At 43.3% G+C, this 118,275-nt stretch overlaps 1 protein-coding gene and 1 pseudogene across 2 annotated transcripts; both read left to right on the forward strand.

Moving 5' to 3' along the window:
- The first annotated feature begins 213 nt into the window (after window positions 1-213).
- LOC311134179 (rac GTPase-activating protein 1-like) lies at window positions 214-20,302 on the forward strand. Its single transcript, XM_084167792.1, has 17 exons — window positions 214-316; window positions 641-728; window positions 1,229-1,431; window positions 1,689-1,843; window positions 2,054-2,123; window positions 2,316-2,369; window positions 2,557-2,634; window positions 3,635-3,755; window positions 3,902-4,047; window positions 9,942-10,109; window positions 10,327-10,425; window positions 10,624-10,822; window positions 11,247-11,352; window positions 11,636-11,771; window positions 12,035-12,143; window positions 12,272-12,377; window positions 18,735-20,302. The coding sequence occupies exons 2-17, from the start codon at window positions 644-646 to the stop codon at window positions 18,808-18,810; spliced, it is 1,911 nt and encodes a 636-aa protein (XP_084023918.1). The 5' UTR covers window positions 214-316; window positions 641-643; the 3' UTR covers window positions 18,811-20,302.
- A 6,780-nt stretch (window positions 20,303-27,082) lies between these two features.
- Window positions 27,083-52,290, forward strand: LOC311134074 (NACHT, LRR and PYD domains-containing protein 3-like; annotated as a pseudogene). Its single transcript has 10 exons — window positions 27,083-28,843; window positions 29,023-29,146; window positions 29,231-29,322; window positions 31,881-32,004; window positions 33,158-33,324; window positions 33,854-33,933; window positions 42,645-42,728; window positions 44,288-44,769; window positions 47,085-47,275; window positions 51,802-52,290. The product of its transcript is annotated as an NACHT, LRR and PYD domains-containing protein 3-like (transcript).
- The last annotated feature ends 65,985 nt before the right edge of the window (window positions 52,291-118,275 follow it).

The raw sequence follows: 118,275 nt of genomic DNA on the forward strand, positions 1-118,275 counted from the left end.
GTTTGGGAAACCCTGGGCCTATTCGACTGTATTTTAGCCTTTCGTTGTAAGCGTAGTTACACTCCAAGTCTCATGGTGGCGATAATGCACAAATAACTGCCATCTGCAGTGTCAGAAAACCCAGCCCGAAGAAACGCCTTCTTCCTCGGCGCCTGGTTTTTGAAACCCTTGGAAAAGTTGAACCAGACAGGTGTGGTAGCTTGTGTGGCTAGAGACAACGTAGTCCACTTATTATCACGAATTACAATAGAAGTTGCCTTTGATAGCAGCTGGAAACATCAGCCGCGGGACACTGTTCTAGGAAGGACCAAAGGCCGTAAGTATCTGTTCATGTTTGTTTTAAGTGTTGTTAAAAAAAAACTAAAGTTAGCTAACGTTAGCTAGCTAGCTAGCCTGCTTGCTAAAAAGTGTTTCAATCAGTTTTACTAACTTTGGCAGCAAGGCTAGCTATCTATTATTTATAATCTTGCTAACATTATAACTACCTACCAAATAAATAAAGTCGGAGAGGAAAAGCTATACTAGAAATAGTTTCTAAACCATACTGTACTGTCTTTGCTAGAAAATCTTTGAAGTCCCCTGCTGGGTTTCTGTCACGTGACCGGTCCCCCCATGTCATTTTGGCACCTTGCTTTATCAGGACATGGAATCGACAGTGCTGAACCTGTACAACCAGTTCCAGAATCTGCGTGCACACTCCGATATTCTCAATGAGGGCATCGAACCACGTAAGTGACCAGTGGCGCATGCTTTTGGTGAAAGGTTGAATCCGTGCCCATGCCATTGCATATCAGGGATGGCAAGTTTTCAGCAGACCAGAAACTCACTGGCTGGCAGGTTGTTGCTGGTTGAAATCCCAGGTGTAATGACATTGAAAGATTAACTAACAACTGGAGGTTTGCAGGAGTGAGAATTCCAGGTGCCCTTGCACAAGACACTTGATGACCCCAAAATTGAAAGGGGGTGGTGGTAGGTTTGAAAAAAGTTAAGTAATCTAAAATGGATAACAAAAGTACTTATTGCTCATTCACTTAGGCAAGGCGGGACCCTTGCCCATCTCTGTTGCCACCTGCCTGAAAGAATGTTGGCATCAATGCCCCCCCCCCCCTTCACCCCTCACCTGAAAAACCATAGGGGAGATTGACTTCAAAAGAGTAAACTAGTCTGAATGAGATGAAAGCAGATCTTCAACCAATAACCATCCCCTTGGCCTTACTTCTTTGTTCAGAGTTCATACAGATGGCTCTGAACTTTGAGGACTGCAGGCGGAAGTGGCTGCAGCGGGAGGAGGAACTGGGAGCCTGCAAGGAGGTGCTGACCAAAACAGAGATGGAGAGGGGGGCTCTGGAGGTCAAGCTGAAGCACGCCCGCAACCAGGTGGATGTGGAGATCAGACGGCGCCAGCGGGCAGAGGCAGACTACGAGAAACTGGTAGGTAAACAGTTATAGGACAGCTACAGTACAGGTCCCAGGTGATTCTACATCATAATTCTACATGTTGTGGTGGCTTCTATTGCGTAATGCATCTCATTTGTGATGTTTATTGTCAAAAAGAGGACAAAGTTTGAAGACGCTTATGGTTAGATTAATTAGTTACTAGTTATGAGTTGATAAGAAATTCACAAAATCACACTGTTTGGTAGGCTATAACATTGTGGGGTAATTTCCTGATCTGTGTGTGTGTGTAGGAGCGTCAAATCCAGCTAATCCGGGATATGCTGGTGGCGGAGAGCTCCAGCAGCAGCCTCCACCTGAGTGAGGAGCAGCGCTCTGCCCTGGCCTTCCTCAACGCCCACTCCCAGGCCGCGCTGGCTGCCAAGAACAACCTCAACACCAGCCACAGGTGCTGTACAGTCCTTTATTAGGCCCTCATCATCCATGTCTGGCCTGCGTTCATTACAATGAACAAAAATAAATGTATATTTTAGGACAGAATTAGATATGCCTACCCTGTTTCGTCCCGTTTGATTCAGTTTCGTGTTTCGTGAATATGACCCAGATTGTTCAGATTCAGAACAGTGATTGCAACCAAGCCTCCTGTCATGTCTTTCAGGTTAACCACCATAGATGAATCTGCTTCCCTGTTGTCAGACATTAGCTATGACAAAACTGATGATTCTCTGGTAAGTATTGCATTTTACATTTTCACCTTGTCCACAAGGGGACATTTGTCTTGGACATTGTAGTGGCACCATCACAAAAATACATGAATACAATATGCCAAAATAGAAAAAGTGTCAAATAGATATAGCCACACTAATACTACCTATATAAACATGAACTATGGGGTTGTCATCACTCTATATTTCCTGTAGGATTGTGACTCTTCTGTGATGAGGACAGTGCGACTGAGAAAACTCCAGAAAAGGGTGAGTGGAGAGTTACTGTTTAGTTTATAGCCTGACAGATCCTCAATGGAAATGTACGTAAATTTTTTTGTTGTTGTCATTTTATATCTAAAGGATCTGTAGTGAAGGATAGGGTGGGAATGTAGTTCTACAATGCTCAGTCATTTGGAAGTATTGTTAACTCAGTCATTCCTATTTGTTTCCACAGCGTTCCTCCAGAATCCTTGCTGAGCCTCCCCAGCAGGTGCTGAAGAAACCCCGCTCCACTGGCCGCACTTCAGAGAGGGTACTACTCAATGCATTGCCTGACCACTCACCCTGAATTTAATTCCTCTGCTCTATTGATCGCTACATACATGAAACTGCCATCCTAGAAGTTGTTTGTGTGACTTCAAAATGAGGGGCATTGTACAAAACAAATTAATCAGCAATTGGATCTTCTCTAACCAATCAGAGTATCGAAGTTGATAACGTCATCATGTAGGCTGGCTCCGACCCAACGAATTGGTTTCTAGGACCAATCAGAACAGTCAGAATGTGTTTGCATTCTAGAAATCGTACGGGAGAGAGGGAAATCCCAACTAATTGTTGAGAAGAAAGGTCTGTTTGGCTGGAGCGGTGTGGATGGGTAGCCAGGCTTCTGAAACTAACTCCAATGTAGCTAATACTACAGAAAAACTTGGAGTGTAAAAATTTCTAACCGTAGTTTCACTTGATTTGAATAGCACTCGGCACACTGGTATTCAATGTGTTGAATTTCGGTCAAAATACCAATTTCCGGTCTGCGTCATGAAAAGTTGCGTGCTCAGTTTGGCACAAGAAAGAGGCTTGTTTACATTTAAGTGAATTTTACAACATCCAACTTCAGATGTAGCACATGCAAGTTAACAAAAGTAATCAGATGGTTATGGTCTACAACATTGCAGATGTCAGAGGATTGATTACCTAGTAAGCCAAGCTAGGCAAGGTAGAGCTAGATAAAGCCAGAAGAATAATATACTTGTTGAACATACAGTAGCTACAGCCATCGTGTGTTTTCATGGTCATCACTCACTCACTGCTAAGTTTGTCAAGGTACCAACATCAGTGTAAAGCTATTCTGCTACAGGGCTTTTTGATGTTAGCATGCGCACGCATCACTCAAATGTTTGCGTGTAAATAAAACATTGCTCTGTAGACCATCAGTTGCTACAAATTGTAAAAAAAAAAAAATGCTTCTGTGTTTTCCTTTCTCCTTTTAAATTATTATTTCATGTGACTCTTAAGTTATATATGCATTATTACAGGTGAACGAGTCCATAGTGACCAAGACCACCATCACAGTGCCCGTCAACGGAGGTCCGGTAGAGGCTGTGTCCACCATCGAGACAGTGCCTGGCTTCTGGACCGGCAGCAGTAGGAGGACCGGTGAGACGGCACTAGCAAGCCTACAGTACCTTATTCTTGACAGCCATGTTCAGATGCGCACAATGTATCAACATTTTCAATTTGAAGAAAATGAAATAAAAAAACAGTTTGAGGGGTAAAAACTCGACGTTCTCTTGTTTTCCCAGCTGCTCAGGGCTGGGACTCTACTTCTATTGACCAATCAGAGACAGCTAGCGAGGCTCTCAACACCCCATGCAGTGAGGCTCCGCCCCCAACCAAAACATCCAGAGTCAAAATGGGGGCCCGAAAGCACGAGTTCCTTGCCAAAACAGTACACGTTCTGTTATTACTTTTATCTGTAATACACTTTTGTCTGTAATACACTTTTTTTGTTCGGTGGGAATCTAATTAGCATTTTTTAAAATCCCCATCAAAATCCATCAGTTTAAGCTAGAGATATCTATTTTTATGCATTGGATGCGTCTCAATCCACCACATCCGCCTATGTCGCACTTCCGCATCAGGTGACAGAGCTAGAGCAGTGTTTGTCAGACCATGAGACATCCTGAAAATCGGTCTTCTCATGAAAATGTCTGTGGCGTCTGAAAGGTTCGGCCTACAAACTACTATGACCCCTCTATGGAAAGATGAGACTCTCACGGACACATACATGTTGGTTTGCTCTAGGACGCAATACCCCATAATGACGAAGCGAAAACAGGTTTTTAGAAATGTTTGCAAATGTATTAAAAATAAAAAACAGAAATACCTTATTTTCGTAAGTATTCAGACCCTTTACTATGAGACTCGAAATTGAGCTCAGGTACATCCTGTTTACATTGATCATCCTTGATGTTTCTACAACTTCATTGGAGTCCCCTGTGATAAATTCAATTGATTGGACATGATTTGGAAAGGCACACACCTGTCTATATAAGGTCCCACAGTTGACAGTGCATGTCAGAGCAAAAACCAAGCCATGAGGTCGAAATAATTGTCTGTAGAGCTCTGACAGGATTGTGTCGAGGCACAGATCTGGGGAAAGACACCAAAACATTTCTGCAGCATTGAAGTTCCCCAAGAACACAGTGGCCTCCATCATTCTTAAATGGAAGAAGTCTGGAACCACCAAGACTCTTCCTAGAGCTGGCCGCCCGGCAAAACTGAGCATTTGGGGGAGAAGGGCCTGGGAGGTGACCAAGAACCTCATGGTCACTCTGAAGTAGCTCCAGAGTTCCTCTGTGGAGATGGGAGAATCTTCCAGAAGGACAACTATCTCTGCAGCACTCCACCAATCAGGCCTTTATGGTAGAGTGGCCAGACGGAAGCCACTCCTCTGTAAAAGGCACATGACAGCCCGCTTGGAGTTTGCCAAAGGCACCTAAAGACACAGACCATGAGAAACAAGATTCTCTTTTCTGATGAAACCAAGATTGAACTCTTTGGCCTGAATGCCAAGTGTCACGTCTGGAAGAAACCTGGCACCATCCCTACAGTGAAGTATGGTGGTGGCAGCATCATGCTGTCGGGATGTTTTTCAGCGGCAGGGACTGGGAGACTAGTTAGGATCTAGGGAAAGATGAACGGAGCAAAGTACAGAGAGATCCTTGATGAAAACTTGCTCCGGAGCGCTCAGGACCTCAGACTGTGGCAAAGGTTCACCTTCCAACAGGACAACGACCCAAAGCACACAGCCAAGACAATGCAGGAGTGGCTCTGAATGTCCTTGAGTGGCCTAGCCAGAGCCCGGACTTGAACCTGATCGAACATCTCTGGAGAGACCTGAAAATAGCTGTACGGCGACGCTCTCCATCCAATCTGACAGAGCTTGAGAGGATCTGCAGAGAAGAATGGGAGAAACTCCCCAAATATAGGTGTGCCAAGCTTGTAGCGTCATACCCAAGAAGATTTAAGGCTGTAATCGCTGCCAAAGGTGCTCCAACAAAGTACTGAGTAAAGGGTCTAAATACTAATGTAAATGTGATATTTCATCTTTTTATTTTTAATAACTTTGCTAAAATGTATAAACCTGTTTTTTCTTTGTCATTATGGGGTTTTGTGTGTAGATTGATGAGGGGAAAAAACTATAATCTACAGTTGAAGTCGGAAGTTTACATACACCTTAGCCAAATACATTTAAACTCAGTTTTTCACAATTCCTGACATTTAATGCTAGTAAAACGTCCCAGTCTTAGGTCAGTTAGGATCACCACTTTATTTTAAGAATGTGAAATGTCAGAATAATAGTAGAGTGATTTATTTCAGCTTTTATTTCTTTCATCACATTCCCAGTGGGTCAGAAGTTTACATACACTCAATTCGTATTTGGTAGCATTGCCTTTAAATTGTGTAACTTGGGTCAAACGTTTCGGGTAGCCTTCCAAAAGCTTCCCACAATAAGTTGGGTGAATTTTGGCCCATTCCTCCTGATAGAGCTGGTGTAACTGAGTCAGGTTTGTAGGCCTCCTTGCTCGCACACGCTTTTTCAGTTCTGCCCACAAATGTTCTATAGGCTTGAGGTCAGGGCTTTGTGATGGCCACTCCAATACCTTGACTTTGTTGTCCTTAAGCCATTTTGACACAACTTTGGAAGTATGCTTGAGGTCATTGTCCATTTGGAAGACTCATTTGCGACCAAGCTTTAACTTCCTGACTGATGTCTTGAGATGTTGCTTCAACATATCCACATAATTTTCCTTCCTCATGATGCCATCTACTAGTGCACTAGTCCCTCCTGCAGCAAAACACCCCCACAACATGATGCTGCCACCCCCGTGCTTCACGGTTGGGATGGTGTTCTTCGGCTTGCAAGCCAAGCCCTTTTTCCTCCAAACATAACGATGGTCATTATGGCCAAACAGTTCTATTTTTGTTTCATCAGACCAGAGGACATTTCTCCAATAGGTACGATCTTTGTCCCCATGTGCGGTTACAAACTGTAGTCAGGCTTTTTTATGGTAGTTTTGGAGCAGTGGCTTCTTCCTTGCTGAGCGGCCTTTCAGGTTATGTCAATTTGTAAGTCGCTCTGTATAAGAGCGTCTGCTAAATGACGTAAATGTAATGTCGATATACAGTGAGTGGAAAAAAGTATTTGATCCCCTGCTGATTTTGTACGTTTGCCCACTGACAAAGACATGATCAGTCTATAATTTTAATGGTAGAATTATTTGAACAGTGAGAGACATAATAACAACAAAAAAATCCAGAAAAACGGATGTCAAAAATGTTATCAATTGATTTGCATTTTAATGAGGGAAATAAGTATTTGACCTCTGCAAAACATGACTTAGTACTTGGTGGCAAAACCCTTGTTGGCAATCACAGAGGTCAGACGTTTCTTGTAGTTGGCCACCAGGTTTGCACACATCTCAGGAAGGATTTTGTCCCACTCCTCTTTGCAGATCTTCTCCAAGTCATTAAGGTTTTGAGGCTGACGTTTGGCAACTCGAACCTTCAGATCCCTCCACAGATTTTCTATGGGATTAAGGTCTGGAGACTGGCTAGGCCTTGAGCCACTCCTTTGTTGCCTTGGCCGTGTGTTTTGGGTCATTGTCATGCTGGAATACCCATCCACAAACAATTTTCAATGCCCTGGCTGAGGGAAGGAGGTTCTCACCCAAGATTTGACGGTACATGGCCCCGTCCATCGTCCCTTTGATGCGGTGAAGTTGTCCTGTCCCCTTAGCAGAAAAACACCCCAAAGCATAATGTTTCCACCGCCATGTTTGACGGTGGGGATGGTGTTCTTGGGGTCATAGGCAGCATTCCTCCTCCTCCAAACACGGCAAGTTGAGTTGATGGCAAAGAAATCGATTTTGGTCTCATCTGACCACAACACTTTCACCCAGTTCTCCTCTGAATCATTCAGATGTTCATTGGCAAACTTCAGACGGGCCTGTATATGTGCTTTCTTGAGCAGGGGGACCTTGAGGGCGCTGCAGGATTTCAGTCCTTCACGGTGTAGTGTGTTACCAATTGTTTTCTTGGTGACTATGGTCCCAGCTGCCTTGAGATCATTGACAAGATCCTCCCGTGTAGTTCTGGGCTGATTCCTCACCGTTCTCATGATCATTGCAACTCCACGAGGTGAGATCTTGCATGGAGCCCCAGGCCGAGGGAGATTGACAGTTATTTTGTGTTTCTTCCATTTGTGAATAATCGCACCAAATGTTGTCACCTTCTCACCAAGCTGCTTGGCGATGGTCTTGTAGCCCATTCCAGCCTTGTGTAGGTCTACAATCTTGTCCCTGACATCCTTGGAGAGCTCTTTGGTCTTGGCCATGGTGGAGAGTTTGGAATCTGATTGATTGATTGCTTCTGTGGACAGGTGTCTTTTATACAGGTAACAAACTGAGATTAGGAGCATTCCCTTTAAGAGTGTGCTCCTAATCTCAGCTCGTTACCTGTATAAAAGACACCTGGGAGCCAGAAATCTTTCTGATTGAGAGGGGGTCAAATACTTATTTCCCTCATTAAAATGCAAATCAATGTATAACATTTTTGACATGCGTTTTTCTGGATTTTTTTGTTGTTATTCTGTCTCTGACTGTTCAAATAAACCTACCATTAAAATTATAGACTGATCATTTCTTTGTCAGTGGGCAAACGTACAAAATCAGCAGGGGATCAAATACTTTTTTCCCTCACTGTAGGACTTGTTTTACTGTGGCTATATATACTTTTGTACCTGTTTCCTCCAGCATCTTCACAAGGTCCTTTGCTGTTGTTCTGGGATTGATTTGCACTTTTCGCACCAAAGTACGTTCATCTCTAGGAGACAGAACGCGTCTCCTTCCTGAGCGGTATGACGGCTGCGTGGTCCCATGGTGTTTATACTTGCATACTATTGTTTGTACAGATGAACGTGGTACCTTCAGGCGTTTGAAAATTGCTCCCAAGGATGAACCAGACTTGTGGAGGTCTACAATTTCTTTTCTGAGGTCTTGGCTGATTTATTTTGATTTTCCCATGATGTCTAGCAAAGAGGCACTGAGTTTGAAGTTAGGCCTTGAAATACATCCACAGGTCTACCTCCAATTGACTCAAATTATGTCAATTAGCCTATCAGAAGCTTCTAAAGCAATGACATTATTTTCTGGAATTTTCCAAGCTGTTTAAAGGCACAGTCAACTTAGTGTATGTAAACCTCTGACCCACTGGAATTGTAATACAGGGAAATAATTGTTGGAAAAGTTACTTGTGTCATGCACAAAGTAGATGTCCTAACCGACTTGCCAAAACTAGTTTGTTAACAAGAAATGTGTGGAGTGGTTGATAAACAAGTTTTAATGACTCCAACCTACAGTTGACGTCGGAAGTTTGTTTGGAGGAAAAATGGGGGTTGCTTGCAAGTGGAAGAACACCATCCCAGCCGTGAAGCACGGGGGCGGCAGCATCATGCTGTGGGGGTGCTTTGCTGCAGGAGGGACTGGTGCACTTCACAAAATAGATGGCATCATGAGGAAGGAAAATTATGTGGATAAATTGAAGCAACATCTCAAGACATCAGTCAGGAAGCTAAAGCTTGGTCGCAAATGGGTCTTCCAAATGGACAATGACCCCAAGCATACTTCCAAAGTTGTGTCAAAATGGCTTAAGGACAACAAAGTCAAGGTATTGGAGTGGCCATCACAAAGCCCTGACCTCAATCCTATAGAACATTTGTGGGCAGAACTGGAAAAGTGTGTGTGTGCGAGCAAGGAGGCCTACAAACCTGACTCAGTTACACCAGCTCTGTCAGGAGGAACGGGCCAAAAGTCACCCAACTTATTGTGGGAAGCTTGTGGAAGGCTACCCGAAACGTTTGACCCAAGTTAAACAATTTAAAGGCAATGCTACCAAATACTAATTGAGTGTATGTAAACTTCTGACCCACTGGGAATGTGATGAAAGAAATAAAAGCTGAAAGAAATCATTCTCTCTACTATTATTCTGACATTTCACATTCTTAAAATAAAGTGGTGATCCTAATTGACCTAAGACAGGGACGTTTTACTAGGATTTAATGTCAGGAATTGTGAAAAACTGAGTTTAAATGTATTTGGCTAAGGTGTATGTAAACTTCCGACTTCAACTGTATTTTAGAATTAGGCTGTAACGTTACAAAATGTGGAAAAAGTCAATTGGTCTGAATACTTTCCGAATGCACTGTCCAGTTCCCTCTTCTACCCTCTGTCTGTCCCGTCTCACTAACCTCTGTCTGTCCCGTCCCTTCTCCTTACACAGGTGATCAGGTCAGAGTTCTGCGTGCCGTGTGGAAGGAAGACCAAGTTCGGGAAGCTCTACCTGAGGTGCCAGGACTGCAGGCTGGTGGCTCACCCAGAGTGCCGCGACCGCTGCCCCCTGCCATGTAACCCTATCTCTACAGACACCACCCCCATCAGGACCAGAGAGGTATTACACCTGCAGAGTTAGTTATACATTCTTAGATTGACAACACTTCATATTTGCAATGCTTATACTGCAGTAATTAAGACTAATGATTTTGTATTTATGATTCAGGGTCCTGGGTATTGTTAGACGTATTCTGACTGATTTGTATCGGTACCATCTGTGTTTTGAATGCCTTTTCCAAACGTCCCATGTCATGAGTGTGTATCTTGTGTTGCAGCCAAGCACCCTTGCAGACTACGCTCCCTCCTCCTCTCCCATGATCCCTGCCCTGGTGGTCCACTGTGTCAAGGAGATCGAGCACAGGGGTTTACATGAGGTGAGCAGCCTCAAAAGTTGCCATTTTAGCACTTACAAAATTCAATTTTAAGCAAATAATCTTTACGCATATCAGCACTCTTTACAAATGTTTTGTTTTTACCTTGATCATTCCTGTTGAACTGATGTCATCACTCTTCATCCAGACTGCCAGTTAATATTCCATCCCATTCTTTATTTTTCTCTCACTCCCTGTCAGACGGGTCTGTACCGCGTGTCAGGCGAGGGGCGCACAGTGAAGGAGCTGAAGGAGAGATTCCTGCGGGGGAGGACGGTGCCTTCCTTGGCCAAGGTGGAGGACATCCACTGTGTCACAGGCCTCCTCAAGGACTTCCTGAGAAACCTCCCGGAGCCCCTCCTCACCTTCCGCCTCAACCGCGACTTCATGGAGGCTGCAGGTCTGTCTTCAGCTGTTGGCTGTCTTTTAAGGGGTTTAATAAATGTAAAACTTAGAAGTTATTTTGGTTATGTTAGTCAAGTGCAGTCATTTAACTCTGATATGCAAATCGAGAGCTTGGGACTATAAGGGTCTATCTACATTCTTGGCAGAATTGAGTTATTGAGACTTGTTCTGTTCAATGTTCTCTACCTATATAGTACTCTAAATACAGCCAATTCAATAAAACATGCTGACACCATTCAAACCAATGAGGGTTTGAAATATTAAAGCCAATTATCTCTGATTCATCTTTTTGCAGATGGAAAGAACCTTCTCTTACCAAGCACTCGAAATGAAAATGTAATATTGGACAGATTGGTTTCTTCACCTTGTAAGTTGTCTATGGAGCTCTTCTTATATCACTTCTCTTGCCTTGCACACAGAAATCCAGGAAGATGGCAGTAGCCTGGCGATGATCTACCAGACCATCAGTGAGCTGCCCCAACCCAACAGAGACACTCTGGCCTATCTGGCCATCCACCTGCAGAGGTATAGCAGAGCTTCAAACTACCTCATGGTTACTCCATCAAGCCACCATTTAAGGCACAATCTGTAACTTGCAAAACCAGTCAAAAGTGGTGCCCCTGCCTGCACGTGTTTGTAAACTGTAGTGGTGGATGTTGATAAATGTAACTGTCAATGTTATTTAAATTCTGTGGTAACCGCCCCCCATAATCAAAGACTAGTTTAAAATCAAGTCCTGATTTCACAAGGCACTGCAGGAGCTTGAATCTGACTTGAATTTCTGAAATGGTTGACGATGTTCTTTCAGGGTGGCCCAGTGTGTACTAGACACCAAGATGGATATCACCAATCTGGCCAGAGTTTTTGGACCCACCCTGGTGGGCCATGCCGTCCCAGACCCAGACCCCATGACCATCCTGCACGACACCAACAGACAACCACGGGTATGTAGGGATCTATACAAATGTATTTAGACATGCATATGTAAAAGATGTACACAGACCCTAAGCTGAATTTAAGTTATTTCTATATTATGTGGACATTTTATTTATCAGCTGTCTAGTTTAACAGAATATTCTTATTACATTATATTACTGTACCCAATAACAATGGTTCTCTCCACACAGCTGAAAGTACTGTTATCTCTACACAAGGCTATTCTTAAGTGGTGATAACAGTTCTGAGAGATTCGTATTGATGTAAACAGGTGATGGAGCGCTTGTTGGACCTTCCTTACGAGTACTGGAGACCGTTCACAGTGGAGCAGCACACCCATCCAGACAATGCTAACTGCTACAACACTCCAGACCACAAAGGTAAGCAGCATTGAGAACCAGTCTCTCCTGTCCTATAGACATACAGTAGTGTCAAAATTATTTTCGCAATATTCGCCAGTTTGAAATAATAATTTTCTCCTAAATGTGTTAATTCTCTCACCACACAGTGAGCATGCTGGGGCCAGTGACCACTCCAGAACACCAGATGACTAAAACGCCCTCCTCCAGCTCCCTGTCCCAGCGCATGAAACAGACATTCTCTAGCACCACCATGTAAGCAGCACACTCTAACCATAGGGCTCTTCCCCCTCAGATCTTAATGCATATCTCAAATGGGTCTAATGTGTTTAGCGCTGTCCCCGACAAAAAAAAAAATAATTGTCGACTGAGAGTTGTCTGTTCTTTCGACCAATCGATTGGTCGACATATTTAAACTTGTATTTTTCCATATATGAACAAATCCAATGTGTTTTAATCAAAACAACTATATGCGCTGAGCTTGTCTGATGCTTTAAGCGCACTGTTTGATTAAATAGTTTTTTATTTATTTTATTTTTATTTCACCTTTATTTAACCAGGTAAACCAGTTGAGAACAAGTTCTCATTTACAACTGCGACCTGGCCAAGATAAAGCAAAGCAGTGCGATTAAAAACAACAACACAGAGTTACATATGGGGTAAAACAAAACAAAGTCAAAAATACAACAGAAATGCATATATATACAGTGTGTGCAAATGTAGCAAGTTATGGAGGTAAGGCAATAAATAGGCTATAGTGCAAAATAATTACAATTAGTATTAACACTGGAATGATAGATGTGCAAGAGATGATGTGCAAATAGAGATACTGGGGTACAAATGAGCAAAATAAATAACAATATAGGGATGAGGTAGTTGGGCGGGCTAATTTCAGATGGGCTGTGTACAGGTGCAGTGATCGGTAAGGTGCTCTGACAACTGATGCTTAAAGTTAGTGAGGGAGATAAGTGTCTCCAGCTTCAGAGATTTTTGCAATTTGTTCCAGTCATTGGCAGCAGAGAACTGGAAGGAATTGCGGCCAAAGGATGTGTTGGCTTTGGGGATGACCAGTGAGATATACCTGCTGGAGCGCAGACTACGGGTGGGTGTTGCTATGGTGACCAATGAGCTAAGATAAGGCGGGGATTTGCCTAGCAGTGATTTATAGATGGCCTGGAGCCAGTGGGTTTGGCGACGAATATGTAGTGAGGACCAGCCAACAAGAGCGTACAGGTCACAGTGGTGGGTATTATATGGGGCTTTGGAGACAAAACGGATGGCACTGTGATAGACTACATCCAATTTGCTGAGTAGAGTGTTGGAGGCTATTTTGTAAATGACATCGCCGAAGTCAAGGATCGGTAGGATAGTCAGTTTTACGAGGGCATGTTTGGTAGCATGAGTGAAGGAGGCTTTGTTGCGAAATAGGAAACCGATTCTAGATTTAACTTTGGATTGGAGATTCTTAATGTGAGTCTGGAAGGAGAGTTTACAGTCTAACCAGACACCTAGATATTTGTAGTTGTCCACATACTCTAGGTCAGACCCGTCGAGAGTAGTGATTCTAGTCGGCTGGGCGGGTGCAAGCAGCGTTCGGTTGAAGAGCATGCATTTAGTTTTACTAGTGTTTAAGAGCAGTTGGAGGCTACTGAAGGAGTGTTGTATGGCATTGAAGCTCGTTTGGAGGTTTGTTAACACAGTGTCCAATGAAGGGCCAGATGTATACAAAATGGTGTCGTCTGCGTAGAGGTGGATCTGAGAGTCACCAGCAGCAAGAGCGACGTCATTGATATACACAGAGAAAAGAGTCGGCCCAAGAATTGAACCCTGTGGCACCCCCATAGAGACTGCCATAGGTCCAGACAACAGGCCCTCCGATTTGACACATTGAACTCTATCTGAGAAGTAGTTGGTGAACCAGGCGAGGCAGTCATTTGAGAAACCAAGGCTATTTAGTCTGCCAATAAGAATGCGGTGGTTGACAGAGTCGAAAGCCTTGGCCAGGTCAATGAAAACGGCTGCACAGTACTGTCTATTATCGATCGCGGTTATAATATAGTTTAGGACCTTGAGCGTGGCTGAAGTGCACCCATGACCAGCTCGGAAACCGGATTGCATAGCGGAGAAGGTACGGTGGGATTTGAAATGGTCGGTGATCTTTTTGTTGACTTGGCTTTCAAAAACTTTTGAAAGGCAGGGCAGGATGGATATAGGTCTGTAGCAGTTTGGATCTAGAGTGTCACCCCCTTTGAAGAGGGGGATGACCGCGGCAGCTTTCCAATCTCTGGGGATCTCAGACGTTACGAAAGAGAGGTTGAACAGGCTAGTAATAGGGGTTGCGACAATTTCGGCGGCTAGTTTTAGAAAGAAAGGGTCCTGATTGTCTAGCCCAGATGATTTGTAGGGGTCCAGATTTTGCAGCTCTTTCAGAACATCAGCTGTCTGGATTTGTGTGAAGGAGAAGCGGGGGGGGCATGGGCAAGTTGCAGCGGAGGGTGCAGAGCTGGTGGCCAGGGTAGTGGTAGCCAGGTGGAAAGCATGGCCAGCCGTAGCAAAATGCTTGTTGAAATTCTCGATTATTGTAGATTTATCGGTGGTGATAGTGTTTCCTAGCCTCAGTGCAGTGGGCAGCTGGGAGGAAGTGCTCTTATTTTCCATGGACTTTACAGTGTCCCAAAACTTTTTGGAGTTAGTGCTACAGGATGCAAATTTCTGTTTGAAAAAGTTAGCCTTTGCTTTCCTAACTGCTTGTGTATATTGGTTCCTAACTTCCCTGAAAAGTTGCATATCGCGGGGGCTATTTGATGCTAATGCAGTACGCCACAGGATGTTTTTGTGCTGGTCAAGGGCAGTCAAGTCTGAGGAGAACCAGGGGCTATATCTGTTCTTAGTTCTGTATTTTTTGAATGGGGCATGTTTATTTAAGATTGAGAGGAAATTACTTTTAAAGAACAACCAGGCATCCTCTACTGACGGAATGAGATCTATATCCATCCAGGATACCTGGGCCAGGTCAATTAGGAAGGCCTGCTCGCTGAAGTGTTTTTGGGAGCGTTTGACAGTGATGAGGGGTGGTCGTTTGACCGCGGACCCGTTACGGACGCAGGCAATAAGGCAGTGATTGTTGAGATCCTGGTTGAAGACAGCGGAGGTGTATTTAGAGGGTAAGTTAGTCAGGATGATATCTATGAGGGTACCCATGTTTACGGATTTAGGGTTGTACCTGGTAGGTTCGTTGATAATTTGTGTGAGATTGAGGGCATCTAGTTTAGATTGTAGGATGGCCGGGGTGTTAAGCATATCCCAGTTAAGACACACAAATGACTAGAGGGAGTCCGACCGCAATTTGGTTTGATTGTGCTGGACCGGGCTCAGACTTGCAGCGCTGTGTTTTTTAAAAATGACAGCGAGTGACTGTGTGACTAGCACCCGTTGTCTCTCTCTCCTCCCTGCTGCAGCGACCACCACAGGACATCAACAGTGTTGATTGGTGATATCCATCTTGGTGTCTAGTACACACTGGGCCACCCTGAAAGAACATCGTCAACCATTTCAGAGATTCAAGTCAGATTCAAATTTGATTTTATTTATTGCGCTGTCCGTGTTGCTGATGCTTCAACATAATTACAGCCATATCTGACTGAAAAGTTATGTTACCGAAATCCCTCATTTGTTTAGGAAAAACATTCCCTATTCCCTCAACCCTTGCTCTCCTTTACGTGACACATGTATGGATCGCATGCACGTGACCAATAGGGCCTGACCTATAGCATATCATAATCACATCAATAAATTGCTTATAACAAACTCCGAACACCGTAACACGTGACAGCAAAATGGATGCAGAGGACGTGACAAATAAACTCGAAACGGGGCAATGTTTACTGGTTGATCAAGAGGTAAAGGGGAAGTCAGATGTGTGGAATAAATGTGACTAGTTGTGGAAAATACTGGAGATCAAGAAAAATAAGGTAAGGAGCAAGCGCTGCGTGCATATTATGTTTGCCAAACAGGTGCTGTATAGATTACAATATCATTTTTCTGACCGTTTGGAACAATGTAAACTACATTAAATATATTATAAGCATACCAGAGAGTCTGACGTTTTTTTGTAAAGCCTTTATTACAGCAAAGACAAACAGTCGCATTAATTCCGAAATGGAACGGTTTATTTATTGTTTACGCTAATTATTCAAGTGTCGCTTTGTCATAAAAAAATTTTTAAAGTGTAAAGCTTTTATTACAGCATAATAAAGATTAAAAACAGCTGGATTTGGGAAATAGTTTATCCGATGTGGTTGCTGAGGCTTGGTGCTCAGGGAATCAGTAGGCTATTAAACAAACACTCAAACAGAAGCAGAATCTGTCTTATTTCTGTAGATGTATTGATGATCTATAAAGCCAGGCCCATTTAACAGTTAGACTATTGATTATAGACCAAATTAAGTTGGTTTCCTCTCTCCTCACTTTTCTTAGACAATTAAGACGAGGGCTGTTTTCTCCTCTCCTAACTCCGCTGCTGCCGCCGTCACATTGTTCTCAACACAGATATGCTGGTTAACTTTGCTGTTATAGACGTAGCAACATGGTCTAGGAAAAGGCACTGATGGCAAAATAGAAAGTGCATTTATTGTTATTAGTGTTGCACCATTTGTTCTTATGTAATATAACCATATACAGTGGGGGGAAAAAAGTATTTAGTCAGCCACCAATTGTGTAAGTTCTCCCACTTAAAAAGATGAGAGAGGCCTGTAATTTTCATCATAGGTACACGTCAACTATGACAGACAAAATGAGAAGAAAAAAAATCCAGAAAATCACATTGTAGGATTTTTAATGAATTTATTTGCAAATTATGGTGGAAAATAAGTATTTGGTCAATAACAAAAGTTTCTCAATACTTTGTTATATACCCTTTGTTGCCAATGACACAGGTCAAACGTTTTCTGTAAGTCTTCACAAGGTTTTCACACACTGTTGCTGGTATTTTGGCCCATTCCTCCATGCAGATCTCCTCTAGAGCAGTGATGTTTTGGGGCTGTCGCTGACTTTCAACTCCCTCCAAAGATTTTCTATGGGGTTGAGATCTGGAGACTGGCTAGGCCACTCCAGGACCTTGAAATGCTTCTTACGAAGCCACTCCTTCGTTGCCCGGGCGGTGTGTTTGGGATCATTGTCATGCTGAAAGACCCAGCCACGTTTCATCTTCAATGCCCTTGCTGATGGAAGGAGGTTTTCACTCAAAATCTCACGATACATGGCCCCATTCATTCTTTCCTTTACACGGATCAGTCGTGCTGGTCCCTTTGCAGAAAAACAGCCCCAAAGCATGATGTGTCCACCCCCATGCTTCACAGTAGGTATGGTGTTCTTTGGATGCAACTCAGCATTCTTTGTCCTCCAAACACGACGAGTTGAGTTTTTACCAAAAAGTTCTATTTTGGTTTCATCTGACCATCTGACATTCTCCCAATCCTCTTCTGGATCATCCAAATGCACTCTAGCAAACTTCAGACGGGCCTGGACATGTACTGGCTTAAGCAGGGGGACACGTCTGGCACTGCAGGATTTGAGTCCCTGGCGGCGTAGTGTGTTACTGATGGTAGGCTTTGTTACTTTGGTCCCAGCTCTCTGCAGGTCATTCACTAGGTCCCCCCGTGTGGTTCTGGGATTTTTGCTCACCGTTCTTGTGATCATTTTGACCCCATGGGGTGAGATCTTGCGTGGAGCCCCAGATCGAGGGAGAATTATCAGTGGTCTTGTATGTCTTCCATTTCCTAATAATTGCTCCCACAGTTGATTTCTTCAAACCAAGCTGCTTACCTATTGCAGATTCAGTCTTCCCAGCCTGGTGCAGGTCTACAATTTTGTTTCTGGTGTCCTTTGACAGCTCTTTGGTCTTGGCCATAGTGGAGTTTGGAGTGTGACTGTTTGAGGTTGTGGACAGGTGTCTTTTATACTGATAACAAGTTCAAACAGGTGCCATTAATACAGGTAACGAGTGGAGGACAGAGGAGCCTCTTAAAGAAGAAGTTACAGGTCTGTGAGAGCCAGAAATCTTGCTTGTTTGTAGGTGACCAAATACTTATTTTCCACCATAATTTGCAAATAAATTCATAAAAAATCCTACAATGTGATTTTCTGGAATTTGTTTTCTTAATTTGTCTGTCATAGTTGACGTGTACCTATGATGAAAATTACAGGCCTCTCTCATCTTTTTAAGTGGGAGAACTTGCACAATTGGTGGCTGACTAAATACTTTTTTTCCCCACTGTACAATTTCAGTAGCACATGTCTTAGTGATGGACTGTGCCATCCCCACGGCCTCCACAATGGATTAGTCCACTCAGACAGGCGCGAATCAGGCAGGTGCCTTGTACACCATTACTTTTTTTTCCTACTGCTCGACTAAGGAAATCTCGGTCGACCAACAGCCTATCGACCAAACAATCGACCAGTCAAATAAATGGAGTCAGCCCTAAATGTGTTTCTTGGGTGATCAATCTGTCTGAATGGCTTTTTAATATTCTCGTTAGCTTGGATTATATCTGTGCTTAATTAGCTTAATCTGTGGTTAAGTTTAATGTTTTTTATTCTTGTATATATTTACAGATTTGGAAGCAAGAGCAAGGCATCCACTAGCTCAAGTCGCCAAGGAGGCTTCTTTGCCTCCCCTCAGCTGAAGTAGTGGTCAAACCACGGTATTATGGGAAAAAATAACATTATTTGAAACTCTTTAAAAAAAGTACCAATAATGCAGTTATGTGGTCAAGAAACAACTGTTAATTTTTACGTAGCCACTGTACATGGGAAACCTCTGCAATGTCACAATGTTTTATACCATTTTATATCAATCTTATTTTAATATATTTTCTGTGCAATATTTTGCTTTAAACACCGTCATTCTTGTAAACATATCTACTACTGTAATATGGCAAACTACTGCAGTATATTTTATAAAATTTTATATCACAAACTTATTTTAAACTATTTTCTAACAAACGATGCAATATTTGATTTAGCTTTAAACACTAATGCCTTGAAATAGCTTTATTTAACGTTAAACTAAAACCACTATTACACAAAAAAACACTTAATCCTTTTTATGTTGATATTTTAGGCTATGAGATTTGAATCTCTATATTTAATGGGATACCTTGGTATTTACGATGATTAATCAGTATGGTCTGATCTGTAAAATCATGGAAGAAAGAGTAACTGTTAGCCAGTGTGAAGTTGCTGCTAAATGAAACCAAGGACCTTTGATGACCGTTCTGTGTAATGATCTGACATAGGCTCAAATACTTTTTTCAAATCTTTAAGTACTGTTATCATTTACTTTAGCCTGCCTGGAGTGCCAAATGGACAGGATTTGCAGTTTTGCCACTTCTATTAGTTCCATTGTGCCAGGCAAACTCAATCAAGCCTAGCTAAAGTATTTGAACCCAGGTCTGGTATTGACCACTATACATTACAGTACATAAAGTGTTGTGTAACGCCTAAGTTGATTAGGTGTATAAATGATGCATTGGTAGTGATACTGTTTTATACTGTGATTGTAATCACAGAGTTGGTGGTACACTAGCGTTGGATTGGAACAGAAGGAAAAAAATAATGTACAGGCTTGTCCTGTAACCGTTAATGTGATCTGTATTTTGGAATGCAATGATTGTATGTTTTTCTTTATTGATGGTTTAAGTAGTTTTTTGCGGTAACATGATCATGCTAACCTTACTAGATAACACATAAGAGGGGATTTTGTAAAGATGACAACGAACATGAGAATGGCCCTCAGGATGTTTCTGTAAGAATCTGAAAAACGGTTATAATTGTCCTGTTATTGATACAAAATTCTCACAAACAATTGTAAAACTTGATGTGAAGGACATGTGAAAAGAGTTGGTCTCTATACAATAACATTGAAGTGATTTCCCTTTCAGGTGTGTCAGTCACAGAATACACCTTTTATTTGTCATTACCTGAGTATTTTCAAGTTTTGTTATTTTTTCCGCAAGGGGGTGTAATTGCACCATTTGACACACCATCAAAATGCACTGTTTATACTATCTTGGGTGCAAGAAATGCAATTGTTGATCATGTGAATATAACGTTTTTTTTTTTTTTTGGGTATTCTCACAGATTCTTGGTCACGAGGACAGAATTAAAGGGATATTTCAATCAAATCAGTTTCTCCAATGTTTTCGGATCAAAAAAATTGTCTGAAGTTTACTTCGTCTCATTCTACCGGTTGTATAGATTCAGGCTATATCTCAATCCCAAAAAGAAGGAAGAGATTGGCACACAATTATGTTCCTTTCAACTGTTGTACTGGCTTCTCTTTTATCCTTACTAGCACAGATTTTGAAGACTGCAACTATTTTTGAGGAAAGTTATTGGCTACTTGCAATTATCATGATATGCAAAGTCTCATTAGTGTGCACCACATCCCATTTGAAACCAATGTACTTCCGTCAGACTGTGCATGGCGTAATTCGCATCTAGGATGTTTGGAGGGGAGGAGAGAGCAAGAATAGGAGTGATAGAGACGGAAGGGGGTGGAGAGAGTGATAGAGATTCTGAGCGAGAGAGTTTGGACCAGCAAATCACTTTATTCCCTCCAATTTATCCCTGGCTGGCTGTTTCCAGTTTGTATTTCTTTCTCACTGGCTGCTGTCATACAAGCTCGTCAGAGTGGCTCATTACAAGCCCAAATGGGCAGAGATACCACCATGCCCGCCTTGCCTACCTACCCGTTAGCGCCTGCCACCCTGGCATAAACGTCTCCTGTCACCTGAGAGAATGCCTCCGACAGTTAATTGAAAAATGTCTGCAAGGCTTGCCAGCCCAGAGTCTTTATGCCTTTTCATAGTTAGAAATGTAACATTCAGGCTGAGTGAGCCTTTGCTTGTTCCTGACTCAAGTCTCTTATCTTCTGGTACATTAAAACGACATGTCTATCATTACTGACAATCCCTCTCCTTAATGGCTGCATTGACTACAAAGGTTGGACCATTTGCACTCTAACAAGAGCTGTTCTGATAAAGGGACAGAATGTGTGTCCACGCTCTCACTTTACGAGTAATTGCTTCTGTATTTTAATAATGCCCTCAACCAGGTTCATTCATTTGAAATACTAATAAACAAGATTTATCCTGAGTGTTCAAGGTCAACAAATGCACCACATCCATAATTGATACTACTACCACGGTTCTGGCTCACAAACACACACACACCTGTACACTGTACTGTGTGCGTGTGTTGCATGTGATTTTATCTGAGGGCTTGTATGTGTAAATCAAAAGAGTGAATGTGAATATGGGATACTATGTATCATAACTAGATGTTAAGAAGATATTGTTCTGTTAATGATTAAACTGGGCTTTTATTACACACCTAAAACCTCACCAGTCATCATCTGTTAATGAGATGACAGACTTTGACCACATATTATTGTATCACAAGATCAACTGTAGAATGCAACAGAGCTACAGTTGAAGGTTCACAAACAACACCTATTCCAAGGATCTCTCCCAGAACAGAAATGAAGATATTTCAGTGATTTGACGTTGTGATTTCAGACCAGGTAAGGACCCAACTAATAGTGAAATGTATTGTCTGATGCTTAAAGTATAGTGAAATGTATGTTTACATTTTTACATTTTAGTCATTTAGCAGACTATAGTAAAGTCTATAATAAAAAAATGTATGGTCTGGGCCCAGTTTAACAACAAAAAAAGATTTAAAAAGTCTGGATTGTGTGATCCCCTTGTTTGCAATCCACATACATCTGGTGAAATAGAAGTACGTATTGGTAGCATGATTGTGTTCAGAATGTGTTCTTTTTATATATACATGAATATTGACCACAAAGATCACCATACTCCCATTGACTATAATCGGGGATCCTGCTTTCTGACAACATTGCCTGCAGTACACCGGTTGGCTGTGAACTTGAAATCCTCAATGACAGGGGGCAGTCGTTCTCCCCTGATCCAAGTCTATGGAATAAGCCTACAATTTGCCATCTACTGGACAGGTCATGTTACTGCTTCTACACTGTCAGTGAAACAGATTAGTAAAATACATGAATAAAGGAAAAAAAAAAAAAAAAATGATAGAGCCTTCATATCACTTGTAAGTACATGCATTTATTTGACACCACCCAATATAAAAACTGACCACATAAATAAACTGCAGTCAATTTAGCATAATGAAAACACAGTTATAAACCTTTGTTTTCAGATGTAAGATTGTTTTTTTAAACCTCCCCACCTTAGTTACATGGACATTTCTCAGTATAGTTAGGGTTGCAAAACTACTGGTAATTTACAAAAGCTAAATTTACGAAAGCTAACCCTAATTTTCAATAATGTTAGTAATTAACAGGTAATCTATGGAAAGTTTGGTGATTTATAGTTGAATAACTTTTTGATCTTTATATCTGGGTCCATATTGTCCATGAGTTTCTAGTAGAAACCATAACGCTCAAGAGAAAGTACCTTTAAAAAAGCATCTATCAACAATGGCATAATTTGAAGTTAAGTCCGCAACTCTTCCAACAATGTACTTTTTTTTTTTACAACTGCCACCAGTTTGGCGCCAAAATATTTACAACAAAGACATATTGACATAGTAAAATAAATAATATAAAGAAAGGATATTCCATGCTGAAACCCTCATATTAAACACCAATGGTATTCACTAAGTTGATGGGTTATACAGTACACTGAGTATACAAAACATTAAGAACACCTGCTCTTTCCATGAGATAGACTGACCAGGTGAAAGCTATTACCCCTTATTGATGTCACTTGTTAAATCCACTTCAATCAGTGTAGATGAAGGGGAGGAGACAGGTTAAATAAGGATGTTTAAGCCTTGAGACAATTGAGACATGGATTGTGTATGTGTGCCATTCAGAGGGTGAATGGGCAAGACAAAAAATGTAAGTGCCTTTGAACGGGGTATGGTAGTAGGTGCCAGGCGCACTGGTTTGAGTCAAGAACTGCAACGCTGCTGGGTTTTTCACGTTTAAAAGTTTACTGTGTGTATCAAGAATGGTCCACCACCCAAAGGACATCAAGACAACTTGACACAACTATTCTACTTTAATGTATTCTACTTTAATGTTAGCATATACTGGATGTCTTTGGTTAGGTTCAATTAGTCTCTCTGGGGAGAGAGAGGGGACCAAAGCCTCTAAAATGAGTCTCTCTGGGGAGAGAGAGGAGGGGACCACTACTTCTAAAATGAGTCTCTCTGGGGAGAGAGAGGAGGGGTCCACTGCCTCTAAAATGAGTCTCTCTGGGGAGAGAGAGGAGGGGACCACAGCCTCTAAAATGAGTCTCTCTGGGGAGAGAAAGGAGGGGACCACTACCTCTAACATGAGTCTCTCTGGGGAGAGAGAGGAGGGGACCACTACCTCTAAAATGAGTCTCTCTGGGGAGAGAAAGGAGGGGAACACTGGCACCGACACCAAAGCTAAAAGGTGGGAGAGAAATGGAGGAAGAGAGCGAGTGTGTGTGTGTGTGTGTGTGTGTGTGCATGTACACTGTAGACTACACTAACTTCCTAAGTGTAAGCTGAACACTTCCTAAGTGTAAGCTGAACACTTCCTAAGTGTAAGCTGAACACTTCCTAAGTGTAAGCTGAACACTTCCTAAGTGTAAGCTGAACACTTCCTAAGTGTAAGCTGAACACTTCCTAAGTGTAAGCTGAACACTTCCTAAGTGTAAGCTGAACACTTCCTAAGTGTAAGCTGAACACTTCCTAAGTGTAAGCTGAAATCCTTCATTCCCATGACTATCAAACACCTAAACAGAAATAAGTAAAGCTGAGCTGTGTTAGTGTGCCACTGACAGAATGTCTAAGAGAAGTGTCCATTATGTATTATGTATATGTCTGTATGAGACGTGTATGACATGGGGAAAGTGTTGTATTATGTTGAGTGTGTAATGTACAGTGTCAGTACTGTGTGTCTAAGTTCATCCTTTCCTAATGTACAGTTGAAGTCAGAAGTTTACATACACTTAGGTTGGAGTCATTAAAACTTGTTTATCAACCACTCCACAAATTTCTTGTTAACAAAATATAGTTTTGGCAAGTTGGTTAGGACATCTACTTTGTGGATGACACAAGTAATTTTTCCAACAATTGTTTACAGACAGATTATTTCACTTATAATTCACTATATCATAATTCCAGTTGGTCAGAAGTTTACATACACTAAGTTGACTGTGCCTTTAAACAGCTTGGAAAATTCCAGAAAATGATGTCATGGCTTTAGAAGCTTTTGATAGGCTAATTGACATAATTTGAGTCAATTGGCGGTGTACCTGTGGATGTATTTCAAAGCCTACCTTCAAACTCAGTGCCTCTTTGCTTGACATCATGGGAAAATCAAAAGAAATCAGCCAAGACCTCAGAAAAGAAATTGTAGACCTCCACAAGTCTTGTTCATCATTGGGAGCAATTTTCAAACGCCTGAAGGTACCACGTTCATCTGTACAAACAATAGTACGCAATATAAACACCATGGGACCACGGAGCCATCATACCACTCAGGAAGGAGATGCGTTCTGTCTCCTAGAGATTAACGTACTTTTGTGCAAAAAGTGCAAATCAATCCCAGTACAACTGCAAAGGACCTTGTGAAGATGCTGGAGGAAACAGGTACAAAAGTATCTATATCCACAGTAAAACGAGTCCTATATCGACATAACCTGAAAGGCCGTTCAGCAAGGAAGAAGCCACTGCTCCAAAACTGCCATAAAAAAGCCAGACTACGGTTTGCAACTGCACATGGGGACAAATATCGTACTTTTTGGAGAAATGTCCTCTGGTCTGATGAAACAAAAATAGAACTATTTGTCCATAATGACCATCGTTATGTTTGGAGGAAAAAGGGGGTTGCTTGCAAGCCGAAGAACACCATACCAACCGTGAAGCATGGGGGTGGCAGCATCATGCTGTGGGGGTGCTTTGCTGCAGGAGGGACTGGTGCACTTCACAAAATAGATGGCATCATGAGGAAGGAAAATTATGTGGATATATTGAAGCAACATCTCAAGACATGAGTCAGGAAGTTACAGGTTAGTCGCAAATGGGTCTTCCAAATGGACAATGACCCCAAGCATACTTCCGAAGTTGTGGCAAAATGGCTTAAGGACAACAAAGTCAAGGTATTGGAGTGGCCATCACAAAGCCCTGACCTCAATCCTATAGAAAATGTGTGGGCAGATCTGAAAAAGCGTGTGCGAGCAAGAAGGCCTACAAACCTGACTCAGTTACACCAGCTCTGTCAGGAGGAATGGGCCAAAATTCACCCAACTTATTGTGGGAAGCTTGTGGAAGGCTACCCAAAACGTTTGACCCAAGTTAAACAATTTAAAGGCAATGCTACCAAATACTAATTGAGTGTATGTAAACTTCTGACCACTGGGAATGTGATGAAAGTAATAAAAGCTGAAATAAACCATTCTCTCTACTATTATTCTGACATTTCACATTCTTAAAATAAAGTGGTGATCCTAACTGACCTAATACAGGGAATGTAGGATTAAATGTCAGGAATTGTGAAAAACTTGAGTTTAAATGTATTTGGCTAAGGTGTATGTAAACTTCCGACTTCAAGTGTATGTTCTGTCTGAGCTTGTATTACATCATCATTATTAGACAGAATAGGTTAGAGACTGAAGGTCTGTCTCTGTTGTGTTGAAGCCCAATCCATCAGGAGAGACCAGACTTACCTGTACCCAGCTGTGTGTCCATGAAGAGTGACCGGTCGATGAATCCTCCATATAACTTCAATACCAGGGATAGGTTTGGATGGTCAATTGATGTAACTTTGGTTTTTGAGTTTAAAATAATGTCTGTGTTTACAGAGAGACTAAGTAACTATTTTTTCTCTATATACTTCTGCTAGGGTCCAGCAGGAGAGAACAGAATCACCTGTACCCAGCTGTGTGTCCATGAATAGTGACCGGTCTATGGACCCTCCATATAATTTCAGCAATGGAGACCTTTCTACTAAACTAAGGTAAGAAACCTATTTTATAACATGCCTGTATGAGATGTATGACTATGTAGGAGAGCAATCATGTGCCCTACAATACCTGGACTTATTAGTAAAACATTATTGTATAAAGGAAGCAGTGTTTGTGTGTGTGTGTGTGTGTGTGTGTGTGTGTGTGGTATAGTTTAATCAGGTATGTAGGGTATAGTTTAATTATGTTTCGTCCAAAGAGACCAACAGGAGAGATCAGAGTCAGAGATTCCCAGTGGTCTGTCTGACCAGAGTCATCACACAGGCCTGGCCTCCTTATTTATGGTGAGTTGTTTTCAGTGATCATGATTACCTCAGTAAAGAAGATTTAAAAGTGGAATTAAGTTATTCATATAAAGGCATATTTTTATGTTGAATTTTATCTTTTTCATTTTGTTTGTTTTAGTCACTTGAAGAGAATATCATCATGTTTATGAAGAAAGAGCTGCAGAGAATCACGAGGATTCTGAGTCCAGATCTCCCAGAATGCTTTGGAGGTCAAAGGGAGGATGAGGAAGTGGAGGACACTGAAGATGAGAAGCAGGAAAGCAGTGCCAGAGAGGGGGCTCTGAAGATCACACTGCACGTCCTGAGGAACATGAACCAGAATGAGCTCGCTGACACACTGGAGAAAAGTAAGAGATCTCTAAGTTTTTATAAGGCTAGCCAAACAAGGTCTATTAGCTTATAAAGCCCAATAGTTAGATGCATGTTATCAGACTATAGCCTACAGTAAAGTATCATAAGGTCTCTAAATTCACTATAACATTTGTGATATGTGAGCTAAACTATGTAGATGTCTTAGTGTGGTGGAGGATAGTCCCTGTTAAGAATTGAACATGATTGGTGCAGCTTGAAATCCTGAAAACAGTAAATCAACGCTCTGGTATTGTTGGGTTTTGTAGATATGCTTACCATGAGGAGCCAACGTAAACTCAAATCTCATCTGAAGAAGAAGTTTGAAAGTGTTTTTGAGGGAATAGCTAAACAAGGAAACCCAACACTTTTCAATAAGATCTACACAGAGCTCTACATCACAGAGGGTGGAAGTGGAGAGGTCAATAATGAACATGAGGTGAGACAGATTGAGTCAGCATCCAGAAGACAAGCAACACGAGACACCAATCAAATGCAACAAAATCTTTAAACCCTTCCCTGGATAAGATACAATATCAGAACCGTACTGACAAAGGGAGTCGCTGGCATTGGAAAAACAGTGTTTGTGCAGAAGTTCATTCTGGACTGGGCTGAAGGAAAAGCAAATCAGGATCTTCAATTCATATTTCCACTTCCTTTTCAGGAGCTGAATTTGATGAATGGGAAAAAACACAGTTTGTTGGAACTTCTTCATCGCTTTTTTATGGAATCCAAAGAATCAAGAATCTCCAACTATAACAAGTACAAAGTTGTGTTTGTCTTTGATGGTCTGGATGAGTACCGACTTCCTCTAGAGTTCCAGAACAATGAGAGCTTGTGTGATGTCACAGAGTCAACCTCAGTGGACGTGCTGCTGACAAACCTAATCAAGGGGAATCTTCTCCCCTCTGCTCTCATCTGGATAACATCCAGACCTACTGCAGCCAATCAGATCCCTTCTGAGTGTGTTGACCAGGTGACAGAGGTACGAGGATTCAATGACCCACAGAAGGAGGAGTACTTCAGGAAGAGATTCAGTGATGAAAACTTGGCTAGTTGAATCGTCTCACACGTAAAGACAACAAGGAGCCTCCATATCATGATTCACATTCCAGTCTTCTGTTCTGGATTTCGGCTACAGTTCATGAGCACATTTGGAATACAGATAGGAGAGTAAAGATGCCCAAGACTCTGACTGAGATGTACATAGACTTCCTGGTATTTCAGCTCAAACAGATGAATGTGAAGTATCTTGGGGAAGAAGAGACAGGTCTGTGCTGGAATGAAGATGGCATTCTGTCACTGGGGAAACTGGCTTTCCAACAGTTGGAGAAAGGCAATCTCATTTTTTACGAGGAAGACCTGAAAGAGTGTGTCATTGATGTCAGAGAAGCATCAGTGTACTCAGGAGTGTGTACACAGATCTTCAAAGAGGAGTGTGGTCTGTACCAGGAGAAGGTGTACTGCTTTGTTCATCTGAGCATCCAGGAGTTTCTTGCTGCTGTCTATGTGTTTCTATCATTCATCAACAACAATGTGAATCTAATGGCTGGAACACAATCAACCTCTACAAAGAAGCTGACACTGTTCTTTCAGAACGCATTGGACAAGGCTTTACAGAGTAAGAATGGACACCTGGACCTGTTCCTCCGCTTCCTTCTTGGCCTCTCACTGAAGTCCAATCAGACTCTCTTCCAAGGCCTTCTGACACAGACAAGAAGCAGCTCAAAGACCAATAAAAGGATAGTCAAGTACATCAAGGAGAAGATCAGGGAAATACCCTCCTCAGATAGATGCATCAATCTGTTCCACTGTCTGAATGAGCTGAATGACCATTCTCTAGTGAAGGAGATCCAAAGCTACCTGAGCTCAGGACGCATTTCAGCAGCCAACCTCTCACCTGCTCAGTGGTCAGCTCTGGTCTTTGTGTTGCTGACTTCAGAAGAGGAGCTGGATGTGTTTGACCTGAAGAAATACTCCAGATCAGAGGAGGGTCTTCTGGGGCTGCTGCCAGTGGTCAAAGCCTCCAGAACAGCTCTAAGTACATGGATATTCAAAATGTAATCTTCAGACAGAATACATACCAAAGTAAAACATCCTATTACTACTTTTCTCAATTAACAAGTCACACACAAAGTCCTGAACATTGAATATTATACTTTTCATTTAGGCTGAATGGATGTAACCTCACAGAAAGATTCTGTGCTCCTCTGGGCTCAGCTCTGAGGTCAAACTCCTCACACCTGACAGAGCTGAACCTGAATGGCAATGATCTGCAACATTCAGGAGTGAAGCTGCTTTCTGCTGGACTGGAGGATCCACTCTGTAGACCGGAAACACTGAGGTGAGTAGCATTGTTTGTTCGCACATTTTCATGTTCATTTCATGTTCATTTCATAATATCTCATAATTTCTATTGTGTATTTAGGTTGAATAGGTATAATCTTACCTCTAACTGCAGTGAAGTGTTGGCCAAAGCTCTCAGCTCAGACTCATCACATCTGAGAGAGTTGGACCTGAGTAACAATGATCTGCATGATTCAGGAGTGAAGCGGCTCACTGCTGGACTGCAGGAGACTGGAAACACTGAGGTGAGTAGCGTTGTGTGTTTGTTCTCACATTTTCTATTGTCATGTTAATTTATTGCTGGACCACAATCAACCTCTACAGTGAAGCTGACACAGAATGCAGTGGACAAGGAACTTAAAAAAACGTTTTGACATAATTGTTATTTTAGTGACCTTGATTGTATCTCAGCTATCCCTGAACCTGATTTAGCTTGAAGCTTTTTTGCTAATGTCTTCAATACTATTGTAGATAATCATGCCCCCTTCAAAACTCTCAGCGTTAAAGGTAGATCAAATACCTGGTTAATTCCTGAATTATCCTAAGTGATTCATAAGAGAAATGTTGGCTAGATCATGGCCAGGAACACAGGCTTTGGACCGGATTGGCAATCTTTTAGGCAACTGAGGAATCAATGTGTAAGACTGATCAAAAAGGCATTTTTTTTTATCTGAGCATGGTGTTTTGAATATAAATCAATCTGAGTTTAGGCCAGGGCACAGCACTATCACAGCAACCACATTAGTTGTTAATAATATTGTAATTGCTTTAGACACTAAAATGAATTGTGCTGCCTTGTTTGTGAACCTGTCAAAAGCGTTTGATACTGTTGAACATGCTATTTTACTGAACAAGTTGTCCTCGATTGGCCTGGGCTCTGACGTCTGCTCTTGGTTTCATGATTATCTTAGTGACAGAACTTAGGCCATCGTAATTGATTGGCGTTAATTCCGAATTTCTTGAGTTACATAAAGGTGTTCCGCAGGGGTCGATACTAGGACCTGTTCTTTTCACTATTTATATAAATGCTATTGGTCATTCTTTTAAAATGTTTTAATTGAATCTATATGTGGATGATACTATTATGTACGCACTTGCCTCGACTACTGACCTGTCTGTAACAAGGCTAAAGTCTTATTTTGTAGTTGTGCAGGAAGCCCTTACTGATTTTAAACATATGCTTAATACGGGCAAAACTAAATACAGTGGGGGAAAAAAGTATTTAGTCAGCCACCAATTGTGCAAGTTCTCCCACTTAAAAAGATGAGAGGCCTGTAATTTTCATCATAGGTACACGTCAACTATGACAGACAAAATGAGAAAAAAAATTCCAGAAAATCACATTGTAGGATTTAATGAATTTATTTGCAAATGATGGTGGAAAATAAGTATTTGGTCAATAATAGAAGTTTCTCAATACTTTGTTATATACCCTTTGTTGGCAATGACACAGGTCAAACGTTTTCTGTAAGTCTTCACAAGGTTTTCACACACTGTTGCTGGTATTTTGGCCCAGTCCTCCATGCAGATCTCCTCTAGAGCAGTGATGTTTTGGGGCTGTCGCTGGGCAACACGGACTTTCAACTCCCTCCAAAGATTTTCTATGGGGTTGAGATCTGGAGACTGGCTAGGCCACTCCAGGACCTTGAAATGCTTCTTACGAAGCCACTCCTTCGTTGCCCGGGCAGTGTGTTTGGGATCATTGTCATGCTGAAAGACCCAGCCACGTTTCATCTTCAATGTCCTTGCTGATGGAAGGAGATTTTCACTCAAAATCTCACGATACATGGCCCCATTCATTCTTTCCTTTACACGGATCAGTCGTCCTGGTCCCTTTGCAGAAAAAACAGCCCCAAAGCATGATGTTTCCACCCCCATGCTGTTCTTTGGATGCAACTCAGCATTCTTTGTCCTCCAAACACGACGAGTTGAGTTTTTACCAAAAAGTTCTATTTTGGTTTCATCTGACCATATGACATTCTCCCAATCCTCTTCTGGATCATCCAAATGCACTCTAGCAAACTTCAGACGGGCCTGGACATGTACTGGCTTAAGCAGGGGGACACGTCTCGCACTGCAATATTTGAGTCCCTGGCGGCGTAGTGTGTTACTGATGGTAGGCTTTGTTACTTTGGTCCCAGCTCTCTGCAGGTCATTCACTAGGTCCCCCCGTGTGGTTCTGGGATTTTTGCTCACCGTTCTTGTGATCATTTTGACCCCACGGGGTGAGATCTTGCGTGGAGCCCCAGATCGAGGGAGATTATCAGTGGTCTTGTATGTCTTCCATTTCCTAATAATTGCTCCCACAGTTGATTTCTTCAAACCAAGCTGCTTACCTATTGCATATTCAGTCTTCCCAGCCTGGTGCAGGTCTACAATGTTGTTTCTGGTGTCCTTTGACAGCTCTTTGGTCTTGGCCATAGTGGAGTTTGGAGTGTGACTGTTTGAGGTTGTGGACAGGTGTCTTTTATACTGATAACAAGTTCAAACAGGTGCCATTAATACAGGTAACGAGTGGAGGACAGAGGAGCCTCTTAAAGAAGAAGTTACAGGTCTGTGAGAGCCAGAAATCTTGCTTGTTTGTAGGTGACCAAATACTTATTTTCCACCATAATTTGCAAATAAATTCATTAAAAATCCTACAATGTGATTTTCTGGATTTTTATTTCTCAATTTGTCTGTCATAGTTGACGTGTACCTATGATGAAAATTATGTGATGTGTTGGTCACAGCTCTCAGCTCAGACTCCTCACATCTGAGAGAGTTGGACCTGAGTGACAATGATCTGCATGATTCAGGAGTGAAGCTGCTGTCTGCTGGACTGGAGAAACTACACTGTAGACTAGAGACACTGAGGTCAGTATTATTGTACTTGTCAAACAAATGATAAGGTTCACTCAAACATCGTGTTAAGCTCTGTTTTACTATAAACAGTTACAGCTGATTTTGGGATTGTATATCGATTGGCTCTCCTTAAATATTTGTCATCCGATGTATTTGTTTCAATCTCTGAGTTGTTTAATCTAACTTTTCGCCACCAGCTCCTGACATCAGGGCATAAAAATTACAATCTGTCTCCTGAATTAGCCTAGTGCGCATGTGCGCCAGCTATATCCTGTCCCGAGCTCATTTTCCCTGGCTAAAATAGCTGAACTATGCTATTTTTCGTCCTCATTGCCAAACTTCATAAATACTGCGATCTCAACTTTAAAACTCCTTTGCTAGTTATACAATTATGTAACTAAGAAACTTGAAAATTATTTATTGTTTTGTTGAATAGTCATATCTGTCGTAAGACAATGGTGGCTAAGGATATCATTGCTACTTAAGGTAGATCCAAGCTCAGTTTTGAGATCCCGGTGTCATTAGTCGATGGATGACACCGGTGTCGACTAATGACACCGGTGTCATCCACCGGTGTCGTAGCCGGCCGCGACCGGGAGACCCATGGGGCGGCGCGCAATTGGCCCAGCGTCGTCCAGGGTAGGGGAGGGAATGGCCGGCAGGGATGTAGCTCAGTTTATAGAGCATGGCGTTTGCAACGCCAGGGTTATGGGTTCGATTCCCACAGGGGGTATGAAAAAAAAAAAAAAAAAAAAAAAAAAAAGTATTATAATAATAATGTGACTAACTGTAAGTCGCTCTGGATAAGAGCGTCTGCTAAATGACTAAAATGTAATTGGCGTAGGGTTAGCTGGACGTTACTGACTGGTCTTGGAACTGTGACAGCGGGCAGTCTCTCCACGCTTTGCTCGATGGGATATGTAGTGATTTCGCAAACACAGCCAGATACTGTATGTATACAGTCTTGCACCCTTAAACTTTTTTAACTGACTATCGCATTTGTTGATTAAATCGGACTTTATTAATTTTATGATTAATCCAGGAATGTCATTAGTTAATTGACAAGAGAAAAAGCTCCTCCTCCTCACCACTCTATAGCGGTAATATGGTTTTGGTTTGTAATGTGGAAATGCTACATATAGAAATCATGATCAACTCTCTTCAGGCTGTCAGGCTACCTGGTCACAGAAAAAGGCTGTGCTTCTCTGGCCTCGGCTTTGATGTCAAACCCCTCCCACCTGAGAGACCTTTACCTGAGCTACAATCACCCAGGAGATTCAGGAGTGATGCTGTTCTCTGCTGGACTGGATGATCCAGACTGGAGACACTCAAGTATGTTGAGGGTTTGTGTCAATCAGGATTCATATTACACACACATGAACCTTGTATGTGTGTGCATGTTAGTGTGTGTGTGCCAGTTTGTTTGTTTATTTGTGTGTATGTATGTGTGTAATTGTGATACTGAATTTCCCTACAGTGTGGACAATGGTGGACAGTGATGTTTGAAACCATGGCCTAAGAAATGTGAGTTATGACTGCTTTAAGGAATAATAACCTATAGTTCAAATGTATTGAGCTGAAACGGGGTTGTGGAGGCTAGGTAGACTGATCTGATCCCACAAAGATTCCGACTCAAGTTCCAGATAGTGAAATGTGTTAGTTCCTGGAGTTAGCTAACATTATCAAACTCTTAATTTCAACCAAAGAATAAAGGAGTTCTGAATGTAAAGTTTGGTCTACAGTCAGACATCAGCCAATTGTTCATACTGTGATACATAGCTAAAGACCAATACATATTATTTGCTGACGGGATTTCACAAATATAAGTTGTAATAATGTTGTGTCTTGGTCTCCCCATCAGATGCCTGTGAGCTCACACTGGATCCAAACACAGCAAACAGACAGCTCTCTATGTCTGAGGGGAACAGCACAGTGTTATGGGTGAGAGAGGGCCAGCCCTATCCTATGTGTTTCTGTCTGTGAGTTTGTGATTGTTCTTCCTGTTTAGATGCAGCACACAAATAATCTCAGTGGAAAATGGACAAACATGAAAGTCTAGAAGGTTGTATATAGTGTATATTGTGTAGTAGAGTATCCTCCTTGGTGTAATAACAGTTATCTCTCGGTCTAAAGAGGAACAGACTGGCCTTCTAGTCTTGTTTCTGTGATTACCTTTTAGATAAATCCATCTGACTTTACCTTTTGTTTAAAGTTCAATAAATCAATTCATAAAGCGGGTAGTTTGAGCCCTGAATGCTGATTGTCTGAAAGCCATTGTATATCAGACCATATTCTATGGGTATGACAAAAAATGACTATTTACTGATCTAATTACAATTGTAACCAGTTTATAATAGCAAAAAGGCACCTCGGGGGGTTGTGGTATATAGCCAATATACCATGGCTAAGGGCTGTATCCAGGCACTCCGCGTTGCGTCGTGCTTAAGAACAGCCCTTAGCCATGGTATATTGGCTATATACCACACCTCCTCGGGCCTTATTGCTTAAGTATACAACATTCCATTCACTCTCCTCCCCTTCATGTACTTAAGATGTTTTACTCACTAGAAATGTCAATTGTTTTGATTTGAAGATAGATTATGTATTAGAAACACTCAATAGCAACAATAGTCAATAATGAGTCTTGAGTCTTTGGCTTGTCAAATGTCTGGAATTTACTGTAGACAGGAGAAGGATGGGGATAGTTGTGTTCTGTCCACCAATGACTGTATTGTTTCTAACCAATAGAAGACATGTTGTACTCATTCTATCATTGTTCTCCCTGGTGAAGGGGGGCGTTCTATTCAACATTCCATTATAATAAAGGCATTTTAATCATATGAAGATTGTCTTGGCCCTACTTGTTTTTTGATGACCTGGCATTTACTATTGTTGTGTCCCAGTGCTGTTCAACATTTTCATTTCACTGTCTTTTTTTTTACCCACCTTCATCAGTGTGCCTACAAATACACCTAAACCATGTCAACGTAATGTTACAAATAGACTGGTACCCAGGCTAGTGATTTACTGCCACCTGCAGTTATGGAATGTTAGCTCAGAAGTATAATTAATCGGCTGACCTCTCCTGCTGGCCTTGATAGAATTCTGGGATCCTTTCTTTACCCATTCCTTGTTCCCTCTATTCATATCTATTGATTAAGCCCAAAGTACCAAGGAAAACATTCCCTACCCAATCATTAAGCCCTCCATTAGTTAAATCAGGGTCATATTAATTTGGCATGAAACAGAAGAAAGCAGAGTAAAACAAGGAGGTACTATCTGAAGTTGTCCAGTAAGAACTACTTGTTTCCTGCAACGGGTTTGCAGACACCGTCTTAAAGAGATAGCTGTAACAGGGACATGCTGGATCCAAGCCCAGAGGGACCAAGTGAGCAGCCAGTGTCATCACCAGTATGAACTCAAACACCTCTGAGTCCAGTGAGTCAATTTCATCAAGTCAACATGCTAGAGCCCTGAATCACTCTCTCCCTCTCTCCCACTGAGGGGTTGAGTCATCCCTTCTTGCTGAATACACCTCCCTTCTGCTGGGCATGTTTATCAGGTCTTGTAGCCAGTTGAGAGCTCAATTACCCCCCCCCCCCCCAGGTAAGGACCCAACTAATAGTGAAATGTTTTGTCTGATGCTTGGTTATAGTAAAGAAAATGTATGGTCTGGGTTCAGTTTTTATAAACGTTTAATCTGGATAAAAATGATCAGGATTGTGTGATCCCCTTATTTGCAATCCAGGATCAGATCAACCTGGCTTATTTTTTGCTAGTTTTACAGAAAAGGATCAGATAGGATCATTCTGATCAAGATAACACAATATCAAGAACACAGAATGTGGATTTCAATAGATTTCAATGGATTTCTGTGCTTTCAATAGGTCATAGACTTGGATAGACCTCTTATCTTTTTATCTGTCCCATTATGGCATCTATAAAAGCATGGACAGCGCCATTGAGGCTATCTCCATTTTAAAGTATTATATTTATTCTTCTACTACTTCTATGACTTGGAAAACATACTGAAAGAAAAAATACTGCCACCTGGAATGCATTGTTCAAACAGGTATAAAGCCAAGGTTGGTGATTCACTGCAACCTGCGGTTATGGAATGTTTGCTCAAAAGTATAATTCATCGGCTGACCCCTCCTGATGACCTGGATAGAATTATGTGATCCTTCCTTAACCCATGGGAAGTCCCACCCAGTTGACTGCTTCAAAATTGTGAATTTTCTCAATTGCACTGCCTATGTTAAAACAGGCTTTTGGGCACTAGAGTTGTCTATCCAAGTCATAGACAACTGATGAAACTGAGGAGTATTTCTGTCTGTAATAAAGCCCTTTTGTGGAGAAAAACGAATTCTGATTGGCTGGGCCTTGCTCCCCAGTGGGTGGGCATGGCTCCCCATTGGGTGGGCCTATGCCTTATATAGACAGGTGTGTGCCTTTCCAAATCATGTCCAATCAATTGAATTTCCACAGGTGGACTCCAATCAAGTTGTAGAAACATCTCAAGGATGATCAATGGAAACAAGATGCACCTGAGCTCAATTTCGTGTCTCATAGCAAAGGGTCTGAATACTTATGTAAATAAGGTATTTCTATTTATTAAAATTTCTAAAAACCTTTTTTCGCTTTGTCATTATGGGGTATTGTGTGTAGATTGCTGAGGATTTTAATTTATGTAATCAATTTTAGAATAAGGCTGTAACGTAACAAAATAAAGAAAAAGTCAAGGGTCTGAATACTTCCCGAAGGCACTGTGTCACGATTGTTCATGAACGGGTCAGACCAAGGCGCAGCGTGATATGCATACATGTTTATTAGAACCGAATAAACAACGACAAAAACAACAAACTAAACGAAACGTGAAGTCCAAGGTACACAAACAACATACCTCACACGGAACAAGATCCCACAACCCACTAGTGCCAATAGGCTGCCTAAGTATTCTCCCCAATAAGAGACAACGAGCGACAGCTGCCTCTGATTGGGAACCACACCGGCCAACATAGAAATAGACATACTAGAACCTATACAACATAGACAATCACAACATAGAAAATGTAAAGGGCGTGACAGTACCCCCCCCCAAAGGTGCGGACTCTGACCGCACAACCTTTACTTAACAGGGTAGGGGCCGGGTGGGCATTCCGCCTCGGAGGCGGATCCGGCTCCGGGCGTGACCACCACCTATTCTCCGCCTCCCTGTTGCGCCCCTGGTCTGGTCTGGACCTCGGCACGCTGCTTCCCCTCTCCTTCCTCCCACTGTACTCCAAGCCCTGTCTGGACCCTGGTGTGGGAGACCCCGAACCTGGAGAGGGGCTGACGTCTGGGTCTGGACTGGAACCGCTGACTGCAGCTGAACCCGACGACGGTGGAGCGAACTGCTCTGGTTCCGGAGTAGAGCCGCTGACCTGAGCTGGATCAGGCACCGGTGGAGCGGACTGCTCTGGCTCCGGAGTGGAGCCGCTGACCGGAGCTGGACTAGACCCCGGTGGAGCGGATTGCTCTGGCTCCGGCGTGGAGCAGCTGACCGGAGCTGAACTGGGCACCGGTGGAGCGGACTGCTCTGGCTCCGGAGTGGATCCGCTGACTGGAGCTGGACTGGACCCCGGTGGAGCGGATTGCTCTGGCTCCGGAGTGGAGCAGCTAACCGGAGCTGGATCAGGCACCGGTGGAGCGGACTGCTCTGGCTCCGGAGTGGAGCAGCTGACCGGTGCCGGACCAGGCACCGGTGGAACAGGCATGGGCCGTGCCGGACTGGACACACGCACCACTGGTCTGGTGCGAGGAGCAGGCACGGGCCGGACCGGACTAGGAACACGCACCACTGGCTTGATGCGAGGAGCAGGAACGGGCCGGGCCGGCGACGCGCACCACTGGCTTGGTGCGAGGGGCAGGAACAGGCCGGGCCGGGCTGGCGACGTGCACCTCTGGCTTGATGCGAGGAGCAGGAACAGGCCGGGCCGGGCTGGCGACGCGCAACACTGGCTTGGTGCGAGGGGCAGGAACAGGCCGGGCCGGGCTGGCGACGTGCACCACTGGCTTGGTGCGAGGGACAGGAACAGGCCGGGCTGGCGACGCACACCACTGGCTTGGTGCGAGGGGCAGGAACAGGCCGGGCCGGGCTGGCGATGCGCACCACTAGCTTGGTGCGAGTGGCAGGAACAGGCCGGGCCGGGCTGCGAAGGCAGACTGGAGGTCTGGAGCGGAGAGCTGGCACAACCCGTCCTGGCTGGCTGCCCACTTTCGCACTACACGTGCGGGGCGCTGGCACAGGACCCACTGGGCTGTGCACGCGTACTGGCGATACAGCTCGTAGAACTGGCGCAGGATATGCGGGACCGAGGAGGCGTACTGGAGACCAGGAGCGTTGAGCCGGCACACCCCGTCCTGGCTGGATGCCCATCTTCGCACGGCACGTGCGTGGTGCAAGCACAGGACGTACAGGACTGTGCCGGCGCACTGGCGACACAGTACGTAGCTCCGCATAACATGGAGCTTGCCCAGTCATACGCCTTCTCGCGTGAGTACGGGGAGTTGGCTCTGCTCTAACCCTAGGCTCCGCCAACCACCCTCTTAGCCCCCCCAATTTTTTTTCTTGGGGCTGTCTCTCGGGCTTCTTCCTCGACCGGCTTCCTCTGTGCTGCCGTTGCTCCTCTCCTGCCTGGGCATCTACCTTTGCCCATGGCCCTTTCCCCGCAAATATCTCCTCCCATGACCACCATTTGCCCACCTGTGACATGGCAATTCGCTCTTCCTGGGCACGCTGCTTGGTCCTCGTTTGGTGGGAACTTCTGTCACGATCATTCATGAACGGGTCAGACCAAGGCGCAGCGTGATATGCATACATGTTTATTAGAACCGAATAAACAACGACAAAACAACAAACGAAACGAAACGTGAAGTCCAAGGTACACAAACAACATACCTCACACGGAACAAGATCCCACAACCCACTAGTGCCAATAGGCTGCCTAAGTATTCTCCCCAATCAGAGACAACGAGCGACAGCTGCCTCTGATTGGGAACCACACCGGCCAACATAGAAATACACATACTAGAACCTATACAACATAGATATACACAACATAGAAAACCACAACCTGACTCAACAAATAAGAGTCGTGACACACTGTGTGTGTTGTGATAATTGCGTTGTTTGCTCTATAACCTGTTAGTTCATATGCCTTGCCACAGTGATATAGAGGCCTAAGGCCGAGACAATAAGAAGACACAGTGGCAGAATAAATTCAACCACACCTTTGTTTCATCACAAAACCGGAGAGCAATCTCTGTCCGGTGAAGTCCACAAAGCATATTGCTTGTAACAAACAGTTACATGACCCACAGTATGGTCAAGCAAGTTAATGTTTCTGTAATTTTCGGACCACTAAACAACTATTGATTTAGAACCACAGAGAGTTACCGCAAGTCGCAAAGAAAACATCAGCCGCCCCCACTATTCCAGCACTATTTCAACTTCAACATTTCAATATCATCAAATCACATATGCTTAGTTTAAAACAGTGACAACTAAAATATACCAAAACAATTTAGTCCAATCAACTTAAGCTAAATATGATGTGCCTGTCCATGGTTCAGATTTCTCTGTGTGTGTGTGCGTGTGTGAATGCGTGCAAATAGAAAAAACATGTTGACTCACCCTATATTAGAGAAACGCCAATGCCATCCTCCTCTCTTTCATGTTGCCAAAACAGTCTATCACACTTCTCCTAGGCTACCTGGCTAAAATGCTTGCTCGCTAGCCTAACTTCCTTTCATGGGAAACGTTAGCTAGTTAACATTAGCCTTCTACATCTAGCTACATCTAGCTACAGCTCAACATTATAATCATTGGCTAGTACGGATAATTAAGTAAAACCACAAGTCCAAATCCCCATCTCCATCCATGGTTAATTTAGGAAAGGGACAATTTTGCTAGCTAGCCACCGGAGGACAACAACACAATGAGATGCAACAATTCAAGTTGCTTCTGTCAATGACGTATTCTCTCAATGCAATTTGATAGGAGTGACGCCAAATCCCAACTGGCATCCCTTGACACTTTTTTTTTGGTGTGCCAGGACCATTCACAGTTGAGCTTACTCAGTTTAGATCAAAGCTGATTATTTTATACTTTTTTTTTATCAAGGGAGGTCAAATGCTCCCTGGTTTCCCTTGCTTTCAATGCTACGGGCAGTGACAATGTCATAATCTTTTTGACCAGACAGCATCAAATAGATGGCCTACACATACAAAGACAGAGGGGCGCTGTTTCGCTCACTCGGATGCTTTCTCTGGTGAGATACATTCAGCCTCTTGCGAATTGAAGGAAAAATATTAAAACAAAGAGAGACGAAAGATACATTATTATTTTATATGTTTGTTCTTTTTTTCTTGGACAATTTTTTGGGGAAGCCTGCCTTCCCTTGGCATCCATGAATACACGTCACTGTTCACCTGTACCCAGTTGTGTGTCCATGAAGAGTGACTGGTCAATGGTACTTCCAGATAATTTCAGCAAGGTAGACTTTTCTACTGAGATAAGGTAAGAGATTTGATAATTTTATAAATTCAGAGTAGTCATGTGTCCTTCAATATCTGGAGTATTTGAAATATTTGTGTGTGTAAGATAGACACGTACAAGTCAATGCCCTGAGCCAATAAACACAGTCCCATGGTTCTCATTCTCAGTGTGTGTGTACCCTCCAGGTATACAGTGGGGAAAAAAAGTATTTAGTCAGCAACCAATTGTGCAAGTTCTCCCACTTAAAAAGATGAGAGAGGCCTGTAATTTTCATCATAGGTACACGTCAACTATGACAGACAAAATGAGAAAAAAAATTCCAGAAAATCACATTGTAGGATTTTTTATGAATTTATTTGCAAATTATGGTGGAAAATAAGTATTTGGTCAATAACAAAAGTTTCTCAATACTTTGTTATATACCCTTTGTTGGCAATGACACAGGTCAAACGTTTTCTGTAAGTCTTCACAAGGTTTTCACACACTGTTGCTGGTATTTTGGCCCATTCCTCCATGCAGATCTCCTCTAGAGCAGTGATGTTTTTTGGCTGTCGCTGGGCAACACGGACTTTCAACTCCCTCCAAAGATTTTCTATGGGGTTGAGATCTGGAGACTGGCTAGGCCACTCCAGGATCCCAAACACACCCGGGCGGTGTGTTTGGGATCATTGTCATGCTGAAAGACCCAGCCACGTTTCATCTTCAATGCCCTTGCTGATGGAAGGAGGTTTTCACTCAAAATCTCACGATACATGGCCCCATTCATTCTTTCCTTTACACGGATCAGTCGTCCTGGTCCCTTTGCAGAAAAACAGCCCCAAAGCATGATGTTTCCACCCCCATGCTTCACAGTAGGTATGGTGTTCTTTGGATGCAACTCAGCATTCTTTGTCCTCCAAACACGACGAGTTGAGTTTTTACCAAAAAGTTATATTTTGTTTTCATCTGACCATATGACATTCTCCCAATCCTCTTCTGGATCATCCAAATGCACTCTAGCAAACTTCAGACGGGCCTGGACATGTACTGGCTTAAGCAGGGGGACACGTCTTGCACTGCAGGATTTGAGTCCCTGGCGGCGTAGTGTGTTACTGAAGGTAGGCTTTGTTACTTTGGTCCCAGCTCTCTGCAGGTCATTCACTAGGTCCCCCCGTGTGGTTCTGGGATTTTTGCTCACCGTTCTTTGGATCATTTTGACCCCACGGGGTGAGATCTTGCGTGGAGCCCCAGATCGAGGGAGATTATCAGTGGTCTTGTATGTCTTCCATTTCCTAATAATTGCTCCCACAGTTGATTTCTTCAAACCAAGCTGCTTACCTATTGCAGATTCAGTCTTCCCAGCCTGGTGCAGGTCTACAATTTTGTTTCTGGTGTCCTTTGACAGCTCTTTGGTCTTGGCCATAGTGGAGTTTGGAGTGTGACTGTTTGAGGTTGTGGACAGGTGTCTTTTATACTGATAACAAGTTCAAACAGGTGCCATTAATACAGGTAACGAGTGGAGGACAGAGGAGCCTCTTAAAGAAGAAGTTACAGGTCTGTGAGAGCCAGAAATCTTGCTTGTTTGTAGGTGACCAAATACTTATTTTCCACCATAATTTGCAAATAAATTAATAAAAAATCCTACAATGTGATTATCTGGAATTTTTTTTCTCATTTTGTCTGTCATAGTTGACGTGTACCTATGATGAAAATTACAGGCCTCTCTCATCTTTTTAAGTGGGAGAACTTGCACAATTGGTGGCTGACTAAATACTTTTTTTCCCCACTGTATAGAGGAAAGCGCATAATCATGTTTTGTCCACAGAGACCAACAGGAGAGATCACAGTCAGAGATTCCCAGAGGTCAGTCTGCCCAGAGTAATCAAAACAGACCTGTCCTCCGTACTCAGGGTGAGGTGTTGTAGAGTGGTCTTAATTATGTCAGTACAGAATATTGAAAAGTAAAATGAAGTGATTCATATAAAAGCATAGTTGTATAATTAAGTAGCGACCATAAACAACTAGCGACCTCATCAAATAGGTTTGGATCGCTTGGCGTAATGACTAAGGTGTTGGGTCGGGGCTATAACACTGATGTTCTTTTGAGCTCAACTCTTTTATTTTGTGTGTTCAGTCACTTCAAGAGAATATCACGTTTGTGAAGAAAGAGCTGAAGAGGATCAAGAGGATTCTGAGTCCAGATCTCCCAGAATGCTTTGTGGGTCTGAGAAGGATGAGGAAGTGGTGAACGCTGAAGATGAGAAGCAGGAGAGCAGTGCCAGAGAGGGGGATCTGAAGATCACACTGCACGTCCTGAGGAACATGAACCAGAATGAACTTGCTGATACACTGGAGAAAAGTAAGAGATCTCTAAGTTTATATAACATGAGCCAAACAAAGTATGTTGCTTTAAAAAGCCCATTAGTTAGGTACAATCAGATTGTCCAATTATGTATCAATTAGTCTGTAGGTTTCATGCTGAATACACAATATATTAGCCAAACAAAGTAAATATCTTAGTATAGTGTTGGCTGATCTCTCTAAATAATTTGAAAAATGTTTTGCACATACAGACTTTCATCTTGAGATTCTGAATGTAGTAAATCAAAGCTCTGGTAACATTTATGTCCACTCTATTGTTGGGTTTTGTAGATATGCCTTCCATGTGGAGCCAACGGAAACTAAAATATTGTCTGAAGAAGAAGTTTGAAAGTGTATTTGAGGGAATAGCTAAACAAGGAAATCCAACACTTTTCAATAAGATCTATACAGAGCTCTACATCACAGAGGGTGGAAGTGGAGAGGTCAATAATGAACATGAGGTGAGACAGATTGAGACAGCATCCAGAAGACCAGCAACACGAGAATCCAATGAAATGCAACAACATCTTTAAACCCTTACCTAGACAAAACAAATCTATCAGAACTGTGCTGACAAATGGAGTCGCTGGCATTGGAAAAACAGTCTCTGTACAGAAGTTCATAATGGACTGGGCTGAAGGAAAAGCAAATCAGGATCTTCAATTCACATTTCCACTTCCTTTTCGGGAGCTGAATTTGATGAAGGGGAAAAAACACACCTTGTTGGAACTTCTTCATCACTTTTTTATGGAAACCAAAGAATCAGGAATCTCCAACTATGACAAGTACGAAGTTCTGTTTGTATTTCATTGGTCTAGATGAGTGCCGACTTCCTCTATACTTCAAGAACAACGAAAGCTGGTGTGATGTCACAGAGTCAATCTCAGTGGATGTGCTGCTGACAAACGTCATCAAGGGGAATCTGCTTCCCTCTGCTCTCCTCTGGGTAACATCACAACCTGCAGCAGCCAATCAGATCCCTCCTTGGTGTGTTGACCAGATGACAGAGGTACAATGATTCAATGACCCACAGAAGGAGTACTTCAGGAAGAGATTGAGTGATGAGTACCAGGCCAGGAGAATCATCTCACACGTAAAGACATCAATGAGTCTCCACATCATGTGCCAGCTACAGTTCTTGAAGACATTTTGAATTCAGATAGGAGAGGAGAGATTCCCAAGACTCTGACTGAGATGTACACATACTTCCTGATATTTCAGTCCAAACTGATGAATGTGAAGTATCTTGGGAAAGATCCCCACTGGAATAAAGAGAGCATCATGAGATGGCTTTTGAACACCTGGAGAAGGGCAATCTGATTTTTTATGACGAAGACCTGAAAGAGTGTGGCATTGCTGTCAGAGAAGCATCAGTGTACTCAGGAGTATGCCCACAGATCTTGTGGTCTGTACCAGGAGAAGGTGTACTACTTTGTTCATCTGAGCATCCAGGAATTTCTTGCTGCTGTCTATGTGTTCCTATCATTCATCAACAACAATGTGAATCTAATGGTTGGACCACAATCAACCTCTACAAAGCTGCTGACACTGTTCAGAGAAAACCATTTCATCTTCCTCCCGAATGCAGTGGACAAGGCTTTACAGAGTGAAAGTGGACACCTAGACCTGTTCCTCCTCTTCCTTCTGGGCCTCTTACTGGAGTCCAATCAGACTCTCTTCCAAGGCCTTCTGACACAGACAAGAAGCATCTCACAGACCAATAAGAGGATAGTCAGGTACATCATGGAGAAGATCAGGGACAAATCCTCCTCTGAGAGATGCATCAACCATCTGTTCCACTGTCTGAATGAGCTGAATTACCATTCTCTAGTGAAGGAGATCCAAAGCTACCTGAGGTCAGGACGTATCTCAGAAGACAACATCTCCCCTGCTCAGTGGTCAGCTCTGGTCTTTGTGTTGCTGACTTCAGAAGAGGAGCTGGATGTGTTTGACCTGATTAAATACTCCAGATCAGAGGAGGGACTTCTGGGGCTGCTGCCAGTGGTCAAAGCCTCCAGAACAGCTCTGTAAGTACATGGATATTCAAAATGTAATCTTCAGACAGAATACGTACCAAAGTAAAACATCATATTGCTACTTTTCTGAAATAACAATTCACACACAAATTCCTGAACATTGCCTGTTATACTTTTCATTTAGGCTGAATGGCTGTAACATCACAGAAAGATGTTGTACTCCTCTGGGCTCAGCTCTGAGGTCAAACTCCTCCCACCTGAGAGACCTGGACTTGAGTTAGTATCACCCAGGAGATTCAGGAGTGAAGCTGCTCTCTGGTGGACTGGAAGGGGAGGACGGCTCATAATAATGGCTGGAATGGAGCGAATGGAATGGCATCAAAAATAAGGAAACCATGAAAACCATTTGTTTGATGCTGTTGATACCTTTCCACCTATTCCGCTCCAGCAATTACTACCTGCCCATCCTCCCCAATTATGGTGCCACCAACCTCCTGTGGTTGGCATACTTGATTGCACAAACATGAGCTGTAATAATGTTGTGTCTTGGTCTCCCCATCAGATGCCTTTGATCTCACACTGGATCTAAACACAGCATACAGACAGCACTCTCTGTCTGAGGGGAACAACACAATGGAATGGGTGAGAGAGGGCAAGCCCTATCCTGATCACCCAGAGAGATTGCAGGTCTGGCAACAGGTGCTGTGTAGAGAGAGTCTGACTGGACGTTGTTACTGGGAATCAGAGTGGAGCGGGTTAACTTGGATAGGAGTGACGTAAAGTGGCTTGCGAAAATATTCACCCCCCTTTACATTTTTCCTATTTTGTTGCCTTACAACCTGGAATTAAAATAGATTTTTTGGGGGTTTGTATAATTTGATTTACACAACATGCCTATCACTTTGAAGATGCAAAATATTTATTATTGTGAAACAAACAAGAAATATTTTTTTTTATAAACAGAAAACTTGAGCATGCATAACTATTCACCCCCCCTAAGTCAATACTTTGTAGAGCCACCTTTTGCAGTAATTACATCTGCAAGTCTCTTGGGATATGTCTCTATAAGCTTGGCACATCTAACCACTTGGATTTTTGCCCATTCTTCAAGGCAAAACTGCTCCTGCTCCTTCAAGTTGGATGGGTTCTGCTGGTGTACAGCAATCTTTAAGTCATACCACAGATTCTCAGTTGGATTGAGGTCTGGGCATTGACTAGCCCATACCAAGACATTTAAATGTTTCCCCTTAAACCACTCAAGTTTTGCTTTAGCAGTATGCTTAGGGTCATTGTCCTGCTGGAAGGTGAACCTCCGTCCCAGTCTCAAATCTCTGGAAGACTGAAACAGGTTTCCCTCAAGAATTTCCCTTTATTTAGCGCCATCCATCATTCCTTCAATTCTGACCAGTTTCCCAGTCCCTGCCGATGAAAAACATACCCACAGCATGATGCTGCCACCACCATGCTTCACTGTGGGGATGGTGTTCTCGGGTGATGAGAGGTGTTGGATTTGCGCAAGACATAGCATTTACCTTGATGGCCAAAAAGCTCCATTTTAGTCTCATCTGACCAGAGTACCTCTTCCATATGTTTGGGGAGTCTCCCACATGCCTTTTGGCGAACACCAAACGTGTTTGCTTATTTTTTTCTTTAAGCAATGGCTTTTTCTGGCCCCTCTTCCGTAAAGCCCAGCTCTGTGGAGTGTACGGCTTAAAGTGGTCCTATGGACAGATACTCCAATCTCCGCTGTGGAGCTTTGCAGCTCCTTCAGGGTTATCTTTGGTCTCTTTGTTGCCTCTCTGATTAATGCCTTCCTTGTCTGGTCCGTGAGTTTGGGTGGGCGGCCCTCTCTTGGCAGGTTTGTTGTGGTGCTATATTCTTTCAATTTTTTAGTAATGGATTTAATGGTGCTCTGTGAGATGTTCAAAGTTTCTGATATTTTTTTATAACCCAACCCTGATCTGTACTTCTCCACCACTTTTCCGTTATTTTTATTTTTATGTTTTTTCAATTCACTTCACCAATTTGGACTATTTTGTGTATGTCCATTACATGAAATCCAAATTAAATTACAGGTTGTAATGCAACAAAATAGGAAAAACACCAAGGGGGATGAATACTTTATAGAGGAATCAGGAGAGGAGGATTGGTAATAATGACTGTGAATTTGGACTCAATGACAAGTCCTGGTGCCTGAGCATCTATAGTAACTATTACTGTGCTTGGCACAATAATAGGACTGAAATACCTGTCCCCCCCTCCCGGTGCCAGAGAGTAGGGGTGTATCTGGACTGGCCGGCCGGCACCCTGTTCTTCTACAGTGTCTCCTCTGACACACTGACCCACCTGCACACGTTCCAGACCACATTCACAGAGCCCCTCTTACCCAGGGTTTGGGCTTTCGAATGTTGAATCCTCAGTGTCCCTTGTCAGGTAGAATAGCTGGTGTTCCTTTTCCTGTTAAAAGAACTGTGACATGCTGGGATATGTTTCCCTGTAAACAGAACAGAACACACACATAAACACAAACCTACCGATTAGCCAGCCTACTGATATACACTGAGTATACCAAACATTATGAACACCTTCCTAATATTGAGTGGCACCCCCCACTAACCCTGGTCACCACATATTTATTTAATTCCACATAATGGACACTAGGGGGTAGTGTTGCACTATGTGATTAATTATAAAATCAGGTGACAGTTTATTCCTCTGTCGTCTCACTGAGCCGAGCATGAACACGTCATATTTTCCTAGAGCACCATCTCATTTGGGGTACGTTATTGTTGATGGTGGTTTATAGGAGATATATGTTCTTGTCTTGTCAAATGCATAGGTCTGTTTGAATTGAAAAAGGATTCACATGGGTAGATGTAGCCTACTGCATGGGTTGCTAATTTGGCAACTTTCCTCCAGGATAGAGCTACCGGGTGTGCAGGCTTTTATTCCAGCCCTGCTTTAACAACCTTGGTTCTACCAATCAGCAGCTCAACGGGACCTTGATTCGGTGAATTTGGAGAGTTAAGATAGGAATGGAACAAAAGCATACACACTCTTCAAAAAGAGGGTTGGGAAGTAGGCAACCTCTTATGTACTGCATCATATATCACATTGCTGTTGAACAACGTTATCGATTTTCAAAATCGAGTCCACAAGACACAGAACTCTTTGTTATTTTGCAAAACAGTAAATGCGCTTTCACACAACTATTATACCATCAAAATTGCAAATACATTCTTAAAAAGAACACGACTGCCTGCAAAAAGATGAACACAACATTTATCTGTTGAGTCCAAGACCACAAAACAGAAAGTTAGTCTGTCTTTTAAAAATCTCAGTAGATCGATACATTTTCTTTGCAGTCACTAAATCATGATGATCAAAATTGGAAGGACAACTATGTAAAGGTGCAGATTTATGGGCAATTACTCTCCTTTTATGCACATTTCACTAAACAATTTCATACACATCAAATTAAATATTATTCCTGATATATATATATATATATATATATATATATATATATATATATATATATATATATACATATACATATATATATATATACATATACATACATATATATATATATATATATATATATATATATATATATATATATATACATACATATATATATATATATATATATATATATATATATATATATATATATATATATATATATATATATATATATATATATATATATATATATATATATATAAAAATACAAATAAGACTCCTGAGTGGCGCAGTGGTCTAAGGCACTGCATCGCAGTGCTAACTGTGCCACTAGAGATTCTGGTTCGAATCCAGGCTCTGTCGTGACCGGGAGACTCATGGGCGGCGCACAATTGGCCCAGCGTTGTCCAGGGTAGGGGAGGGAATGGCCGGCAGGGATGTAGCTCAGTTGATAGAGCATGGTGTTTGCAACGCCAGGGTTGTGGGTTCGATTCCCACGGGGGGCCAGTATAAATAAAAGTATATATGTATTCACTAACTGTAAGTCGCTCTGGATAAGAGCGTCTGCTAAATGACTAAAAATGTAAGACCATTGTTTGCAAGATTCATTCATTTTTTGTGGTTCTCTGTAGCTCAGCTGGTAGAGCACGGCGCTTGTAACGCCAAGGTAGTGGGTTCGATCCCCGGGACCACCCATACACAAAAAAAAATGTATGCACGCATGACTGTAAGTCGCTTTGGATAAAAGCGTCTGCTAAATGGCATATTATTTATTATTATATATATTATATATTCATCGGTATCACAATCCAATTCCATCTATTCAATACATATGCTGATTTCCTCATAGTTTTGTAGACTTTCCATTGGCACAAAGAAACACAATCCACAATAGAAATAAGGAAAGGTGAATACAATGGAGGAACACAACTGGTATGACTGTATAGGCCTCAGCCACACCAAAGCAAAGCTCTACACTGGAAGGTCACAATCTTTGAGACGATGATTTAGGAGTAATCCAAAGTCACTTAGAATTAACCCAACTTCCTTCTCTGCATCTCAACATAGAATCCAAAAAATGCTTGTACGCGCTTGAGAAAAACTGTAAGATCATAGTCATAGAAGTAGAATACATTCAATAGATTATATTTCTATGATTAAGATCCATCTGTCTTGGTCGAAACCCCCAGGGTCAATATTGTGTGAGGAGGATCAGAATTCATACATAAATACATATTCAATCGACATCGAGGTACATATGTACCTCAATATACGTGCACTTCATGGGTATGTTCAGGAATTATTTACACAGAAGAACAAAGGTAGGAGGCATGGTCTCGATCACCCTTCATTAAGTCTCATGGCGGGTGAATGGTGGCAAATTACAGAACAGGGAATTTTGTCATAGAGTAGGGATGTCCTAAAATGTGCACCGTACAAGTGGGCCACAACTTAATGCTTATTCCTTGTCATGTTGAACACGAAGCAGCTAGGGATGAAAGGTTAATATGTATATGATGCCATTTGCTGTGTGTCTATGAAGTTATTGTTGCACCAATGCTTTCTAATGTACCAGGGCCCAATGACATCTAACAGGTGGATGAACCTTAGGATTGCTTGACAATGATTGGAAAAGACAGATGGCTGCATAAAATGTGGTGGAAAAGATTAACCACACACAGATTTCATTTTGCTTTCTACAGTTGCTTGATAGTTCCTGCAGTCTGCAACATTTCTGCCTATATTGTTGTGTTAATCTATGCTAACGTTAGCATTGTGTGGCTATATTAAAGTACTGAAAGCCTGGGTTGTGTTCACAAGGCACCAAATGGAAGACATGTCACACCCTGATCTGGTTCACCTGTCTTTGTGCTTGTCTCCACCCCCCTCCAGGTGTCGCCCATCTTCCCCATTATTCCCTGTGCATTTATACCTGTGTTCTCTGTTTGTCTGTTGCCATTTCGTATTGTCTCGTCAAGCCTACCAGCGTGTTTTTCGTACACCTGTTATCTTGAGCCCTGATTTCTAGTTTTCCCGGTTTTGATCTTTCTGCTTGCCCTGACCCTGAGCCTGCCTGCCGTTCTGTACCGTTTTGACACTGCCCTGGATTACTGACCTCTGCCTGCCCCGACCCTGAGCCTGCTTGCCACTCTATACCTTACGGACTCTGCCCTGGACTACCGACCTCTGCCTGCCCTTGACCTGTCCTTTGCCTGCCCCCTGTTTATATAATAAATGTCCGTTATTCGAACTGTCTGCATCTGGGTCTTTTCTTGAGCCGTGATAGTACGAACTGGCCATGACGGACCCAGCAGACTCGAACCAGCTCCGCAACGCCATCTCCTCCCAAGGAGCCACCATTGGAAGGCACGAGGAGTAGCTTCGTGGTCTTATGGAAGGTTTCCAGACCTTGGCAGAAGCTCATCTTCGAACTGCAGCCTTCCTCCTTCCCCTCAGCTCTCTTGAAGATAGCGTACCTCAGCACGCTGATGTCCGGGAGGGCTCTCGCCTGGGCTACAGCAGTGTGGGAACAACAGTCTGCCGTGTGCTACAGTCTGGAGGAGTTCGTGGCTGAGGTGAAGAAGGTTTTCGATTCTCTGTTGTCCAGGAGAGAGGCTGCCCAGAAGTTACTCCAGCTTTGGCAAGAATCCCGCAGTGTGGCAAACGCACGTTGGCTGCCGATCGTGCCTGGAACCCAGAATCCCTGTTTGACACGTTCCTGCACGGATTATCTGAGGAAGTAAAGGACAAGCTCGCAGCCCGGGAACTGCAGACGGATCTCGACTCGCTCATCGCCTTGACCATCCGGATTGATGGGCGGCTTTGGGAACATAGGAAGGAGAGGAGGTCCGTTTCCGGTTCCACGCACCCACCCAAGGATTCTACCTCACCTCCGAGGCATCCCGGAAGTCCCCGACGTCTACGTTTCCGAGAGAATCCGAGGCTACCCGAGTTCCACCGAGAGTCTCCGAAGTCTGCCAATTCGCCTCTTCCCGAGCCGATGCAACTAGGCAGAGCTAGGTTGTCTCAAGCCATACGTTTATGCAGGCTTAACACAAAGTGTTGTCTATATTGCGGGACTACCAGTCATTTCGTGTCTACCTGTCCACTAAAAGACCAGGCTCAACGGTAGGGGCGAGTACTCTGGTGGACCATATGGAGAACTTTCCTTCTCCCCTTCCTCGCACCCCTCTCCATGCCATCCTGCTGTGGGGGAACCAGTCGAAATATCTCCGGGTACTCATCGACTCTGGGGCCGATGAGAGTTTTTTGGACACTACCCTGGCATCAGAGCTGGGCATCCCCACTCAGTCCCTCTCCATTCCCATGGACGTTAGAGCGCTGGTTGGGCGCTCTATAGGCAGGGTCACCCACAATACCACTCCCATCAACTTGCGGGTGTCAGGGAACCACAGCGAGCCTATCAAGTTCATGCTTATTAAGTCTCCTCAGGTTCCCGTGGTATTGGGATTCTCTTGGCTCCAGCGACACAATCCCCTCATCGAATGGACTGCTGGGGCCATCAGGGGCTGGAGCCCGTTCTGCCATGCCCATTGCCTGAAGTCGGCACAGCCTGCCCCGGGACATCTTCCTGTGGGCTTGGAAATAGCCTCTGACCTTTCCGCCGTTCCTGCGGAGTACCCGGACATCAGGGAGGCTTTCAGTAAGGCCCGGGCCACTTCGCTTCCTCTGCATCAACACTATGACTGCGGGATTCAACTTCTCCTGGGCACCACACCACCCCGGGAACGACTGTATTCTCTGTCGGGTCCGGAGACCAAGGCTATGGAGACCTATGTCGAGGACTCCCTGGCTGCAGGGTGTATCCGTCCTTCTGCCTTCCCCGCCAGCGCAGGTTTCTTCTTTGTGGAGAAGAGGGACAAAACCCTGCGCCCATGTACCGGCTACCGGGGGCTCAATAACATCACGGTTAAGAACCACTACCTGCTACCACTCATCGCCTCGGCCTTCTAGCCGGTCCAGGGAGCCACCGTTTTCTCGAAGTTGGACCTGCGGAACGCCTACCATCTGGTGTGGATACGGGAAGGGGACGAGTGGAAGACAGCCTTGAACATGGCCAGCGGACACTACGAATGTCTGGTTATGCCATTTGGTCTGACCAACGCTCCAGCTGTGTTCCAGCCCCTGGTTAACAACGTTCTCCGTGACATGTTGAACCGGTTCATCTTCATCTACCTCGACGACATCCCTGTTATGATTTTAAAACCAATTAATACCAATGGGCATTTAACTAGCCTCCAATGTGTCTCCCTGCCTCTGACCATCCTCTTACATGCACGGCTCATGCTGTAAACCCCCACAACACTACGCAGAGAAAATAGCTTTTGTACACAGATTTGGCCATTTTTATTAATGGTACATTGGCCATTTTTATAAATTTCCTGTTAATTGCTTGAGCATACATGTTTTGCAGAATGCAAAATGATGTACCATTTTATGTGGATAAAGTGGAAGTTGGAATTCTATTTAAAAAAATGAGTGACAAAGAAAAGGCATTACTGAGATAAGCAAATAGCAGGGTTGAGTAGAAGCAAAGGAGAATTTACATCTAAGGAAAAAAGCTTTTGTCTTGTTGAATAAAAGTGCTTGTAAGGAAATATGCTTTTCAGACAGTATTTCAACTAATTAAACTAGTTAAATCAAGATGTGGGAAAGAGAGAAAGCTCTTTTTACTGACTTGTCATTTTAGAAGAACGAGCACACTGATGTTTTTGAGACGATTGAGAATGTTCCCTGAACAAAAGTCCCTGTCTCATCTTCACCCATCTAACTTTCTCACTTTAAAGCTCATTCGCTCTCTCACTCTCTCAGAAATAAATGAACAATAATACATTTGTAGTCATTCACTGATCTGTGCAGAAATGTCCTTCTGTCTGTAAAATTAACAACAAAGAATATCATGAATTTAAGTCCCAATGCACAATGCTAGGTTGTTGTGATAAGCATATAGGTTCTCTAGCACCAGGTAGAAATTGCTTGTAGGCAGTAGGCACAGATCTAACCTAAGACCAGGTTTTTAGGGGCAAAGCAAATAGAACTAACCTTGTCATAATATCAGGGTGCGGTTGGACCTGTACACTGTATTGCTGGGGGATTTGAAGGACCAGTCAGTCAATAGGAAATATCATTGTGCTCTTGGGTAATTGGCCCCGTGTAGCTCAGTTGGTAGAGCATGGCACTTGCAACACCATGGTTGTGGGTTCGATTCCCAAGGGGGGCCAGTATGAAAAATGTATGCACTCACTAACTGTAAGTCGCTCTGGATAAGAGTGTCTGCTGAATGACTAAAATGTAAAATGGGTAAAATGTTTATGTTTGGGGCAATTTCAGCAGAAATATTGTAGATGAGGAGGTTCAAGTCCCTAGTGAGACACCATGGGAGAATGGAGGGATGTATTGCGAGAGGAAATGGTAGAATGATTGGGAAAGATGGGTTGATCTGTGTCTGTCTGAAGGATGGAATTGATAAGTGTTGGAATAATTATATACACAAATGTACAGTGTAAATGTTTGAGGTCCTCCAATCAAAGGTGAGGGATGGGATTATTATATGTTTTGCTTTTCATTATTTATGTTTTGTGGTTTGGTTTCATGCTGTGAGCGGTGTGTGTGCTGGTCCGGGTAGTTATGGGTGCGCTCGCTTCCATGCCCACCCTTGGAAAATCCCTTTGGGGCGGGGGCGGGGCCTTGCTCTGACCAGAACACCCACTGTGGGAGAGCACCCTCTGACCAGAGCACCCACAGTGGGAGAGGAGATTTGTATTGTCTGTATTGTATTGTTGTTTGTAAGAAGAAATATACAGTATATATATATTTCAAATAAAAAATAAAATAAATAAACCTGCAGAATACAAAATGGCCACCTTTGGCCTTCGAAACACCCCCACCATACAGATACTTCCCCTCACAGGCCATTCTGTTATCAAATGAGGGGAATTAACCAACCTGCCTCCTCTGATCCCTTTCAATGAGGTGAGATAGATTGAATGCGGGCCTGACCCGAATGGTTTTATTCAACAACCATGTTGCTCCCAAACAGAAACATTGCATACACAATAGCCAGAGAGGTTGTTATTATGCTAACTTTAATTGCGTCATTTGAATTATAAAATGAGATTTTTCTACTCTCTCCCGGTATCAAAGGCAACCTGCATTGCATTGGGAAATGGTACTCAGCAAACGAAGTGTAGGAGCATTCATGTTGAAGAAAGAAGAGGAGGCTGTTTGAAGTTATTCAGCATGTTCTTTGTTTTGTTGGAGACTCAACACTTGAATGATAATGGGTAAAAATGATCACGGTTTAAGATAGAAATCTTGAGAAGAAGAAAAAAAAAACTATTCTTGTGGGACTGTTGTATGTGGCCAATGCACATGCTGTTTCTTGCTCTGACTATTCACAATAATCATATTATTGTGTGCATATAAAAATACTCACTGTCAACTTGGATCATATTGTTCAATATTCAGTACTGTATCTAGTTAAATCTGTAAAAAAAATATATTTTGTAATGACAATTGACTCTAGGTTGCATTTAAATATTCCATTTGATTGTACCTCAAAAGGGACTCGCATGTACTATTGCCTCGTCCCTGTCTCTGTCTCTGTCTCTGTCTCTGTCTTTGTGTGAGTGACAGTGTGTGTGTGTGTGTGTGTGTGTGTGTGTGTGTGTGTGTGTGTGTGTGTGTGTGCATGCATGAAAACTAAACATTTAGCCTTGTAATTCATTCAATGTCAGAGTTCAGCTTTAGTAATATTTTCCAAAGTAAATGTGTCATATTGTATCTCATAACCCTGTTCTGCACCCATCCTTGTTTTCAATGAATACACGTTTGAGTGAGACAAAATACCTGCAAAGAAATGTTATAAGTGAGAGGAATGGACACACAAGCACAAAGAGACTAAGGATACAAATACAGTAAGTTGTTTATAAATAAATGTTCCGAAAAGTAAACGTATGTGAGAGTAGTACGAGAGAATGCACTTCCTTCGCACTGGGCACAGACGTCTGTTCAATGTCTAGTTTTGATTTACATTTGGTAGAGTTGCCAACTAATGTGAATTCAACTTGAAATCAACAAAATATTTCACATCATTGGATTTAGGTTAAAAGTTGAGAGAACAAAAGACGCAGTTACTTTACGTTGATGACTTTTTGCAAATCCAATCAGGTTTCCACATTGATTCAACGTCATCGCATTGATTTTATTTATTTATTGTATGACTTAGAAACAACGTTGATTCAGTTTTTGCCTAGTGGGTCTGTTCTTTGCACAGCGTAATATATCAACAATTTACCACATACTGTCGGGAAAAAAATCCATAGAGACATTAATAATCATTGCAAATGAATCCTAGCTTTGTTGTAACAGACAGCTTTGTTTCTGTGACATCATGGTCTTTGTTATTCTCCTCATTCTGTGTTTCTGTCAATCATCATGAAGGTACATTACTGCCTGTGGTCTACCATTGACCCCTCACGCTCAAAATAGAAGCATATTGTTTACCTAATTAATCATTTGGTCCCTTACAGTTATAGCTGTTTTGAAGTGATACAAGGTATTAAAAAATAAGCACAAGATCACTAGATTAAAAAGTGAATTAATATATAGAACCATTAAAATGTAAACAATGTGAGAATGTTGTTGCAAACACGTGCTTAATTGGAAATCATTATTTCTCTCAAATCATTCCGAATCTATAATGTTTTTCGGGTAATATGGAACCCACTGAGACTCCATACATGTATCCATTTATCCATGCATCTACCTCATTAAACAGCAAGTTTATACGTTAACTTCAACTTTGTTGATTTTCACATCGATTCATTTCACGACGTACATCAAAATGGTAGAACGTGTACGTCAAGAAAAAAACAAGTATCATTGATCACCATGGAAACACAACATAGAGAACATGAAAAATGAGGTTATGGACAGTTGCAAGATTCTGTTCGAGGCTTTGGCCCCTTTTCCACACTTTTTAAACCCTTTTAAAGGGGGGCTGCAAGGATTTCGGCTAGGTTTTCCAACTCATAAAGAAAACGTGATTTGCATCTTGGGGTTTGTGGGTGTGTTGTGTTCGCTACATCATACTCTGGCAGTTATGCTTGTTTGTTCCTCTTCACTCACTGTAGTTGAGATAAAGTTGGAACGACAGGAATGACAGTTGTGTTTGTGATGCTAACGTTAGCGCACAAATGTGAGGATGTTTGTGTTGGAGAAAAACCCCAAGCCATTTATAAAAAACATTTATTGTTCTTTCAACATAACATTGCGATGATGTATTGTAGCTATTTCTCGTTCGTTGTCTCATGTCAATCAAACAAGTTCCCAGGCGCTGCATGCTAATGACTCAATTGGGTAGTTCTGCTGTCTATAAGAAATGGGTGGGCTGTAGGTTGATATAGCGTGGAGCTTGATGATTTAGGTGCTACCAGGCAGCTGAACCGTGTAAGTGGGCAGTACTGGAATCCAAACCAAACCCTCAAATATCCAATGATTTAGCAACATCAATAATTAATTTCCTAAATCTTGCAAATCTCTGTTTTGGAAGACACTGACTTTATGACCAAAGTTATCCTATTTACACTTTGTAGTCAATTTGGCTGTAGAATGAATGTTTCTGACTACTACCGATGCCACACTGGCCCTTTTCATCCAGATACGCTCCTCTTTAAATAAACATTTTTTAAACACACATTTGTTTTGACAGTTTCTACTGCCTTTTAACCCAAATACTCGGTGGCATAAAGGAAACAGAAGCCACACGGCCTCTGATAGCAAACATGGGCGTACTTGTTGTGACCAGAAGCCAGGAGCAGATCTCAGAACAGTTGTCAGGGTGAGACTGGGGGATTGCCCCAATGCAAACAGTAAGGGCTGACTGCGCTAGGGACTGTCTCACTGTCCAAGACCCTCTGGCAGCAACCATATGACTGCATGTGGCCAAACACTCAGATCTGATGCACAAATTTACCACACACCACAAACAATCCCGTTATTGAAGACATAAACCAGGCGCATTCCAACACAACCACACACACACACATAGAGGCATGTGCAAGTGTACACATGCGCACGCTCGCAAAGGACACGCCGCTCGCACACACACGCACACACATAGAAAGCAGTCCATATGGAAGAGGTTAACACATGCAGGACCCAACGCTTACCCTTCTAATTGCCTAGTACAGTTAAATGATTCCCACCTCTGCTAGAACCTCACACAATTAACACCCAGAGTTCACAGGCAAAAAATAAATAAGAGCCCAGACATGCTCACCTTATCTCTCCAGAGTGGCCAACATCTGAAGTAGTAATAATGAAATGATTCAAGTTTAAGTGGGATGAAAATAAATAAATGACTTTTTCGGAGTCTATATGTCAAAAACACATATGGGATTTATTGTTCCCTAATGTGATATTATTCTAAAAGTAATTAGAAGATGCAGTGGCCCAATCAATCCAGTGGTCTTTCGGAGTGCATGGTGGACATCAGGAGTAATTAAGGATGAAGCGGTGAATCTAGCCTAGTTTATAACCTACACAATGCAAGAATGCAGTTACGCAAAATCATGATCATGTGTACTTGCATCAAGTTATAAATTGCGGGGCTGCACACGTGGCGTAGAAATTAGGCTGTAAGGAAATGTTTATTATAAGTTCGTTTTTTTCTAGGAAACATATGTTTTGCGTTGTCTTTTCCATGACTAATGAGAAAAAGGCAAAGTTAATGAATGTGGTGCTATGAGGGTTGTCTTAAAAAGTAAGCGCTAACTCGTGTTCGGCATCAAAATGCATTTGAGGACCAGCGATCCAGAGAGCACCACTCTCAGTTAAAGGCCCTAATTCTCTAAACCGTAGGGCCCGTTTCCTGGACACAAATTAAGATATTTTCCTTTGAGCATGCTTTTTTAGCCCAGGACTAGGCTTAATCTGTTTCCAAGAGACCGGTCAAAAAATATTTCAAACCAGCCCCAGTAGACATCTAGGATTAGGTTAGTTTCCTTTATACAGCTACATAAGGCCACAGAAAAAAAACTGGATACAGGCCTAAGAGACGCTTATCTCCTCGGAGACAGGTTGTGTGGGGACACGCCTCTGATAAGACCGGGTGTAGATAAGGTTAGAGATCCCAGAGCTGAAGCTTGGGGTCTGCAGGGAGATTCCTAACAGTGATATGGCTTGAAATGAGCTATGACATGCCACCATGGGCTCCCGAGTGGCGCAGCGGTCTAAGGCACTGAATCTCAGTGCTAGAGGTGTCACTACAGACCCTGGTTTGATACCAGGCTGTATCACAACCCGGCCATGATTGGGAGTCCTGTATGGCGGCGCATAATTGGCCCAACATCTTCTGGGTTTAGCCAGGGTAGGCTGTCATTGTAAATAAGAATTTGTTCTTAACTGACTTGCCTAGTTGAATAAATAAATGGCCAAGCCACACACACTGGAAAATGTATTACACTGACTCTTCCCTCCTCGGCTTCAACCAACCGACACTATCCTTTCTTGAGTTGCTCGCACTCGCAATAAACACAGCATAATATTGCGAGTGATGAAGACTACCTCATTGGTAATGTGCCTGCGGCCTCTTGATGTATACACTGAAATACCAGTGACTTAAACACTGAAATATCAGCGACTTATACACTGAAATCACTGGCGCCAGAGGAGATTGCTGCCGTTTTATGGGCTCCTAACCAACTGTGCTATTGTGTTAGTTTTTTCGAGTTATTTGTAACTTATTTTGTACATAATGTTTCTGATACCGTCTCTTATGACCAAAAAATTGCTTCTGGATATCAGGACAGCGATTACTAACCTCGTACTGGACGAAGATTTTTATCTTAAACGAGTCGAACGAAAAGGATTTTCTTCACACACCCGACAAGGACCAAATCTCTTTCATTCGCATGAGATAGAGACCGAGATATTGTAGGTCGGGGTGCCTTGAAAGGATCCGACGGCGAGTGCGTCATCTGCCTCTACCATAAATCCACTAGCCAACGTACAATCATTGGATAACAAAATAGACAAACTAAGATCACAGATATCCTACCAACAGGACATTAAAAACGGTCATATCTTATGTTTTACATAGTCATTGCTGAATGACGACATGGATAACATACAGCTGGCAGGATATACACTAAATCGGCAGGATAGAACAGCTGACTCCGGTAAGACAAGGGGTGGCGGTCTGTGTATATTTGTAAACAACAGCTGGTGCACGAAGTCTTGAGGTTTTACTCGCCTGAGGTAGAGTATCTCATGTAGACCACACTATTTACCAAGAGAGTTTTCATCTATATTTTTCATAGCTGTCTATTTACCACCACAAACCGATGCTGGCACTAAGACCGCACTCACTGAGCTGTATAAGGCCATAAGCAAACAGGAAAACGCTCATCCAGAGGCGGCGCTCCTAATGGCCGAGGACTTTAATGCAGGGAAACAAATCCATTTTACCTAATTTCTACCAGCATTTTAAATGTGCACCCAGAGAGGAAAACACTCTAGACTACCTTTACTCCAACACAGAGACGCAAACAAAGCTCTCCCTGGCCCTCCATTGGGCAAATCTGACCATAACGCTATCCTCCTGATTCCTGCTTACAAGCAAAAACTAAAGCAGGAAGCACCAGTGACTCGGTCAATAAAGAAGTGGTCAGATGATGCAGATGCTAAGCTACAGGACTGTTTTGCTAGCACAGACTGGAATATGTTCCGGGATTCTTCTGATGGCATTGAGGAGTACACCACATCAGTCACTGGCTTCATTAATAAGTGCTTCGATGACATCATCCCAACAGTGACTGTACGTACATACCCCAACCAGAAGCCATGGATTACAGGCAACATCCGCACTGAGCTAAAGGGTAGAGCTGCCGCTTTCAAGGAGCGGGACTCTAACCCGGACGCTTATAAGAATTCCCGCTATGCCCTCGGACGACCCATCAAACAGGCAAAGCGTAAATACAGGACTAAGACTGAATCGTACCTCACCAGCTCCGACGCTTGTCGGATGTGGCAGGGCTTGCAAACTATTACAGACTACAAAGGGAAGCACAGCCGCGAGTGACACGAGCCTACCAGACGAGCTAAATTACTTCTATGCTCGCTTCGAGGAAAGCAACACTGAAGCATGCATGAGAGCATCAGATATTCCGGATGACTGTGTGATCGCGCTCTCCGTAGCCGATATGAGTAAGACCTTTAAACAGGTCAATATTACTAGGACATGTATTCCGAGCATGCGCTGACCAACTGGCAAGTGTCTTCACTGACATTTTCAACCTGTCCCTTTCGGTCTGTAATACCAACATGTTTCAAGCAGACCACCATAGTCCCAGTGCCCAAGAACACTAAGTTAACCTGCCTAAATGACTACCGACCTGTAGCACTCACGTCTGTAGCCATGTAGTGCTTCGGAAGGCTGGTCATGGCTCACATCAACACCATCATCCCAGAAACCATATACACACTCCAATTTGCATACCGCCCCAACAGATCCACAGATGATGCAATCTCCATTGCGCTCTACACTGCCCTTTCCCACCTGGACAAAAGGAACACCTACGTGAGAATGCTATTCATTGACTGCAGCTATGCGTTCAACACCATAGTGCCCTCAAAGCTCATCACTAAGCTAAGGATCCTGGGACTAAACACCTCCCTCTGCAACAGGATCCTGGACTTCCTGAATGGCCGCCCCCAGGTGGTAAGGGTAGGTAACAACACATCTGCCACGCTGATCCTCAACACGGGGGCCCCTCAGGGGTGCGTGCTCAGTCCCCTATTGTACTCCCTGTTCACTCATGACTGAATGGCCAGGCACGACTCCAACACCACCATTAAGTTTGCCGACGACACAACAGTGGTATATCTGGTCATCGACAACGATGAGACAGCCTATAGGGAGGAGATCAGAGGCCATGTGGTGCCAGAATAACAACTTCTCCCTCAACGTGATCAAGACAAAGGAGATGATTGTGGACTACAGGAACAAGAAGAGGACCGAGCACGCCCCCATTCTCATCGACAGGGCTGTAGTGGAGCAGGTTGAGAGCCTCAAGTTCCTAGGTGTCCACATCACCAACAAGCTATCATGGTCCAAATACACCAAGACAGTCGTGAAGCGGGAACGATAATGCCTATTCCCCCTCAGGAGACTTGGCATTGGTCGTCAGATCCTCAAAAAGTTTCTACAGCTGCACCATCGAGAGAATCCTGACTGGTTGCATCACTGCCTGGTATGGCAACTGCTTGGCCTCAGACCGCAAGGCACTACAGAGGGTAGTGCGTACGGCCCAGTACATCACTGGAGCCAAGCTTCCTGCCATCCAGGACCTCTATACCAGGCGGTGTCAGAGGAAGGCCCTATAAATTGTCAAAGACTCCAGTTTTCTCTGCTACCGCATGGCAAGCGGAACCGGAGCGCTTCTTAACAGCTTCTATCCCCAAGTCATAAGACTCCTGAACAGCCAATCAAATTGCTACCCGGACTATTTGCGTTGTCCCCCCCCCCACACCACCCCACACCCTATTTTACGCTGCTGCTCGTGTCTGTTTATTATCTATGCATAGTCACTTTGACTCTAGCTACATAGTACCTCAATTACATCGACTAACCCGTGAACCGTACCGGTACCCCCTGTATATAGCCTCGCTACTGTTATTTTACTACTGCTCTTTAATTATTTTTATTTTTTATTTTTTACTTATCTATTTTTTACTTAAAACTGCATTGTTGGTTAAGGGCTTGTAAGTAATCATTTCACTGTAAGGTCTACACCTGTTGTAGTCGGCGCATGTGACAAAAAACATTTGATTGGATTTGAAATACCAGTGGTTTATACACTGAAATATCAGTGACTTACACACTGGAAGGCTACATACACACGCTACAAACCACAGTTGGAGGGATACATGTCCCTCCAGTGTCTCTGAAAAATGTTACAGATCAATTTGACTGAGGAAGAGGAATGTACATCCTCCAAGTCTAATATTTTACCGAACACTATATCCAGCATATCAAATCAAATTTAAGTCATTTTGCAGACGCTCTTATCCAGAGCGACTTACAGGAGCAATTAGGGTTAAGTGCCTTGCTCAAGGGCACATCGACAGATTTTTCACCTAGTCGGCTCGGGGATTAGAACCAGCGACCTTTCAGTTACTGGCACAACGCTCTTAACCACATGCGCCGAATACAACAGGTGTAGACCTTACAGTGAAATGCTTACTTACAAGCCCTTAACCAACAATGCAGTTTTAAGAAAGAATACCAAAAAAAATCACAAAAAAATACAATATTAAATAATTTCAAAATAAAAGTAACAAATAATTAAAGAGCAGCAGCAAAAATAACAATAGCGAGGCTATGTACAGGGGGTACCGGTACCGAGTAAATGTGCGGGGACACCGGTTAGTCGAGGTAATTGAGGTAATATGTACATGTAGGTAGAGTAACTGACACAAAGAACATCAGACACATCCACAACTGGCCAATGGGAGAGTCAGACAAGCTCTGTCTAGCACTGCGGTAATTGCCTGACATACCCTAAACCCTTAGGAACCACAGATGATCACAGAAACATGGATCGGCCATGCAACAATTCAGTTTTGCTGCATTGAGCCATCATTGAATCTGACATCTCCTTGTAGCCCTTGTAGCGTGCCATCTAACAGCTTGTCACCCAGGAGTGTGATATTAGGTCCTTATCTAATGAATTGTAATGTTCACACTTGCCTTGTTATAGGCCAAAAGTAGCTCAGGCTGCTCTCACTTTTCAGTTGGTTGCTTGTAGCCCGGCACTGCAACCGGTCCCACAGGGGCTCGTTAGAAGAATATATGGTGGGGCTTCTTCTCACCACCTCAGCACAAGCTTCTCACACTATATAGCACAGAGAGATGAGAAGAGATTCATGTCAGTAGGCTTACGTCATCTGACTTCAGATCTTTCACAGTGCTGGGTTTAGTGGAGATGCCTCGTGTTCATTTGCCACATTTAGTTTCATAGTATACCAGTGGAATTAATGATTTCATCATGTTGTATGTATAAAATATGATATTTCAATAGCATAATATATAGAAACCAGGTCCCACAAAGAAATGATGTATTATCTCTATTCAATAGATATATGTGACTGACTACAGTTTGGGAAATCTATCATCTAAAACCATCCAAAGGGATTTGACACACTTGCGTTGAAGTTTAGCCAAAGCTTCAAACTATCTTCGTCAAGCCATATTTGTGACAACAAACTAACACTTGACACAATCAATATCGGATTAACTCATTTAACTCATACTTTTCCAGTCTAGATTATTAAGTCGCTTTAAGTCATTTTAAATCACATTAAGTCGTATTAAGTCCTGAGTTATTTTTTAATTGTTTGACAGTTTGGCTTTCTCCCTCCACTTATCGCTCTACAGCGTTATCTGAAAAGCATATATTTGGGGGATTTTGGCAGGGAACTTGGAGGTAGCTTTGAGGTTTCCCTCATCTTGATAATGGCTTCAAATAGGATAAGCAAGCAGCTTGCATTATGGCTAATTGGACATCAGACAGGCCATGTGAGGGAGAGATTAGACGTAGAGACAGCGTTAAAGAGACCATTTTGCACTCTGTCAGATAATTTGTTCTAAATCTGGATTGGACAGAAAGTGTTTAATTCAATTTAACTCGCTTTAATTTACTAGAGGAGGATGAGATGTAGCAGGGATGCTGGATTATGTTTATAGATCTCTGGTAGTGGGTTCTCACATTCACAAAAGGTTGTCTCCCCACCCGTTTTTTGTAAGAAGCTGAGGGATAAGGCTGGAGAAATGTAACAACTCTCAAATTCATAGACTGAGCTATGGAGGCAATGACTGACCAGCCATGATATCAAAATTATAGTTTTAACCATGTTTTGAGGCTATACAGTGTTTGTTTACATTTACTTTGTTTACAAACATTGAAGTAAAACAAGCTTATATTTTGGGTTCTCATGGGGTATGACAGTTGAACTAAGCCCCTGAGGCATGTATACGTTACATTCTTCAAGAAACAATGGGTACCGATCATTAATCTATAAGTCCAAAAATTGATGTAGCAACTGCTGATTGCCCCTTTAAAGAATAGTGAATACTTAAGACTGAGGTTATTCATAAAACTACTTTAGACCATGATTGTGTTAGCAGCACCACCACCTAAACCTTGATTTTCATCTCTATTTAGAATAGAAGTCTCCCCTCAGGAACCTGGACAGCAGATAGTAGAGCCAGAAGACGACTGTATTTGTCCTCTTGCTCAGTTGTGCTCCGGGGCCTCCCACTCCTCTTTCTATTCTGGTTAGAGCCCGTTTGCGCTGTTCTGTGAAGGGAGTAGTACACAGCTTTGTACGAGATCTTCAGTTTCTTGACAATTTCTCGCATGGAATAGCCATCATTTCTCAGAACAAGAATAGACTGATGATTTTCAGAAGAAAGTTATTTGTTTCTGGCCATTTTGAGCCTGTAATCGAACCCACAATTGCTGATGCTCCAGATATTCAACTAGTCTCAAGAAGGCCAGTTTTATTGCTTCTTTAATCAGCACAACAGTTTTCAGTTGTGCTAACATAATTGCAAAAGGGTTTTCTAATGATCAATTAGCCTTTTAAAATGATAAACTTGTATTAGCAAACACAACGTGCCATTGGAACACAGGACTGATGGTTGCTGATAATGGGCCTCTGTACGCCTATGTAGATATTCCATAAAAAATCAGCCGTTTCCAGCTACAATAGCCATTTACAACATTAACAATGTCTACACTATTTCTGATCAATTTGATGTTATTTTAATGGACAAAAAATTTGCTTTTCTTTTGAAAACAAGGACATTTCTAAGTGACCCCAACATTTTGAATTGTAGTGTACATGTTATAATTCAGTAGCTACTGCACTTTAAACATCTCTGAAAGGGACACTTTTCTAAAAGAGCACATCAAAATGCACCAAAACGTCTGAAGAAAAGTCCAGCGGTGATTGACTCGAGAATCTGAGGTTGGCAGGATGTGGTATGAAGTCATTTCATTACATAGCTTAATGTGGAATCCACATGCATGCAGGCACACACACAAACGTGTGCACACACACACACATTTCACCAAAATCGATCAAAAAACTGTTTCACAGCTCCTTTCCCTGAGGAGAGACGTTAGCAGCGCTATAGCTGCTGCTGCCAGCTTGTCGGATTTGAAGTTTATGAAATATATCAAACCAGGGCCGACCCCCTCAGGGAACATGTGCCATCCAAAGCCCTGCATGCATTCGCTGCCGTCGCACAAGCTGTCACACCCCTTAATTTGCAAAGCGAAGTGTCATTTTCTCCATGTGTGAATACGCTATTGCATCTAAATCAGCCGGAATGCTGATGGTGTTACTATAAGGACAGAGAGTAAGGGCCTTAGAGTGTGATGTGTTTTGAATGTCTGAATTTGAATGTCTCTATGTAGGCAGTATTCACATATACTGTAAATGTCACCACAGGTTTTAAGTATGAGGAAAGATAGGCTAGTCAGGCACACACCAGCAAGCATGCTAGTGTGTGTGCGTGTGTGTGTGTGTGTGTGTGTGTGTGTGTGTGTGTGTGTGTGTGTGTGTGTGTGTGTGTGTGTGTGTGTGTGTGTGTGTGTGTGTGTGTGTGTGTGTGTGTGTGTGTGTGTGTGTGTGTGTGTGTGTGCGTGCGTGCGTGCGTGTGTGTATGTGTCTGTGTCTTTCGGCTGAATCCATCCTAAAATGATTACCAGATTTACTCTAATAGTCAACATGTACCAAACAATTGAATCTATGTGTGAATCAATGTTTCACAATGATTTTGAGAATAGAATATAACTTTTCAATGGTAAAAAAAGGATTGTTCATCAGCAATTATGTATATTGAACAAAAATATGAATGCAACATGCAACAATTTCAACGATTTTACTGAGTTACAATTCATATAAGGAAATCAGTCTATTGAAATTAATTCATTAGGCCCAATCTATGGATTTCACATGACTGTGTAGGGGCGCAGCCATGGGTGGGCTCCCCACCCGGATGTGGAGGTCCTGGGCTGGCGTGGTCACACGTGGTCTGCGGTTAAGAGGCCGGTTGGACGTTCTACCAAATTCTCTAAAACGTCATTGGAGGCGGCTTATGATAGAAAAATTAACATTAAATTATCTGGCAACTGCTCTGGTGGACATTCCTGCAGTCAGCATGCCAATTGTACGCTCCCTCAAAACTTGAGATATCTGTGGCATTGTGTTCTGTGGCCTTTTATTTTCCCCAGCACAAGGTGCACCTGTGTAATGCTCATGCTGTTTAATCAGCTTCTTGATATGCCACACCTGTCAGGTGGATGGATTATCTTGGCAAAGGAGAAATGCTCACTAACAGGGATGTAAATGAGCTTATTGTGCATATGGAACATTTCTGGGATCTTTTATTTCAGCTCATGAAACATGGGACCAACACTTTACATGTTGCATTTATATTTTTGTTCAGCATAATTCATTACAACCTTTGTTTTTAACTAGATTCTAATTGCATTCGCCATGATGGTTATTTCATAAGCTTGTCTCTCTGGGTTCCTGGAGAAGACATTAGTCGTTTTCACAGTCAACACTGCCTTGGTCCTTTGTGAGATAGATATAGAGTGCTAGCATGACTATGGGCACGTTAGCATGTTTAAGAGAGTGTGTGTGATAGAAGGTGATAGCATGGTATGGGACTGACTCTTTTGGCGATCAGACAGGTGATAGAGTTTGCAAGAAAGGCATTTCAGAAAGGCATTTCACTCTACTTGTGCACGTGAAATTTGAACTTGAAACTTGATATCACCTCTGTAATGTCAGTCAGGTAACACTGTCATGGCAAACTCTGCTTAGACACATTATCAACAATTCTCCCTCCCTTCATCCCACCCTCTGTCTCTCTCTCTCCATTCTCCCTCTTACCCCCATCCCCCTCTCTCTCTCTCTCTCTCTCTCTCTCTCTCTCTCTCTCTCTCTCTCTCTCTCTCTCTCTCTCTCTCTCTCTCCATTCTCCATCTTACCCCATCCCCCCTCCTCTCTCTCTCTCTCTCTCTCTGTCTCTCTCTCTCTCTCTCTCTCTCTCTCTCTCTTAATTCAATTTCAATTTAAGGGGAAACATATGTTTACATTGCCAAAGCAAGTGAAATATATAATAAAAAACATGTATATCTGTCTATTGTTGATTGTTAAGTCTCGTAGATACACACACCTCTGGGGTTTCAGCTAAACGTTGATTGAGAATCTTTAACCCCCCCCTCAATTGCAGAAATGTGTTTCTCCCCCCTCCTCCTCCTCCTCTTCTTACCATGTCAGACCTTAACCAGCTCAGTAAAAATACACTCACACAAGAAGCCCGTCTCCTAAAATGTATAAAGCCTTGTAATGAAGAGGACTTGTGCCTGGAGCCACAGCTCTCTCTCTCTCTCTCTCTCTCTCTCTCTCTCTCTCTCTCTCGCTCTCTCTCAAAGGTGAAAGTAAACTAGCCCTCTGCAGATGCTCTGCTCCCGGCATTCTTTATTTTATTTTATTTTTTTATATACTATATAAATATAGATTGGCATTTGGAAAATAGGAGTCTCAAAAGTCTGGCGTTCTATCAAAGGGAATGCTCTTTCATTTATAGACATACGCATCTGCATATAAATACAGTGTATTGGTGAATTTGAATAGTTCCTCGCAATGTGCAGTGCAAAACAAGCCAGGCTTATTGTTGAGGTTACACCAAGACTTTAATAGAGCATGATGAAATGAACAGGTGTCATGCATGTTTTTGCTCGAGCTAGCCCGTGACATAAAATCTGCGTCTTCCCTCTAAAGACGAATAAATACTATGCCCTAATGCCATGTATAATTCATGATATCTTCCCATTTTGTAGTAATGTGACACCAGTATGGAGGCATTTAAATACATTTATCAACAAAAAAACACATATTTCTCCCTCAGGAGGCTGAAATGAATTGGCATGGCCCTTCAGATCCTTAGGAACTTTTACAGTATTCATCCCCCTTGGCGTTTTTCCTATTTTCTTGCATTATAACCTGTAATTTAAATGGATTTTTATTTGGATTTCATGTAATGGACATACACAAAATAGTCCAAATTGGTGAAGTGAAATAAAAAGATTAACTTGTTTAAACAAATTCTAAAACAGAAATAACGGAAAAGTGATGCGTGCATATATATTCACCCCCTTTGCTATGAAGCCCCTAAATAAGATCTGGTGCAACCAATTACCTTCAGAAGTCACATGATTAGTTAAGTAAAGTCCACCTGTGTGCAATCTAAGTGTCACATAATCTGTCACATGATCTCAGAATATATACACCTGTTCTGAAAGGCCCCAGAGTCTGCAACACCACTAAGCAAAGGGCACCACCAAGCAAGCGACACCATGAAGACCAAGGAGCTCTCCAAACAGGTCAGGGACAAAGTTGTGGAGAAGTACAGATCAGCGTTGGGTTGTAAAAAAAATATCAGAAACTTTGAACATCTCACAGAGCACCATTAAATCCATTATTAAAAAATGGAAAGAATATGGCACCACAACAAACCTGCCAAGAGAGGGCCGCCCACCAAAACTCACGGACCAGGCAAGGAGGGCATTAATCAGAGAGGCAACAAAGAGACCAAAGATAACCCTGAAGGAGCTGCAAAGCTCCACAGCGGAGATTGGAGTATCTGTCCGTAGGACCACTTTAAGCCGTACACTCCACAGAGCTGGGCTTTACGGATGAAAAAAGCCATTGCTTAAAGAAAAAAATAAGCAAACACGTTTGGTGTTCTCCAAAAGCCATGTAGGAGACTCCCCAAACAAATGGAAGAAGGTACTCTGGTCAGATGAGACTAAAATTGAGCTTTTTGGCCATCAAGGAAAACGCTATGTCTGGGGTAAACCCAACACCTCTCATCACCCCGAGAACACCATCCCCACAGTGAAGCATGGTGGTGGCAGCATCATGCTGTGGGGATGTTTTTCATCGGCAGGGACTGGGAAACTGGTCAGAATTGAAGGAATGATGGATGGCGCTAATTACAGGGAAATTCTTGAGGGAAACCTGTTTCAGTCTTCCAGAGATTTGAGACTGGGGGTTCACCTTCCAGCAGGACAATGACCCTAAGCATACTGCTAAAGCAACACTTGAGTGGTTTAAGGGGAAACATTTAAATGTCTTGGAATGGCCTAGTCAAAGCCCATACCTCAATCCAACAGAGAATCTGTGGTATGACTTAAAGATTGCTGTACACCAGCGGAACCTATCCGACTTGAAAGAGCTGGAGCAGTTTTGCCTTGAAGAATGGGCAAAAATCCCATTGGCTAGATGTGCCAAGCTTATAGATACATACCCCAAGAGACTTGCAGCTGTAATTGCTGCAAAAGGTGGCTCTACAAAGTATTGATTTTGGGGGGGTGAATAGTTATGCACGCTCAAGTTTCTGTTTTGTTGTCTTATTTCTTGTTTGTTTCAGCCCCCCCAAAAAATCAATTTTAATTCCAGGTTGTAAGGCAACAAAATAGGAAAAATGCCAAGGGGGGTGAATACTTTCGCAAGCCACTGTATATACAAAAGTATGTGGACACCCCTTCAAATTAGTGGATTCTGCTATTTCAGCCACACCCGTTGCTGACAGGTGTATTCACTTGAGCACACAGCCATGCAATCTCCATTGGGCTTCCGAGTGGCACAGCGGTCTAAGGCACTGCATCTCAGTGCTTGAGGCGTCACTACAGACCCCCTGGTTCGATTCCAGGCTGTTTGGAATCACAACCGGCTGTGATTGGGAGTCCCATAGGGCGGTGCAAAATTGGCCCAGCGTCTTCCGGGTTTGGCCGGTGTAGGCCATCATTGTAAATAAGAAATTGTTCTTAACTGACTTGCCTTGTTAAATAAAGGTAAAATAAATAAAAAAGACATACATTGGTAGTAGACTGGCCTTACTGAAGAGCTCAGTGACTTTCAACATGGCACTGTCATCGGATGCTACCTTTCCAACAAGTCAGTTCGTTACATTTCTGCCCTGCTAGAGCTGCCCCAGTCAACTGTAAGTGCTGTTATTGTGAAGTAGAAACGTCTAGGATCAACAACGGCTCAGCCGCGAAGTGGTAGGCAACACAAGCTCACAGAACGGAACTGGCGAGTGCTGAAGTGCGTAGCGCATAAAAATCGTCTGAGCTCGGTTGCAACACTCTCTACCGGGTTCCAAACTGCCTCTGGAAGCAACGTTAGCACAATAACTGTTCGTCAGGAGCTTCATGAAATTAGTTTCCATGGCCGAGCAACCGCACAGAAGCCTAAGATCACCATGCGCAATGCCAAGCGTCGGCTGGAGTGGTGTAAAGCTCGCCGCCATTGGATTCTGGAGCAGTGGAATCTCGTTCTCTGGAATGATGAATCACGCTTCACCATCTGGCAGTCTGAAGGACAAATCTGGGTTTGGCGGATGCCAGGAGAACACTACCTGCCCGAATGCATAGTGCCAACTGTAAAGTTTGGGAGGAATACTGGTCTGGAGCTGTTTTTAATGGTTCGGGCTAGGCCCATTAGTTCCAGTGAAAGGAAATCTTAAAACTACAGAATACAATGACATTCTAGACAATACTGTGCTTCCAACTTTGTGGCAAAAGTTTGGGGATTGCCTTTTCCTGTTTCAGCATGACAAGGCCCCCATGCACAAATCGAGGTCCCTACAGAAATGGTTTGTCGATAACGGTGTGGAAGAACTTGACTGGCCTGTACAGAGCCTTGACCTCAATCCCATCGAACACCTTTGGGATGAATTGGAACGCCGACTGCGAGCCAGGCCTAATCGCCCAACATCAGTGCCCGACCTCACTAAGGCTCTTGTAGCTGAATGGAAGCAAGTCCCTGCAGCAAAGTTCCAACATCTAGTGGAAAGCCTTTCCCAAAAGAGTGGAGGCAGTTATAGCAGCAAAGGGGGGACCAACTCCATAGTAATGCCCATGATTTTGGAATGAGATGTTCGACGAGCAGGTGTCCACATACTTTTGCTAATGTAGTGTACATGCCAGGTGTGTCTGAGAAAGGCCCTAAAAATGGCCCTAAAAAGACTCCAGCCAACCGAGACATGGACTGTTTGAGTGAGGTTGATATGGTAGAAATTGTGTTTTTATACTGAACAAATAGCATTTAGGGATTGCAAATATGTAATAGCACTGGAATTATCTAATTTACAGACATATGCCACATTGGAGAAGTTTAGGGACACTTGGAAACGTCCAGTGACCACACCTGACACCACTGACTAAAACATCTGCCCATTTCTTGTTGTTAGGTAATAATACCGGCTAGTTGAGGTAGTTGAGGTAATATGTACATGTAGGTAGAGGTATTAAAGTGACTATGCATGGATAATAAACAGAGAGTAGCAGCAGCATAAAAGAGAGGGGGGGTTTGACAATTTTTAGGGCCTTCCTCTGATACCGCCTGGTATAGAGGTCCTGGATAGCAGGAAGCTTGGCCCTAGTGATGTACTGGGCCGTACGTACTACCCTCTGTAGTGCCTTGCGGTCGGAGGCCGAGAAGTTGCCATACCAGGCAGTGATGCAACCAGTCAGGATGATCTTGATTGTGCAGCTGACAAACCTTTTGAGGATCTGAGGACCGATGCCAAATCTTTTCAGTCTCCTTAGGGGGAATAGGTTTTGTCGTGCCCTCTTCACAACTGTCTTGGTGTATTTGGACCATGATAGTTTGTTGCTCCACTACAGCCCTGTCGATGAGAATGGGGGCGTGCTTGGTCCTCTTCTTGTTCCTGTAGTCCACAATCATCTCCTTTGACTTGATCACGTTTAGGGAGAAGTTGTTATTCTGGCACCACATGGCCAGGTCTCTGACCTCCTCCCTATATGCTGTCTCATCGCTGTCGATGATCAGGCCTACCACTGTTGTGTCATCGGCAAACTTAATGATGGTGTTGCAGTCGTGCCTGGCCATACAGTCATGAGTGAACAGGGAGTACAGGAGTGGACTGAGCACGCACCCCTGATGGGCCCCTGTGATGAGGAGCAGCATGGCAGATGTGTTGTTACCTACCCTTACCACCTGGGGGCGGCCCGTCAGGAAGTCAAGGATCCAGTTGCAGAGGGAGGTGTTTAGTCCCAGGGTCCTTAGCTTAGTGATGAGCTTTGAGGGCACTATGGTGTTGACCGCTGAGCTGTAGTCAATGAATAGCATTCTCACATAGGTGTTCCTTTTGTCTAGGTGTGAAAGGGCAGTGTGGAACGCAATAGATATTGCATTATCTGTGGATCTGTTGGGGCGGTATGCAAATTGGAGTGGGTCTAGGTTTTCTGGGATGATGGTGTTGATGTGAGCCATGACCAGCCTTTCATAGCACTTCATGGCTACAGATTTGAGTGCTACGGCTCGGTAGTCATTTAGGCAGGTTACCTTAGTGTTCTTGGGCACAGGGACTATGGTTGTCTGCTTGAAACATGTTGGTATTACAGACTCAGAGAGAGAGGTTGAAAATGTCAGTGAAGACATTGACAGTGGTCAGCGCATGCTCGGAGTACACGTCCTGGTAATCCGTCTGGCGCTGCGGCCTTGTTGACCTGTTTAAAGGTCTTACTCACATCTGCTACGGAGAGCGTGATCACACAGTCGTCTAGAACAGCAAATGCTCTCATGCATGTTTCAGTGTTACTTGCCTCGAAGCGAGCATAGAAGTAATTTAGCTCATCTGGTAGGCTTGTGTCACTGGGCAGCTCGCAGCTGTGCTTCCCTTTGTAGTCTGTAATAGTTCGCAAGCTCTGCCACATCCAACGAGGGTCGGAGCCGGTGTAGTACGATTCGATCTTAGTCCTGTATTAGCGCTTTACCTGTTTGATGGTTCGTCAGAGGGCATAGCGGGATTTCTTATAAGCTTCCGGGTTAGAGTCCCGCTCCTTTAAAGCGGCAGCTCTACCCTTTAGCTCAGTGTGGATTTTGCCTGTAATCCATGGCTTCTGGTTGGGATATGTACGTACAGTCACTGTTGGGACGACGTCATCGATGCACTTATTGATGAAGCCAGTGACTGATGTGGTGTACTCCTCAATGCAATCGGAAGAATCCCAGAACATATTCCAGTCTGTGCTAGCAAAACAGTCCTGTAGCTTAGCATCTGCTTCATCTGTCCACTTTTTTATTGACCGAGTCACTGGTGCTTCCTGCTTTAGTTTTTGCTCGTAAGCAGGAATCAGGAGGATAGAATTATGGTCAGATTTGCCAAATGGAGGGTGAGGGAGAACTTTGTACGCGTCTCTGTATGTGGAGTAAAGGTGGTCTAGAGTTTTTTCCCCTCTGGTTGCACATTTAACATGCTGGTAGAAATGAGGTAAAACGGATGTCAGTTTCCCTGCATTAAAGTCCCCGGCCACTAGGAGCGCTGCCTCTGGATGAGCATTTTCCTGTTTGCTTATGGCCGAATACAGTTCATTGAGTGCGGTGTTAGTGCCAGCATCGGGTTGTGGTGGTAAATAGACAGCTACGAAGAATATAGACGAAAACTGTGGTCTACAGCTTATCATGAGATACTCTACCTCAGGCGAGCAAAACCTTGAGACTTCCTTAGATATCGTGCACCAGCTGTTGTTTACAAATATACATAGACCGCCACCCCTTGTCTTACCAGAGGCTGCTGTTCTATCCTGCCGATACAGTGCATAACCCGCCAGCTGTATGTTATTCATGTCTTCGTTTTGCCACGACTTGGTGAAACATAAGATATTACAGTTTTTAATGTCCCGTTGGTAGGATATAAATTACGTGCCTGTAGTTCGTCCACTTTACTATCAAGCGGATGTAAGTTGGCCAATAGTATCGATGGCAAAGGCAGATTAGCCACTCGTCGCCGGCTCCTTACCAGGCACCCCAATCTCCTTCCTCGATATCTCCTTTTCTTTCTACTGCGAATGACGGGGATGAGGGCCCTGTCGGGTGTCTGGAGCAAATCCCTCTCGTCCGACTCATTAAAGAAAATTATTTGTCCAGTTCAAGGTGAGTAATTGCTGTTCTGATGTCCAGAAGCTATTTTCGGTCATAAGAGACGGTAGCAGCAACATTATGTACAAAATAAGTTACAAACAATGCGAAAAAACAAACAAAATAGCACGGTTGTTTAAGAGTCCATAAAACGGCAGCCATCCCCTCCGGCGCCATCTCCAGAAAATGTGTGCTTGATCTTGTGTATTCTGAACTATGTAACTCCTGTCTATCTTCTGATAATTTCCTCATAATCTCCCAGATATCTTCTTTCCAAATATACCAAGTGTTTGCATGTCAGAATCATATAATTACACATGAATAGCAGTTACTTTTGGGTATGTCTATTTAGGCGGAAATCTACATTTTGCCATTACTCGGCAGGGGATGGGGACAGAACCATGTGATTGTACTATGACGGCTTGCACTACCAGCAACCACTGATCACGTTCCCTCTGATCAGAGGGAGAGAAAAGCAGGGTTTGTTGACATCAAGCCGGTTTCATCATTTTAAGACAACAAGAAAAATACACATCAAAGACAGAAGATGCCCTTTGTTCTTGTTCATCTTTGGTCATAAAAATAATATGATCAAAAGTGCACAACAAAGAAGCATATTGGCTCTGCCATAGACAAACTACATTTGATTCAAAGTGGGGTGTCAGTAGAGGGGTGAGAGGCTGAGCTAATTTAGAATGATGGATCCGGGGGAGAGTTGCAGCTGTTTGTTTGTGGAAACGAGACTGATATGGATATGAATTGCTTTAGTTTAGATTGAAGGCTTAACACAGTGCAACAGATTAGACTGCTTTTGCTCCAATATGAATAGTCTGTAATCTACGAAAATATGGAACTGATGTGTAACTGCAGGGAAATATGTGTAATAGCATTGAACTGATATGTAATAGCATGGAAATGATGTGTCTTGTTCCATTTTATGGTTCTGAAATAAGTGAGACCCCTGGCTGTAAACACACAATGCTGAGAAACAACCAATCAAAGCTGTTGGTTCTTAATTCAAACTGGAAAACATTTGGAAAGGGCACTATAAATCCAATCTATGATTCAATTAGTTAATAATATCCTATTACCAGATAGATGGACCAAACGAACACAAGTGGCTTGCATCGTGGACAACCAATAGCAGGTAGAAACTCTAGCTTGCATCCAGGATCTGTCACGATCGTTGAGAGACGGGTCAGACCAAGGTGCAGCGTGGTATGCGTACATGTTTATTAAGATCAATAAACACTTGACAAAATAACAAAACAACGAAAACGTGAAGTCCAATGGGCTATACACACAACAAGCCTAACAGGAACACAAACAAGATCCCACAACTAAGGTAGGCAACCAGGCTACCTAAGTATGATCCCCAATCAGAGACAACGAGCGACAGCTGCCTCTGATTGGGAATCACACCTGGCCAAACATAGAAATACAAATACTATCCTAAACATAGAATCTAATAACATAGATCTCAAACGACACTCACACCCTGACCCAACCAACAAGAGTTCTCTCGATCAGGGCGTGACAGGATCGTAGCTACATATGAGGATATTTTTTTTTTTTGATTTTGGGGAACTTGGGGTCTCAACTTACTATTGCGAGTTAGAATAGTAGAATACACAAGGTGTAATTTAGAAATGTGGTTGTGCACCAGCAGTTACCTCTTCTTACACTGAGTGTACAAAACACAGTGCATGAGCTTCAACTTTCAACACTGCTTGCATCATGGCCAACCAATAGGAGGCAGAAGCTCTAGCCAGGAAATGGAAGAGGAACCAATAGGAGAGTAGATAAATGTCACAGCCAATGACGTTGCTCTCTCCCCGTCTGTCTTTTCCTGTCTCTTCCACCTGACTGAGTACTTTTGATGGATGGGCCTATTTGGTGAGACCCCTATAAATAATATTCAGAGTCCTCATGGTACAACATGGCACATCATTATGAGATCCCCTGTGCGACACTCACACACACACACACACTGACAGATGTGACAGAAGTGACGGGTGACTGACAGTGTCAAAGCCACAGGGCCCACTGGGGAATGACTAGGGTTAATAAGAGGGAAAACAGTATTTAAACCCTCCTTTACCTCACTCCCTCCCTCCCTCCCTTCCTCTCTCATATTGAATTCATTCAATAGGCTACAGTAAAGTACCTTCCACTGAACTTAGAATATTAAACACATATTAATCAGGGTTGAAAAAAGCTCAAAATTCATCAGTCAAATGCAGGTGTACACGAGGTGGTAAATTCGCCTGAGACCCGAAGACTTGTATCAGCTCCCTGAGCTAATGCTTAGGCTATTGACCAAACTAACACAGTTCATAGCGTGTAAAAACACGGATTCAAACCCTGGTCGGTCACACAGACAATTTCTTCACATTTATCCCTGCTTCTCCTTCACTTGTACATAACCATATCTCTCCCTCTCTTCAAACACCTTTGAACTTGTCACTTCCTCTGTCTCCTTTCACCTCTCTCCTTTCTCCTCTCTCTTCTCTCTCCTCTCTCTCCTCTCTCTCCTTTCTCCTCTCTCTCCTATCTCCTCTCTCGCATATCTCCCCTCTCTCCTTTATCCATTCTCATCTCGCTCCTCTCCTTTCTCCTCTCTCCTTTCTCCTCTCGCCTCTCTCATATCTCCTCTCTCTCCTCTCTCTCCTCTCTCTCCTAACCCCTCTCTCTCCTTTCTCCTCTCTTCTCTCTCCTTTCTCATCTCTCCTCTCTCCCCTCTCCTCCTTACCCTCTCTCCTCTCTCCTCTCTCTCATTTCTCCTCTCTCCTCTCTTTTCTCTCCTTTCTCCTCTCTTCTTTCTCCTCTCTCCTCTCTCCCTTCTTCTCTCTCATTTCTCCTCTCTCTCCTTTCTCCTCTCTACCAGCTCCTTTCTCCTCTCTCCTCTCTCCTCTCTCCTGTCTCCTCTCTCCTCTCTCTCCTCTGGCCTTCCTCCTTTCACCTTTCAACTTCCTCCTCTCTCCTTTCTCCTCTCTCCTCTCTCTCCTCTCTCCTTTCTCCTCTCTCTCCTCTCTCTCCTTTCTCCTCTCTCGCTTCTCTACTCCCTCTCCTCCCTCTCCTCTCTCCTCAATCTCCTATCTCCTCCCTCTCTCCTCTCTCCTCCTTCTCCTCTCTCTCCTTTCAACCCTCTCCTCTCTCTCCTCTCTCTCCTTTCTCCTCTCTCTCCTCTCTCATCGCTCTCCTCTCTCCTCTCTCTCCTCACTCCTCTCCTCTCTCTCCTCTCTCTCCTCTCTCCTCTCTCTTCTCTCTCTCCTCTCTCCTCTCTCTCCTCTCTCCCCTCTCTCCTCTCTCCTCTCTCCTCTCGGTCTCCGTTCTCCTCTCTCTCCTTTCTCCTCTCTCCTCTCTCCTCTCTCTCCTTTCTCCTCTCCTCTCTCTCCTTTCTCCTCCCTCACCTCTCTCCTCTCTCGCCTCTCTCTCCTCTCTCTTCTTTATCAATTCTCCTCTCTCTCCTCTCTCACTTCTCCTCTCACCTTTCTCATCTCTCTTCTCTCTCCTTTGTCATTTCTCCTCTCTCCTCTCTCCTGTCTCCTGTCTCCTCTCTCTATTCTCTTCTCTCTCTTCTTTCTCCTCTCTCCTTTCTCCTCACTCACCTCTCTCTCCTTTCTCCTCTCACCTCTTGTCTCTCTCCTTTCTCCTCTCTCTCCTTTCTCTTCTCTCGCCTCTCTCTCCTTTCTCCTTTCTCGTCTCTCCTTTCTCCTCTCTCTCCTTTCTCCTCTCTCTCCTATCTCCTCTCTCCTTTTTCCTCTCCCCTTTCTCCTCTCTCTACTTTCCCTCTCCTCTCTCCTCTCTCCTCCTTCTCCTCTCTCCTCTTGCTCCTTTCTCCTGTCTCCTCTCTCTTCTATCTCCTCTCTCTCCTTCCTCCTCTCTCCTATCTCCTCTCTCTCTTTTCTCTTCTCTCTTCTCTCTCCTCTCTCCTCTCTCCTCTCTTTCCTTTCTTCTCTCTCTAGTCCTCGGGGTTACTCCTGAGTGGCGCAGTGGTCTAAGGCACTGCATAGCAGTGCTAACTGTGCCACTAGAGATCCTGGTTCAAATCCAGGCTCTGTCGCAGCCGGCGGTGACCGGGAGACTCATGGGCGGTGCACAATTGGCCCAGCGTCGTCCAGGGTAGGGGAGGGAATGGCCGGCAGGGATGTAGCTCAGTTGATAGAGCATGGCGTTTGCAACGCCAGGGTTGTGGGTTCGATTCCCACGGGGGGCCAGTATAAAAAAATATGTATTCACTAACTGTAAGTCGCTCTGGATAAGAGCGTCTGCTAAATGACTAAAATGTAAATGTAGTCTCTCATATCTTCTTTATCCTTTTTCTTCTCTCTCCACTCTCCTATCTCGTCTCTCTCCTCTCTCTCCTCTCTCCTCTCTCTCCTTTCTCCTCTCTCTCCCACTCCTCTCTCTCCTCTCACTCCTTTCTCCTTTCTCCTCTCTTCTTTCTCCTCTCTTCTCTCTCTCATTTCTCCTCTCTCCTTTCTCCTCTCTCTCCTGTCTCCTCTCTCTCCTCACTTTCCTATCTCCTCTCTCTTTATCCTTCTTCCTCTCTCTCCTCTCTCTCTATACTTCTCTTTCCTCTCTCCTCTAACTCCTTTATCCTCTCACCTCTCGTCTCTCACCTTTCTTCTCTCTCTACTTTCTCTTCTCTCTCCTCTCTCCTTTGTCCTTTCTCCTCTCTCCTTTCTCCTCTCTCTCTTCTCTCTCCTTTCTCATTTCTCCTCTCTCCTATCTCCTCTCTCATTTTTCCTCTCTTCTTTCTCCTCTCTCTCCTTTCTCCTCTCTCTCCTCACTTTCCTATCTCCTCTCTCTTTATCCTTCTTCCTCTCTCTCCTCTCTCTCTATACTTCTCTTTCCTCTCTCTAACTCCTTTCTCCTCTCTCCTCTCGACTGTCTCTCCTCTCTCGCCTCTCTCCTCTCTCTCCTTCCTCCTCTCTCCTATCTCCTCTCTCTCTTTTCTCGTCTCTCTCCTCTCACCTCTCTCTCCTTTCTCCTCTCGCTCCTTCTCCTCTCTCGTCTCACTCCTTTCTCCATTCTCCTCTCTTCTTTCTCCTCTCTTCTTTCTCTCCTTTCTCCTCTCTCCTTTCTCCTCTCTCCTCTTTCTCCTCTCTCCTTTCTCCTCTCACCTCTCGTCTCTCTCCTTTCTCCTCTCTCTCCTTTCTCTTCTCTCGCCTCTCTCTCCTTTCTCATTTCTCCTCTCTCCTTTCTCCTCTCTCTCATTTCTCCTCTCTCTCATATCTCCTCTCTCATTTTTCCTCTCCCCTTTCTCCTCTCTTTACATTCCCTCTCCTCTCTCCTCACTCCTCCTTCTCCTCTCTCCTCTTTCTCCTTTCTCCTGTCTCCTCTCTCTCCTATCTCCTCTCTCTCCTTCCTCCTCTCTCTCCTCTCTCCTCTCTCCTCTCTTTCCTTTCTTCTGTCTCTCCTCTCTCTCCTCTCTCTCTTTTCTCCTCTCTCTCCTTCTCCTTTCTCCTCTCTCCTTTCTCCTCTCATCTCTCGTCTCTCTCCTTTTTCCTCTCTCTCCTTTCTCTTCACTCTCCTCTCTCTCCTTTCTCCTTTCTCCTCCCTCCTTTCCCCTTTCTCCTCTCTCTCCTTTCTCCTCTCTCTCCTATCTCCTCTCTCCTTTCTCCTGTCTCCTCTCTCTCCTCTCGCTCCTTCCTCCTCTCACTCCTATCTCCTCTCTCTCCTCTCTCTCTTTTCTCCTCTCTCCTCCCTCCTCTCGTTTCTTTCTTCTCTCTAATCTCTCTCCTTTCTCCTATCTCTCCTCTCTCATTTCTCCTCTCTCCTTTCTACTCTTACCTCTCTCTCCTTTCTCTTCTCTCTCCTCTCTCTCCTTTCTCCTTTCTCCTCTCTCCTCTCTCCTCTCTCTCCTCTCCCTTATTTCTCATTCTCCTCTCTCCTCTCTCCTCTCTCTTCCTTTCTCCTCTCTCTCCTATGTCCTCTCTTCTTTATCCTTTTTCTTCTCTCTCCTCTCTCCTATCTCGTCTCTCTCCTCTTTCTCCTCTCTCCTTTCTCCTCTCACTCCTTTCTCCTCTCTACATTTCTCTCATCTCTCGTCTCTCTCTTTTTTCCTCTCTCTCCTTTCTCTTCACTCTCCTCTGTTTCCTTTCTCCTTTCTCCTCTCACCTTTCTCCTTTCTCCTCTCTCTCCTTTCTCCTCTCTCTCCTATCTCCTCTCTCATTTTTCCTCTCCCCTTTCTCCTCTCTTTACTTTCCCTCTCCTCTCTCCTCACTCCTCCTTCTCCTCTCTCCTCTTTCTCCTTTCTCCTGTCTCCTCTCTCTCCTATCTCCTCTCTCTCCTTCCTCCTCTCTCTCCTCTCTCCTCTCTTTCCTTTCTTCTGTCTCTCCTCTCTCTCCTCTCTCTCTTTTCTCCTCTCTCTCCTTCTCCTTTCTCCTCTCTCCTTTCTCCTCTCATGTCTCGTCTCTCTCCTTTTTCCTCTCTCTCCTTTCTCTTCACTCTCTTCTCTCTCCTTTCTCCTTTCTCCTCCCTCCTTTCCCCTTTCTCCTCTCTCTCCTTTCTCCTCTCTCTCCTATCTCCTCTCTCATTTTTCCTCTCTCCTTTCTCCTCTCTCTACTTTCTCCCTCCTCTCTCCTCCTTCTCCTATCTCCTCTCTCCTTTCTCCTGTCTCCTCTCTCTCCTCTCGCTCCTTCCTCCTCTCACTCCTATCTCCTCTCTCTCCTCTCTCTCTTTTCTCCTCTCTCTCCTCTCTCCTCTCTTTTCTTTCTTCTCTCTCATCTCTCTCCTTTCTCCTATCTCTCCTCTCTCATTTCTCCTCTCTCCTTTCTACTCTTACCTCTCTCTCCTTTCTCTTCTCTCTCCTCTCCCTTATTTCTCATTCTCCTCTCTCCTCTCTCCTCTCTCTTCCTTTCTCCTCTCTCTCCTATGTCCTCTCTTCTTTATCCTTTTTCTTCTCTCTCCTCTCTCCTATCTCGTCTCTCTCCTCTTTCTCCTCTCTCCTTTCTCCTCTCACTCCTTTCTCCTCTCTACATTTCTCTCATCTCTCGTCTCTCTCTTTTTTCCTCTCTCTCCTTTCTCTTCACTCTCCTCTCTCTCCTTTCTCCTTTCTCCTCTCTCCTTTCTCCTTTCTCCTCTCTCTCCTTTCTCCTCTCTCTTCTATCTCCTCACTCATTTTTCCTCTCTCCTTTCTCCTCTCTCTACTTTCTCCCTCCTCTCTCCTCCTTCTCCTATCTCCTCTCTCCTTTCTCCTGTCTCCTCTCTCTCCTCTCGCTCCTTCCTTCTCTCTCTCCTATCTCCTCTCTCTCCTCTCTCTCTTTTCTCCTCTCTCTCCTCTCTCCTCTCTTTCCTTTCTTCTCTCTCTCATCTCTCTCCTTTCTCCTCTTCCCTCTCTCCTTTCCCCTCTCTCCTTTCTCCTCTCATCTCTATCTCCTTTCTCTTCTCTCTCCTCTCTCTCCTTTCTCCTTTCTCCTCTCTCATCTCTCCTCTCTCTCCTCTCTCCTCTCTCCTCTCTCCTCTCTCCTCTCTCTTCCTTTCTCCTCTCTCTCCTATGTCCTCTCTTTCTTTATCCTTTTTCTTCTCTCTCCTCTCTCCTATTTTGTCTCTCTCCTCTTTCTCCTCTCTAATTTCTCCTCTCACGCCTTTCTCCTCTCTACATTTCTCTTCTCTCACCTCTCTCTCCTTTCTCCTTTCTCAATTCTCATCACTCCTCTCTCTCCTTCTCCTCTCTCTCCTATCTCCTATCTCCCTTTTCCTCGCTCCTTTCTCTTCTCTCTACTTTCTCTCTCCTCTCTCCTCTCTCCTCCTTCTCCTCTCTCCTCTCTCATTTCTCTCACTCCTCTCTCTTCTTCCTCCTCTCTCTCCTATCTCCTCTCTCTCTTTTCTCCTCTCTCTCCTCTCTCCTCTGTTTCCTTTCTTCTCTCTCATATCTGTCCTTTCTCCTCTCTCCTTTCTCCTCTCACCTCTCGTCTCTCTCCTTTTTCCGCTCTCTCCTTTCTCTTCACTCTCCTCTCTCTCATTTCTCAATTCTCCTCTCTCCTCTCTCCTCTCTCTCCTTTTCTCCTCTCTCTCCTATCTCCTCTCTCATTTTTCCTCTCTCTACTTTCTCTCTCCTCTCTCCTCTCTCCTCCTTTCTCCTCTATCTCCTCTCTCTCCTTTCTCCTTTCTCCTTTCTCCTCTCTCCTCTCTCCTCTCCCTTCCTTTCTCCTCTCTCTCCTATCTCCTATCTCCTTTATCCTTTTTCTTCTTTCTCCTCTCTCCTATCTCGTCTCTCTCCTCTCTCTACTCTCCTCTCTCTCCTTTCTCCTCTCTCTCCCACTCCTCTCTCTCCTCTCACACCTTTCTCCTCTCTGCTTTCTCCTCTCTTCTCTCTCTCATTTCTCCTCTCTCCTTTCTCCTATTTCTCTCCTTTCTCCTCTATCCTCTCTCCTCTCTCTCCTTTCTCCTCTCTCTCCTTTCTCCTTTCTCCTCTCTTCTTTCTCCTCTCTCTCCTTTCTCCTCTCTCTCCTCTCTCTCCTATCTCCTCTTTCTCCTTTCTCCTGTCTCCTCTATCTCCTATCTCCCCTCTCTCCTTCCTCCTCTCTCTCCTATCTCCTCTCTCTCCTCTCTCTCTTTTCTCTTCTCTCTCCTCTCTCCTATCCTCTCTTTCCTTTCTTCTCTCTCTCGTCTCTCTTCTTTCTCCTCTCTCTCCTCCTTTCTCCTCTCTCCTTTTTCCTCTCATCTCACATCTCTCTCCTTTTCCTCTCTCTCCTTTCTCTTCACTCTCCTCTCTCCCCTTGCTACTTTCTCCTCTCTCCTCTCTCCCCTCTCTCCTTTCTCCTCTCTCTGATCTCCTCTCTCATTTTTCCTCTCTCCTTTCTCCTCTCTCTACTTTCTCTCTCCTCTCTCCTCTCTCCGCCTTATCCTATCTTCTATCTCCTCTCTCTCCTTTCTCCTGTCTCCTCTCTCTCCTCTCGCTCCTTCCTCCTCTCTCTCCTTTCTCCTCTCTCTCCTCTCTATCTTTTCTCCTCTCTCTCCCTCTCCTCTCTTTCCTTTCTTCTCTCTCTCATCTCTCTCCTTTCTCCTCTCACCTCTCTCTCCTTTCTCTTCTCTCTCCTCTCTCTCCTTTCTCCGTTCTCCTCTCTCCTCTCTCTTCTCTCCTCTCTCCTCTCTCCTCTCTCCTCTCTCCTTTCTCCTCTCTCCTCTCTCTTCCTTTCTCCTCTCTCTCCTAGGTCCTCTCTCCTTTATCAATTTTCTTCTCTCTCCTCTCTCCTCTCTCCTATCTCGTCTCTCTCCTCTCTCCTCTCTCCTTTCTCCTCTCACTCCTTTCTCCACTCTCTCATTTCTCTTCTCTCAACTCTCTCTCCTTTCTCCTTTCTCCTTTCTCCGCACTCCTCTCTCTCCTTTCTCCTCTCTCTCCTATCTCCTTTCTAATTTTTCCTCTCTTCTTTCTCCTCTCTCTACTTTCTCTCTCCTCTCTCCTCTCTCCTCCTTCTCCTCTCTCCTCTCTCTCCTTTCTCCTCTCTCTCCTATCTCCTTTCTCATTTTTCCTCTCTTCTTTCTCCTCTCTCTACTTTCTCTCTCCTCTCTCCTCTCTCCTCCTTCTCCTCTCTCCTCTCTCTCCTTCCTCCTCTCTCTCCTATCTCCTATCTCTCCTCTCGCTCCTTTCTCCTCTCTCTCCTATCTCCTCTCTCTCATCTCTCTAGTTTCTCCTCTTTCTCCTCTCTCCTCTCCTTTCTTTCCTTTCTTCTCTCTCTCGTCTCTCTACTTTCTCCTCTCTCCTTTCTCCTCTCTCTCCTCTCTTCTTTATCCCTTTTCCTCTCTCTCATCTCTCGAATCTCGTCCTCCTCCTCTCTCTCATCTCTCCTCTCTCCCCTTTCTCCTCTCTCTCCTTCTCCTCTATCTCCTTTCTCCTTTCTCCTTTCTCCTCTCTTCTCTCTCTTCTTTCTCCACTTTCCTTTCTCCTCTCTCTCCTTTCTCCTCTCTCCTTTCTCCTCTCACCTCTCGTCTCTCTCATTTCTCCTCTCTCCTCTCTACTAATCTCTCTCGCCTCTCTCCTCTCTATCCTTTCTCCTCTCTCCTCTCTTTCCTTTATTCTCTCTCTCGTCTCACTCCTTTCTACTTTCTCCTTTCTGCTTTCTCCTCTCTCCTTTCCCCTCTCTCTTTTTTCTCCTCTATCTCCTTTCACCTACTCCTCTCTCCTCTCTCTCCTTTCTCCTCTCTCTCCTTTCTCCTCTCTCTCCTCTCTCTTCCTTTCTCCTCTCTCTCCTTTCTCTTCTCTCCTCTGTCCCCTCTCTCCTCTCTTCTTTATCCTTTTTCCTCTCTCTCATCTCTCCAATCTCGTCTCTCTCGTCTCTCTCCTCTCTCCTCTCTTCTCTCTCTCCTTTCTCCTCTCTTTCTTCTCTCTCCTTTCTCCTCTCTCTCTTCTCTCTCCTTTCTCCTCTCTCTCCTTTCTCCACTCTCTCCTCTCTCTCTTCTCTCTCCTTTCTCCTCTCTCTACTTTCTCTTCTCTCCTCTGTCCCCTCAATCCTCTCTTCTTTATCCCTTTTCCTCTCTCTCATCTCTCCAATCTCGTCTCTCTCCTCTCTCTCCTCTCTCCTATCTCGTCTCTCTCGTCTCTCTCGTCTCTCCTTTCTCCTCTCACTCCTTTCTCCTCTCTCTCATTTCTCTTCTCTCACCTCTCTCTCCTTTCTCCTTTCTCCTTTCTCCGCACTCCTCTCTCTCCTTTCTCCTCTCTCCTATCTCCTTTCTCATTTTTCCTCTCTCCTTTCTCCTCTCTCTACTTTCTCTCTCCTCTCTCCTCTCTCCTCCTTCTCCTCTCTCCTCTCTCTCCTTCCTCCTCTCTCTCCTATCTCCTCTCTCTCCTCTCGCTCCTTTCTCCTCTCTCTCCTATCTCCTCTCTCTCCTCTCTCTCGTTTCTCCTCTCTCCTCTCCTCTCTTTCCTTTCTTCTCTCTCTCGTCTCTCTAATTTCTCCTCTCTCCTTTCTCCTCTCTCTCCTCTCTTCTTTATCCCTTTTCCTCTCTCTCATCTCTCCAATCTCGTCCTCCTCCTCTCTCTCATCTCTCCTCTCTCTCCTTTCTCTTCTCTCTCCTTCTCCTCTATCTCCTTTCTCCTTTCTCCTCTCTTCTCTCTCTTCTTTCTCTACTTTCCTTTCTCCTCTCTCTCCTTTCTCCTATCTCCTTTCTCCTCTCACCTCTCGTCTCTCTCATTTCTCCTCACTCCTCTCTACTATTCTCTCTCGCCTCTCTCCTCTCTATCCTTTCTCCTCTCTCCTCTCTTTCCTTTATTCTCTCTCGTCTCTCTCCTTTCTACTTCCTCCTTTCTCCTTTCTCCTCTCTCCTTTCCCCTCTCTCTTTTTTCTCCTCTCTCTCCTTTCACCTACTCCTCTCTCCTCTCTCTCCTTTCTCCTCTCTCTCCTTTCTCCTCTCTCATTTTTCTCCTCTCTCTCCTTTCACCTACTCCTTTCTCCTCTCTCTCCTTTCTCCTCTCTCTCCTCTCTCTCCTTTCTCCTCTCTCTCCTTTCTCTTCTCTCCTCTGTCCCCTCTCTCCTCTCTTCTTTATCCTTTTTCCTCTCTCTCATCTCTCCAATCTCGTCTCTCTCCTCTCTCTCTTCGCTCCTCTCTTCTCTCTCTCCTTTCTCCTCTCTCTCTTCTCTCTCCTTTCTCCTCTCTCTACTTTCTCTTCTCTCCTCTGTCCCCTCTCTCCTCTCTTCTTTATCCTTTTTCCTCTCTCTCATCTCTCCAATCTCTTCTCTCTCCTCTCTCTCCTCTCTCTCATTTCTCCTCTCTCTCCTTCTCCTCTCTATCCTTTCTCCTTTCTCCTCTCTTCTCTCTCCTTTCTCCACTTTCCTTTCTCCTCTCTCTCCTTTCTCCTCTCTCCTTTCTCCTCTCACCTCTCGTCTCTCTCCTTTCTCCTCTCTCCTCTCTACTGTCTCTCGCCTCTCTCCTCTCTCTCCTTTCTCCTCTCTCTACTTTCTCTCTCCTCTCTCCTCTCTAATCCTTCTCCTTTCTACTCTCTCTCGTTTCTCCAGTCTCCTCTCTCTCCTATCTCCTATCTCTCCTCTCTCTCTTTTCTCCTCTCTCTCCTCTCTCCTCTCTCTCTTTTATTCTCTCTCTCGTCTCTCTCCTTTCTCCTGCTCCTTTCTCCTTTCTCCTCTCTCCTTTCTCCTTCTCCTTTCACCTACTCCTCTCTCCTCTCTCTCCTTTCTCCTCTCTCTCCTCTCTCTTCTCTCCTCTCTTCTCTCTCTCCTTTCTCCTCTCTCTCCTTCCTTCTCTCTCTCCTCTCTCTTCTCTCTCCTTTCTCCTCTCTCTCCTTTCTCTTCTCTCCTCTGTCCCCTCTCTCCTCTCTTCTTTATCCTTTTTCCCTCTCTCTCATCTCTCCAATCTCGTCTCTCTCCTCTCTCTCCTCTCTCCTCTCTCTCCTTTCTCCTCTCTCTCCTTCTCCTCTCTCCTTCTCCTTTTCTCCTTTCTCCTCTCTTCTCTCTCTCCTTTCTCCACTTTCCTTTCTCCTCTCTCTGTTTTCTCCTCTCTCCTTTCTCCTCTCACCTCTCGTCTCTCTCCTTTCTCCTCTCTCCTCTCTACTGTCTCTCTCTCGCCTCTCTCACCTCTCTCCTCTCTCTCCTTTCTTCTCTCTTTATTTTCTCCTCTATCTCCTCTCTCCATTAGTTCCTCTCTCCTTTCACCTCTCTCTCCTTTTTCCTCTCTCTCCTCACTCCTTTCTCCTCTCTTCTCTCTCTAATTTATCCTATCTCCTCTCTCTCCTTTCTCCTCTCTCTCCTCTCTCCTCTCTCTACTTTATCCTCTCTCTCCTCTCTCTTCTCTCCTCTGTCCCCTCTCTCCTCTCTCCGTTCTCCTCTCTCTCCTCTATCTTCTTTCTCCTCTCTCCCCTGTCTTCGTTCTCCTCTCTTTCCTCTCTCCTCTCTCCTCTCTCCTCTATCTCCTCTCTGTCCTCACTCTTCTTTCTCCTCTCTCTCCTTTCTCCTCTCTCTTCTTTCTCCTCTCACTCCTCACTCCTCTCTCTCCTTTCTTCTCTCTATCCTCTCTCTCCTTTCTCCTCTCTCTCCTCTCTCCTCACTAATTTCTCCTCTCTCCTCTCTCTCCTTTCTCCTCTCTCTCCTCTCTCCTCACTCCTTTCTCCTCTCTCTTCTCTCTCCTCTCTCCTTTCTCCTTCTCCTCTCTCCACTCTCCTCTCTCTTCTCTCTCCTCTCTCCTCTCTCTCTTCTCTCTCCTCTCTGCTCTCTCTCCTTTGTACTCTCTCCTCTCTCCTCTGTCTCCTTTCTCCCCTCTCTCCTCTGTCTACTTTCTCCTCTCTCTCCTTTTTCCTCTCTCTCCTCTTTTTCCTTTCTCCTCCTTCACCTCTCTCCCCTCTCTCATTTCTCGTGTCTCATCTCTCTCCTCTCGCTTCTTTCTCCCCTCTCTTCTCTCTCTCATTTTTCTCCTCTCTCCTCTCTCCTCTCTCCTCTCTTTCCTTTCTTCTCTCTCTATTTTCTCCTCTATCACCTCTCTCCTATAGTTCCTCTCTCCTTTCACCTCTCTCTCCTCTCTTTCCTCTGTCTCCTCACTCCTTTCTCCTCTCTCCTCTCTCTCCTTTCTCCTCTCTCCTCTCTCTTCTTTCTCATTTCTCTCATCTCTCTCATTTCTCCTCTCTCTCCTCACTCCTCTCTCTCCTTTCTCCTCTCTCTCCTTTCTCCTCTCTCTCCTTTCTCCTCTCTCTCCTCTCTCCTCTCTCTTCACTCATTTCTCCTCTCTCCCCTCTCTCCTTTCTCCTCTCTCTCCTCTCTCCTCACTCCTTCCTCCTCTTTCCTCTCTCTCCTCTCTCCTCTCTCCTTTCTCATTTCTCCTCTCTCCTCTCTCTTCTTTCTCCTCTCTCTCCTCTCTTTCCTCTCTCCTCTCTCTCCTCTCTCTCCTCACTCCTTTCTCCTCTCTCCTCTCTCTTCTTTCTCCTCTCTCTCCTCTCTCTCCTTTCTCCTCTCTCTCCTCACTCCTCTCTCTCCTTTCTCCTCTCCCTCCTTTCTCCTCTCTCTCCTCTCTCCTCTCTCCTCACTCATTTCTCCTCTCTCCTTTCTCCTCTCTCCTCTCTCTTCTTTCTACTCTCTCTACTCTCTCTCCTCTCTTCTCTCTCTCCTTTGTCCTCTCTCTTACTCCTTTCTCCTTTCTCCTTTCTCCTCTCTTCTTCCTCCTCTCGCCTCTCTCTCCTCTCTCCTCTCTCATTTCTCCTCTCTCCTCTCTCTCCTCTCTCCTCTCTCCTCTCTCCTCTCACCTCTCTCCTTTCTCCTCTCCCTCCTCTCTCCACTCTCCTCTCTCTCTGTACTCCTCTCTCTCCTTTCTCCTCTCTCCTTTAATTATCAGCTTGTTCCCAGAAGCTTATGAGAGAACAAGTACCATCACATTACCGTGGCAACCATTTGCTTATAATTCAGTATCCTTTTGTTGTGCAGATGGTGAATAGAATGAGGAAGTATCGTGAGCGTCACTGAGTGACCATCCATTACAGAGGAAATATGAATTCTAATAACCCATCGTAACGTTTCTGTCCTCCAACCCCCCTCCTTCCCTCCCTTTCTCTTTCTCCTTAGTCTCCATTCTTCATCCCTTTTTCTTCTCCCTTTCTCTTAGTAGTGTAAAATGGGTCAGAGAGCGGCTTCATCAAATGGTAGTTTATGATTCTAACGGAGAGATAGAGATGTTCCGCTACCTTAATGGAGCTGGCCTCAAAAGATACATTTTTAAAAGGAGGAGGGAAGGTACTTCATTACAAAATAGGGCTTTGTGAAAGGGAACCCTTAATTCAAGGTGCTTTGTTTCATGAGGGGCACTGTTGGTCGGGGCCCTCGCTGGCACCGGCTCTGTGGATGCATCATGTACGCAAGAGCATGCTAAGTGGTGCTAAGAGCTACTTCAGATGGGAAAGAGAAGCCCTATTGTGATGTTTGTTTTGTAATTTCCAACGGAAAATGATCAGGATAAAACAGAAATGCAGAATAAGACATAAGACATTTTTACATTTACTATGAATATCGATACATTTTTATACATTTATTTCTGATGGGTTTACTCTAAAACAGATGCCCTAAGATTTGATCAGCGTCATACATTTGCACACATGTACTATTGTTAAGTGTGTACTATGCAAATGACATTGCAGGTCTCATTGCTAAAATTGTATCACTTTGTGTACACCAAGTCAACAAGTAATTTGCGTAACATGGACTTGTACACACATGTACACACACGCAAACACACACACACACGCACACACAACAATTGCACTTCAGGCAACAATATTCTGGCAAAGGCTGACTGCGCCATGTAAATGACGTTACACAAATGAGCCTTTGCTAATGAAACACTTGAATTGACTTAAAGAGGTGTGTGGCAGCAGGGTGAGAAGGGTACCAGTGCTGCCGTGCCAGCCAGCTTAGTGGAACTGCACAGCAACAACAGCAGAATGCCTAAGGTACTGTTCAGGATGATGAATATGAATAAAGCTGTGTGTTTCTTTAAATGAGCTATTATATGGAACATGGAGCTTAGTGAGTTTGATAGGAATGATTTATTTCCTGCTGTCTCCACATGCACTAACACATGCAAACACAAACACACACACACACACTCACACACACACACATTGTTAACCCGTGAGAAATGCCTTGTCCTTCCTGTGCAAAGCTAGCGCTGTTGGCTAATTCCGTGTTTCATCTGTTTGGCCCAAAGGCAAAGATTGAGCGAGACCAGACACGTTGCAACTCTCACTGTCAGGTTTGCAATATTTACAAAGAGAGGTGCTGAGAAATAGGTGCTGGCAATGCTATGTTCCTATCATTTACAAAACACCTTTTTTAAAAGTTAAATTAAAATAAAAAACCTTCCACACTTCCAGTGCATTTAAACATCTCAATTAACCTTACAGTAAAATAGATCAATGCAGTGTAACCATTCTGAATGAACCCACATTGATTGAGAGATTCATCAGTTGCGTGATTGATTGATTGATTGATTGATTGATTGAATTGGGGCCGGAGTGTTGGGTCATCATCCCAAAGGTGTAATAGCCTAAGTTCTGTTTGTAAGCATTGTCCTACACTGTCTTGTCACCATCAGTAAAGTAGCCACTCTACTATCAATAAGGGCTCAATTAAAATAAAATAAAATACAATTATATTGGCCACATGCGCCGAATACAACAGGTGTAGACATTACAGTGAAATGCTTACTTACAGCCCTTAACCAACAATGCATTAATTTTTTTATAAAAAAAGGAAAATAAAACAACAACAAAAAAGTGTTGAGAAAAAAAGAGCAGAAGTAAAATAAAATAACAGTAGGGAGGCTATATATACAGGGGGGTACCGGTGCAGAGTCAATGTGCAGGGGCACCGGCTAGTTGAGGTAGTTGAGGTAATATGTACATGTGGGTAGAGTTAAAGTGACTATGCATAAATCATTAACAGAGTAGCAGCAGCGTAAAAAGATGGGCTGGGGGTGGGGGTGGGGGGGCAGTGCAAATAGTTTGGGTAGCCATGATTAGCTGTTCAGGAGTCTTATGGCTTGGGGGTAGAAGCTGTTAAGAAGCCTTTTGGACCTAGACTTGGCACTCCGGAACCACTTGCCGTGCGGTAGCAGAGAGAACAGTCTATGACTAGGGTGGCTGGAGTCTTTGACAATTTTGAGGGCCTTCCTCTGACACCGCCTGGTATAGAGGTCCTGGATGGCAGGAAGCTTGGCCCCAGTGATGTACTGGGCCGTTCGCACTACCCTCTGTAGTACCTTGCGGTCGGAGGCCGAGCAGTTGCCAGGCGGTGATGCAACCAGTCAGGATGCTCTCGAGGGTGCAGCTGTATAATTTTTTGAGGATCTAAGGACCCATGGCAAAACTTTTCAGTCTCCTGAGGGGGAATAAGCTTTGTCGTGCCCTCTTCACGACTGTCTTGGTGTGTTTGGACCATGATAGTTCGTTGTGGTCACGTTGTGGACACCAAGGAACTTGAAGCTCTCAACCTGTTCCACTACAGCCCCATCGATGAGAATGGGGGCGTGCTCAGTCCTCTTTTTTTCCTGTAGTCCAAAATCATCTCCTTTGTCTTGGTCACGTTGAGGGAGAGGTTGTTATCCTGGCACCACACGGCCAGGTCTCTGACCTCCTCCCTATAGACTGTCTCATATACAGCTCATTCAGTGCAATCTTAATGCCAGCATTGGTTTGTGGTGGTAAATAGATAGCTATGAAAAATATAGATGAAAACTCTTGGTAAATAGTGTGGTCTACAGCTTATACATCTGCATTGCTGAAGTGTTACAGACTGCGCAATAGAAATATAAATATAAAGGTAATTCCCGATTGAGCCAACATTTGCAGCGTTTACCATGAATGCAGTCTCTGCTAACGCGAGAACATTGCCTTTACATTTAAATCACGCAGTCAAGCTCAACTTCCTCAACGCAGATTGAATAGAGCCCTAGATTAACGGTACTACAGAAACCCATGACATCAAGTCACTCAGACGAGCTGTTTCAGCCAAAGCCACTGGGGACAACAACAGGTCAATTTGTTCTGCCCTGGTGTCACTAATAGAAATGACACCTCCACCTGCATGTATTGGGGGACAGCGGTGTGGTAAGTAATGAACAACACTGAATGGATTCATTTTCCAATGTCAAAGTAGAGGTCCTGTAGCGTAATGTAGGTGTGAACTAATGAAGACTTTATTTAGCAGGGGCGGAGGTACGATGGCAGGTGATTTAATGAAGAGAGAGGCCTGGAAGCCATTTTAATAATAAAGAAGTACACCCAGCTGGGTTTGACGTGTGTGTTTGAGTGTGTGTGTGCTTGTGTGCTTGTGTGTGTGTGTGTGTGTGTGTGTGTGTGTGTGTGTGTGTGTGTCTATGTGTGTGTGTGTGTGTGTGTGTGTGTACCTACCTTGTTATTTTATTCCCCACCTAGTCTGACAGCATGTCACTCCATTGGGCCACAGAAGGTATGTGTGTGTGAATGTAAGAAAGTGTGTGTGTGTTTGTGTGTGTGTGTGTGTGCACGTTCGTTTGTGTATGTGATCGTCCCTGCATGTGTTTGTATGTGTGTAAGTATATACAGTATGTGAGTGTGTGTGTGCATGCGTGGGTGGTAACACGCAGGCTACAGTATCAGCGTGTGACAGAAATAATCCACTGATTCACCTTGAGAAGGCTAACACCAGCACAATAATTACAAGCTTCCTGTCTATCTCCTTTTCTCTCTCTCTTCTCTTCTCTCTCGCGCTCTCCCCCTCTCTCTCTTTCTCTCTCTCACTGTTCCCTTCTCTCTCTCTCTCTCTCTCTCTCTCTCTCTCTCTCTCTCTCTCTCTCTCTCTCTCTCTCTCTCTCTCTCTCTCTCTCTCTCTCTCTCTCTCTCTCTCTCTCTCTCTCTTTCTCTCTTTCTCTCTCTCTCTCTCTCTGCTGCTCATAACTAAATCCCTCTCTTTCATTTCCTCTCACATTCCCTCTCTTATAGCGCCGTAGCCAATTAAATCGTCCTCTTATCTTCTCCCTTGCAGATATTTTTCTCCATGACAAAGACTTGCCAAAATGGAAACTATTCCAGCCTTTCTTGATACTGACCATACATCAATATGATTTTTATCTACATCAACTAAATATCAGGAAAGATTTCACAGCTTAGTTTGTGAGGTGAACAGAAGAGAAACACAAACACGAACACAAGCATTGATTTTCCAAAAACTGGCCCAGAAGTGCTTTAGAGTCTGTTATTGTAGTTTAGGGAAACAGAAAGCATTCAGCCATGAAGTACAATTACAAGGGTTGCAAATACAAAAGTGACTAATACTTTCTATAGTATTTACAGAGAATCTGTTTTCCACTCTGTGCTTTGAGAATATAAATGTCTAACTGTAAAAGGACTATTCTGAATTGCATCATATTACCCAGTCTTCAATTAATTCCGCAGTCTGGGAATCAGAGAATGTATGAAAGTATGAAAGAAACTACACCTGCCATTCCACACAACGAGGTCAGATGCACCTTCCTCTCCATTTATCCACCCCATCATCCCTTCTTCATATCATCCCTTCATTCCACCTCAAGGCAAGCGTTGCAGTGAGTGAAGGGTAATTCGGCGTATTTATGACAGATCTGGGTTGCTTCTGATGATCGTCTCAGCAGGAGCCTGGTGTCTTCTACTGCATCAATATAGATCTTGCGCGCACACACACACACACACACACACACACACACACACACACACACACACACACACACACACACACACACACACACACACACACACACACACACACACACACACACACACACACACACACACACACACAGACAGACAGACAGACAGACACACACACACACACAGACACACACACAAGTGCACTTATATTTCCATTACTCCTTTTACTATTACACTCCTATTACTATTACTATTACACTCTGATTACTATTACACTCCTATTACTATTACACTCCTATTACTATTACTATTACACTCTGATTACTATTACACTCCTATTACTATTATACTCCGATTACTATTACACTCCTATTAACTCCTATTACTATTACACTCCGATTACTATTACACTCCTATTACTATTACACTCCGATTACTATTACACTCCTATTACTATTACACTCCTATGAACTCCTATTACTTTTGCACTCCGATTACTATTACACTCCTATTACTATTACACTCTGATTACTATTACACTCCGATAACTATTACACTCCTATTAACTCCTATTACTTATACACTCCTATTACTATTACACTCCTATTACTATTACACTCCTATTACTATTACACTCCGATTACTATTACACTCCTATTACTATGACACTCCTATTACTATTACACTCCTATGAACTCCTATTACTATTACACTCCGATTACTATTACACTCCTATTACTATTACACTCCGATTACTATTACACTCCTATTACTATGACACTCCTATTACTATTACACTCCTATGAACTCCTATTACTATTACACTCCGATTACTATTACACTCCTATTAACTCCTATTACTTATACACTCCTATTACTATTACACTCCTATTACTATTACACTCCTATTACTATTACACTCCTATTAACTCCTATTACTATTACACTCCTATTACTATTACACTCCTATTACTATCACAAAAGAACGACTCTCTCTCTCTTTCTTCCTCTCTCTCTCTCTCTCTCTCTCTCTCTCTCTCTCTCTCTCTCTCTCTCTCTCTCTCTCTCTCTCTCTCTCTCTTTCAAATTCTTGCTCCCTCCCTCTATTGCACACACACCAATGGACACAACGCTCTCACAAGGTGTAACATTCACATACACACCTTTCTATTGCATTGTGTCACACACACTAACAAAACCCTCTCTTAGGCTATAATATACACACCTTATTTCGATCACTCTGTTACTCATGAACACATGCACAAACATACACATCCAAGCACGCACACACACTTTTCTCTCTCTCTGTCTCCTTCTCTCTCTGCAGTGATTGCAGGCACAGTTGCAGGCGCTGTTCCTCCATTTAGCCTACACATGTTTTATTTGGTAATTATTCCTGAGTAATGGAGACTGCTGTGGCCCCACACACATCATTAAACTCCACTTCACTGACTCATCCATACTAAAGGACTGAGAGAGAGAGAGATAAAGAGAGAGAGAGAGAGAGAGAGAGAGAGAGAGAGAGAGAGAGAGAGAGAGAGAGAGAGAGAGAGAGAGAGAGAGAGAGAGAGAGAGAGAGAGAGAGAGAGAGAGAGAGAGAGAGAGAGTGTGTTTGTACTCTCCCCTCTGTTTTTAGCAACACACCGCACGATCAACATCATTACTTTTGTCGGATACTGAATCATTAATAGGTCTAATTTAATAATTAATTGGTAGTTGCTCGGGTCAATATTGTTCTGGTCATTACATATTGTGTCTTTTGATGGATCTCTTTTACGAACATTTTAGGAGAATCTGATATTTCTTAATTGTGATCTATGGAATATAATGACATGCTGTCACATTATTCTTATACCATATTAGTCATATGCAAAATGAACCCTGACTAAAATCATATGCAGAATGAACCCTGACTAAAATCATATGCAAAATGAACCCTGACTAAAATCATATGCAGAATGAACCCTGACTAAAATCATATGCAGAATGAACCCTGACTAAAATCATATGCAGAATGTACCCTGACTAAAATCATATGCAGAATGAACCCTGACTAAAATCATATGCAGAATGAACCCTGACTAAAATCATATGCAGAATGAACCCTGACTAAAATCATATGCAGAATGAACCCTGACTAAAATCATATGCAGAATGAACCCTGACTAAAATCATATGCAGAATGAACCCTGACTAAAATCATAGCTCTGCAGAATGAACCCTGACTAAAATCCCAATTCCACCTCTCACGCCCTTTGAGTTGGTGAAAACTCCAAAGACCTAAACCATAAAACCAAGCGTAACACCAAACCCATAAAACGCTATAGAATGTGTCTATTTAAAAGCCATTGATGAGTTGGCTGTTGAACGAGTGCAGCAGGAATTAATGAGGTTGTTATTATGCTTTATAGTGTGTGAAACACATGGTTGTGGATATTGACCTTTTCAAAATGGCAATGGCATTTTAGTGGGTGAAAGTTATTAGAGTCCTTAAAATACTTGTTAGATGCACTACAAGACTAGTTAGAAAGAGGATTGGAATGAAATACTCTCATATAGGAGGACCTATAGTGCCTTACGTCTTACAACCTACACCACCAATCTCTAACTATAACCACCCTCTGCACTTAAGGGTTAAAATCATGAGCCAGCCAATGGTCAGCTCCCTCTACTCTAGCCAATCCCCAGCGAAAATACGTGCACCTATATCCAACCACCATTACCCTAACCACTAAGCCAATGACAACAGAGAGAGAGAAATAAGGCGAGAGAGAGAGAGAGAGAGAGAGAGAGAGAGAGAGAGAGAGCACAAGAGAGAGCGAGAGAGAAACAGGATCAGATACAGAGACAGAGAGCGAGAGAGAGCAAGAGAGAGAGAGAGAGAGAGGCAGGATCAGAGACAGAGACAGCGACAGAGAGAGAGAGCGAGAGAAAGAGACAGGATCAGAGAGAGAGAGAGAGAGGGAGAAGAGAGAGAGAGAGAGAGAGAGAGAGAGGGGAGGGGAGGGAGGGGGGGGGCAGTCAGTATGTTGGTGTCTGTCAGAGATTGATGGCTGTGGCTGTCTTGTGACAGGTCCATCTCTCCTCTTTAAGATGTGAGGAAAGATGGACTCCAGTAGGGGACACACCTCATCAGAGAACACCTCATACAGCATATTGATGTACGGTCCCACTGGTTCTCTTTTTCACACTTTACACCGGCTTCACTCTCACCCTTTATTTCACACACACACACACATGCACACACATGCACACACACACACACAGCGACACTGAATCAAATCAAACAAATAAACAAGTGAGAAAACGAGGGATGAGACTGAGAGAAAGGAGACAACACTCTTTCATTCATTTTCCTTTTCACACTAAGTGGCAACAGGGAGGGGCGGTTAAGACAGAGTGAGGAAAGTATTTGAGTAACAGCTCTGGAATAACTAAATGCAATTAAATCTCTTTCTCTCCCTCTCAGGTTTCATATTAATTTTTTAGATAAAGTTTCAGTGTCATTATCCTCGCAAGGGGAGGGTGCCCGAGTATTGAAAACAGAGGAGTGCCAATAATTTTATTTTGTATTACTTGTTAACTATAGAAGCACAGAGCCAGTCATTTTGACGACATATGAATTGCAAATGCAAATATCTCGGCCATTTTGAAAGTCATGCCCCCCTCTTCCCTTGAATTTTCCTAATGAAGTCTATTTAACACACGTAGGTTGTTAAAATGTCAATATCACAAACAGAATGTGTTATAAGCAGTTTTAAGAGGACATTCCATCCCCACCACCGCCCCCATTCACCGGCAGTCAGACTGCACAGCTGATAATGGCCCATCTAAACTACACCTAAACTACAGTATGTTGAAATAATTTAATAAAGTTAGCCTAAAGACAATATTAAATTGACAATAGTCTGATGGGTGACAATATTATCAATTGTCTAATTGTAAATGAAGAGATGGGCCAGCGCAGCTTGGAATTGACACTGAGGGAGGGAAAGAGAGTCAAAAAGTGGCTTTGTCAAATCCTTCTACACGCAGGTAAGACGTTTTTATTTCTATATAGTATCAGAAAGTGCAGATTCTGAGGATTCCAAAACACGTACTTTTGCCAAATAACCGCTCTCCATACATGAGCATGCGGCAGCAGATAGCCTACAGAATCAGAATCACCTTTATTTTCGACAAATATATTTGTATAACCAGGAATTTGACATGGTGAAATGGTGCTGCCACAATAAACAGAATATACAGACAGACGATAAACAGGATATACAGACAGACGATAAACAGGATATACAGACAGACGATAAACAGAATATACAGACAGACGATAAACAGGATATACAGACAACATATGTAGAAGCAGAGTTGACAAAAATCCATATGCTGTATGCACACTAATGAAAATGCTATTGTGTTATTTGAAATAAATACACATTTGTATTCGAATGTTACCCAAGACCTTCATAAACAGAAACAAAGGATTATTTTTCCGATAGCATAATATAGCAACTGTATTTATTAGACTGATGCAATCAAAGTGCTCATTGGCTCAAAGTGGGGTCCCTCGAGGCCTGGCTTTTCTAGTGTTAAACAAAATATTTTTCTCTGACCAATTGTATTAGTATAACAGTATTTATTTTTTGCTCATCTTTATCAAGGGTGCCAATAACTGACTGTTGACTACAGTTGTGGCCTAACAACATGTTCCACATGTTGAAAAGAGCCAAAACTGTGTTTACCTTGAGTTGCAGTGGTAGATGTAGTTGTGACAATGTCCCAATCCCCAGCGATAGTGTCATGAAATAGAGGTGAATGAGTACATAGCCTACAGAGGCTAAATTAAAGTAAATATACAAATTAGCGGGTAAGTCCTACCACTGCAAATTCTGTTGCGTTAGCGTCCTCTTCCTCAGTTCATGAGGGTGAACAGCAGAACACCTGTGGTGAAACTACACATGCCGAAACCCTGCACAGGCTCAGCTTTAGATGCTGCTTATCCTTCAAGTTAACAGGCTACAATTGATGTTGCATGACTAACATGAGTTACCTCTAGCAACAATTCTCACAGTGACAACTGCTTATTGTAAAGAATGAGAAATGAACTGCTTCTTGTCAAGAATGACAATAACTAACATTCTAAACTAGTTCAACAGAATTGTGTGCATCACTTCTCTTTTTCCACATCTTCCACCAGTGTCAGCAAAATAACCAGCATTTTCCCAATGAATGATATACTGTCACACGCAGATTATGAAAGTAGGCTCCTATTGCATGTGCTACTTGTCAACTCTCCCCCAAAAGTTATTCCTGATAAGCATTGCTTTGGCATGTGTGGGTGTGTGTGTGGTGCAGGCGCGTGTTTGAATTATATAATACCAAGGGGAAGTGGGGAAGGCAGAGCAGTATGTCTCCTTTTCATTAGTGGGCTTATTCGAAGGTCTCATATGCCCTTGTTTGAAGCCAGTCCAGTCTCGCTGACTCTAAATAGCCAATGCATTATTCAACAATCCTCAGCTCTTCTAAATCAAAGAGTTCTCTAAAATATTACACTTTGAATATAGATTTATCTATCAAAACTTGGCCAAATCACGCAACCCATTTCTCAGCACAGACACTTGATTATACAAACATATCAACAATACAGAGAGGGTATTTGGCCATGTAGGACACAGAAAGGGAGGGCAAAGTAACATTTTACTGTAGTGGGCTAAATCAGGGTGCTTCTTGGTAGTCTTAAACAAATCTTCTTTGAAACAATCATATACAGATCACACACATGTACCATGTCAGATATAGAGTTGAAATGCATTCAATTTTGAGTTTGCATCCCAATATTACACTTCATGTACATCACAGAAGACTGAAATGTAACAAAACCGTTTGACATAGAAACACTGGATTTTCGGCTGTAAAAAAAGAAAGAATGAATGTTTATTAATTATGAAAAATATGAATAACATTCCACCCATGAGGCTATTAGAGGGCAATTTTGTCATTTGACTGCATAAAAGGGCTATGAGTATGTCTCAGCCAAAGCTAATTTAACAAACATCCCATTCCACTACATTAGGATTATATTCATTCTGGAACTTCAAACAAGCTAGCCTGTTAATAACTTTGTGTGTAGGCAACACTCTGCAGTGCTAACAGGTATTTTGTCACGCCCTGACTCAGGGGACTGTTATATGTTGAGTCAGGGTGTGGTTTTCTATGTTGTGTATATCTATGTGTATGTTCTAGTATGTGTAGATCTATGTTGGCCGGTGTGGTTCCCAATCAGAGGCAGCTGTCGCTCGTTGTCTCTGATTGGGGATCATACTTAGGCAGCCTATTGGCACTTGTTAGTTGTGGGATCTTGTTCCGTGTATAGGTTAGTTTTGTGTTCAGCCTTTGGACTTCACGTTTTTCGTTTGGTTTGTTGTTTTGTCGTGTGTTTATTCGTTGTAAATAAACATGTATGCATATCACGCTGCGCCTTGGTCTAACCCGTCCTTAAACGAACGTGACAGAAGATCCCACCAAACACGGACCAAGCAGCGTGCCCAGGAGGACCGAACACCCTGGACACAGGTGGGGAAGATGTGGTCGTGGGAGGAGATATTTGCGGGAAAAGGACCCTGGGCGAGGAGGCAGGAGAGGAGCAATGGCAACACAGAAGCCGGCCGAGGAGGAAGCCCGAGAAGCAGCCCCAATAAAACATTTTTGGGGGGGCTAAAGGGGTGGTCGGGGAGCGAGAGAGAAGAGCCCCGACCACTGCACCCGGTGGGTTTCCAGATTGAGTCCCTACGACCATGGAAAGAAGAGTGGGAACAGTTCTATACTGAGGAGTCGGAGGATGACGACGACGATGAGTTTCTGTTCCCTAACTCGTGGGGGCTCCCAGAGGAGTCCTCACTGGAGGAGGAGTGCCGAGAGAGAGAGAAGGATTGGATCTGCAGGGTAAGAGAGGAGGCCACCACATTACGGGGGCTGATAGCTAGAATGGAGCGAGAGAGATCCATTCAAGAGGAGGCACTGCAGGAGGCTCGTAGGGAGAAGGAGGAAGTAGAGGCACGGAGAGAGGAGCTGGTTAGGCAGCATAAGGAGCGGGGGTTAATAGAGGAACCCAGGTATGCGGAGAAACGCACTGTATCGCCAGTGCGCATGCACAGCCCAGTGCGTTCTGTGCCGGCCCGTTCCTGCTCTCCGCACCAAGCCAGTAGTGAGTGTTGCCAGTCCGGCCCGGCCCGTTCCTGTTCCCCGCACCAAGCCAGTGGTGCGTGTCGTCAGCCCGGTACGGCCCGTTCCTGCTCCTCGCACTAAGCCAGTGGTGCGTGTTCCCAGTCCTGCCCGGCCTGTTCCTGCTCCAAGCACCAAGCCAGTGGTGCGTGTCACCAGTCCGGCTCGGCCTGTTCCTGCTCCCCGCACCAAGCCATTGGTGCGTGTCGCCAGCCCGGTACGGCCCGTTCCTGCTCCTCGCACCAAGCCAGTGGTGCGTGTTCCCAGTCCGGCCCGGCCTGTTCCTGCTCCTCGCACCAAGCCAGTGGTGCGTGTCGCCAGTCCGGCCCGGCCTGTTCCTGCTCCTCGCACCAAGCCAGTGGTGCGTGTCGCCAGTCCGGCCCGGCCCGTTCCTGCTCCTCGCACCAAGCCAGTGGTGCGTGTTCCTAGTCCGGTTCGGCCCCTGCCTGCTCCTCGCACCAGACCAGTGGTGCGTGTGTCCAGTCCGGCATGGCCCGTGCCTGTACCACCGGTGCCTGGTCCAGCTCCGGTCAGCTGCTCCACTCCGGAGCTAGAGCAGTCCGCTCTACCGGGGTCCAGTCCAGCTGCGGTCAGCTGCTCCACTCCGGAGCCAGAGCAGTCCGCTCCACCGGGGTCCAGTCCAGCTCCGGTCAGCTGCTCCACTCCGGAACTAGAGCAGTCCGTTCCACCGGTGCCTAGTCCAGCTCCGGTCAGCGGCTCCACTCCGGAGCCAGAGCAGTCCGCTCCACCGGTGCCTAGTCCAGCTCCGGTCAGTAGCTCTACTCCGGAGCCAGAGCAGTCCGCTCCACCGGTGCTTAGTCCAGCTCCGGTCAGCGGCTCCAGTCCAGACCCAGACGTCAGCCCCTCTCCAGGTTCGGGGTCTCCCACACCAGGGTCCAGACAGGGCTTGGTACTGCGTGGGAGGAAGGAGAGGGGAAGCAGCGCGCCGAGGTCCAGACCAGACCAGGGGCTCAACAGGGAGGCGGAGAGTATGTGGTCGTCACGCCCGGAGCCGGATCCGCCTCCGAGGCGGAATGCCCACCCGGCCCCTACCCTGTTATGTAAAGATTGTGCGGTCGGAGTCCATACCTTTGGGGGGGGGGGGGGGGGTACTGTCAAGCCCTGACTCAGGGGACTCTTATATGTTGAGTCAGGGTGTGGTTTTCTATGTTGTGTATATCTATGTGTATGTTCTAGTATGTGTAGATCTATGTTGGTGTGGTTCCCAATCAGAGGCAGCTGTCGCTCGTTGTCTCTGATTGGGGATCATACTTAGGCAGCCTATTGGCACTTGTTAGTTGTGGGATCTTGTTCCGTGTATAGGTTAGTTTTGTGTTCAGCCTTTGGACTTCACGTTTCGTTTGGTTTGTTGTTTTGTCGTGTGTTTATTCGTTGTAAATAAACATGTATGCATATCACGCTGCGCCTTGGTCTGACCCGTCCTTAAACGAACGTGACATATTTGTGAATAGCAATAAATCCTGATTTGTCTCTAAAAGGGTTTATTCAGACTTCTCTCAAAGCTAGGCTAAACTTGCTTTAAACTCAAAGCAATCCCATTGGTATATACAGTGGGGAAAAAAAGTATTTAGTCAGCCACCAATTGTGCAAGATCTCCCACATAAAAAGATGAGAGAGGCCTGTAATTTTCATCATAGGTACACGTCAACTATGACAGACAATTTGAGAAAAAAAAATCCAGAAAATCACTGTGTATGATTTTTAATGAATTTATTTGCAAATTATGGTGGAAAATAAGTATTTGGTCACCTACAAACAAGGAAGATTTCTGGCTCTCATAGACCTGTAACTTCTTATTTAAGAGGCTCCTCTGTCTTCCACTCGTTACCTGTATTAATGGCACCTGTTTGAACTTGTTATCAGTATAAAAGACACCTGTCCACAACCTCAAACAGTCACACTTCAAACTCCATTTTGGCCAAGACCAAAGAGCTGTCAAAGGACACCAGAAACAAAATTGTAGACCTGCACCAGGCTGGGAAGGCTGAATCTGCAATAGGTAAGCAGCTTGGTTTGAAGAAATCAACTGTGGGAGCAATTATTAGGAAATGGAAGACATACAAGACCACTGATAATCTCCCTCGATCTGGGGCTCCACGCAAGATCTCACCCCGTGGGGTCAAAATGATCACAAGAACGGTGAGCAAAAATCCCAGAACCACACGGGGGGACCTAGTGAATGACCTGCAGAGAGCTGGGACCAAAGTAACAAAGCCTACCATCAGTAACACACTATGCTGCCAGGGACTCAAATCCTGCATTGCAAGACGTGTCCCCCTGCTTAAGCCAGTACATGTCCAGGCCCGTCTGAAGTTGACTAGAGTGCATTTGGATGATCCAGAAGAGGATTGGGAGAATGTCATATGGTCAGATGAAACCAAAATAGAACTTTTTGGTAAAAACTCAACTCGTCGTGTTTGGAGGACAAAGAATGCTGAGTTGCATCCAAAGAACACCATACCTACTGTGAAGCATGGGGGTGGAAACATCATGCTTTGGGGCTGTTTTTCTGCAAAGGGACCAGGACGACTGATCCGTGTAAAGGAAAGAATGAATGGGGCCATGTATCGTGAGATTTTGAGTGAAAACCTCCTTCCATCAGCAAGGGCATTGACGATGAAACGTGGCTGGGTCTTTCAGCATGACAATGATCCCAAACACACCGCCCGGGCAATGAAGGAGTGGCTTCGTAATAAGCATTTCAAGGTCCTGGAGTGGCCTAGCCAGTCTCCAGATCTCAACCCCATAGAAAATCTTTGGAGGGAGTTGAAAGTCTGTGTTGCCCAGTGACAGCCCCAAAACATCACTGCTCTAGAGGAGATCTGCATGGAGGAATGGGCCAAAATACCAGCAACAGTGTGTGAAAACCTTGTGAAGACTTACAGAAAACTTTTGACCTGTGTCATTGCCAACAAAGGGTATATAACAAAGTATTGAGAAACTTTTGTTATTGACCAAATACTTATTTTCCACCATAATTTGCAAATAAAATCATAAAAAATCCTACAGTGTGATTTTCTGGATTTTTTTTTCTCATTTTGTCTGTCATAGTTGACGTGTACCTATGATGAAAATTACAGGCCTCTCTCATCTTTTTAAGTGGGAGAACTTGCACAATTGGTGGCTGACTAAATACTTTTTTTCCCCACTGTACATTGGAATGAACTGAGCAAAAACTATACTGTTATTAAAAAAGGTGTTGAACGTACAGTGTCCATTTTAGGACAGTCAAACATCCATGGAAGTTGTGCCATACATACAATATCTCTTGACAAATAATTAAAACTGTGATTGGATGGACTTTAGGGAGCACATAGAAAGAGGACGATGTCACAAATCCTTCCTAAGAGTAAGAATAGGTTTTCCACCCACTAACCCTAATATTTAAAATGGCTTTAAGCATTATATGTGAAAATGTATCATAAGTAGTCCATATGTGAAAAACTAAGTAAAGACAATAATTAGTGAACACCCATGAAACTTGTTGTTAGTTCTTACACAGAGGTAACTGAACAGAGTGACCTCAAGGACTAGCAATTACTCATATTCATGACTAGCAATGATAAAATAAGAGATCTACTGTATATGGGTCTTAATCGTTCCAAAAACAGGTGGCTGATTTGGCAAGATGGGTAAGAATGTTTTTCTCCTCCAATCTCCCCCTCCACGTTATTTTCCATTCAAAGCAGCGAGTGTAATTATATCGGTAATATGTGGCTTTGTGGTTGCCATGGTGGCATCACACTTCTCAGCTTTGAGAGAAATTAGCTTGACCATTAACTTCCCAATTTAAACAGGGCAAAGCCAGGCAAGCGAGAAAAGTTGACCTCCTAAATGTTTGTCAACCTGTGTACAAGTTACACTTTGTGCTGTGGTAAATGATGTACGTAAATCTATTATTTGGCAGTAATCTGTAAAGGACTCCATGGAATCTGTATAGATCGACACTCAAATAGATCATGCTGCATCACCAATGGTGTTTACATGGAGGTCCAACGTAGTACAGAGTAAGCGTACCATTCAGCATGCCATCCTCAGCTAGAGTGTTCAAGGACTTGGACAGTTTGAAAACCTTATAGTTCACTTTCATCAGTAATAGCTTAATTACTTTGGTTACAGACAAACTTCATAAATGTCATTTTGCAGATACTGCCAAGGATAGGGTGATTTCATTATCTTGACTCCAAACCATTGGTTGTGTAACATATTAGCTTCGACATGACTGAGCATGAAAATATAATGTTATATTAGCCATGTTCACTCTGGCATGTCCTCATCAGTCTCTCTTTGTATGATTCTGTGTTATTGTAAATAATGACCCCACCGTCTTTTCTCTTCATCTGATGCCACACACATAATGATAGCTGGGTGAGAGTTGTTTTCATCAGCGACAGCCTTGGGGTCAGGGGCTGTAAGCAGCTATTTATTAAGTCGATTCAATAGTGATTCAATTTCTTTTGGCACTAAAATTACTCCATAAAGCTAGCTTTGGAATTTGGAGAAAATTGAAATCCACACTTCCTGATTAAGCGTCTAAGCGGAGCTCAACTGTTGGTGACTGGAGGGAAGGTAAATAAATCAGCTTCTCTCATGTGGCAGGCAATAATATCCTCCAGATATGTCTTTAATAGGTATCATCTATAAAACAGTTGGCAGTTTGAGGATTAGAAAGACTTTGAGGCAGTTTCAGGGGAATGGACATTAAGTCGGAGACTTCAAGTTTGGGGGTAGAGAAAGGAGTACACACAGACTGTTGAAGTTGCACTGTTTTTCACCTGAAGATAGAACACGTTATGTCTGGTTGTGTTGTGCAGAAGCACACACCAGCGCTACTTGAGCTCAGCCTCCTGTAAAGTCGTTGAGTCAGTCTAATGTCTCTGTCTCAACTGCAGCTGACAATCCCCACACTTATACTTGTACATGAGAAGCCATAATAGTTTATTCACATGGATTAATTAATCAATATAGAAGTGGTCTAGAAACAAAGTTGGAATCACACAAATTACTTTTTTCTTACTTGACCTATATCTTTCACTCAAACAAAACTCCAACTCCCCCCTCCTCCTCCCCCTCCTCCTCCCCCCTCCTCCTCCTCTTCCTCCTCCACCTCTTCCTCCACTGGGCGTATACACCAGAATAAGAAAAACACACAAGTGCACGAGCGCACACACACACACACGCACATGCACACACATAGACACACAAACACTTTACACTTTCTTTCAATCTCCCAGCCATCTACACTTCACTGGAGTATCTGTGTGTGTTTTTGATAAAACCTTTGTGATGAATAGTACAGTGTCTTCCCATCTGTCTGAGTGCCACTCAAGCTGACAAAACATCAAGTGACTCCCCTTTAAATCCTTTGATTAGTACACATAACTGGAAACCCCTGTACAGGCTTTGTCTCTTTTTCATAAATTAGACATCAGAAAGTTGAGTTACGCCAACGACATGTCACCCAATAGTGATTCTACCTGAGTCTGGAGGGATAAGAGTTATGTTTGAAATTCCATTGTTGTTATTTTCCCAATGCAGAAAGTTGTTCTCAAAGACTGCCATGGCGAATGGTACAAGGTCAGATTATCACAATATTAGCAAGCTTGTACAAAAGTAAAAGTGATGATCACATATTGAAACAAGGGGCAAAATGTGAGCAGAATGTCTAGTTTGATAAATACTACTGTCAGAGCTGCAACTAGCACTAAACTTTACGCTTGTCCTTGGAATAAGACAGCCTAGTCAGCAGACACAATATTTGATTCATTTTGATGAACTGATGTAGCCCATACAGTGTCTCAAAAGTGGCAGTTGTGGAATATGTTGGCTGTTGATATACAATATGGGATTTAGGTGATACCAAATCAGGCAAGAGAACCCTGCTAGATAGATTGGTGAAATTTAGGATTGATTTCTATAATACATTTTTTACATTTTAGTCATTTTAGCAGACGCTCTTATCCAGACTTACAGTTAGTGAGTGCATACATTTTTCATACTAATACTAATAATACCTCCCTGAGGGCTGTGTATGGTAATCCCATGTTTGGTAACCATCCTCTAAAACACATTCATGTTTGCCTAAACTCAAAATGATTGATATTGATTAACACTTGATTGATGTACTGCATTTTATTGATGTTGTTCGTACTGCATTTTATTGTTGTTGTTGTGCTGCATTTTATTGTTGTTGTTGTACTGCATTTTATTGTTGTTGTTGTACTGCATTTTATTGTTTTTGTTGTACTGCATTTCATTGTTGTTGTTGTGCTGCATTGTATTGTGGTCCTGCATTGTATTGTGGTCCCCATACACAAAAATGTATGCATGCATGACTGTAAGTAACTTTGGATAAAAGCGTCTGCTAAGTGGCATATTATTATTGTTGTTGTAGTGCTGCATTTTATTGTTGTTGTAGTGCTGCATGTTATTGTTGTTGTAGTGCTGCATTTTATTGTTGGTGTACTACATTTTATTGTTGTTGTTGTACTGCATTTAGTTGTTGTTGTACTGCATTTTTTTTGTTTTTTATATATACATTATTTTTTAAATATTTTTTTTATTTATTTATTTATTTATTTATTTTTATTTATTTTTTAGATATTTTTTTTGGGGGGGGAATGGATCAGCTTAATATTGCAGATAGATTGTATCTTCTATCAATGTAATTGTCTGCATCACTTCCAATCCCCCATGTTTATTTTTATTTTTTATATATATATTCCCCTTTATTACTTTTCAACCCCACCATCCTTTCCCTACTTGGAGTAAATTAGTGAACAACAACGCCCAGGCCTCTACTTCCGGTCTATACTTACTATCTACACCTTTTGGACAGAGTTAATTTTACAATAATTCTATATATATATATATATATATTTATTTATTTTTTTGCTCCTGAACTTCTTCTACTCTCAACCTCTCCGATCATTTTCATGATGTCCATCCGGTTTGCTTCTAAATGCCATATCTTTCTAACTGTGCTCTTTCCCAAAAGCTCCCAACATACAACCTATATACTTATTATGGACACAGTATGCTTACATTATTAGCTATCTTTGTTATTATTTGTTGTTATTTGTTATTAGTCCCATCCTTCAACTCTATTCAATACCTCCCATCTATCTCTTAACACCATCCATATAGGATTTCTATTTGCCATATATATTTCAACCGTACTGTGATGTTTTACAAAAGTTCTGAACCTTTCTATTCTCATTGCTTCTACAGATTGTGAATTAAAAATAAACATTTTTGCTAAAAGTATTATTATATTATTGATTGATTGACTATGACTTTTCAGATCACCCAGTAATGCTATCTGCAAGGTTAGTTCCAGGTAAATATTGCAATCCTTTAGCCATTCCTGGACCTGTGTCCAAAAACAAGCTACAAATGGACAGAACCAAAACAAATGATCTAATGATTTTATCTCTTCACAGCAAAATCTGCAGAGCTGGGAAGATTGTATCCCCCATATAAATAACATTCTATTGGTAGCAAGAATTTTATATAATAATTTAAATTGAAAGATTCTAATTTTTGAATCCGGTGTCGTTTTGCGTGTCAGTTCATAAACACTATGCCATGGGATCGGTACGTCAAAGATCTCTTCCCAACTATTTTGCAATCTATATGGGACGGCTGTCAATCCTTTGGTCCTTAAGTGAAACTGATATACTTTTTTATTTATCACAGTTTTCCTTAACCAATTATGTTCTTTAATGCAAGGCCGACAGACAAGTTCCTTACTTTCTCCCCCTTCAACTTTCCTCTTCCACTTTTGCGGTAAGGCTGCAATTATTTGGTTGTAATTTTGGGTAGAGCAGACATTTCCATATGTTTTTGTTAGCTGCATGTGCGACATAACTCCACCAGTCCTACCAATGATATCATTTACGAAGATTATACCTTTTTTTAACATTCTGTCAAAAAATAAAGGTTTTTTGTCAATTAGTATATTTGAATTTAACCACAATATTTGTTGCATTATTTGTTCTGTCGTTTCTGGAGGATTAAATTGAAATTGCAACCAACTTTCTATGGCTTGTTTTAGAAATAGTGACATTTGGGAGATTATTTCCTTTTCAAATAACTGAAAGTGAGAGGTTGTAATCTGAATAAAGGGAAAAAGGCCTTTCTTGAACAGTGGGTGAGACAATCTTACTAATTTGCTTGAGAACCAGTTCGGATTTAAGTATAACTTTTGGATGACTGAAGATTTTAGTGATAGGTCTAATGCTTTAATATTTAATAATTTCTGTCCTCCGAATTCATATTCATTATATAAATATGCTCTTTTAATTTTGTCTGGTTTGCCGTTCCAAATAAAATTGACTATTTTTTTCTCATATAATTTAAAAAGCTGTTTGCTAGGCGTAGGCAAGACCATAAGCAAATAGGTAAACTGGGATAATACTAAAGAGTTAATCAGGGTGATTTTTCCACAAATTGACAGGTATTTTCCTTTCCATGGTAGTAAAATCTTATCTATTTTTGCTAACTTTCTATTAAAATTTATTGAAGTGAGATCATTTATTTCCTTTGGGATATGTATTCCGAGTATATCCACATCACCATCAGACCATTTTATTGGTAAACTACATGGTAATGTAAAAATTGTATTTTTTAGTGATCCAATACGTAATATAGTACATTTGTCATAATTTGGTTTTAATCCAGAGAGGTTAGAAAATGTATCTAGATCCTCTATGTACTGCATTTTGTTGTTGTTGTACTGCATTTTATTTTTGTTGTTGTACTGCATTTTGTTGTTGTTGTACTGCATTTTATTGTTGTTGTTGTACTGCATTTTATTGTTGTTGTTGTACTGCATTTTGTTGTTGTTGTACTGCATTTTATTGTTGTTGTTGTGCTGCATTTCACAACATGTTATTGTTGTTGTTGTTGTACTGCATTTTGTTGTTGTTGTACTGCATTTTATTGTTGTTGTTGTACTGCATTTTATTGTTGTTGTTGTACTGCATTTTGTTGCTGTTGTACTGCATGTTATTGTTGTTGTTGTACTGCATTTTATTGTTGTTGTTGTGCTGCATTTCACAACATTTTATTGTTGTTGTTGTACTGCATTTTATTGTTGTTGTTGTACTGTATTTTCTTGTTGTTGATGTACTGCATTTTATTGTTGTTGTTGTTGTACTGCATTTTGTTGTTGTTGATATACTGCATTTTATTTTTGTTGTTGTGCTGCATTTGATTGATGTTGTTGTACTGCATTTTATTGTTGTTGTTGTACTGCATTTTATTGTTGTAGTTGTACTGCATTTTATTGTTGTTGTTGTACTGTATTTTCTTGTTGTTGATGTACTGCATTTTATTGTTGTTGTTGTACTGCATTTTGTTGTTGTTGATGTACTGCATTTTATTTTTGTTGTTGTGCTGCATTTGATTGATGTTGTTGTACTGCATTTTATTGTTGTTGTTGTACTGCATTTTATTGTTGTCGTTGTGCTGCATTTTATTGTTGTTGTTGTACTGCATTTTATTTTTGTTGTGAAATGGCTAAGTACTGCTAACTGGCTAATTGAGGCTGAGTATGACCAGAGAATTAACAATATAGAAGTTAAAATACGTCTGAATCTTCATTCAGGCCCACTTTACCGAATTCAATTGCTGTGTTAATCAAATACCATATAGGTGTGATGGGTCTGCACTCAAAAATATATCATTTTTAAAGATTTGTTATATATTTTTTTAATCCATAAAATGCATAACCCTGAAAAAAGCATTTGCAATAGTATCCTTTTGATGCATTAACAGTTCTCTCCATCAATACAAAGACCTTCAGTCATACAAAGACAACATTCTTGCTGAACCATGGGAACAGCTGGCATGCTTTACAGTCAACACGGAGACAACATTTTGATAAAAACATATATGAATATTAATGTTGATCAATTAGTATTAGCCCACTGTTGATAATGTTGCACTGGGAAGGTCCATTAGATACTGTACATTCACATATGGGGCCCAAATACAGTGGCCCTAAGGGGCAAAGTAGTCTAGGTTTGTGTGCACCCACCGTCACCACATTTTCAAACTATTTTGTCCCTTAGGGCCACCATACCCAGGTTTGACCCTTATAGTCCATCTTTGTATTCCTTGTTTTCCCTCTGAGATTTTCAATACCTCAGAAATGAGAATAGGTTTGTGGGGACAGCTTACACATGGCATATACAGTGCATTCAGAAAGTATTCAGACCCCTTGACTTTTTCCACATTTTGTTATGTTACAGCCTTATTCTAAAATTGATTAAATTGTTTTTTCCCCTCATCAATCTACACACAATACCCCATAAGGGCAAAGCAAAAACGGATTTCAGCAAATTCATAAAAAAAAAAAACTGAAAAATTACATTTACATAAGTATTCAGACCCTTTACTCAGTACTTTGTTGAAGGACCTTTGGCAGCGATTACAGCCTTGAGTCTTCTTAGGTATGGTGCTACAAGCTTGGAACACCTGTATTTGGGGAGATTCAAATCTTCTCTGCAGATCCTCTCAAGCTCTGTCAGGTTGGATGGGGAACGTCGCTGCACAGCTATTTTCAGGTCTCTCCAGAGATGTTCGATCGTTTTCAAGTCCGGGCTCTGACTGGGCCACTCAAGGACATTCAGAGACCTGTACCGAAGCCACTCCTGCATTGTCTTGGCTTTGTGCTTAGGGTCGTTGTCCTGTCGAAAGGTGAATGTTCGCCCCAGTCTGTGTTCATGAGCGCTCTAGGGCATGTGGCTTCCGTCTGGCCACTCTACCATAAAGGGCTGATTGGTGGAGTGCTGCAGAGATGGTTGGAATGTTCACCCATCTCCACAGAGGCACTCTGGAGCTCTGTCAGAGTGAAAAACACAATGCATTGACCAAGACCCTTCACCTCTGATTGCTCAGTTTGGCCGGGCGGCCAGCTCTAGGAAGAGTCTTGGTGGTTCCGAACCTCTTCCATTTAAGAATGATGGAGGCCACTGTGTTCTTGGGGACCTTCAATGCTTCAGACATTTTTTGGTACCCTTCCCCAGATCTGTGCCTCGACACAATCCTGTCTCTGAGCTTTATGAACAATTCTTTCAACCTCATGGCTTGGTTTTTGCTCTGACATGCAATGTCAACTGTGGGACCTTATTTAGACAGGTGTGCGCCTTTCCAAATCATGTCCAATCAATTGAATTTACCACAGGAGGACTCCAATCAAGTTGTAGAAACATCTCAAGGATGATAAATGGAAACAGGATTCACCTGAGCTCAATTTCGAGTCTCATAGCAAATGGTCTGAATACTTATGTAAATAACGTATTTCCGTTTTTTTTGCAAACATTTCTGAAAACCTGTTTCGCTTTGTCATTATGAGGTATTGTGTGTAGATTGATGAGGGACATTTTTTATTTAATCCAATTTAGAATAAGGCTGTAACGTAACAAAACGTGGAAAAAGTCAACGGTTCTGAATACATTCCGAATGCATTGTACCTATATAATAATGGCACATGGTCATGCAGAAATGCATTGTGTTTTTCTATTTTTGATTATGTAATGCCATCTTGCTGATGGCTGTATTAGGATTAGAGTCGCTTACTATATGAATGCCAAAAAGACTGAAATTAATTCACACAAATGACAGGCTCAAGATACTCTCAATTATATAAAATGACGTAGCTGGTAGCCTTACGATATGTGAACACTTCTTTCAGTCTTACTTAGTTAGAAGTTAATAGTTAGGCACTTTTTTGGGGCCATATTGGCATACTAATAAGGCTGTCGCTGTCATGCAAACAGCTAGGTGAAATGGTGTTGTTTAAAGGAGACAATATGGTGATTGGGGAAAAAAAATAAGAATATATATTGTTCGACTGAAATTCAAATGTGTTGTTCTTTACCATAATAATTAGAGAAAGTTGTGTCGGCAAGCAGCATTGTCTGATTTTACACCATCTCATAACTCTTAAATGGAGTTCAATTAGAAAGAAAGCAGATTAACATTTTTTTCAGCACTCTAGCATTCTTGTATGTTCCATTATTATCATTGATTTCAATGGATCTTACATCTCCTCTTGAGATGTTTCCGAAAGACCATGGGAGATGCAGTATGGGAGATGCGGTACGGGAGATGCAGTACAGGAGATGCAGTGCAGATAACGTCTTTGATGTTCTTATATATATTCCGCACCTTCATTTCGGCAGCCTCTTTGAGTTGCAAGTTCTCTGTGTGTTCCGATTGAGCTGCAGCCCAGGTGTCTCCCAGGAACGTCAGATAACCTGGCAGACGTTCCCGTTCCCGATCACAGCTGAAACCAGGAAGGACACTGGGAATCTCATCTATCTGGCGGGCTCTAAGTCATGTGTTGGCACAAAGACGCTGGAAGAAGATGCTGTCTGATGAATACCGTCTGGGCCTGGGTCTGAAATGCTATCACTCCCTGCTGTTTGCAGGATTGTTCACCATACCATCACGGTGCCAATCAATGGCCATCAGACAGAAAAATATCAGAGGTGCAAGAGGCACCAAAGAGACAGGTGGGAAAGGGGAGTTTGTCGATACAGTCCAGAGGGAAAGGGGGGTTTGTCGATACAGTCGAGAGGGGAAGGGGGGTTGTCGATACAGTCCAGAGGGAAAGGGGGGTTGTTGATACAGTCCAGAGGGAAAAGGGGGTTGTCGATACTGTCCAGAGGGAAAAGGGGGTTGTTGATACAGTCCAGAGGGAAAAGGGGGTTGTCGATACAGTCCAGAGGGAAAAGGGGGTTGTTGATACAGTCCAGAGGGAAAAGGGGGTTGTCGATACAGTCCAGAGGGAAAGGGGGGTTTGTCGATACAGTCCAGAGGGAAAGGGGGGTTGTCGATACAGTCCAGAGGGAAAGGGGGGTTTGTCGACACAGTCCAGAGGGAAAGGGGGGTTGTCGATACAGTCCAGAGGGAAAAGGGGGTTGTTGATACAGTCCAGAGGGAAAAGGGGGTTGTCGATACAGTCCAGAGGGAAAGGGGGGTTTGTCGATACAGTCCAGAGGGAAAGGGGGGTTGTTGATACAGTCCAGAGGGAAAAGGGGGTTGTCGATACTGTCCAGAGGGAAAGGGGGGTTTGTCGATACAGTCCAGAGGGAAAGGGGGGTTGTCGATACTGTCCAGAGGGAAAGGGGGGTTTGTCGATACAGTCCAGAGGGAAAGGGGGGTTGTCGATACAGTCCAGAGGGAAAAGGGGGTTGTTGATACAGTCCAGAGGGAAAAGGGGGTTGTCGATACAGTCCAGAGGGAAAGGGGGGTTTGTCGATACAGTCCAGAGGGAAAGGGGGTTGTTGATACAGTCCAGAGGGAAAAGGGGGTTGTCGATACTGTCCAGAGGGAAAGGGGGGTTTGTCGATACAGTCCAGAGGGAAAGGGGGGTTGTTGATACAGTCCAGAGGGAAAGGGGGGTTGTCAATACTGTCCAGAGGGAAAGGGGGGTTGTCGATACAGTCCAGAGGGGAAGGGGGGTTGTTGATACAGTCCAGAAGGAAAAGCGGGTTTGTCGATACTGTCCAGAGGGAAAGGGGGGTTGTCGATACAGTCCAGAGGGAAAGGGGGGTTGTTGATACAGTCCAGAGGGAAAGGGGGGTTGTCGATACAGTCCAGAGGGAAAAGCGTGTTTGTCGATACAGTCCAGATGGAATGGGGGTTTGTCGATACAGTCCAGAGGGGAAGTCGTGTGATGATTTGATTTTCTGGTCAAGAATCTTCTAATTGATGGTGAGAATAGACCGAGTTTTATCCACAAAACCATTATTCACCCATTAAAAAGATTGCAAATACATACACGAAGATGATTAACTTAACTATGCAATAACGCATTCACATATTACATGGCAACTTGATGACTAGCAACATAGGTGCTGTTCAAAAGTGTCCCACATAAAAGTGGTGGTTTTGAACAAACAGTATCTGGACTGAAAACATAATATTTATATTGACTGTGTCAAGCAAGCCTCCATGATTAAAAGGCAAGACAAGAGACAAGTATACAAATACAGAAAGAAGGATAGATAGATAAAGAGAGGCTCTGGGTGAAACACAAACCCTTATCAAACACCTGTTCATCAAAAACAAGGCTTTAATCAGCCATCTCACATGAAGGAGGAAATGAACTACGGTCATCTCTTCATTTGAGACAGGATATCAGATCATGTTGATAATCGTCTTTCCTGGTCTTTCAATATGGTCTCAGCCATTTCAATGTATGTCCATTGCCAGACTTTGGAGGGTAAAGGACAACTGAAGACTCTCTTGGGAGTGATTGGGAGATTGATGAGGAGATGTTGGTTTGAGTGTGGTTTCTTCCTGTGGAAGCTGTTATCATCTTATTATGGATGAGGTCATGTCAATCTGGAGGGCTGGACTGTTGCTGGATGAGGTCATGTCAATCTGGAAGGCTGGACTGTTGCTGGCTAAAGTCATGTCAATTTGGAGGGCTGGTCTGTTGCTTGTGTCCTGTTGGATTACAGAATATCTCTCTATTTCTCACTCTCTTCACCTTTGTCTCTCTCTGACTTTCTTTCTCCATCTTTGTCTTTCTCTCTCTATATTCCTTTCTTTCAACCTGTCTTTCTCTCCTACCCTCTCTCCCACCTCTCTCAGTAATCATAGCCTTCTACATGAACCCAATTATGTATGAATAAAAACACACTTACATTACAGGTGGTGCTTGGTGTGGTAACAGACAACAACCATCTCATCCACCACTACCATGGAGAGACATACAGAGACAAAGAGAGGGAGGGTGAGAGATCCAATGTAGCCATGCAATTATGTTACATCCTGTATGCTGGCATCATAGTTAGGGCCCCCTGCGGTGCAAAGCGACCTAGGGACAGCCTCTCGTTGTTCAACCCTATCTTTAAATTGACAGACTGGTAGGAAAGTCTCCAAAACGACCCTATTGTCCTCCCACTTAGAAAAAGCAAATTGCAAAGCTTTATAGATCCGCTCTCCAGACAACACTTTACACCCAGAGAATGGAGAGAACAAAGAAGCATCGACACCGCAATGTAACATCTGGCTTTTCCAATTTTTTCTGACCGAGCCAATAAAAAAAGCAATGCATACCGAATGAAAATAATGTAAAAAAGGAGGAATATAAACGGGAAGCGGTATCGATCCAGTGGAAGCTCATGTGTAAATGAATTGGCGAGAGAAGGAACGCTTTCTCCAGTCTAGTGCACAATTAACACAGCTGGAGAAGGGCCTTTGGCTCGCCTTTAGCCCAATTAGTTGTAGCTTAAGCGCAAAGCGTGTTGGGCAGGGCCGGCCCGAGTCTGGTTCAGCTTTGCTTGGCTCGTGTGCTTACTTTGTGTGTGTACGTGTCACTGTCTGTGTTTATGCATTTGAGGTGGTGTGAGTGTGTGTGTATGTGTGTGTGTGTGTGTGTGTGTGTGTGTGTGTGTGTGTGTGTGTGTGCCTGTGTGGTGTGTGTGTGTGTCAGTACACCTTAATTAGACTTGTGAATTGCACAGACACACACAAACACACACACACAAACACACACACACACAAACACACACACACTCACCCCTACAGCCCAAGGCTTGGCTGAGCGCTCTGGCATATCTTCACAAAGAGAGGAAAACTCCCATGAGGACCCGGGAACAATAGCATTTCATCCCTCTCTTTAATAACCCCAGCATCTCTTCGTCTTTCGCTCTTCCTTTCTGCCCCCCCCCTCTCTCTATCACTCTCTCTCTCTACCTCCCTCTCTCTATCTCCTCTCTAATCTCAGCTCCTTTGTTCTGTGCATTCATTAAACCCTGTCCTACATATTGGTGCCAGGGATCAATGGTTGCCATCGGTAACAGCTCCCAGTATGCATTGCCACGTGTGGCCGTTTTTTAATGAGTCCGTTTCTATCCTTCCGTCCGTCATGCATGACCAATGAGCCTTCACCAATTTCACAATCACAACAAGGATCCGAATCTCATGAAATTCACACTATGATTCATTTGATTAGTTATGGTTTTCAAAAACACACAATTACCAGAGCTTAAGTTTGGTTAGAATAAACAGCTTTAGGTGTTGACTGTCACCTTCTAATTCAAATGAATAGTTTTAGCATGTGGATTATACAGTTATTCTACCAAAGGTTTGGTTTAAAACAAACCCCTGGAGGTGCTATTAGGTATTAATGTGCTAGAGGGAACCAGCAGGGTATGTAAAATGATTTTAAAAACAAAACAAGACTGTTGGAATACATTTGAATCGCAATGCACAACACATTAATGTCTACAGTTTTCTCTAAACCTTCTTTGCAGAGGTGTTCTGGTTCTGATAATGAGGACTGAGACAACATAGGCATAGCCAATGAGTGGCAACCACCTCAGTACACCCACACACACACACACACCTTGTCATTTGTTAAACAGCCATGGACAGGCCATCAACAAACACACACACACACACACCGTAACCAAAACAACATCAACAACCAAATAATTAATTGGGTTAAAATCCCACACAAGCAAACTACTGGTTGTAATTCCAAAGCCGCCCATACACTTTTAAATATTGCTCCCCAGAATATTGTGAAAAATGTGAATTGGGGAAACCAAGAAAAAAGAAATATTTGCTGGGACAGCGACGTGTTGCATAATGAAAATAGATACCTACTCCATGAGTGTAGTACAGGCTTTCAGGGCACGCCATTGGTCTCCATTTAAAATCAATCCCGTCAATGCGTCATAAGTTATTTCGACAGGGACCAAGGAGCAGTTCTGGAAACACTGCTTTAAATAAGTATTTATCCTGTATGTAATTGACCTCCCTATTGAAAGGGAGAAAATTATTAAATGCCCAGAAAGATTATAGTTCTCTGCTAGCTGCGACTGCCATACATCATTTCAGGTCAGCATAATACTGAAGCTTTCTTTTTCGTCGTAAAAAGAAGACTGTGTACAGCAGGTCGCTGCAGTTCTGGGATGGAGGGATGGAGAGTATGTGCAAGATCAGATGTATTTACTGTGTAGATATACTGCTGCCTCGTGTTTTTATGTTGTACATCAAAGAGTCGGTTGAAGATCTGATAACATTCAGTATCAAAAATATGCAAAGATAGAGTAAATCATTTTTCACGGCACAAATATTTTTATTAAGGCAAAAAATAAAGTAGGGTGGTTGGTTGGAGTGGATGGGTAAGCGTATAATGCAAACGTCTAGCAACCCAAAGGTTGCGTGTTCCAATCTCATCATGGACAACTTTTGCATTTTAGCTAATTAACAACTTTGCAACTACTTACTACTTTTTATCTACTTTGCAACTACTTAGCATGTTAGCTAACCTAGCCACCTAGCTAACATTAGCCACAACAAATTGGAATTCGTAACATATCATATGTTTTGCAAATTTGACTCATATTGTATGAATTGCAATTCGTAACATATTGTACAAATTGCAATTCGCAACATCATACGAATTGTAAATCATAACATATCATACGAAATGGATGATGGACACCACAAATTAATATATTCACATTTACATTTTACATTTTAGTCATTTAGCAGTCGGTCTTATCCAGAGCGACTTACAGTTAGTG

Source organism: Coregonus lavaretus (assembly GCF_964263955.1).
Source record: "Coregonus lavaretus genome assembly, chromosome: 8".
Classification (NCBI taxonomy): domain Eukaryota; kingdom Metazoa; phylum Chordata; class Actinopteri; order Salmoniformes; family Salmonidae; genus Coregonus; species Coregonus lavaretus.

Bases quoted from the DNA above. Each gene is read 5' to 3' on its own strand.
- LOC311134179 (XM_084167792.1), top strand. From the start codon at position 644: ATGGAATCGACAGTGCTGAACCTGTACAACCAGTTCCAGAATCTGCGT. The intron at 1,432-1,688 runs GTAGGTAAACAG...GTGTGTGTGTAG, and splicing joins AGGCAGACTACGAGAAACTG to GAGCGTCAAATCCAGCTAAT. The intron at 11,353-11,635 runs GTATAGCAGAGC...ATGTTCTTTCAG, and splicing joins CTGGCCATCCACCTGCAGAG to GGTGGCCCAGTGTGTACTAG.